Raw genomic sequence first — 144,179 nt, 5'->3', positions numbered from 1 at the left:
GCAACATAAAAAGTACCCGAATAGTGATTTCAGTATTTGAATACTGGCACCTTGAATGACTAATCGAGAGCTTGAAAGTCTGGCCTTGCACAGTATAGCGTAAATGTGTGTCCTAACAGTAGTTAACGAAAACACTGCATTTTCTTTGACCAACTTCTCACTAAACTTCTTTACAAATTGCGCAATGTTTGAATGGAAAACCCACAGCTAACTATAGCTATAATACTATAGCGATAATAGCTATAGTAATAGACATATGTATAGATAAACTTCAGGCTTCAGGATAGTACTATTTTTGTCTATGTGACGTGCATGTTATGTCACATACCATCATTGCTGAATACAAACAACAGCTCTGAGGTTCAGAGTTAAAGAGAATGTGCTGTGCGTTATGTATATGCCCTGAAACCAACTATGTGTTTTAATGTGTGCTCTGCAGTCCCTCCTATCTTGCCCTGTTCTGATGCCTATCTTTGCACCACAGTCATCCAGCATAACCCCTTGAAAGGACTAAAAGGAGAGGCAGACCTGAGTGAGGTATGTACCACAGACCTTAAACAATAGGATTTCTAGTCTTTATGGCTGTGACAACAAAGAGCTTTTACCTGGCCTGCAGAGCTGCTACTGCTGCTGAGTGGAGACAAAGATTCTAGGTGGTTGTTGAGGTTAATCTGGAGTCTGTGCTATATGACTGCACAGACTTCAGCCTGATATATTGTAATTCATGGTCCAGTAAGTTCTTTGGGCATATTGTTTGGTCTTAATGGCTCTTATCTGTTGTCAAACCAAATTGGTGCTTAACATTTTCTACTGTGTAACTTGGTGTGTCACAAAAAGGAATTGCAGGTAGAGGTCATCAATGTGCACTGATCTAGGATCAGCTCACCCTAGCAATGACTTGAAAGATTGAAGGACTAACTCCAAATAGTACACTAATGCCACTGTTCACAGCACATATTTGAAGAAAAAGTCAAATGTACACAACCTTGCCCAAATGTAATCGATCAAACAAAACATTTGGTGTCAAAAGTTTTTAACTGATCAAAAAAAGTCTTTAACTGGTTTTGAAGCTACAAGGCTAATGTAGCTATCGAGTAATGGATGCCTTGTGCAAACTGCATGCCTAAAGGGGGCTCACATTGCATTTTTTAAAACTGGAATATGCAGAACATGATGCACTGTCTTTTGTTTACATTGCGTGTTTTGATGGCAACCTGCTTTTGTAGGGCGACCTGCTTTTGATCTGATTGGTCAGCACAGACTCATGACATCAACTACTTACCCACTTAATTTTTTTTTATCTTGGGGTGCCTGGAGATAAACCACAGCAGTGCACAAAACATGCTCCTCCCACAGAAAACAGTACCTAAAAATTCTCAGTCCTCAAAAAAAATGTACAATGTACAATGTACCCCATCCCACCCCCCCCCCCCCCCCCCCCCCCCCCCCGCCATCCCTGCCCTCAAAGTATCACACACTTGCCAAGTCTGCAACCATAAAATATTTTCTTTCAAGAATTTTTAACTGAATATTTGAATACTCTATAGCTGTCAGGAAAGCTTGAGATATGCATAGTTATTTGAATTGCATTTCTGTTTTCAAATATTTTGATTATTTAATTTGTCAAAGTTTATCAAATTTTATTGCTGTAAATGGTTTTTCAATTACATTCGGGATAAGGGCAATTTTGTTTAACCCAACTGCAGCCTGTTTTATAGGTTCCTCAGTTTTTGTGCTATGCATTTTTTCTTCAAAGATGTTAATGGAATAGCCATCCATCCATCCATCCATCCATCCATCCATCCATCCATCCATCCATCCATTTTCCAAGCCGCTTCTCCCTCAGGGTCGCGGGGTTAATGGAATATACTGTATTTCTATAAAAATGTGTATGATTTATAAAACCAAATGCAAACTGGATTTTCATCTTCATAGGTAAGCAAGCATGCCAACTTTTGTAGAAGTGTTTTTTATGTTTTTTTTATTGTGGCAGAAAATTATTTTATTTGATCATGTTAATTCAAATGGCTGAATGTTAATTCAAATGGCTGAATGGCCGCTAGATTCATTCAAACTCTAGTAAAACTGCTGCCATACACTTCAAACTCCAGTTTATTAACTAGTTCTCTTAATCTACTCCTTCACAGGGACCAGTTCTCATAGACCCTTTTGGATAAACAGCAAATCAATGGTCCTTGGTAGTCTGCCTCAGCCCTGCAATGATGCAAGCTTCCAGGCTCTTCGAGTGCCTAGCATTTCCAGCCACTTTATCTGAGCGATCTCAACAAACGCTCTTCTCACACACCAAAGCGCGCTCCCCCGACACAGTCCGACCCTCACCCCTCAGCTCCTGAACGTGGCGTCAAGTCCATTACACCGGGTGTTAGCTGCTGGCTATAGAGTTGCCTTATCGTTAGCAGTGGCGTTAATGTAATGCTATCCAGGGGCCTGCCTGCCTGGCCTGGGTTTGGGCAGACAGGGAGTCTGACCGAAGCGTGGCATCGATTCTAATGGGCTTTTTAGGCCTGTAATGATGGGAATGTGTTCACGCCTCAGCTGTCATGCCTAATTACGGCCAACAAAACAATGACTCCATTCACACTGGCTCAGGTTACCATTCTCTCTTTCTCTTGCTCTCTTACTTTCACTCACTTTCTCTGTTACCCTTTTCCATTCTTTTCACACACTGAGTGATCCACACAGAGAGGTTTGCTTCTGGAGTCTGATACAGCTGTGCGAAATATGTATCTTGTGTTGGTATTCAAGTATTATAGATCAACTGTTTGCAGCAGTGTATGATTCTCTAACCTTTTAAATGACATACAATACTGGCTAGATTTTTAAACAAGCTAACAAGATCCTACTGGTACCCTAGTCCTGTAATAATTATGGCATAACTGCCTGATCGCAATTAGTTCAGCTAATGACAGAATTATTTTCTGTTTTTTATCTTTCACAATTATCCCCTGTGTGGCAAAAAGTATATAGACACCCCTCCTAATTATTGAGTTCAGGTGTTTCAGTCATACTCACTGCTAATCAGTGTATAAAATCAAGCACATAGCCATGCAATATCCATAAACAAATATGGTCAGTAGAATGGATCATACTGAAGAGCTTAGTGACTTTGAAAGTGCCACTGCCATCTATCCTCTGCCACGTCATTCACTACAGAATTTCAAACTGCCTCTGGAAGCAACATCAGTTTAAGAACTGTGCACTATGAGCTTCATGAAATGGGTTTTAATCACCATGCAGCTGCACACAAGCCTTAGATCACTATGCTCAATGCCACACTATGCATCTGACGGAGTGGGGTAAAGCATGCCGCTGCTCAACTCTGGAGCAGTGGAAATGTGTCCTCTGGAGTGATGAATAACGCTTCACTATCTAGATTTGGTGTATGCCAGGAGAAGGTTAGTTAGTTCCAGTAAATGTTAATGTTAATTCTATAGCCACACTATACAAAAGCATTTTATTTATTTATTATTATTTATATATTTATTATATGCCTCTAACTTGTCTTTAGGGAGCAGTCTGGGAAAGGTCCTTACCTTTTCCAGTCCCTGTGCACAAAATGAGGCCTATGAAGACATGGTTTGACATGTTTGGTGTGGAGGAACTCCAGTGGCTCGCACAGAGCCTTGACCTTAACCATACTTAATGTCTCAGGATGAACTGGAATGTCGATTGTGAACTTGGCCAACATCAGTGCCTGACCTCAAATGTCTTTTGATTAAATGGGTATAGAAATTCCAACAGGAATTTTCCATAAATCTTGTGTAAAGTGTAACTGCAAAGGGATGACAAACTCTATATTAATGTCCATAATTTTGAGATAGGATGTCCAAGGAGCTTATACAGGTGTGACAGTCAGGTGTCCACATACTTTTGGTCATTTAGTGCATGTTAATGTTTAATGTATCAAAACAAACAGAATGTGATACATTTTCCTCAGTGGAGTTAAAGTAAATGAATATAATTAATTGAAAGCAGAAAAGCATTTATTGAAACGTCATGAGTTTCATAAAAACAACAGAGGGTTTAACTGGTATATCATGTTTAGATGAGTAATGTTTGTTTATTAGAGCTTTGTATATTTATCTGGAGCAGGGTCTGTTGTCAGTTGTGAGCTACAAAGTAAAACAAGATAGCTAATCAGCCAATTTGTACAATGACCAACAAAAAAGGACAAATTGGTAATCATATTCATTTATGTGACATTTCAGTGTCAGATAAACTTTCATGATTGTGACTGGCCCACTTGTACCACACCACATGTAGTTTCTGAGTAACAACAACAACAAAAAAGGATTTAAAAAAATGTAACTAATGAGACCCTAATGTCGTAGTCCGGCTAAGAAGCAAGTTTCCACTTTCAAGCATTCTACATTAGACTAAATGTAAGGTTTGCTTAGGTGCTTTCGTGCAAGTAATTCATAAAGCACACTTATGAATTTTACAACTGTTGACTTTTGTCATCGACAGGTCAGGTTTGTGAGCATCTGTGGCGCCTGTCGAAAGTTTGCCAAAGTCTTAAATCTCAGCGAGTGATTCAAGCATCGGCGAGAAGCGTCTCACCCCCTCCCACTCAGAGATGTTTATGTACACAAGCTTTCAGCAAGGCACTTAACTTTAGAGTTCCGATCTATAAAGAGATAATTGCTGGACGAGTGAAGGCAATAGCTCCTGCTTCTGGCTTTGTCAAGCTCTACCTTTTGTCTTTCCCCCCACGAATGAGCAAGTGTGTGTGTGTTGACATTGGTAGTGAGTGCGAGGCCTTTTGAAAATGTGTCTTTGTGAGATGCATTACCTGATGGAAAAGTTGTCTCTGACACAGTGGAGCACCAGTGTTTATTCTTTACTGTTCAAGGTTGTTGTAGTGTGACCTCATGTGCTCTGTGCTCATATGTTCTATGAAGGTTTGAGAGTGCATGTATGATTTTTTATTTTGTCTCATTTGTTCCCAGAAATACCTTTAAAAAGATGTACATATAAATAATACACCTTATTACATAATGCTTCAATTCCCACTAGAACATCATAGCCATTGATGGTAAATAGTGTAAATACTGACACTGTTACTATAAAACATATTGTTGTACATGGTATTTTAGACTTAGGCACCTAAGCGCATTGTTTAAAGCCATTTATCTTTCCAATAACTGTGCTTCTGCAAATATAGTAAAAAGTAACAAGAAATTCACATCTTGAAAAAAACAATTGACATCATGCTTGAAAAAAAGTTTGGTTCTTAATTTCTCCTTAATGCCTCCAGCCATCACATGGATTATTATTTGTATTACTTTTAATGTTAAGGTTTTCTGAAAAACCAAACACTTAGTAAATAAACTAAATAAACACAAGGCTTATGGGCACTCCCAGTGAGCAGTGGTGTGTATCTATTGGTGGACAGAGGAGGGACAAACCACAGCCTCGTGACAGGGTGTTGGGCACTCAAGGCTCATGGATGCACAAGGGCAACAAAGACTATCCTATCTGGTTTGAACAATCAGAAGGTCTACTGTGGCTCAGTAATTTTTAATGATGGCTACAGGAGGAATGTGTCACAACACAACACATCATACCCTGCTATGTATGAGGCTGCAAAGCTGCAGACCATGATAACTCCTGTCCACTGTCAAAAACTCCTTCAATGTGCATGTGAGCCTCAGAACTGGACCTCGGAGTGCTGAAATGAGGTTGCCTGATCAGATCAGTCCAATTATTTTTTTTTTTGCATGTTGAGCAAGTGGTCATAATTAATATTTAGGTCTTTGGTGTATAGCTACAAGATTTTCTGTTAGGTCATAGTGTAACATTGATTCAGTTTGTCACACAAATAGATCAAATCAGCTGTTTATTTTACTTCTATGCTGGTGTGTTTTTGTTGTAACACCGTTTTGACAATCCCCTACTCTTACAAAAACAATGATCAATCTGTTGTTGGTCATTTTAAGTGTCAGTAACACACTTACACACACACACACACACACACACACACACACACACACACACACACACATATCTTCTAAGCCACTTCTTCTGGGTTGCAGCTAGTGCTGGAGACTATCCCAGCTGTCATCGGGTGGAAGGCAGAATACACCCTGGACAGGTCGTGTCAGTAACGACAACTCCATATTTAAGTTACTGTTTGATTACCTAGGCTCAAAGCTAATAGCACAACATATATACAGTAAGTTTATCATCATTGCTATTGTATAGAAAATTGACAACTTATTAACCTGTGATAACTTATTCAAATTTATAATTGCAGAAAATTATGAAAGTGTGCATTGCTCCTGTAAATCTAAACCAGATGAATTAATATGTATGCAGGGTTCACACAAACCTGAACATGGCAGTCATGTGATTGCTAAAGGGTGAACACAGTTTTCAGTTTTCATTGGCAATGTCCAGCGATAGCAACAGCCCATGCAATACAAGCCCTCTCGCTTTCACTCTCATTCATACAACTCACAAATTCTTGTCACAATGACTCTTGGGGAGAACTGTAACTTTCCACCTTGCTGATACTTTTGTTAGTTTGCTGCTTGTTGATTTACCCATAGGTTTCCCATGACCACTGTCAAGGGTAGTCTGCCAAAGTTATTGTTTTAGAAGCCATTAAAAAGCTGTATTGGAACAAGACTGGATTCAGTCATCACAACATAACAGCACGCAGTCAGCTAGGTTTCTGCCTGGAGCAACAGATGGCTAGAGGGGTTAAGCTAGGAAAATGCTTTTGTGGTGTTAATGTAGCTTATTAAAGTGTCTTTAACATTGACAACCCTACTTTTTATGTGTGCTTTGAGCAAATATTTTAGAGACATTGACCCTCATTCATCAAAGTTGCATGAAGAGTGCAGATTTAAATACCTGGAATGACATATGACCTATTTCATGTGCCTTTAGGGGCTTGTATTCCAAAAACTGTTCAACAAGAAAAATCAACATGGTCACGGAAAACTCTTTCCCATGCAAGTGTAGTATCGAAGTGTTCTTGATCTGGTTTAGCAAATTCACATTTACAAATTACACGTTTCCATGATTCAAACTTTTCACAAAACTTGATATGAGGATTATAGTGATTGTGATTACTTTTATCATAGAAATGTATTATTTGTATTGTTATTATTATAAAAGTCAGTGATAATAAGACAAGGTTTTTTTGGGTGCTTACAAAATTACACTCCAACTAGGCTGAGCTATGAGTTTAATTGTACAAACACTGCAAAGATGAATAACTTTGATGAACAAGGGCCATTGCATCCTAAAGAAATTAAATTTGCAGATTTTATCAAGTATTAGCCCAGCTATCCTACTGTCTCTATGCATGTATGCATATGTAGCAAATATTTTCTTTCTCTCAGGGATGGCATTGATCATAGTACGCAATTCCTTGTGAAAGTGATATAATGCCTTTCCTACTCATAATGTACTATATGTAATAATGGCTTTATTGGAGGAGCTCATTCCTAATTGGTCTAGGTCTTTTTGAGTGGCAGCTTAGCACAAGTCGACCGCATCTTCAACCCTTCCTTGCAAGCAGTGATTTGAGCCTCTGCACTGTGTGAAGAATGTCTTCCAGTGACAGATACGAATGTTCCCAGCCCACGGCTATCATTAAACTTTTTGGTCATCAACAAAGTCAGTGCTTAAAATCCCACGACGGAGACATAGATAAATGCTGCTCAGAGAAAGTGGTGAGAATAGCACAAGGGCGGCAGGATGACATGACCGGCAGCGCTAGCGAAACCCAGTGCCTCTGTGAACTCACCATGCTCAGCCTCAAATCGCCTCAGCACAAGAGCTCATCAATTGGGGAACTGTTGTTGGCCCAGGAGCCTGCTGGGGGAGATGTTCTTCAACATGCTATCTGTCTCTCTTGAGTTCAAAATCATTAGCACCATCAATGCAAACTGCAGGCTGAAATCATAACATTTCCACCATCATGCTTTACAGTTGATATGAGGTTTCTCTGTCTTTGGTTTTCATATCTCTATCTTTAACCAGTCTGTCCATAGCAGATTGTTCTTGAAGTCCTGGTGCTTGCCTTGATATTCATTCTCAAACAAAAGTCTCGCACTGGCATTCCTTTTAGACAGCATAGGCCTAGTGCACCATCCATGTAGGTCAAATTTGTGTTTTATTTTTGTAATGGTGGATGCAAGTACTTTAACATGGGATGAATTTGACTATCGTGTTGATGTCCGTACAGCTGGAGGAGGTCATATTGAGCACTTCTAAATGTACATAATAAACTTTATGCTCACTTAACCCATTTACAATTTACTGATTTACTGCACTGTTCTGCTGTTATGTAATTATTTTCAAGTGAAATAAACCATTTTGGAATCATTATATATATATATATATATATATATATATATACGACTGATCTGTTGTTCCTAGTTATTATAATTAGTCATTTTGAGCACACCTTCATTCTCAGCTAAATCCTTCTTTCTTTTGCTATTTATTTTAGAACAGTCTCCTGAAACACTATAACAATACATGATATAGCATAGCTATTAACACCGCAGTGAAATCATTGCATCAATTATTTTTCACATTTGAAAGAATTTTATTTTGGCCAAAAAAACCCATACTTTACTGAACATTATCATAATTGATTGTATTTGATTCTACTTTCTACGTTGATGCAGTTGAATCACCACTTTCAGATCAACACATCACAATGCTCTGATGCATTTTTTCACTCCTAGCAATCATTCAAATACTTTCATGGCATAAAGAGGAATTCCATGTCTGGACATTTTTATTATATTGAGATGTTGTGTCATGCTTGGAAATCACAGAGGATTTCAGAGAAAAAACTGGCTCTATGTCATCATCTATCCAGTTGCTGACCACAAAGAGAGAATGTTCCAAGATTTTAGTTCCAATTTCCTGTCATGCTGGTTCAAGAAGTCCAAAATCCTTTTTTTAAATCTTCAGGTTTTAAGTGTTTTGAATACATGTGAATGTTTTTCAGCCTAAGTAATTGCCCTTGAATTTCAGTGTATTGATATCAGCCAACAACCTTTGTTACATCTCTTACTTCCAGCACAACTTCAACAGCACAGTTGGCATACAGATGAGTAAAGTAAAGTCATTTGTTAATTTACCTCCCTGCTGAAGGAGCAATGCCGTGCAGACATTTCCCCACCCACACTACACCGAAACAGAGCAAAGGGGCCCCTGGGAGATATTAGGAATAAAGCTTTGTAGGTTCTGTAATGTCTCGAGACAGATTAGAGAGTCTCAAGATTTTTGCTTATCTTCTTAATTTCACCTGTATGGGCACTTGCATGCTAAATGGGATGTCAACTGAATGAAGAGTGAAGTGTTTATTGGTCAGTTTCACACACAAATTGATCAATTACACACGGTGAGATGCAGACGCAACTCCTCTTCATAGCCTCATAACTCTGAATGAAAGTCACATTCAATCTCACAATAAGATGGAAAGGACAACTACAGATTCAAGAAATGCTTGAACCATATTATCACACAGACAGAGAAACATAAAAAAAAACTATGAATTTAATGCATGAGTTGTGTGAGTTGGTGGACCCCAGAGAGTCAAAAAATCAGCTTCTCCAAGACAAGACACAACAATTTGCACACTAGCTAGTCAAAAGAAAGGTATGAATTTCAGGCTGATAAGTGATATATGCATCTCACTTGCAGGCATTTGGCTCAGCAGAGAAACTGAAGGGTCCTGATGTCCCATACATTATGAAACTATGAACCTATCTCAGGGAAAAAGAGTTAAAGACAGCAATTTGTTGTCCCGCCATGTCCAATGAAAGACAAAAAGTGATTTGAACCATGACAGAGTTTCAGTAAGCCAGTTCCCTCTGAGTTTCTAAACAAAAGGATTTGAATGCTCTCTTTGAAATGAGAAGACACATAACAAAGGCATCTTGTGCAATTGCCCACTGTCATGAGAACCTCTTATAAGAAACACATTTTTGCAGGGCGAAATGAGCACATCACATACAATTGCTCGCCTGTTCTCTTGGGCCACTGAAACAATCTCTTAATTAATGCGAGTTTACGGTGAACCACCGATCAATCTATCAAGGGTCTTGCAGTACCCCAGGCATGGCCAAGGCCTGTCAGGGAAACAGACAGCAAATATTTCAGGCTAAAGTACTTCAGATAAATAGGTTGGTTTTATTTAGTAGTATCTTACATGTAGTATCATCAGTTTTTACCAACTGGATTAAAAAGATGAATCAAAGAACTGATGAATCAAAGAACTATTTGTTTTATTTTATCAAATGAATCCTTAACCTAAAATATGAAGATTTAGAGCAATGATTGAACAATGATATACAAATGTTTGGCACTCCTGGTCAAATGACATGTTTTGTTGATTTCCTAACTAAATATAAGTACACCATCCTCTATAGAAAACACACTTCTGCATGTCAATGTGTGATTACTGTTTCTTTGCTGTATTGAGCATATATTGATACCAGACAACCAAAATAGTGCTCTTCAATCTGCAGAAAAATGGCATGCTTGCTCCCTGTAGAGGGTACACTAACATATTTTCACTTAGAAAATCAACAAAATGTAATTTGGCAGGGGATGTTACCATTTTTGTGTGTGAATTTGTTTTAATCAACAATGTGCAATATGACAATATTCTGATGCTTATAAGTGACTCACAGAGAAAGCTAACCAGGCAAAAGTGTGGCCTCCACATAGTGGGGTTAGATTTAACATGGAGTTACAAATAGTATTTTATGTAAAAATACTAATCTTGTGAAAAAAAGCAACAGCAAATATTACTTTAATTGCTTTACTACTTAATAGAGGTTATTACATACTAAGGCTACTAATAATAGAGGCCTTTTACATACTAAGGCTTATTAATCAGAAGCTACAAGAAATTTAGTGCAATCTGGTTCAGTTATTTTTAGGTCATGGCCTGTTAAAGGGTTAAGAAATGAAATGTCACTAATACTTAAGATGTGTTTCTCATTCCAATGTGCAGTTTAACCACTGAACTGTTGTATGGGACACATGCCAATATATAAGGAAATCTTTGCAGCAACCAAAATACCTTGAATAGGTTTTGAACCTTGTTTACCCCTTTTTAGCCTCTAATAACCCATGACTGAAACTTCACTTTAGAATATCAAATAAATCTTGGATTAGTGATTTCAAATCAAATAAACTCCAGAAGTTACTTGATACCTATATCTTGATACTTATAGGACTGTAATGCTGTCAATTATACACTAAGACCTTCAAGTAAGATTACAATTTATGCTCAATAATTTGCAAAATCCTAATAGTTTGTCATAAGTACAACTAATCATACAATTATTAGTTATTTTCACACAATACACCTCCAGTTACATACTAATACAGGTCATACTGATCATACATTAATAAACTATTGAAAACTGTTTGATTTTAGCTGAACAAAGACAAAGACTTAAATTAAACACTAATATACACTGCTCAAAAAAATAAAGGGAACACTCAAATAACACATCCTAGATCGGAATGAATGAAATATTCTCATTGAATACTTTGTTTTGTACAAAGTTGAATGTGCTGACAACAAAATCACAGAAAAATCATCAATGGAAATCAAATTTATTAACCAATGGAGGCCTGGATTTGGAGTCACACACAAAATTAAAGTGGAAAATGTTGTAATGTCCTTAAAACAAGTCAAAATGAGGCTCAGTATTGTGTGTGGCCTCCATGTGCCTGTATAACCTCCCTACAATGCCTGGGCATGCTCCTGATGAGGTGGTGGATGGTCTCCTGAGGGATCTCCTCCCAGACCTGGACTAAAGCATCCGCCAACTCCTGGACAGTCTTGTGGGGCAACGTGGTGTTGGTGGATGGGGCGAGACATGATGTCCCAGATGTGTTCAGTCGGATTCAGGTCTGGGGAACAGGCGGGCCAGTCCATAGTTTCAATACCTTCATCTTGCAGGAACTGCTGACACACTCCAGCCACATGAGGTCTAGCATTGTCCTGCATTAGGAGGAACCCAGGGCCAACCACACCAGCATATGGTCTCACAAGGGCTCTAAGGATCTCATCTCAGTACCTAATGGCAGTCAGGCTACCGCTGGTGAGCGCATGGAGGGCTGTGCGGCCCTCCAAAGAAATGCCACCCGACGCCATTACTGACCCACTGCCAAACCGGTCATGCTGAAGGGTGTTGCAGGCAGCAGAACGCTCTCCACGGCGTCTCCAGACTCTGTCACGTCTGTCACATGTGCTCAGTGTGAACCTGCTTTCACCTGTGAAGAGCACAGGGCACCAGTGGCGAATTTGCCAATCCTGGTGTTCTCTGGCAAATGCCAAGCATCCTGCACGGTGTTGGGCTGTGAGCACAACCCCCATCTGTGGACGTCGGGCCCTCATACCATCCTCATGGAGTGGGTTTCTAACTGTTTGTGCAGACACATGCACATTTGTGGCCTGCTGGAGGTCATTTTGCAGAGCTCTGGCAGTGCTCCTCCTGTTCCTCCTTGCACAAAGGCGGAAGTAGCCGTCCTGCTGCTGGGTTGTTGCCCTCCTATGGCCTCCTCCACGTCTCCTGGTGTACTGGCCTGTCTCCTGGTAGTGCCTTCAGCCTCTGGACACTACGCTGACAGACACAGCAAACCTTCTTGCCACAGCTCGCATTGATGTGCCGTCCTGGATGAGCTGCACTACCTGAGCCACTTGTGTGGGTTGTAGAGTCCGTCTCATGCTACCACGAGTGTGAAAGCACCACCAACATTCAAAAGTGACCAAAACATCAGCCAGAAAGCAGAAAGGTACTGAGAAGTGGTCTGTGGTCCCCACCTGCAGAACCACTCCTTTATTGAGTGTGTCTTGCTAATTGCTAATAATTTCCACCTGTTGTCTATTCCATTTGTACAACAGCTGTGAAATTGATTGTCAATCAGTGTTGCTTCCTAAGTGGACAGTTTGATTTCACAGAAGTTTGATTTAGTTGGAGTTATATTGTGCTGTTTAAGTGTTCCCTTAATTTTTTTGAGTAGTGTATGTCACTTAAATTCATGTCACAAAATCCATATATTGTACATATACATTATACATATATTTGCCTAATCAGTCAACATATAAATAAACCTGTTAACTGTTTTATTCTGATGGATTAAGAAAGGTTGGAAAAAAATGGTCATACAAAATGAATCACAACTGTTTTTGGTACAAAAAAAAACACAAACACTTTCTATGATGACCATAGAAGATAAAAAATGTAGGACATGAGCCCTTAAAAAAAAAACTGTTGTTTTTTAGTTAAGTAAAAAAATATCTGCAAAGGTTTTTTTGTTAACATGAAGCAGCAGTTATTAATTATTTTGATATATTGCTACTTAAAATATTTTTTATTGAGAATGGCATTTTGAGTAGTGGTGGCATTCTTTCATGTAAAACATGAATGGGTGTCTTTTATTTTTATTTTTTTCTCTGTGGGCCACTTATGCCTGATTATTTACCTTCATGTTCATGTACCAAACTAGTTATAATTCAACCTCTACCCCTTAGAATTAACTTTTTTTTTGTTTGTTTCTGAAGGTCTAAGATCAATATAATTAAGTGACTTATGCTGTGTTTTGCCTCATTCAAAAAGCAGTATGGACTTATAACTTCAATTTGAATGGGTGGAGCTAAACTGGCATCACAAACATTTCAGAAAAGGAGAAAAACTTGTTTTTTCATGACATGGTTACTTTGAATGCACTCTTGAATAAGAAAATATCATTGTAAAGTTTCGTATTTCAAGACAGGTCCTGGTTCATGTCAACTTTGTGCTGTCTTGTTCGCTGCTGTGACATGTTTGACTCTCTACTTTTCATGTTAGCAAGCATAGCACTGCCTTTTGAGCAACTGCTGTCAGTCCAACAATTAATTTCCATCACTGTCAGGGGCTGCATTCAACCACATACTAACCTGGCACTAAAATTTATGGTTAACAAAGGTGACTTTGACATTCCTGATGCCAGAGGAGCAACTACTATTGCATAATCCCAGTGAGATGAATGATAAGCAGTGACAATGATACCCCAGCTGTAAGATATGGAACACTTGTAATTCTTACAAAATACACAAGTTGTCTGATTAACCATAATCTAGTCAGCAACTAAATATAAGTGTGTTCCTGAAGTTCTCATCTGCACATGTATTATGACTTTAATGGCAGGGGTCTTCTAACCTGTGATCCTTCAGATTTTTCAGGTACTTGAATAGCGAAGACGTGTGTTGAGCTTTAGCAGACTTTAGAGCCTCCAGACATCACGCAGACACCTGGTGACAGGTAAATATGTCCTAGCATTAGCAGGCCAGTAGCTGAAAGATCACATGACAGAGCACCACCCACACAATGTGCTTGGTAAACATGCATTATGGGTTCCGAAGAATGCCAGCAACAAATATTGACCCTGCTAAACAAGAAGAAAAATGATCCTCAACAGTCACTTTCCTGTGGCTTTCTAGCATTTTCTTTTGCTGTGGTTGCGGTCACTGGGTTTTATTTCAGCCAAAAGTTTGTTGAAGTTTTAGCATTTAGCCAGCCACAGGGCTGTTCCCCTTTGACTTAATCCCTCCAGTGAACTGCATGCGTGGTGTGCTTGTTTGAGTTAGCTGTGCTTGTGAAAAGACTGATATATACACAGCACAAGCAGCATGAACACCAGCTAGCACAGTGTTTTCTTAAGTGCAAGGGTTATGAATTTATTTGTTTACACTGAACCCCATCGATTCACATTTCATGTGTCCTCGGGCAGCTTTTTGAGGGCAGTGCAGTTCGGAGCTGGTTGCATCCTTGTTTTCACTTGCAGGACAAGTTGTTCTCACATGACTGGATGGACTGAAAGGCGGTCATTGTTCTGATAGGCAGGGGAAAGAGCTCCCAGCACATATGAGTTTCATGAGAAGTGAGGACATGATATTGGAGTGTTAACATCTCTATTCATTACCCAGCATGCTCATGAAGAGTTCAGGATTTGTCTGACTGATTGCATACTGGCACAATAGATTTTGAACTCAAGGACCGCAACATGTGGTTCGATTTAGGCTCCGATTTTAAGGTGTTACAGGGAAGTCAACTTGTGCAATGAATGCATTATAATGCTATCATGTTCAAGGGGTAATGTGCCTCCTTTTCTTCCAGAGCTGCTGTTTCACTCAGTCTTGGCTCAATCTGTATGGGAGTATTCATCGAGCTAATGTATGAGACACATTCAATCTATATTACTGTGCTCTACTTTCATTCCAAATTGCCATTAAACCGAACAAAAGCGGGCAAATCATGGTTCTCGCTGAATCATATCCTTAAATAATGCATGTATTGAATTTTGAATAGACATATCAGTAAGCGGATACTCTGATTAAGTGCTGTGGCACTGGAAGGGTCTTGGCAAGCTGCAACATACTTTCTTTCATAACCCAGGTGCCAAAGTCTTACTGGAATGCAACCAAACGTGTGTCAGAGATGTGAAAAGATTTTGTATTCCGGAATTTATTATGGCAACAATTCAAATTTCTGCGCAGAATGAAAAGGACACAACATCAACTGAAAACATATCTGTACAATGTGCAGATCAAACAGATGATATGAATCTATCATCACAGACCTGATGCAAAGACAAGTTTCTTTATTTTACCTCTTAAAAGTCAATAGTTACTGCTTACGTTTTATTGTAGTATTCAAATATCAATATGTAGAGGTGTATTTAATTATGTAGTAATGTATGCAATGAGTTACATTCATATTGTGTATTCACAAAATTGTGGTTAAAACATAAAAGAAATCCTTTCTTTCCACAAAACAGGAGTGTATATAGATGTAATGTAATTATGTAGTTACTTATGTTATTACATGGTAATTTGCACAGTGAATTACATCAACATTAATCTTACATTCTATTTAGGTTATAATTGTAACTTTTTCTGTTGTTTTCCTGCATTTCTAAGAGTCTGTAGTTGTGACTGTTTTCCATTTGAAGAAACAACTAAATTGTGTCTTTCAGCAAAGCAAGATTAAATGAAGATGCAATGTAATTATGTACTTACATATGTTATTATGTAGTCACCTAATGATTTGTATCTTTATATGTTTGTCTTGCTGTATTTAATTCAAGTCAATTTCATTCTATTTCTATATACTTCATTCTAAGTTCATGTATTTAACTTTTTCTCTTGTTTCAATGTTAAGACAAAAATGTGGGGAAAACATAAAGGATATTTTTCTTTCTACAAAAGACTGTTAGCAGTAACAGTTCTGTAATTACCTATCCTATTATGTAAAAGTTACATAATGAGTTGCATCTATATCCAGCTTACATCACATTTGGATCTGCAGTTATGACTTTTTCTATTTTTTTCAATGTTAAGACATAAAAAATGTGGGAAAATGAAAAAAAGAATAGGAAATAGATTCAGAATGTAAATTGAATGTGGGGAAACTATAAAAGTTTTTTTCCCCACAAAAAGGACTGTGTGTAGATGTAATACATTCATGTAATTACATAATAATGTATTATTACAGAGTTACACAATGACTTGAATACATCAAATGATAATTCAATTTGCATTTTGTTTGAGTTCATATTTGTGACTTTTTCCAGTGACTTGGTGTTAAGAATGTGGCAGAAATATAAAGCATGCTTTTCCTTGAACAAGTCAAAAGTGAATGAAGGTGTAATCTAATTATGCAATTACATATGTTACTACATAACAAATTACATAATGATTTACATCTTCATTCAGTTTACTTTTTTCAGTTTGTACTTGTGACTTCTGTTTAGTGATAAGCATATGGCGAAAACATGAAGGTTGTTTTTTCACCCTCACAAGACTGTAAGTAGATGTAATGTGTTTATAAAATTTCATATGTGATTACATAGCAAGTTGTAGAATAAATTACATCTACAGTCTACTTCAGTCTGCATGCCCCTTTTTTGTTTGGTGTCACAAAATAACAAAAATGTGGCAGAAATGTAAAGGTTGTTCCTTATTTCTGCAGAAGATGACCAGATAAGTTTTCCTCAAATTCAAATCACAATATTTCATCTTCTACTTTTGAACATAAATGTGGTATTGACTGAAAATCAGACAAAATTTCTCTGCTTGTTTCAGTGAGTTTATTATTGAATTACACCTTGTTGTTGTAATCACTAGCAGTAACTGGAGCTTCTAAGAGTTAATTATGGGTGCAGGGTGTAGTGATGACATACTGTGACAAGAGTAATGAGCATTAAATGTGCTAAATATAGACCTCTGTTTGAGCCAGAGCTGCCACAAAGAGATGAATTATATGTTGGAAGGTCATCTAAAGACCACATGCTTGCACTCAGGTGACAGAGTACATGGAATGTTGTTATGGTTGTTGTCAGCAGTAAAGCTCATAAATGTGAGGAGTATCCATCAATGCTGTGAACATGTGATCTAGGTGTGTAAGTCCAGCAATCTAGAATGCTTATGGTTCCTTCTTCCTAACCAATAACCACTACTGTTTCAAACCAGTTGGCTGAAATACTGCAATGAAAGTGAAAACATAGGGGAATAAAGTGCAGGTCAACTTTTTAGTGCATTTGAGTCCATGACTTTGTCAAAACCTCACTGCTGATGGAAAATAAAGTAAGTCAGTGTGATCTACGTCAATAGTTACTGCTTAACATTTACTATTATATTCAAATGTCATTATGTAGAGGCGTATTCAATTACATAGGAAGTAATGTGTTGTGAGTTACATTTACATTTACATGTTCAAAAAATTATAGCTAAAATGTAAAAGATATTGTTCAAAACAAGACTGTATATGAATGTAGTGTAATTATGTAATTACTTATGTTATTACACAGTAAGTTGCATAGTGAATTACATCTACATTTCCACATCTACATCTACAGTTTCAAGCCAGTTGGCTCAAATACAGTGATAAAAGTGAGGGCATAGGTAAATACAGCGCAGGTCAACTTTTTAGTGCTTTCGAGTACATGGTTTTGTCAATTGCTCACTGTTGATGGAAAAGAAAGCCAATGTGAACTCAACTTCTGATTAGAGTGAGCTGGTATGCCTTCACTTCTCAAAATTACACTTGGACACAATGCACATAATTGATAAACAATATAGTGACTTAGGCGAGCAAAGTAGTTTTCTATTTCATTAGCTTCTTTGTTTGCAATATTAAAATTGGGAAAATAGAAAGCCATAAGGTTAGCCATTCCATTTCATCTCATACAACTGAGTGGTAGAAAATCAATTAAAGAATTTACAGTAGCATGTACCCGTAATACCACATTGGAAACTATTAAGGAAATTTCATTCTTGGCACAGAATGCTGTGGATTGCTTAAGCCTTGCTGCATTTGTATATTTGATGCTCGTCAGAATCTCAAACTGTTTTTGAAATTCATCCCACCCCCCTAAATGTTATCCTTTCCATAGCCCCTCGTCATTAACATGCCATAAAGCCTAGTTTGAGTGCCATCACAGATGACAATGTTTGCCCATCAGCCAGTGTGTTGCGCTCAGTCTCGGCGGCAGATCCAGACCCTTGTCCCTCTCAAGTCATTCTCATTGAACGGGCAGCAGAGATGAACTATGCAACTGTTAAACTGTGTAGCTGTCACAGCAACTTAGCTAGCAGACCAAAGACGAGGCCTGCAGGGAGCTGTCCTTTCTGGGCCAGTGGATCCAAATAAAAGCTGCTGGTGCCGTCTGGGGCCTTCGCTCCAAGCTCCCTGTCACACGGCTTGGTGTTAAAAGAGCTGCAGTGGCATGTCCTTAAACAATTTGCTTTCGGAAGAGTTGTGAAATCCCACTGTTTTGATCCTCATGGCTGAAGGAATGGAGGTGAATGGGATGAAAAAACTTTGCCCTCTGAGATTGTTTTGAGTTTTCTGCGGCTTGCTGACATTGCCCACCTGTAACCTTGCTTTAGCTGTAGAAGGCTATAAGGGACATGGTGTATCTTGGGTTTTGTCCATTTGGGTATTGAAAACCACTATGTGGTGCTGCTCAAATGAAAATGTACGTCTTGATAGTGGAAGCAGCCAAGTTTTCCAAAAACTCAAAACATCTCATTTATGTTTGGTTTTATGTGGTAAATCAGGTTGTAAAGTTTTAAGGTGTTGATTTGGTGAAAATATATGCAATTTATACAATTTTAATTGTAGCTTTGTGTACAAAATTTGCTTCTTTAGCTATGAGGCTAACATAGCTAACAAACAATGGAAGCTTGCACCACACCAACTGGCCGTTTGCAAAAAGTGGAGAAATCCCTGCATCTTTCAGTTATTGTTGTCACATCTGTTAACCTTTCAGTTCAGAGTACCAGGTAACATCTTTAACATTTGTTCTACCAGAGTAACAGGCCAATGTAATGCAAGTAAAAATGGATTCTGGAAACTATGTTTACATTAATTGAACCAAGGAAATTGTTCAGCGATGTTAAAGCAGCAGGTTGTTATGTCTAATGAGGAAGAAAATTAAGCTAATTCTTCAGCTGTGGCAACATAGTGCTAATGCTGAAGCTAGTCAAAGCAGTATTAGATGCTGATACTCATCTTTTACACAAGTTCTTTTTAGCACTCCATTGTCATTTTTTCATTGATAGTCTCACACTGCATTTTTTTAAGTTGCTGCTGGCTCCATGTCTTCCTTTTATATTATGTACTTTGTTAACCTCCAAGAGAATTTTGTCATTTTGCTGCCAGTATGAAAGCAGCAGAGTGTCGCAGAGCAGCACCTGTGGCAGTGTGGATTAGGTGGCTTGCCCAGCGGCATAAGCCAATATACTTAATCAGTTCTGGAACTGGAACTTGCAATGTTCCAGTTGTTGACTCACTACTTCTACCACTAGGCTACCAGCCACCCCAAGCAACAACACCTGTGTGCCAGGAGCTAAGCAACAATAGCATTTTGATTCTCAGTGAGCTGTGCTAGCTTGTTATCACTTTCATATGTAGAGGCAGAAAGCTTAGTTATGCTATTACAAAGTGAGCTTTTGTCAAATAGCAAGTGCAATGCTGCTAGTAAAAACAAACTTAACTACAAGCTTTTATTCATGCTATGTTAATTTTGATCCATAAGTTCATCCTACTACAGTTCAGGGCCCACCTGCCTTTTTATCTGATTGATCAGCTCAGAAAAAAGCAATGCTTGACCACTTCAAGTAAGATTTTATTTCAGTTCAGGGCACCCGGAGGACTCTGCAGGAAGACTCTCAGAAACAGTGCACAAAACACAACTCTCTCATTGAGAACAACAGAAGAAAGTTGCCTCGACTCACAAAAACGACTCCAGTCAGATTTTTCCTCCTTTTCATTGCTTAAGAACTAAAGCATGTAAAAATTTAAGCATGCATTTGGCATGATGCTAATTGGTAGTGAATAAGCTGAGAGACAGACACAGTGGAGAAATTAAACAAAAGGCTGCTTCTTTGCTTCTGCCATTTTACTGTTCTCTAGTGTCCCTGTGCCTGGTAAGTGTCACGCTTCCAGATTCGTCCTCCATTCCCAATGACCCTCGGAACTCCATTTCCCATAATCCCACAGACCTGCATCCCACATCACTTACAGTTTCCAAGAAGTACCTCACTCAAGTTCTAATTTGATTAACCTGTGCTTGTCTGTATTACCTTTTTGCTAAGTAATACCATTTTTTCAGTGTCCATTTTTCCAGTATTTTCCTGTTCCGTCTTTTTTGTGCTTTGATCTATTTTTGTGATTTATCACTGTTTTTCTGTTTTCTGTTTTTTTGACCTTAGCTAGGATTTTGACTTTGATTTTTGCCATCTCCATGTATTGGCTTATTCATCTCATGGTTTTGACTTGGCTTGACTTTGGTTGTTTGATTCGGAACTGTCCTTCAAGTATTAAAGCCCTTTCTATTTTTTTACATTCACAAGCGTCTGGTTTGTCACAGCCACAGTACAACAAGAACAGGTGCTGTGAAAGGAAGATCAGTGTCAAGTAGGGATTAGAAATGTGTTGGAGAGGCTCATAAACAGGTCAGAGAAATCATACAGTATCTTCAGGATTAAACTCAGCATCAAGTGTAGGGGGTAAAGAACCTGCACTCATGCAATTAAACCATGCACGTCATTCAAATATTTGTAGGGAAGAGCAGTAAACAATCAAAGACATTTTGTTTTTGCAAAAAGTCTTTAAACATTTCAAGCAATATAAATATTTTTTACTACAAGCAATCTACTCATCTCTACAGCATACTACAAATGACAACATAAACTTTATGTCAAACACCTGCTGTTTGTGAAGAATTCAGCTGAAAGCACTGAGAGTGTAAATGTTACACAGGTAAGACTGAGGGGACAGTTGTAACATTGGCTAGAGAAGTCTGGTAACACAATATGTAACGCGGAGCGAGGAGGTGGATGCATATGCTGAGATAAGCAACTTTTATTGAGGGCAAATCCAGACAAACAGTCCATGGTCACTGAGTTAACACGGATTGATCGGGGGGCAGACATGATAAACAAACAAGAATCAAACAACCCAAGAATACATACAAGCAACAAACATCAAACAAACATCTAACAAACATCAAACATCAAACAAAGACCAATGAGAAACTCAAAACACAGGGCTTAAATACAAACAGGGATAACGAGGGATAACCGGATGCAGGTGGAAAATAGGTGGGAACAATCAGGGGCGGAGTCACAAAACCAATAATGACACAATAATGTAAACACAGTTAATTCAATGCCAGCCAGTACATTTTAAATGAAATGAGATTGTAGTTTTGTTTTTGACCACAGCAAATAAAGAAATTGAAACGTGGTTCTCCATCACTCCAGAGTTTGCTTTTCCACTGCTCAATAGCCCAATGCTAGGGATGTTTTACCCCTCTATAATATGTTTTTGATGAATCTAAAAAGTTCCAGAAAAAAAAAAGTTTCAATTTTAAATAGATGAATATAAAACAGTGTGACCAGTAGCAACCCTAAGGTTCTGGGTTCAAATCCCAGGAGTGTTGTGCGCTTAGGGCAACACACTTAAACCCCCCACTGCCCCAGGTGGCACTGCTCTGCTAGCGATGCCATGCTGCTCCCAGACTAGGCTTAGTTAGGCAGTAAAGCAATATTTTCCTTGTAGGTTCCATAAAACTATTAAAAATAATAGATTTCTGAGCTGTTTTTTCATTGTTGACTTTGAGTTTGCAAGAAAATCAAAAGGCATTTAACAAAGTTAAAACTAATCATGTGGAGGCTGTACTTTAACCATGCTTTTAACCATGTAAGAGTAAGCTCATATAAGTGTGATCATCAGGAGTCCACATACTTTTGGCCTTCTAGTGTAGCTGAATTCACTAATTAGAAGGGATGTCCATTTACTTTCAGATGTGAAGTGTTGCTGTCAGAGTTCATGAATAACATTGCTATGATAATATCAGTGTGGCCAAAAGCTAATTTTACTTGATTCTGTTTAAGTACATAAAAAGTCTCTTTGTGTATTGTATATTATGCAAAACCTCTGGGTAGCAAAGAAACTATTTATGTCAGCGGCAATTGTGCAAAAGCACATTAAAACACTAGAATAGATACAAATAAACACATACAGTAAAGCATAACAAGAATGTAACGGCCAGATTTTTCTTCAATTCCATCAGTAGCATTTAAAGTACTGATTAGCCGAAGTTGGTATTGGATAGTAACTGTAAATACTGGATGTCCTCAAGAACAGAAATGGTTATGCTAACATACTGACAGAAATGAAGTTACAGTTTATTATTTATATCACATAACAATCATACAAGACTTGGTAGACCACCAAAATTGTCCTCATAAATGGTGCCTAAAGTTTTCATCTTCAAGAGAAAGACGAAAATCAAAGCCTACTTTTGCTATAGATATCAAGAAATCCTCACATATTTCTGTCCATCCTTTCACTACGAGTCTGAAAGGATGTGTAGCTGTCAAGAAGTCCTGCTGAGAAAAGGAAGTAGAGAAGAAGCAAGAAGAACATTTACAAATAGACACAGAAGCTTCTGGTGTTCTCATTTGGGATTATGTGGCTTGTGAGAAGCAGAAAATACAACCAACTATAAAAAATATAGAAAATACAACCAACAAATAAGACTGAACTTTAGGATGTGGAAAAATATTCCTGCAGATTCCTTGAAAGCGAGAAAAAAATCGAAGCTGTGATAATGGCAAAGTGTGGACACACTAAATACTGAACAATATAAATTTAGCTGTTGAATGTTGTGTATAATTTCCTGTTAAATATACAGCTTTCTGACACTAAAAATCAATAATCTAATCACCTTTTTACTGGAAATAAAATGAACGAAGGTCATTGTGAAATGTCTACATAATGTAAAGGGCAACTCGCATAAAGCCAAGTTTATGATATGACAGTAACAAAATGTATCTGAAATAAATCTGCCAGCTGAGACAAGAGCCTTCTCGCCATCATCTGCCATCTCGATGTGCTGCTGTAATCAAAGGGGTCGATATCAACATATTACTGAGCTTTGAGTGACCTGCAGACAGTAGCAATGAGACAGGATCAGCAAGTCAGCAGCACCCCCCACACACACACACACACACACACATACACACACACACAAACAGGCCCCTTGCATAATCTAATCAAGTGCGATGGCTAGCTCGATTAATAAAGCCAGCTATTGACTTCTAATTGGCGCCGCTCGGCTCTGCTAATTTCCTGGGACGAAATTACAATAATGCAGTTGGCTTGATGGAGTACTTATAGGCAGCTCCCAGGAGAGGCAGCTAGATGAGGAGGGGCGAGAAATGAGAAAGAGGGAGAGATAGAATGAGAGAGAAAGAGTGAGAGAGAAAGGAGGATGTTAAACTTCGATAAGGATCTTGGCCCTGTTGTTTAATCACAGCCCATTTTCTAATCAGCTCCCTCTTGGCTCGGAAGAAATGTCATACTGCGGTATTGCTTACAGGCCACGGTCCCAAACATGGCCGAAGGCTGCAGACTTTTCACATCGAAAGCTGTAACACTAGCCACCGGTCTACAGCACTAATGAATTCTCTCCCAACCGTTCACCTCTGTGGCTGGGGTGAACCGCCTCTGCTGCTGCTGCTGCATCTGCTGCTACAGCAGCAGCCTGGATTGATCTCATTAGCTGGAGAAGGTTTCGCATCGACTCACAGACACACAGAGACATGCAGGGACAGCAGCTGTACACCGAGCGAACGTCCAAGTTCATTAGGGCTCCAATCACTGCAGCATGTCTGCGCGCCCGCCACTCTGGCTGCCTGCCGCTTCCGGACACTGGAAATGGGGCTGGCAGCTCGCTATCCGAGACTGACAAGTCCATGACTATTTGATGAAGTGTACATTTAAGCCCCAAAGGTATTAAATAGGCTTGCAGTTTTTCTTTCTTTCTTTATTTGTTAATTTATTTAGATTTTGTTAAAGCAATAGTTTGGTATAAGCAAGCCCAATTTTTAATGTTTTCCAATTTTCAGCCAAGAAATGTTTGTTGCCCAAAGACTGACAACTCATAAAGAGAAGAAATACATGGGCACATATTGTTTTACTTTTAAAATATATTTCAAATACATTATTCCATTCCAAAATGTATTCTAAACAAAGTATATAAAGTATATAAACTATATATATATATATATATATATATATATATATCTTTATATATTTTCAATTCTACTTGATAAATACATTTTATATATATTTCTTTTCCATATGGGACGAACGCCGAAAATTCATCAGTTAGCATTACTCAAACTGTCTTATCATTTCAAGTTTGCCTAAAGTCACATCTAGTATCTAAATAGTCTTGCTTATGTGGTTTCAGAAGCTGCATCTACTGTGTCTCTTTACTTGCTCAGTGTAACATATTGGAAAAAAGAAAAACATAAAACACCACATGTGCCATAACTTTTGCCCAGGCTACATTTAATGTTGTGTTTTATCCATTATGTTATATTCAGCAATAAACAGTAGTTGTGTATTAAAATGTGCAGTAGTGTATTCTGTAGAGGACATGTTAACCAAATTTCACTTAGAAAATCAATAAATCATCATTTGATCAGGGGCATGCAAACTTTTGAATAATCAGACTTTAATCAGACTTCTTTAATGCTCAACGGAATGAGCTCTTCTAACTCCCTGTCAGAGAAATCACATTTTCTTTTTGTTTTAGACACTTATACATGGGATTTGCTTCTATCTGTCTTTCTTTCTTTCTTTCTTTCTCGTACGATGATTACAGCGTGAAGAGTCACGGCACCAAATAAGAGGAGGGATTATCTCACAAATTTAGCATGGTCTGTTTGCATCTTAATCCATAAACATAATCTGGGTGGCATCACGCTGATTCTTGGGCCCATTCACAATCCTTCAGAACACATGTATAATCCGGAGCTGACACTGATCTGTATGGCATCAAACACCTGTTCTTGCTAAAGACAGTGGAGGCCATGTGATGATGCTGATGGCTTATCAGTGCTTTGAAAAGTATGTCAAATTACTGCATACAGCGATGGATGCAAAAGTTTGAATACTCCCAGATTACATGTTTTATTGATTTGAGTGAAAATAAGTTAACGCATCTTATACAGGGAACATATATATATATATATATATATATATATATATATATATATATATGTTTTTTTACAGTGGCAGTAACACACTCTCAGAAAAAAGGTACTAAACTTTCACTAGGGTGGTCCCCTTAATACCTTTAGTAATGGAATGTGTGTCACATTTCTTTGCAAATGTATTTTTAAGTTGTATTGACTGCACACATCCTGTCCTGCCTCTATTTTTTTTATTTTATTTTATTATTTTATTTTAAAACATTAGGTTATGACAAGGAACAGGTGAGCACCTTTCCCCTGGAAATAAATAAGAAATACATTAATATAACAAAATATGCTTGTCTGGTCAAATCTAGGCAATGGAAAGAGCCTAGTAACACACTATTCGCATAAAATGTATGACAGATTTTCTCCACTGCCTTAAATCTCAGATACAGCTGCAGAGCGACCTGGATAATGACAGTAAATTGCATTTATCCTGTGTTAAGAGATCTGATATTAAAAATGGGGATTTTGTGATTTTGATGCAGCAGATTACAAGTCTTGTCTTGGCGGATTAGTAAGGGTGGTAAGAATACAAAAACGCAAGGTACTTATTGTCATTCAAAGAATGAATGTTTACCCCTGGAGGATTGCCAGTTTGTAGCATTAAGAAGGTAAGGTCTGCATCCATTATCTATTGAGTGAGCAAAATGATTAGAGCAGCTTTCAATATGTGGATGATACCGGATTTCATCACTTTACAGTGTCAAAAAGAATTCTGATGCCTCGAAAATGTACTTTGTAGCATACAGCCATTTGCAAAGTCTGAAAATGTACACACACACACATATATATATATATATATATATATATATATATATAGAGAGAGAGAGAGAGAGAGCAGTTTTTTCAATATGTTAACAAAACATTTAACCAGGGGTGCCAAAACATTTGCACAGCACTGTATAAATCAGATATGGCTGTTTCATTTTATTCTTGTTATCAATTTATTTCAGTAAGTCACTGAATTTAAATACAGGTTTGCTAGCTGAGCCATGTCACTCAACACCTTCCACACACTCAGCTGCTCTCTGAGACACCATCCAGGCAAACACAAACGTGGCAGAGTCTGTGTGGAAAGAGCACGATCCCACCCAGTTTAATACCTGGAGGGGGGGGGGGTAAAGCATCACAGGCCGACTCCCTCCATTCAAAGGCAAGCCACGACACACCGAAATCCAGCAATAGAAACTACCGCTGAACGCCGTCCAAAGGCACTCTCTCAATTAGGGCGGACGCCAGAGAAACGTCAGCCCGAGCTGGCAAAACAAAGCATGCTTGCACAGAGTAACTAGGAAGAGGAAATGTGAGCTAATCATGTTATTCTTGCTAGCAGAGCAGTAGTTCAGCCAACACCTGAGTGTGGCTCGACACTGCTTTCACGACTGATGCTAAATAAGGTGAGTAAAAGTACTGCTAATTTGAGCCTGTGCTTATTCCGGATTCTGGCCAGACTAGTCTCCTGAGAGCCTTGCAGCAAGTTGGTAGGTTCTTCTATCATTAACCGGCCATTTTGGAATTTTACTAGTCCTGTGTGCTATGTGGAGTGGATTATGCTATTATGGGACATACACACTATGAAATATATCAATTACTTTATATATACACACATATGTTTCATTTGTTCTGAGGATAGCCTATGACTTTTGCAGATTGTTGTATGTTCACTATTGTTAGATAGAGAAAATAACAGGTCCAGGTTCCAGTGTAATTTTAGGTTTTAAGTCGCACTGTAACCATGTCTTGATTCCAGGGTTTCTATTTTATTTTTTCTCCATGAAACATAAAATTCTAAAAAGGTACATATGCTTCTTTCCCCAAAGATTAAGGTACACAAACCTTAAATGTGTTGCACCTTTTAGGATTAATTTACATTGTTTGTACCTTGGGAGACAAAAATGGACCTACACTGTCTTTTCTGACAGTGTAGGAAAGTATGTACTTTTGCTCATTTAGAAAGAATATCGCTCAGAACAAAAGGTACTAAACTGTCACAGGGGTGGTACCCGCAAGAACATAACTGCACTCTTGTCCATTGTAATTAAATTTTTTGCACTGACTTGGTAGTGGACTCCGCGTTTTAGGTTAAGAAAGGGTATAAATATGTACCTATGTTCCTCTCTGGGAAAAAAGAAACATTTGAAAGGTACATAGTTGGACATGTCCTTTGTTGGTACTGAATAAAAATGTACCTTTACAGTACCCGTATAGTAATATGCCTTGGAATAAACAAGAATATTAAGAAATGAAGTGTTATTAAGTGTTAAAGTGAGATAAAAACCCATTTCAATGTTTGACACTAATAAACAGCATGGACACTTTTCATTTCCCTGGGAAAATAAATAGTATTGTAACCACATAAAGGATAAGAAGTTTTAAACATGAAGATTACATTTGCTTTCTTTGCCCAAAAAATATTGGTTGCATATGAGTTCAGAGACAGAGCTTTTTTCTAATTGTATGTACCTTTCACAGTGCGTTTGCAAATCCAGATTCTCTGGCAGGATTTGTATACACATAAAATGTAAGTACTTATTTGCTAAGTGCTTGCAAGGCTGTTCTGCCATCACTGACAATGATGCTGGAAACATAGCTCATGGAACTGTGTACCAAAACCTCTGATGCATGTGAACCACAATGTAAAAGTATTTAAGTGGAGAGCTGGAAGTGCCTCAGCTTCAGCAGTAGGTGTCGCTCTTCCTTCCCCTCAAGAGGAACACTCTAATCGTCAGCCAGATCGCTGGGCTTCTGTTTTTTTTTCCCCCTAGCTGCTTCAGAAGCGCTTTAACACCGCACATACTGCATCCTTCCCAACTGAGTTTGTCTGTGCAATCAGCATCCTATCAAGTGCTGCGGTAAAGGAACATACACAATGCTCAGTACATCACATCCATCATTTTGAGGAGGGAGTTTGAAAAGCACTACGACTACCGGTATCTCAGTGTACGGGTGTAAAGCAAGAACCAAAAGCACTCTCTCTCTCTCTAACGTGCTTTTACGGTGGCTGTGGCTCATGTCACAGTAGAGTGACAGCTCCCGGAGCAGAGCTGGCGATAGAGCCCCAATGGTGTCGGCTTACTGGGGCCTGAAAGTGAAAGCTTTTCACCTTGAGTGCAGCAGCACTCACCCCCCCAAGGCCTTGCTTTAGCGCGCTGGGCCGCAAAAGCCACAGGCCATGTATCCAGTTCAAAGTCGAACAGCAGAACAACAAGGATCGCCCTCTGCAAAACTGTAAATAACGCCACTCATCAAATATTCATGCCATCAGCTCCCTGTCTTAATATAAGGAGGTGGTCCTAAATATTTGATTAGCGCTTATGTTATCATCCATACAGCACTGCATCACAAAAAAACAAGGAAAAGCCAGAACTTGCATCCGAACTGGGGTACTGACTTAATCTGCCTGTGAAGGTCTAAAGTCGTCCAGGCCATTGAATTGTCCAATAGTACTCGGCGAGTGGTGTATATATATATATATATATATATATATATATATATATATATATATATATATATATATAAAGCTTTTTTGGCACTCATTCTCATCACAATTTTTTCATCTGATAAACCTCCTTAAATGAGTGACGTTCAAGGTCATCCCACAGGTATTGTGGTACCACCTTAATTTTCTACTATTAGACAACACATACCACCCACCTGGTAGATGATATTCAGTGTGGAACATTTCCAACAGCTGCAGATTTTGGCCCTTACACACTCCAAAACTTCCATTTTTGGATGACGAACATCTTGTGAACATTTTGAATTTTGTCACACACACTACTGTGAAAAAGTCAAAGACCACCCTTCAGTAACTTCATTACCAGTCAGAACAACAATAAGAAGCAAGTTATTCCTTTTCCAAGAGATGAGGTTACATGAAGAAGGAAAAAGACAATTGAAAAAAAATAACATTTTCCCAAATTAAATTACAAAGAAAATGTGACTCCTAACAACAATGTAAAACCTGGTAAACCACCAATACTGTTACCATCTGATATGGACATAGGAACAAAACAAGCTTCACTTTTGCTTTAGATCTTAGTCCACAGGTGTTTCTGTCTATCATTCCACTCTGGGAAGACTCACTGCTATGAGTCAATGGACTGGTCACCCTAGACCCCAGACCTCAACATCACTGAAGGTGTTTGGGATTACTTGGTTTGTGAGAAACAGAAAATGTAACCAACTTCTAAGACTGAACTTGTGGAAAAATACAGAATATCTGCTGATTTCCTGGAAAAACAGAAAACACTGCCCTGTGAAGAGTGAACACACTACATACTGAATTATATTTAGTTGTTAATGCATCTGTAATATTAATTGTTAAAAAAAAAAAAAAATATATATATATATATATATATATATATATATATATATATATATATATATATATATATATATATATTTCAAATGCAGAAAAGTGAATAACTAATAACTAATACCTGTTGTTTTTTTTTTTATTTGACTGGAAAGTGAATAATCACATATAATGTTTTCTTAACAATACTGACAGTCTTCTGAAAGTTGGCCAACCTCTTCAGAAGTCACAGCAGTCTGTGCCAATGGAAATACTGGACTGAATAGTGTCTAGTGTTAGGCTACTTTTGGGTAGTTGTTGTATATGAAAGGAATACTTTGTTTGTGATAGCAATAATCTCTATGGATTGCTATTGAGGCACACTACAGTAAGTGTGCAAATTCAAGCACAGCTTAAGTTTCTAAATCTGGGTTGCCATTGGACTTGTTCTTCTTAAGTTTGGTGCTTCTTCTCCTCATGGTGCCACCACTGGATTGAAGCTCTTGTTGCGACATGGTCAGTGCACAAACTGATTTTGTTTATTTTCAGCCTTGTTCTGCTAGCATTTGCACTGCAACACCATGCGAGCAATGGCCCCGCTTTCGGTTTCCAGATCTTTCATCCGCGACAAGCAAACCTGATCCTGCCTGCCCAGAGCCGGAGATCTCTCCACTTCCCGGTGTCCGAGTAATGATTGTTAATGATGTCACCCGATCAGGACGAGAACTGCGCGTGTGGATTTGTGTATGTGTGTGTGTATGTAGGGGGGTTGTGTAGACTATGCAGCTGGAGAACTGCTACGATAATGATGGAGCATAGAGGAGGGTAAGGGAAACAATACGGCCCAGTGTCCGGGAGCCTATCGTGATCTCCTTAGCCGCAAGTTCCCCTTGCCCTCGAGACTCTGGGGCTGCTCCTCAGAGAGCCTATTGTTGCTGCCCCCGTCAAGCAACCATCCCCCCTCAACCCCCTAGCACAACCACTCCAGCACCCTGCCTCCACTGCCTCCCCTCTCATTAGGGCCCCTGGTCCTACTTGTACTCCAGCCCGGGAAGCATTTTGGGGAGTAAGGTTCAGGCAGTAATTACAGCTGGATTCACCTTCCTCCACTCGTAGCCTAATCTGTTCCAGCTTCAAAAGAAACCCAGTATGCCCAGCCAGAACTCCTGACCCAAGACACAGTGAGTTGTTGATGGCTTAACGCAGGCATACCCTCTATGATCCACCATCCACAGACAAAAATTGCAAATTGTGAAAGAACTCTTTGATCATGAGTGGTCCTAGAACTCTTAATGCTTACAGGCAGTTTAGAGCCTTTATGATAAAAAATTGTTCTTTGTGTCAGATAGTATGGACTAAAATCTCTGAATGCGACCACTGCTACAATGCATGCACATCTAAAAAACCTCCAGTTGGAGAACTTGGGGTGATGCCCACAAGCAGAATACAGAATGTCATCATTTTTCTGTACTGTAGGTGTACAAAATCTTGATTGTATAATCTGGTATGTTCATCTGGAATGAACATAAATAATACTGCACAGTTTGCCATGGAATTTGTTCTTGATTTTATTGCCATCGTCTCTGTGTAGTGGTATAAGACCACTGCACAGAGATGATGGCAATAAAATCAAGAAAATCAAGTTTGCAGCTGGCTTTAGACATCTATAACGATGGAAGGATAGAGATGATGACACACAGGAGACAGACATGGAACACAGCCAAAGAGGAATGGCTAAGAATCATGAAAACAAAAGATGGATTCCTTACATCAAAGTCACACCAAGCATAAGTTATAATGACTTCCTTTGCCTCGTAAATTTAGCAGTCTGGATTTGACAGTGCTGCAGTAAGGTTATCCTGCGCCTCTGCATATCAAGTCACTTGTACAAGTGTAAAGGGTTAATGATGCTTTTAACAAACATCCCCTCCTCATATTCATGCTTGCTGATAAAACTAATGTATCATGATTGTTAATGGCCCAGCACTCTGGGTGATAACTGATGCTATCGCACGTCCTCTTTCTCTGGTTTCTCACTCGGAACAGGGCATCGGCCAGATAAACCACCATCTAAATGTTCTTGCTCATGTTTTCCGTGCTTGCTGCTCCTGCTAATGTCTCTTCCTCTGTATGTTGTGTCTGTTGATCCCTCTATTTTCCCAGGGGTCAAGCGACAACAAAGTGAGAGTCTGCCCCCATTACAGCGGAGTCTGGCGAGGGCAGACACTTAAAAGACTGGGGAGCCTTGTTGCACTGCACAGGCCTCATTACATTGTCAGTGGCTCTTAAACACACTACCCTGTCCCTGTCCCTTAATATAAGGACATGACCTGGATGGTTGTGTGTATGTCCACTGTGATGACCTATGCCTAGGCAACAGCTGACGAGCATGAGTTTTTGCCCAGGCAACCATCAGGTCCTGGGCTTGAGTTACAGAAAGTGGTGCTACGGAAAATAGCTCAGCAAATGCCAAATACTGCAGTGGTTACACTTGATGTGTTGACTTCCTTCCTTCCGTGCCCATGCTCTCTATGCTGGAGTGATTTCTTCCATTAGCTTAAATTAAAACTGATGTAAGCATGACAGAACTGAGTGAAATCGATGGCTGTGGTTTCTTCATTTCGAACATAGAGTGGTTGGGCCCTGCCCATTCTCTCCTATGAATATTCTCATTTATGTTTTTTTTTCAATGTTGATTTCTGTCATTCTTTCCCTTCTGACCAAAGCCATGTTTGAAGCTGCAGACCAGTTTGGATTGATTCTTCCTCAGCCTACAAGTGAAAAAAAGTAATAGGCAATCTTTAAAAGGGAGCAACTCTGAAAATAGCTGGGCGCTTCATGTGGTTAAATGGTTCTGATCATTTTCAGTGTAATTCTATTCCTAATGCTTCATAAATCGCATTTTGACTTTGAAAGTCAGATATGTATTCAACTGAAAGGCAATGGGTCAATTTCCTGATAGGCACAATTTGAAAAGTAAAAGCTTTTGAGGTTGAAAATCATACCCAAAGCAACAGGCAGCTCAGTGAAAGATATGTCTGAAATTTGTGGCAAATGAAACGCAGATGTATATGTTTATAGAGATAAATTAGATTGGGGCAAATGCGCATTCAAGCTAGCCATTTGCATCGCTTGTCTCTTTAAAAACCCAGCGGTTTGTTATTTAACTGCCTTCTACAGGTAATGCTATTAAGAAAGGGAACCTTTAGAGGCTGCAGGAAATTAAACACGCATGCTGAGTCAGGAGCGGATTGGACAGCATTTTTTCCCTCTGAAACGCCACTCTATCTCAATGCGCCATCCTCGCTCAGCTGTCTGAGACCGAGACAGGACAAAAAGGCCAGTCATAGTTGGAAATGGAATGCTCTTTGGAATGCTCGATTGCAGTGGCTGGTCTGAGGCAGGCTAAGCAGAAGTGTCCTTTCCAGGCCTGGCACAGGTTGCATGGCATGCCACCTGGAGCAGGTCATGAGGGGCAAGCCGAGCCGTCCAGTTCAAGAGCGAAAGAGAAGGGTGTGCTAGCATATTGAATCATCTCTTCATTGTTGGCAGATAAATTAAGATCCATCTGAGCCAGATGATTTCCACTTCACATTTGATATGCTGATTGTTGATTAGCGTGGGCCAGCGCGTGGCACAGCTGCGGATATTTATAATCATGTTTTCAGCCTCGCTCTCCACTGTAGGAGGTATTCATGAATGCTGGTTCAGGTCCTCTCAATGTGAGCTGCTCTTCTCACTACCTTTCTCCCAGATTCATTTTTGGGTGAATGTCCTCTTACTGCAAAACTCATTACAATGTCTAGATCATAGATTTATTTACAAGTGAAATCTGCATCATCAGTCCCCCTCTGTGTCTCTTTCTTGCACTTGCAGACATATGCACTTGTGCAGGTGCACACGCCCCCATGCACGCACTCATTGAGGGATCACGTATACACAGACACACTTGCACCCTCTTCTACTTGTATGCATACATGCACAGACACATATGCACACTCCTTGCCGCCTGTGTGAAGGAGAGAGTCTCCTCTCTGGCTGCTTCCTGGAATTCTTCCCCTTTTTTGAACAGACATGGCCCACTGTGGCGGGATGTGGACCTTGGGTGACTATAAATAGAGCTGGATCCTTGCTCCATGGTGCTAATTCATTGTTTATCTCAGCCTAGAGCAGCCAGACATGCTGCCGCACCAAGCCTGACCTGCAGCCATGCCGGAACCGCCTGACCCAGAGAACCCAACCAGTGCCACACACGCTCCCACTGCCTGAGGCCTTGTGTGCTTGCTACTGGGAGAGTCCTCACTAGCACCGGATGGGATCACTTAGTTTTCACCTTTTGTCTGATAATACAATAGAAAGGCCCTCAGATAGAGAGCTTGGACAAGAATCGCCGGAACAGACATCTGTGGCTGTACTAAAAATACTTTTCTTTTCACCCAGCGTGTGAAGAAGATAAGGCCCCTCAGCATGTCAAAGTGCTGCTGACTTTCAAGTGCTAAAAAAGTCATTTGGCTTCACAGTAAGTGCTATTGTCAGCGCACACAATAGGCCAAGGTTCCCATTAGAACAACTCATCCACTTTACTGAGAAAATGTCGGTGTTTGCAACTTGATGTGGTGTGGACAAAATGGTACAGATAAAATTTCTGGATTCAGGATGGCTTCTTTTCTTTGTAACACGTTTTTATAGAGAGGAACCCAAAGGTCCTTCTAGGTCTAATGATGTCTTTAGTTCTTTTAGTTAATTTTTATTCAATAGAATCATGTTTGCTTCTAAACTCTGCAAGTATTACATTACTACTTTTATTGTTAAAGTTTGGAAATAAGATGTAAACAAAATGGTTAAATTCTTGAAAAGTCCAGTAGAAAACTGGCCAACCAGGGATTGTTCTTCTCTGTGGTATCTAAGTAAACATAGCTACGCGAGCTTTCCTATTCTTTAGGTCTTCAAGAACTGAAGAGAATCGCTAACACATTAGATTAACCATCAGCATAATTATCAAGCAAAAGTGGATCAACCAAACATGTTTTGATTTCAAATATGCAAGCCCAATATTTTCATATTCGAGTCACTCAAGGCTTTCTGAAAGGCCCTACGTCTCTGACTGTATCTACGAATGACAGCCCAATTATTGAGACATTAGAAATGGAAAATAGTCTAAATCAGGCTTCTCTACTAAAAAGTAACTGAAACTGAAAATTAAACCTACATAATATGTCTGTCACAACGTGCAATGACTTTTAGAAGCTTCAAATATATCTGTTTAATCTATAGCAGCCAATAAATGCTCAACATTTAAATCATGTTACCTTAGCACTAACAAGGTTCTGGAATACTATAGTGACACTAGCAGAAGTGTAGTATTACCTTAGAGGTGGATTCTTTCATCATGTTTTGATCAAGTTTTTACATATATGGCCTGATTTGAAGGTCTAGCTCTAATAGTCATGTTTTGCCACTGTTAATATGTCACACCATTTCATAAATCTACTACACAAGTATATTTTTGAATATTAAACAACTCTATGTGGTTTTGAGACAGGCATGTAATAATTTAGACATGTAATTGGTAGAGTATAAAGTTTAATACTTGTTAGCAACATTAGCCTCATTGATTTCATGTAAAGTAAGAAGCAGACTTCAGATACCAAGCCTGTCTTAAATGATCGGCTACATATTGGGTGTTGTTCGATTTTTTTCCTTTTTGTGGCAATGCTCCGTTACATAAGAGCACAGTTCATAATACCTTGGTCAGGCTATGCTGCTTCATGAGGGCCACATCATTAATGTAACAAACGCCACCCCCCCCCCCCCCCCCCCCCACACACACACACACACACACACACACCACCCCCCACTCTTTGGCTGCTAACTGTTGCACTGCATCATGAGTAAGAGGTGCCGTGCAACAAGAGCCAGTGCCTGTGAGCCCTCACCTCATCGATTCAGACAGGCAGGACTGGAGTTAATTACCCTCAACTCTCTCCCCCAGCAATCACTCACTCTGAGCTGAGCATCTCTCTCTCTCTCTCTCTCTCTCTCTCTCTCTCTCTCTACCCTTTCCTCCACCCCAAGAGGTGTATGCTTTCAAGGCCAGAGCGTTTGTGGTAGCTGTGGCGCAGGGAAAACCAGCACTCCGCCATCGGTAATCTGATTTCAATTGCAGCGTCTTAGAGGTTGAGTCAATTTGATTTTCTCCCCTTGCGCAGAGTGATTAGGTCTCCTGAACTGGTTTGGGGTTTGGTTGTGGGGGTGCAGGTGAAAGACCCCTCAACAGTCCTCCTCTGTACTCCTCCTCTCTGCACACCCCTGATGCAGAAAAGGCACTTGGACGCTGTGGAGAAAAGAGAGAGTGTGATTGTTGGGTTGGATCTATAACTGATGTATTAGATCATCAGGACACTACAGTGTGATAAAATAGTAACAGAAGATAAGAAGGGATGTAGCAGAGTTACTGAATTACAGAGAATTTACACACACACATTTGACATTATTTGAATGTATGTATTGTTCTTTTCATAGTGTGTAAACAACCCAAAAAAAGTGTGGTTCCATTGACATTAAAAGTAATGTAACAAACAATGTATAAAAAAGTATAAAATACTGACCATGCCCCCTTTTGGTTCACACCACACCCACTTTGGCTTCAAACCTGAATGCACCTATGGACACAGATAGTGGTGTTGTTTTACACCCCTAGAAAATAAACATTACAGTCAATACACTGTATTTACAAGCAAAAAGCCCATAAACCAAAGAATACAGAGAATAGGTAAGTGACGCATTTGCGTGTGAAGGCAATATTGTGTGGCCTATATTTCCTTGACCTTTGGCGAGAGGGCCAAATTGCGTAGAATAAACAAATAAGAGGCAATTACTGTAAGTGTTCCACTGAGGTCTTCTCCTGAAGGAAGTAGGAAAATGAATATGAACCCTCTGATGAAACATAAACCACTTCAGTCTTATTATTAAGCACCACACTAAACAGAAACAAACCCCTTGATTGCATTTCTGGGCAGAATAGATGCGGCCCGCCCTTTTCCGTGAATTAACCTAACAATACCAGCATGACGTCACACTGTTATTAGTAATTAGTGTCATCTAATGTGTGGTGTCACCCCTGTAAACATGTACACAGACACCCACACAATGGATAGAGTAGAAAAGAATACATATGAAGTTCAGCATTGTGGGCTGGGACGTGTATTCATTGTGTTGGACTTCAGAGGCTAGCGCCCCCCCTCCTTCCTCTCAGAGGCAGTGGGTTAAAAATAATGTACTGCTCTGCTCTCTGCAGAAGCAGAGAGAAACACAGAGAGAGAGAGAGAGAGAGAGAGAGGCAGACAGCCCGGAGCCAGAGGTCCTCTCATACACACACGCACACAGACAGGCCTCAGGAAGAGCCCAGTGTGCTGATATACACATGCCTCCTCTGCCGCATATGGATTTTTTCTCTTTTATGAACGTCTCCCTGGCCGAGGCCCCTAATATGCCCATAAACGTCCTGTACACAAACAGAAATAGATCGTCATCGGTTTACCCGAGGCCCATCCGCCCTCTCTGAGAGGAAATAAAAACAGATAGAGTGCCCCTGGATTCACTCCGTCTCTTTCCCTTTCTTCTGGTGTGTAACTCAGGAATATACGAGCAGGATCCTGAGATAAGGAGAATTTCCCCATTTTGGCCACTGTAATACAGGCAGTGTGATAAGAAACAAGATAATGCATGTCAATAATTTCTTTAGACACACAGGAGAAAACCAAAAGCTTACTGGTGGTTTTTGTAAATGAAATGGTTATTTGCTTGCATATGTTGACTCCTGGTTCCTATCACCACCACTGTAAGGAAATGTGCGTTGGTAACTTTCTTTAAAATGGAGCATTTCTCATCAAATCACTCTGAATGCCTTATTTATAGTTAATGACTGAACTATTCACACTTTATGAAAAAATAGTGGAATTCCATTTTAATGTCTAAATCATTGCACATTTGCTTTAAATAAAGCTGTTAAATCTCCACATAATTACTTTTTTAAGATGTAAAATAATTTAGAGACATTTGATAAGAAATGCTGTCTTCTAAAGAAACTTACTCAGTCAGAATTGTTCATAGTGGTAGTGATAGGAACCAGACGGCTGTCTCTGAAAGCTACCTTACAGAAAGCTGTTACATGAAATAGTTACAAATGGGCCACCTTATGTTTGACACACAGTTTTGAGATACCTGGCCTGTTTTTTAAAATGTAGTCATGGCAGAGAGGTACATGCAGAATGCTGTAAGGCAAAATAGTTTCTGAGTAGCAGAAAACTGTTAAAATTGGGTATTTGTGCTCAACTGTCAAAGCGCACAATGTGAAAAAAACAGAAAAAAGGTACTTTCAGCTTCCAACTCTGTTGGACTCTTTGACACGCTGGTAGTGTGGGGACATGCTTTGGAGGACAAAAAGAATGAGTCACAGGTGATCAACCTCCACCTCCCTCTCACTTGTACTTAGTCCTCCCTCCCTCCCTTACCAAAGAGAGAGAGTGCTTGCGTGAGGAAGAGTGGGGCGTCTGCTCTTCTCCTCCGGCCAGAGATAAGGCTGTCTCCAGCCGACCACGCACACCTCCTGTCAACTGTCTGCTCCTTATCACACCCCGCCCGAGCAACAACGTGTCGACGAGGTAATTAGCCCCCACGCAGTTCCATATAATGCGCAAACACACACACAAACCACGGTTTGTCTCAGAGGAACACTAATCCAGGAACACCTACTCTTTGTTCTGTCACAGCTTACAATGCTTCACAGGCCAGTTTCAGAATCATTTTGAACAATATGAAAAGAGATTTCCAGTCTCCCTGACTGATGGATATTTATAGCAATAAACTTCATTCTTTACAGCTTTATCAAACATTGTCACTCCCTATACTAGCTGATTTAACATGAAAAGTGACTTTTCTGGACTTTCAGTGCTCCACAGTAATATGATTGATAATGACCATTGATAGGCACCAATTCCTGGGAGGCAAAGAACCGTAAAGCTTTATGGGTGTCATTAAACTTTGCTTTGACTCTGAATATGCCTGTCACTGATTCCAAGACAGCTAGTGACTTATAGTGCCTCCTTGAACATGGTGACACCTATTTGGAACTGTTTTCAACCAAGTTCAACATATCGGGCCATGCTGGTAAGTGACGATGCTGAAGATAAAACAGGGTGGTTCTCCTCTGGCCTACAACCATTCTTTCAGTCTGCTGGACAGACTTCCTTGCAAGCCTCACTTCACAATAGTTGTATGAAAACAGCAGGCCACAATTAAGGAAGCAAGTTGTGATACTTTGAACATTTTTTATTTACATTTACTTCACAACTTTGGCTTATAAAATTTTGAATACCTAGCATTCAAATATAGCTTAAATCTAAATATAAATATAGCATTAAGTATCTCACAGCTGGGCTTATCAAAGCAAAGCATTCAACTTGGTAGTGAACCATGGCTATTACAGCTAGCCTTTCCGTGATCAATTTTAAAGGCTGATGAAAAACTGTCTCTATAGTAAAGTTAATTTCTTCTTCTATTTCTTACCTATAGGATTACAACAGTGTATTAATGCTAAGCTAATGGTGATATGAACATTTCCTGCCATTCTAGATTAAAAACAGACATTTGAAGATCGTAAAAAAAAACATTGTAACTGTTATCATTGTAAAGTAGATTGTAATTGTCAAATTAACATATCATCCATATCAAAAAATTTTATTTTTGTTATTTTTATTTTATCAGTTTTTACACTTCACTTGTGCACAGCAGCTGCCCTTTGCATTGTGTGAAAATTTCATGATAAATGGACCAACATAAACACTCCAAAACTCTTTCTTAACATTAATTTACATGAAAAGTAAAGAACATTTGTAACTCTTTTCCCTCTCCTGTACAGTTACTGATTTAAAGATGCTTTTTTAATGAAAATATATATTTTATTCTGACGGACTGCTCATTGATTGTATACCTCGTATTTGCAGGCTAATATATCTAGGACTTCCAAAAACCCTAGAGTAACATTTTCTTGTTGCAAATGTGGCCCCACCCACTGTAAATCAAAGCATAATTTGTTGATTCTACTGTCAGTTTCTAGTTTAGTTGTTTAGTTGTTAATCTCACACATAAGATCTTCAATTTAATGCCTAATGTCTCAACTAGAGCTCACTTCGGTGCGTCTACCTACATACAACAAGATAAACCTCAATAGATCTTTTCTGTTTGATATTTCAAATTTCAAGTAAGTAGCCATAAGAGCATGCAGAGTGAAATATGAAAAATCGTCATGATTCTACCAAATAAAAACAAGCTATAAGTTACATATGTTGTTTATTGTTATTTCATGGAAGTCATGAAGGCTTAGAAGTCCCTGAGGGTTCCCCATTGAATCAACTATTGGTAAATGGGAGAATCCGACTGAAGCCTTTTTTAAAGAGAACACTGATTTTCAATTGTAAGTTTTTGACCTTGTATTATTAAGATTTATGCTGCTATTTTTTAGCTTTGTTCTGTGTGTCACCTTAACATTGCTCATTACAGCCTTGTCTCCCCTATCTTCCCCCCTTGATGTGAAAAGCAATAAAAAGCTGATCACAAAAAATATAAATTGATCATTTTTACAAAATTGGTTCAAATTTAGAGTTCAAAACACCTTCAAGAAAGCCTTCACAGCCTGCTGTTTTTTGGTAATAGCCTCATACATAGTTTATTTATTACTATAAAATTAAAAGGCATCTTACTGTAACCAATTGCTTTGTAACATTGAGCTCATTATATATTTTGAAGGATACTTTGCCTGCAGAGTGTGACACAACATTTAGATCTGAAGACGTCAGTGAAACATTTCATTCAATGAGATTTCAGAGCACATTGGAGATGATAATGTTTACTTCAGAGTGCAGTAATGTGCCCAAAAATTAACAGGACATGACCCTATGAACCAATGAACATTAAATATACAAGCCCCCAGCAACCTTCTTTACACACAATCGCATCAGTGTCCCTCAGCTTTCCGTGTTCATGTCCAAACTCAGAAAGCATTTTCCTGACACGCGTGACCTCCACCTCTGCAGCGGCCACTTAATCAGCCATTTAACCTATTAGCATTGTGAGCGAGCAGCACTTAAGTCTGTTATCAGTCAAATCTACTTATGCCTCGTCTGCTTACTGCTGGAGCCTTTGTGAATATGCAGAGATGGACAAATAAATCTGTGCTGCCCTTGATGTCTCGTCAGACGTGTCTAAACCTGGACAGACATCTGACAGGTGTCCATTGTACCCCCTGACCCTGGAGGTGAGCAAGGACAACCAACTACTTCCTTTTCTCTCGATTAAGGTCGCAGAATAATGTCGCTGTGGCCTCTCAGGCACCCCAGCTCCAGAGGAAGCAGTCATTTTTCTCCGCCTTTGCTTGGTACATAATTTATTACACCAGAAGGGTCTGGGGCTGTCCCAGCGACACTGACCTCATGACCTCCTTGACCTTATGGGGTTAGTATGACAAAAAGTGGGCTTTCCCTTTTAATTCCAGACTGGGCAGGTTATACAACTGACCCCATGCTCAGGTTAACCTCTAACCCTTTCAGCTTGAGGTCTGTGATTCAATTTTCATTACAGGCTTTCTGCAGATGAACTGGGGATTTTGAGGAAACAGAGGGAAATCAGTACATGAGGGATGCCAAGACACAAGCCTACTTTAATGTCTAGGTGGGTATAAAGGTATCAAAGCCAAAACCTTTATTCATAAATAAAAGCACAGAGAGTATAAGACAATGATACAGTTTAGGAATAGGCACTCATTTGAAATACAATAGTGAGGACACACAAAGGAATCAGTAAACAAGGCATATCCCATTCATGCCCTTTCATTTATTTAATTTCCAACTGTTAAATACACATTATTAATTTATCTTAAACAGTAATGAAGTTTGTTATCTTGAAAATAATAGAAATTCAACCTCCACTCTTTCTTTATATCTGGCAAAATGAAAAACTCGTGTTTCTGTCCTCCTTCCATTGTCAGAAGACATCTTGGAAGGACATGTTACTGTTGAGAAACCATTGCTGAGAAAAGGAAAAAAGATAGGTAGCACCAAAATGTGAGATGTGAAGTAAGAGTCCCTAAATGAATGAATTTGCCATTGTGATTACTTGTACTGAGAGGAGCAAAAAACAAAAAAACACAACCAACTTCCAAGACTGACTTTTGCAGATTTCTTTAAATCCAAGCCTCCTGAAAAAAATAGAGGCTTTACTAAAAGGAAAATGTAGATATACTAAATGCACAATCCTGTGCAGTTGCTTGAAAATCTTTCTTAAATACAGTAATAAAGTTTGTGCACTTCATTATTTTCCTTCCATGGTTTCAAGAAACTTGCAAATAACATGAAAAGTAATTTCTAGTCCTTAGGTGCTTAACAGTTATTTGATTTTTGTGTTAGCCCTGGAGAAATAAAACCAATACATGTCTAATGGATTGTCATATTAACAGGAGTACAAGTTTTATGTCTTAAAACTTTATGGTCATTTTAACATCCTCTATCAATATGGCCTTCTAGGTAGACCAAACAGTATCAAAGTCAGATCTTCATTCAGAAACAAAAGCACAGACAATATAAGACATAAATAGGCAATGGCATAATACACTGCAATGAAGATGCATTGAAAAGAATCAAATAATACAAGTATTTCAAGAGGATCAGCAACCATGTCCTAGTTGTAACTTATGATATTAATGCATACAGGCAATGACATAATATACCACAGTGAAGATTCACGAAATACGCATGATACAAAAAGATCAGTAAAGACGGCATATCATGTTCATGCTTGTCATAAACAGAAACAGAATTGGATAATCTCCTAACCTGCTTTTTTACATCCACGATGCAGTGATCGATATGTCAGCCAACACATTACAACAAATTGAGGCAGCATTTACAGCAGCAAAGAATGGAAAAGCGACAAAACCGCCCATGGTGGAAAAGCTGGAGCATAGAAAGGAAAGAGAAGAAGCATGAGAAGCCATAGCAGCCCTTATCCACTTATTCTCCAAGCCCGTTAGGGTGACATGCTGTCAGACCCCACCTTGCTGGGGCCTGTAGGAAGGCCCAGCCTGGGCCGAGAACACAATGAGCTGAAAGTGAATAGTAGGGCTGGGCGGGCCCACCGGAGCCAGCCCTGGCCAGACAGACAATAGGGGGGCCCTAGGCCTGTGGGAGAAACCTGAAGCCTAGGCTCTGGTATTTTAAGAGGGCCTGAGTAGTTCTGGAGCCAGTTGTCAATCAATAGGCGCACACAATCATGCAAAATGGCTGCCGAAAGGAAAAAAGAAAGGCCGACTCCAAAGAAAAATATTGACAGATTTTTACAGTCTCATGATGGACAGAACTATATGTGCACCTTTGAAGTTGTGGTCCCCTCCCTCTCTGTTCCTCCAAGCCCCATGCTTGAATGTGACATGCTTTCGGGAAAGCACACATTGAGGGGTCATATCTTACATTCCTTCTTGTATTTACATGTTTTACCTTTCCTTGTGTTGCTTTATGTCATTGTTACATGACTACTTTCCATCTTCTATCTCTCTGAATTTAATATGCTGTATGTGTCATTGTCCCTTCAAAGCTTTAGGAAACCTAAATGTGTATTTGTTCTAAGCAGGTTAATCTTGCTCTTATGGGTGCACAATATACAGGTACAAAGTATTTCATGTCTTTCTAGTGAACAGTAAATGACTGATGCATTTTGCCAGAATTCTCCTCTTTTGATGTGAACTGGGCATGTGCATGCATGATCTTTGGCCATGTGTACAAAACTACATAAGAAGGTGTATCCTCACCAATCATGTGATGGATGCAGGCTGTCCCACCCACATCACTTTTAAAAAACTGTGTTCCTATGTAGTCACCTGGTGCAAGAAGAAATGTCCCTAGTGAAATCCAGCAACCAAGCGAAAGCTAATTTAGCAAAAGGCTATCCAGCTAGCTCATTTTCCAGCTCATCTTCCAGTGGTCTGTTTGTTATTTGTTCAGTTAAGTATTCCAACAATCTGTATTTCAACATTGAGCAGCAAAGTGAATAAAAAGCTTACCTTCTTTAAGATGTCACCAAATAAAGCTTTTTTTTAGTGAGCCGTCAACACAGTGAACTAATCTACAACACAAGCTGTGTGTTGTTCTTGTCCAGAAAAACACAAGTATCTCCAATTTTGTACAGTTCTACTTTTTCTATGTAATTTGAATATGATGGCTATCCTTTATATTGTGTAAAATTATCATGATGAATGGACTAATAGAACTCTCTTGGAATCAAATCTCTTTACATTAACTTACATTAAAAGTTAAGAACATGTTTGCCTAACTCAAAACGAAGCTGAGACATACCTTATAACTTGAATGGCTGGCTCATGAATGGGTGGGCCTAACTGCTGTAGGTTTAAAATGATGGTTTTGTGACATCACAAAAACAATGACTTTATTATTTACATAGTTTCTATACATGGTCTGTGTGGAGTGGAAAATGAATTCTAGGCTAGGACTCGTCAGTTTCTCCATGATTTGAGGCCTTTAAAGAAGCTGCACGTTCCTGTGCTTTCATCGGTCACTGGAGATGTTTTGGCTCCCTTCCACGTGTCAATGGCAGTGAAAGACAAGTCAGATGGCTCATTCTTTTCATATTTAGCAAGGCATCGTGTTATTTTGTCAAGAAGGGCACTCATTTCCTCTTGCACTTCGCAGACTTCAGAGGAAAGGGATTGTGATGACGCCTCAGGATGACCCATGCCTGACGGCCCTGAGTGATGCTCTGTATTCTGTCCACCAGCATCTGCCACTTCGTTGGCTCAGGTTCTGCATTATCTAACACACTTTCAGCAATATTTTAAGTCACCTCCAGCATGGTGGTCTGTTTGAGACAGTAGTCATGCCTATTAGATGACAGAGCCCTCATTGTAGGCCTTCATTACTAACTAACTAGCTAAGCAGCAGCAAAAAGATAATTATTCTTAGTCTAACCAACAGTAGAAGCAAAAAAACCCTAAAATAAATAATACAGGAGTGGGTTAAAACTTCTTTGTCGTTGCTGTCATAACATTATAGCCAGTGGTGTGACAAGGATCTTTTCTTTGTAAAAGAAAAAAATAAAATAATTTCACCCCCATACAAACATTTCTTTCAACAAAAACTATCAAATGAAAACTATATAATTTGTATGTCTGACTATTGTTTTATCTTAAATAAGTTGATGCACTTGAGCCATGCCATTCCACTAATGTTACTCTCAACATTTATGTTAGATTACTTATTGAATCACAATAATTACAGTCTGTGAAAAGGGACCCCCAGACAAATGATATGATTTGTTTATGAAAATACACATCCTCTACAGAGAACACATCTCTTCACATTTTAATGCACAATTACTGATAAATAAGAGTACATAAATAATAATTTAATCTGTGCAAAAGTTATGGAACATTTCATAATTTGTTCTTCCTTTGAACTCAACCAATAACATGTTCTCTGTACAGGATGCCTTAATCATTTCGCTTAGAAAGTCAACATAAAATTTCATTTGACCAAGATCTTAAAATTTGTACGCCACTGTATCTGTAATATTGGCCAGTGGTCAAATACGTAGGCTAGATATGATCCCGAGAACCTTTGCTGTGTAACGCAAATAATTTGCTATATTCTTTGAATGGAATCTTTTTACTTTAATTTTTTACAATTTTCTATACAGTTTTGTCATGTGCAGTTCCCCTACTCACTAAATGCTACCAGTGCTGAGAGGGTGATGGCTAGCACCAGCAGTCTGAAGTCTGAAGCCACTGAATTTTTTTAATCTTCCACTAATGGACTGTATTTGCTCAACTGAATGCTAACTGCCAATTATTTTATGTTTACAAGTTGTGAGGGACTCTTTCAAAAATAGGTCCCATAGATTAGTTGCATTGTGAATAAGAGGGAGGTAAATGTCAGGATTGTTTGTAGAGGTATATTGTTAAGAAATTGGAAATGTTTGTGGTAGTACAGTTGTGTCAGTAGTCCAAAAAAGATCTGAGGAGGTCTGGTTACTAGGTTGGACTTTTCTCATGGACCCCAGTACAGTCATCCTCTCAGGGCCCTAGTAATTACATCACTGCTTCTAACTTCATAACAAATGAATCAATAGAAATCTCCTAACATTAATATACATTATATTTAAGAACATATTGTCCTTCTCTGGTAAAGTTGTAATTTTAAAGTTTTACTACAAAAGTGATGATGCATGCATTTGTTGCATGCATGCATTTGTTTGTTGTTAAAAAGGAAAGTAGTATTATTGAGTTAAAAAATATATAAAATATCTTAAAATATAGTGTTCATGCACAGGAGTTTTTTTCAGACCACAAAACATCTCTTTATATAGTAACACACATGTTAAGCACAGGCTCAAAAAGAAGGCCTGGTTTGTTTTTTAGGTCTGAATGGAAAATCAACATTATACTGATGAAGATATGATAATAATAGTAGATAATTCACTTTTCCTTCACATGTTGCTTGTAATTACAATTTCCACCAGAGAGGTCTCCAAATCCCCAAAACGTACATAGTGTAGCTTTAGTTTAAGATGTAAAAAATGTAAATTAAATAAATTTCCTATGACAGATATGGCAGTAAAAAGTCCAAGAAAAAAATCCAATTGCATTGAAAGTAATTCATTAGCTCTTAGCAACACTTTCCTCAGACATCTTCCAGACAGGCCACTTTGTTCTGAAAAGTGCTGCTGAGCGGAGGCGCCTGTCTCCAGAGATGCAGATTGGAAGTGACCACTGGCTTTATCAAAAGCAGCACGTGCCTGCTGTTTGTTAGCCAAAGATTGACCAGGACACATCTGCAAGCAGTTGAACGCGCCTGTGCGGCAGGATACTTGGGAGAGGTCTGAGAGACGGGTGAGGCACTGACCTCCGCTTGAACTATACGTCGCTTAACCTGCACGCTGGACGTGAGATCGCCCGCACCACCTGGGGTCCACTTAAGCAGCAAATCCAATTCCTAACTTGCAGGCACAATTGAGCTATGACCTGCAGCCTGCTTTGTCCTCTGCTCAAAGGAACCCGAATGTTGAAATTGTGAGCATCAAACATATGGAGAGAGAGCATTTAGGCCCAGTCCAACTCCACCCATGTGTTTGAAGCAATTGCCTCAGGGAGCATGCTTGATAAAGAGAAACAAAAATTGATTGCAGAAATAACTCCTTCTTCAAGGGACTGATAAAAACCTAGTTTAGTCATAGTTTAACCATGAGTGCAGTTTGATTGATGATTCAATATGGTTCATCAATGACTCAGTGCTAGAAACAGTGATGCGTTGAATTTACATGATTTAAAAGAATGTACTGTGTAAAACTCTCAGTTGATAAATTTTCATATTTCACAATTTGTATCATACTGTGTTAAATACAGAGATGAGTAGAGTAGCCGGAACCCATACTGCAGTTGAGCGTACAGCATCTATGAGCATTAAAACTAAAGTTGAGTTGCATAGTGATTGAGTCACGACTCGACCTTAAATCCTAAATCCTTGTATTTTTTACAGAGGATGTCCCTTGAATAATGGTACAATGTCCAACAAATTGCCGATGTATTTCCCCAAAATCCTCCTCTTTCAGTGTAGTCTGGTCCAAATCTTGGGTAGCACGTAAGGATTCACCTTACCGAACACAAGACTGATGTAGTTTGTAGCACCCACACAATTTTAGCAAAGATGTCCTCCCCTACAGTCTCACTGTGATTGAGTCAAAGAAAGCAAGCGAAAGCTAACAATAGCTTATAGAAGACATGTGCAGGGTTATAGGTTTGCTATTTTAGAGCAAGTAAAATGGCTATGTTTGCATTATAGACCCCTGGTTCCTATCACCACCACTGTAAAGAAATCTTAGTTGTTTGTTTCACTACAATGAATTATTTCATTTCAAATCACTCTAAACGACTTTGTATGGATGTCACCAAAACAACTATACAAAATAATTTAGAAATAGTGAAATCAGTGGAATTCCATGCATTTTCACACAGCTAATGTGTTACCTAATGAATGTATAACAAAGATTTGTGTCAGAAATATGTTGGTCTAAAAGAAAATGTGCAAATATAGTGCTAATGCAAAAGGTAAGTGCAGTGTGCATTAACACATCATTTTTGAGAATATATGAATTCAAAGGGAAAACAAATCCAGTGGCACATGTCTACAGCCTTTTAGTCAGTCTTTTTGCAAAGATCCGTATGTGAACCTCATAAAAAATGTTTGCATATTAGCTCTCACCAATGCAACATGAGCTGATGTGTTATAAATCTGCCTCAGCTCAGAGCAGAATGTACACACTTATCTGATTTACAGTATCCAGCTGTGAGTCTACAATAACACAATAACACCACTCTACTTTCAAATGCATGAATTTAACAAAAAACAGGGTGACATTGAAGAAAAGTGATTGAAAATTTTTAAAACTGATAAAGGTGACATAGATGTGGAGGTAAAAATATAAAAATATTATAAAAACGATTATAAAAGGAATATAAAGAAATAATAGAAATATCATCAATAAAAAGCTGACACAAGTAAAATGTTTGACAAAAACCATTTACTGGATACACTAGAATGAAGCTGTAAACATCTAGATTTATTATTATTTATTTTATTGCTCTGAGCAAAAAGTGTTCTATATAGTATTTAAAAAAGTTTAAATGACTTGCTACAATGGCTGAATCCTATCCAAGAAACCCTGTTAAAAAGTTATTTAAAAAGCACAAGTTAACCATCATAGAGAAAAGCCAAGACTAAAATCATTTTGCTCTGAATGACACTGTGCCTTAATTATGTTTAATTGATCAACATGAATGATTGAAAATGAAATTTTGTCACTACCAAGACAACCATAACACTACCAAAGCTTATATTTTAGTAGTGACAATTTCAGCTCATTTTTATGCATAACTAAAAAATGGTGCATATGGTGAGCAAACACAGCTTTGAACAGTTATACATACATACAATCCTATTAATTTTCATTAAGTTAAAAAAACGTTTGCTTAATTGCAAAAAATATGTTTCAGTAATAACAATTCTTAAAGTCACACACTGACTTTGGGACACATTTACTTCAAAATAGAGGGATCTAGTCACTCACCATGTAGCCATGAGGGACAGGGATGCATTCTCTCTTCCACCTATAGACTAAAACTATCTTTGGTTTGGTAGTGATTAGAAAATGTGGGACAGCATTTGCACTATTTCTTTATATAAAAATTTAATTATAAATCTAAATGTTTACGCATAAATTAAAAGAATCTTACTTAAAAATTTTTCACCTCTGAAAGCAAATAAACTATAAACAATGGTTTTGTATGTGTTTATCTCATGACTATCTCCGGTAATAGTTTGGGTTTAAATAAATCATTATATAATCCTTGTAAATATCTGATGTCTGAATAATTGACTTTTTTTGTTTTTAAAATTTAAAATTTAAAAATAAATTGTATTTATAAGGTTATTTTTTCACTGTGGGGCCGCAGTTCTGTTAGTAGAATGCTCCATATAGAACCATTGCTTTAACTAAGGAATTTTTAAGCACATAGATTTGCCTTATTATTTAAATGCAATTACTTGATTATCTTATTGCACCTTTACTAACATTAGAACTTAAGTAATTGTGTAGTATTATCAAGAAAAACACAAAAAATACCCTCAACAACTACATAAAACATTGCAAATCACATTTTTTAAGTATCCATAGTGCCTTTAATAAAGTTTGTTTTCAGCAGACTTGCAATCACATTTTCAAACAAATCTGAAGGGATATTTTTCCACACCTCCAACGTCTTAGAAATTGGTTGCAGTTTCTCAAGGTTTTGTTGTCAAAGTAATCCCGAACACATTAAGTGATGATAAGGTCTGAACTGAGCAGTGGTCAGTCCATTGTTCTGAAAGCACCAGCAGATTCTTTGTTTGATGTTTCAAATGTGACTTTTCTTAGTAATGCTTTGTGACAGCTACACATCCTCTCAGAACCATTGTGCTAAGTTTTCACAGTGGCAGGATGGACAAAAACACCTGTAGATTTTTTCAGATCTGAAGTAAGAGTGGAGCTTGATTTTCTCATTTAATAAACGAAGCATGGTCTCTGATTTTGCACAGTATGTGAAATAAACTATGGAAAATGGAAAGAAACTAAAAGTTAAAAAAACTTTACCAAGTTTGCATGATTGGACCTGATTATAATGCACAATCAAGTGAGTAGTGATCTGTAATGCAATAGGTTTTGAAAGAGCTTTCCCTACCATATTTAAAGAGCAATGTGGCTGCATAGGGAGAAGGTCATTTTTAAAATTTGTCATGGGTATACAGTAATATGACAGTATTAGAACATGAGCTCATTTATGCAGGACTTTCTCTCTGGTAAGTGAACCAGCGCTGTGTCCCGTGCAAATAAATGCATGCAGACAGGAGTGGAGGGAATGGGGTAGCTGGTGTAGCCTAAGCCCAGGTGTGTATATGTATCATTTCTGACTGTGGAGCGGCCTGGTCAGCCCTCAGGTGCAGCCTGCGGCTAGTAAACACTGATCCTGTGTCAGTCCCTGAAAATGCTCCCCTGCTGGAAAAGGTCACCCCCCCTCTCTGTCCCACTGCATGGGGTCACCCCCGTGCGGGCAGTAAGTGGTGCAGGCCTGGAGAATATGTTTCCAATAACCCCTAGTCAGGGCATGTTAGCATCTAGCGCTGGTGTGCTTCGCATGGGGTCGCGACTTGCCCTCGTTTCCCCCGTCAGGCGGGTGAGGGACGCAAGGTCGGGGGGACGGGTGGGGACTGGATGGGAGGGAGTATATTGGCCCCCATCACTGAGGTCCCGCCTCAGTCTTTGGAGGGTCGCTGTCAGCCTCTAAAATCACACTGTGGCCTAGGGTTAGGCCTCCGCTATTGAGCGTCAGTGTGCAGAGGATTGTTGCCTCTACACAAAAGCTATTAGACTGTGCCATTTACACACGATCCGCTGTGCTAGCAGTGGCCGCTTGACTCCTCTACGCCGGGGGTTATGTCTGCCATAATCACTGTTTTTAGAGGCCGGGTGTGCTGCAAATACACAAAGACTGCAGGACCTTTCTTCTGTCTTTCCTGCAGGTATATATTTTATTCTACAGTTCATGCCACTGGCTGACAAAGAGGGAAAATATATTAGCATCTGGTAAAAAAAGGAGAAATCAGTAAAAATGTATTCCACATTCTGAAGAAATAATGTTTAATGTATGTTTAACTCAAATACTTTCCTGTTCTTCTTGTACTACAGAGAAATTTCATCTGTGATAATTGATGATATGCCACAAAGGCAATAATGAGTGAAACAACAGAAATGTTGACTAAAGCACTTGCTAAAGCATCTTCCCATTGGCTTCTATTATGACTATGTATTTTGTTAAATACTTTACAACAGAGCCCTGTTGATCACATCCAGGCAGAAATAAAAATAATGCCTGGCCATGATTTAGTAAGGGGTGGGAATGAGATGATGAGTTGTGGCCATGAGTTAGTAAAGCATGGGAGTGAGATCCTAATGCATAGCCATGCCTTAGTAAGTCGTGGCCGCAACTTAATTATCTTGTTCCCACAGCTGTGGCCACACATTAGAATCTCATTCCCACACATTAATATGGTGTGGCCATGCATTATTTTTATTTAGACTGGAAGTCACCAGCAATACCATGTCACCATGTGTACTTTATGCAAAGGGCAATTATTGCCTGTAATAATTGTTCATATACCACAAATGTGATGAATAGTAAAACAACTGAATTGTTGACTTGAGCCACATGGGCAGTCACTGAACCTTCCCCTTGACTTCTACAGGGAGATTCACTTGAAAGAGGCCCTGAACATTCTGTAATAACTTCGTCGTTAGGACGAAGTCTGAATGAAACAATGTTCAATGTGTTCCTCAGTATATGGAGCTTTGAACAAGCCAGGATGCCCCTGTGTTGGAGCAATGGGGTAGACGATGTACAGCCGTCGCAATATTTAACCTTCATTTGCAATTTCCGGGTGCAAGGTTCCCGTATCCCTTCATGTGTCTGGCAGAATACAGATATCACTTGCAGCATTGCATGTAATGCAATCGATTACACATATGTCATCCTACCGGGAGTTAGAACAGAATATTTGGCACCTCTTTCGAGTGAATCTTCCTTTATAATATGTAGAATTTAATTCAAAAACCTTTCCACACTTGTTAAAGTGCAGGAAAATCATTGTCTTTGGTAACTGATATGCCACAAATGTGACAAATAGTGAAACAACAACAACAATAAAAAAAAAACACTGACTTAAGACACTCTTATAATGGAAGCCAACAGGCATTGTTCCATTTGCTTCCTTTATAAGTAGGTTTAAAGTCAAAAACTTTTCTGTTCTTTTTTAAATGCAGAAAAATAATTATTTGTGGTAATTCATTATAAGACACAAATGCAACATATAGAGATTAGGTTGAAAGATACTGGCATGTTCCTGTAAGCAGGCCTTCTCATCAAAATAAAAAACTAGCAAATAAACCAACAAAGATGCTAGTGCTGTCATCCAATGACATCCCAGCCTGTCAACAACAGATGATTAGGAGTGGGGCATGTCTGCTTTAATATGTTTGAAGTAGGAAAACAAGAGAAAGCACACAACTATGTACAGAAAGCTTTAAAAAAAGCAAGATAAGGGCCTAGATGAAACAGTAAAAACAGAGATTGAAGCATGGAATTAGCATGTAACCTGTTTTATCTGCTCATAGTTTTCTTTTCTTTGCTTTATGTAAGCCAAGGCAAACTCACCCATCCTTAAGATAAATAAGATAACAATCTGTGCAAGGGAAAGCACAACAAAAAGGGTTATCATGGGCAGGGGCGCAAGAAGCAGATTTTTCCACTTGACAGAAGATAAATAATTATTCATTTTCAAGGAGTGCCTCATTTAATTAGTTCTGTTTTTAACAGAATAATACAAAAGGACTTCTGAGCAGAACTGAAGCCTATGTGCTTCACTGGCCGGCCAAAAAAAAAGGGAAGGGGCAGTTGCGGAGGGGGCTGGGGGGGTCGGGGTGGGTGGGTGCAGCCTTGGTTAATTTGAATACAATCTTATTAGTTTAATGACCAGAGTCTGTGATCAGTACTCATCAGCATTAATGCCACGGCTGTGTGTTCTGTTGATTGCCCAAGGCCTTAGTTTTTACCCTTAGCCCACATTCAGCATGAGGAAGCAACGCATTTTCCCTCCCGCTACACATGAAGCGTGACACGGGAACACTAATGCATGTGGAATGGGACGAGGAGCAGGGAGGGAGACGGCGCGCTTAATGATATTATGTTTTTTTCCCCCCCGTTTTTCAGGCTGATCAAGCTGGGAGGCGTATTTTTATTATTAAGAGCCCTCTGTAATCTTCTAATAGGTGGCTTAACGATGCACTGTTGTGTCTTCGCCCTTGTCTTCTGCTCCTCACTGATCGTCAACGGATGCTTATGAAAACTGATGAATGCAGCATTAAGTTCTAATGAGTTGGAAGATGGCATAAGGGCCAACAAAAACGTTCCATTCGCCGTGGCATGATTTGCTCGTTTTCTGCTCCATATTGCACAAAAAACGGCCATTATTTTTGCAACGAGTTGTCCTACGATTGTGTAATGACAGTATAATGGGAGGCAAAATGGCCATCTTGCATGGATGCATGTTTGTAAGAGGGTTATGAAATTGAGGGGAATCAATGTTTCAAAAAAAGGGCAAGGGGAACAGAAACAATGGTGATTAATAGGCAACAGAGGAAGGGGAAGCTTAGGAATCTAAAGACATACAATAATAAGCCATATGTGTTGTTCCATTTTCAAAATGGAGTTGACCTTGAGCGGCCTCCTTGCTCATCTTTTCATGCTACTTTGCCTATATTCACCGTTGACTCCTTTGAATGCCTTCTTTTCCTTAAAAAGGCTGAATCATTTGGCCTTTGCTATCATGCAAGGTAAAAATTGCTTTTGATTTTTGCATGTTTTTCATTAGCAGCATGCTTCACTTTGCTGTAAACACCACAAGCCTCTGACTTGCATGGTCAAGGGCAGCTTATCAACATTAATGTCAAGTACATATGAAATGATGGTTTCCGTTGTTTACTATTATACTTGTGCTTAGAGTCAACAGCTTTGCTGTCTATTCTAAGTACACAGAATTATTGTCCATGGTAATCATCCATGTGCTATAAAAGTGGCATACATAATATTCCTTTAACAGTAGATATTTACAAACATGGCTCAGGCATTCTGCGTTCCTTTATGAAGTTATTGGGGGGTGAGGGAGGGTGTTTGGGTTGTCAACTGCAACAAAAATATAACAAGACAAAACAAGCTGCAATTAGGTGAAACAATGAGAGGTTGTGATGTGAGGCGCTTTGCCACTCTGCGTGGACACAGCTGGCAGAGAAAAGAGCAAGAATGGGCAACAGTGTTAAAGCACCCAGGGAAGTGAACAACCTTGCTGACTTGGGAAGGCCAGCACTAATTAAAGCCCTGTATATGGGCTCTAAGGGCATTTTCAGGCCTAGTCCTCAGATGAGCCCTTGAGTGTCTCGCTCACCACACCTCTGGGTGAGTTGCTTTCCACCCCCAAACCCCCCAACACCCCGCCCAAGCTAGAGTGATGCACAATTGTTTTTCCATGAAGCAACTGTAAGTGTGTCACTGACTGACTTGCAACCATCAGCCTGTAGCATTCCAGCCACCTCTCTACATGGAAGAGTGTTTGATGCTGACTGAGGCTTTGCACACTTTCTGCTGTATGTGGCAGTTACACGCTAAAGGTAATTTCCATAATTAATCACAAGGTAAGGAACAGCATTTCCCTTTCCCAGAACAGGTGATGTAGGATAGTCTCCTTTCTTACGCTGTAGGCAATGTACATGAACTGAGTTATGTTAGGTCAGCAATAGGTTGGTTATAACAGCACATTGAACATCAGTGTCATTTACATGGTTTGAAAGTTGTAGTTCAGGTCCCACTTTATCTGAATGGATATTATAGATAATAATAACCCTTATAGATTATCTACAGGTTTTCAAATGATTAACTATTAAATTGTTAACTAAATATCTGGAGAAACTCTAGGACTAGAGTTAGGAAAAACTAAGGTGAATTGAATAGATATTTAGTTGAATATATGTTTGAATGCAAGGTAAGCAACTACAAAGTATCTACAAAGTATCCAAACAGTTGCAGTATCCAAATAAAGATTTACCATAGTTCATATAACCTTCTAATCAATGAGGCCTGGGACAGGCTCCAGCACCCTCCACAACCCTGGATTGGCTTAGATGATGAGTGAGTGACTGACTGAGCATAGTTGATACATCTACAGATTCTACTTTTTGAAAAAAGCACCACAGAAAATGGTGTCAAAATATAAGGATATGCTGCCTTTCTAATCTATGTATCAGTGTACAGATTCTTGTGTACTAATGACAGCTGAGCATCAGTACGCTTCCTGTGGATCCAACTTCTTGATCAAATCATATCACACATCAGCTGCTGCCATCATCCCCGCAGCGCCTGCTGCAGCTAGCAGAGGACATTCGCAGAAAACAAGGCCTGGCTCCTTTCGCTTACTAAACCGCTAAATGCTATTAGCATTCAATGGCTGGCAAATCCAATGCTGTGGTTCTTGCTGGCATTCTTATTTCTTGCTCTTGCATCTGCCTCCGCCCCTGGGGAAGAAGCACAGAGGGCCCAGGCCTGCCACCAGTGCTGGAGTTTTTTTCCCCTTTCACACAGGCCTAGTGTTAACGCCTCGGGTCCGCTTCACAGATTTGAGTGACTGTGGAGTTAATCCCACGCGCCTTGTTTTCAGCACTTGTCCCTCCAGATTTGCCACCCTGGCTGCACAATTTTTCCTCAAATTCTAATTATTCATCAGCTCGTTATGCCCCACACTCCCCCTTCTGCAACTTGCTTTAATTAGAACGGACGCAGGCGTCTATTAGAGGCTGCCCCGGAGTGTGGGGACCAGTCCAGGACCAGCCCACTGTGCTCACGCTGCAACTGGCCCACTGCCAGTTGCAGGAACTGGCAGAGGAGTGAGTTGACAGTGGCGTGCCCACGCAGCCCCACTCTGAGCTGCTTCACCCCCTCAGATATTTGCTTGGGTAAAAGAACTCATGGCTCTCCAGGGCTGTAGCAGGCGTTAGCTTTCACTAGCTGTACTTTATGATCTCCTGGTAACTAGCAGCAGTTCTTGTGACTGGAAGGTGATTTGAGAAATGCTACAAAAGGAAGGGGCAAATATCAAAAAAGATATCAGATTTTGAAATGTTGGAGGGTGGCAAAAGTATAATGTAAGGTAGGTGTATATTATCATTCTGTATGTACATGCGCCCAGGCATTTTGGTGTCATATTTATGCTCAACATGCCCTCAGAATGTAATCAAAATTAAGTAATTTTTAATTATATTTTCAAATCAATCAAAAACTTATTTGCCATAATCTGTTTATCTAAGTGTCTTTGAAAGTCTTGAGGCTAAAGCTGTAGCATTAGCTCAAACACATTTGCTCAGTTATCCTAGTTAATTATAGTAGATTTAACCAATATCTGTTTGCTAGTTCCAGAACATACCTTCAGCATATGGTTGTATGACTGTAGGACAAAAGAGTACTCGGGATACTTGCGCTGATGTTCTGGGAGACTGCTTTAAGCTAGAAGGCTGGTCTCCCTTGATGAAAAAGAGAGCACTGAGAAATAACATAAGGGAGGAGATGGACTGGATGTGGGATGTGAAAACATTTGTCACAGGAAATAAAATGTAAAGATGGAAATTTATAGTGCCAGAGTGAGGGGATCAGTCCAGGATCAGCCTGCTGCAAATGTGGGTGGGTTATGAAAAATACAATCAGTAGAGAAAGTTATCAAACACTGAGGAAGATTTCATCAGATTCTGAAATGTAGAATAGCAAAGACGTAATGTTATGGGTCAGTCTTGAATTGATACTTCTTTTTTCTAAATAAAACCAAATAATTGGACCTAAAATTTTATTGAATTTTTCCTGAGCCCTTTATGTCAGTGTCATCAAAAGCCTAGATGCTAAGGCTTTAGCATGTGCTAAATACTCAGTGCTATGTTTAATGATTGTTACATTAAAAAATGTGAAGTCAGATAAATATTATGGGCCATTAAAAATAATAATAAAAGCCCTTTGTGGTGAGCCCATTGTGCGGACCATCAGTGGGGTTACCACCTGTTCAGTCATTCTGGATTTTAGTAGTTTGTTCTGGGAATCAAGGAATTCCACTTCTGGACACAACGTTTCTTAGAAATCAAACATTTTCACATGATAGTATGATGATATTTGTAGTTATCATGAAAAATTGCATCATATCATACTGCAATGTGTTTTCTAAGCATACTGTGGATGACATTAATACTTAAAGAGCACTCACTATAATTAGTATTGTTGAATTGTATTTAGTGTGGTGCAGTACCTGTAAATGCAGCAAATCAGTATATTCTTAGTTCTTGATAGTTTGTTCAAATGCAGCAATGCTGTTTCATTTTTGTCTGTTGAAATATCTCAAACCTCAGAAAAATAAATAAATATTGTGATATCTATCACATATTGAGGCAATGTCAAGACAAAGTATTATCATATTATATTTTTACCATAACGTTGGCATTTCTTCTGAAGTTTAAACCTTTTTAGCCAATCAAACCACTTGTGTACAAGAAACTTGATTGGTACAGATTACCCTCAAATAGTTTCAGATAGGTGTACAGTTGGTGCCATGTTTTGGCACTCGATAGCAAGTAGCTGAACTGACATCTATTCTCCTTAGATTGCAATATGAGCATAGCTACCCATTCACTGCATTATGTATCAAAAAATGCTGCTGATCAAGTGTGCAGCAATACAAACCAATATAAGCAATTCCTCTGTTTTCTATCTTTTACTCTCTCTTTTCGACAGTATGGTGCTAGGACGTTTTTTGTGCTATGTGTATGCATGATATATGTGTATGTGACATGGTGAGGCCTTTTTCCTAAATAGTGATGAAGCCTTTTCCATGTACATAAATGCTGTGTGTGAGTAAGAAAAGGAGGGGGTGTTTATTACTCAACATTAACATCATAAGGCTGCAATCCTAAGGCACCGGACTCTTGACCTTAAGGCTAGTAGCTCCTTTTAATATTTATGTGCCCTCCTAATCTGTATATTAGTGACTTCACTTTGCCTATGGCAAGAAAGGCTGCAAGACGAAGTTAGAATCTAGCACACCACGGTGTTGTAGGAATGTAGGAATTCATCTTCCTCTAAGCTTACGGTCAGATGTTTTAAGTGCCACTATTTGTGTAGGTGCCTGAGAATATTTCCTTCTCTGGGGAAAAAACTACAGTGGTGTCTTATAACGCTAGGGATTAATTGTTCTATACACTCGGTGATATTCTTTTCACTTTCATTAATTGATCAAATAATAGATTAATAAAGCAAACAATGGCAGTAGCAATTTGACTCTCTTATCCACACAGTTATAGCAACATATAATACAGTACTCATATCCCCTGCTTCCTGTACCATTTGCCACTTAGTAAGTATGTCAGAAAGGAATCTGGTCAGCAGCAGCAGCACTAGCTTGAGTGATTTCAAGTACTGTTGAAACAGCAGGCAGGGCGATGTAATTAATGATGGCATGTGTACGAATTCGCTCCCTCGTGGCCTAAGTGGTTTCAATGTGACCCCGTGGTGAGGCGGTTCGTCAGCTGCTTTGCACATTAGCGGATCTGCTGCCGCCGTTCAGGGGAATTCTCCATCTTTCTCACACCTTTTCCTCTCTCCTCTCTCTCCTTTCTTCACCTCTCTTTCTCTCACTCCATCTGCTGGTGCGGTAGTAGCCTCGAGTGAGGTGTTTTTGGGGGGGGGCATCATGCAAGAGACACACAAACAGGAGTAAACAGGGATGAATCGTTACATTCTCTTCTGTCCCTTTGCTTCGTGTACGCAGGCACACACATACACACTAGTGCTAATTAAAGCCTTCACTGCGAGCAGAGAAATGTGTAATCCTGACATTTAGTCAAGGGAGATTCGGGAGACGAGGAAAAATTGTAGCGCTCGAGCCGAGTCTGGCCTGAGGCGGCCTGGCAGACAAAAGGACAGCAGCGGCAGTGGGTGGAGTTGGCTGGGAAGCCGTGCAAAGGTCATCTCCGTGAAAAGGCTAACGTGTCACCGCTTTTGTTCCTGTCTCTTGGAACATATGTTTGGCCCTCCTCCATCCCTGGCCCCTTATCTGGCTGAAATCTGACCACCCCCCCCCCCCCCCGACCCCAACCGAACAAATACAACTTTTGACAGTGCGAGTGTATTTCTTTTAACAGTTGCACAGGGGGCATTATCTTACCTTCTTGACCGACTAATGAAAATTGAACGACTGGACAAACACCTGTCCCTGGATTTTTAGAAACCCCATCTTGTGGCCAAGAGGTGCCTGAAATCAAAAGGCTCATCGCACAAATGCAGGATCCAGTTCACCATAGCCCTTAGTGATCAGCGACAAGTGCTCCTGGGACAGTGCCACTGGTATTTGCTGTTCTATTCTGTATGTGATATTGAGAGTCCTCAATTAAAACAAATAATGGATCTAAAACAAGGTCAAGAAATAGTCATCAGCAGAGATCACGATTTCTGCAGTTTTAAATTTTTGAGAACAACCTAGGTAAAATTCTCTCAACGTGCTCTCAAGAGCTCTCAACGTACGTAAGCAGCAGACATAGTTACACTATGATCTTAAAAATCAAGATGTCAAAATAGCTTTTGAAGCACTGAACAGTGGTTCTCATACTAGCCCTTAGGGCCCCCAGATGGTATAAATTTTGCTCAACTTTAACTTTCGTTTCATAGGGATAGAGCAAATGTGGATGTCCGGGGGGTTCTGAGGGCCAGTTTGAAAGCCACTGTGAAAGAAGTACCACCTTTGGTTTCTTACTGCCAGTGTTTTTCAACCTGATTTCTATCTGGTACATCTGTAGCATATGGTCATTTACATATTTTCTTGTACTTTCTTATAAAAAAGCAGAACACCAGTTGACTCAAAACATACTTAGAAGCCTGTGGGTGTGTTGTGCTAATGGGGTACTCCTGGAGAGAGCAAAGAAAAGCATCAAAAATATTGCCATTGATATTTGACTGTACAGCTACAGATATGGCAGATAATTCTTAGAATTAAAAATGCTGAAGCTGAAGCATTCTTTTAAAGAACCATGCACTGAAAGTTTTTTTAGTGAACCAAATGTAGATATTCTACATCATCACTTTAAAGAACCTTTCTGAATCCTTCTCATGATTCCAATTCAGCAAATATGTGGATATCTAACTATATCATGTGAGAGGCCACACAATCCAGGGTATTCTAACAGAAATTATATTTCCACATGTTTTAATGCTGCCTTGAAGAAACTTGAGGGATATGGAAGATTAAAGCCAGAATCAGCTTCTAGGACATTCTAGGGGCAAATATCATGCACAGAAACTAACCGAAGAGAGGTGGCATGAAAGTCCTCCTGACAACAAAACTGCAGGCAAGCCAGATTCATGGCAGGCATGTATTAACTTACCTAATATTTTGTAGGTGATACATTCAGAACCTTTGGTGTTGTCCCATTTAACTCAATAAAATCTGCTAAAATTATGAATCCATAAAACTGGAGCTGGAGCTAAACTTTTCGATACAATAGACTTGGACCTTGTACTATTACTGTGTAAAAGAACCACTATGCTGCCTTTGTTGTTGGATGTGGGTTTTTGACCAAATTCTGATGTTGACCAAATTCTGAATCATTGAACTGTAATGTTTAATGATTTGTTATGATAGAAATCGAAATAGAAATATGTCATTTTGGCAGAGTGTGACCAACACTGAACTAATCGAAAGGTTGATTGGTGTGGCCAAGAGTGTTGACATGTGAACCAGCTTCACCATCTTCTGAGTGCTAATGGATTTTACTGGTACATTGCCCACCAGACTTGAGCCTTTGGGTGGCCAGGCCTACGCCCCTTAACAAGCCGTCGATGCATATTTGGGAAAATCTGGACATGACAACAAGCTGAATGGTTGTGAGGCCTGTCTACTCTCTGCTTGCATCTTCTCTAAAAAGAAGGGGGGTGGAGAGGATGTGACAGACGCCCCTCATTAGTGCCGTTCAGGAACTGCCGTGAGTGAAAGATGGAGTCCTGGATGCCAAGCTGCCCCTCAAAGCCCCTCCCCTTTGTTGTCATCCCTGCCCCCTGCATGTTTGCCACACTGATGACCTACATTTGCATATGCCTGTCACTGATACTGCAGACCTAGTGTATTTTGAGATCAAGAATATGAGTACTGAGCAATAATATAAATAAAATATAAATTGCTAATAAATGAAAACTAGATATTAACACTATATTTATATATTATCCCATTGCCACAAGTGTATAAAATCAAGCATCTAGCCATGTGGTTTGCCTTTACAAACACTTGTGAAAGAATGGGTCATTTTAAAAAGCTCACTGAATTAGAGTGTGGCACTGTTTTAGGATGCCACGATTGCAAGAAGTCAGTTAATGAAAGTGCTTCCTTCTTAGATTTTCCACTGCGAGGGACATTATTGGAAAATGGAAGTGTTTAGGAATTACAGCAACTCAATCATTAAGTAGAAGACCATGTGAAGTTAAACGGTGGGGTTACCGAGTACCGAGGCTCGTAGTGCAGAAAAATCGCTAATGCATTGTTGACTTAATAATTGCAGGACACTAAACCTCCTCAGCACAAAACCTGTGCATCAGGAGCTTCATGGCATTGGTTTCCATGGGCAAGCAGCAGCATGCAAGCCTTATATCACCAAGTGCAATGCTAAGCATCAGATAATGTGGTGTTGTAGTGTGTTGAATCATACTTCTCCATCGGGCAATATGATTCATTAGGAGTTTTAATGCAAATGAAATCTTGGTAAATGATCACCTCTGGCTGTCATTCACTGACAGCCATATTTAGGGTGAACTATGCATCAATGTGGATTGTATAGAATGTAGTCTTAATGACAGGACTTTGAACATGGTTTTGATCAACTATACATGCCCCGATTTCCCCCTTTTAATATAGTCTACCTTAGGGCTTAAACTTAAGGATGGATTCTCAAAAACACTGGGTAAATCAGAGTGCAGGAACACTGTAGTGGATAAATAAATGATGGCAAGGGGCTGGGGTGAGAAAGAGAGTGCGAGTCTGGAATGAAGGAGGTACAGAAAAATGATTAGGGGCCATGGCAATAGGGCTCTTTTCTGGGTCTCAGAGGAGCCCATGTATGAGCTGCGTCCCCTCGGCTTACATGGCATCCTCTCAAAGCACATCAGCATGTGACAGCCAAGATGGCCACTCCAGAGCCCATCACCAGCTCCATGAGGAGAGCGCTTTCATGAAAGCTATTAGTGCACAGATGTTGCTTTCCTGCTGTTTTTTTTGCCTCTGTACAGAAAAGAAGATGGCGTTGGTCAGGTTTCATGCACAGATATGTAGAATCTTTAAAAAGCAACACTTGGAACATTGCATTTGAGGACATTTGTTATCTTTCAAAAGTGAGTACACCCCTCACATCTCTGCAAATATTTTATTATATCTTTTCATGGGACAACACTATAGACATGGAACTTGGATATAACTTAAAGTAGTCAGTGTACAGCTTGTATAGCAGTATAAATATACTGTCCAATAAAAATAACTCAGCACACAGCTATTAATGTCTAAATAGCTGGCAACAGTACACCTCACAGTGAACATGTCCAAATTGTGCTCAAAGTGTCAATATTTTGTGTGACCACCATTATTATCTAGGACTGCTTTAACCCTCTTGGCCATGGAATTCACCAGAGCTGCACAGGTTGCTACTGAAATCCTCTTCCGCTCTTCCATGATGACATCACGGAGCTGGTGGATGTTAGACACCTTGCACTTCTCCTTCTTCTGCTTAAGCATGCCCCACAGGTGCTCAGTTGGGTTTAGGACATACTTACCCAACCATCCCCTTTACCTTCAGCAAGACAGTTGTCATCTTGGAGGTGTGTTTGGGGTCGTTATTGTGTTGGAAAACTGCCATGTGGCGTAGTTTCTGAAGGGAGGGGATCATGCTCTGCTTCATTATGTCACATGTCAGAATTCATGTTTTGCTCAATGAACCACAACTCCCCAGTGCCAGTAGCACTCATGCAGCTCTAGACCATGATGCTACCACCACCATGCTTGACTGTAGGCAAGAGACAGTTGTCTTGGTACTCCTCACCAGGGTGCCACCACACATGCTGGACACCATCTGAGCCAAACAAGTTTACCTTGGTCTGATCAGACCACAGGACATGGTTCCAGCAATCTATATTCTTGGACTGCTTGTCTTCAGCAAACTTTTTCTGGGCTTTCTTGTATGTCAGCATCAGAAGAGGCTTCCTTCTGGGATGATGGCCATGCAGATTGAGTTGATGCATTGTGCGGCGTATGGTCTGCGCACTGACAGACTGACCTCCCACTTCTTCAACCTCTGCAGCAATGCAGGCAGGACTCATGCATCTATTTTTTGAATCCAACCTCTGGATATGATGCTGAACACATGGACCTGTCTTGGAAAACCACTGTATGACCTTGGCCTCCATGCAATAGTAGTAGTGCGCATGCGCGAACGTGCATGCTGCCTGTTACAGTAGCTCCCGTTCATGTTCTCTCGTTTTTGATCGTAACTTTTTCTTTACCTTAGTAATAGTTTATTTATTTGACGAGGCAATTTAGGGAAGCTGTGCCCTCTCGAAACATGCGAGTAGAGAGTGTTTTGGTCTGTTTTTTCGCCGTGAAAGCGCTACTTTCACGCACTCCCCGTGTCCGCCGCGGCGATGCAGCATGGCCGCTTTGTTTACACCCGAGATCAGCTGATCGGGCTGCAGCCAGTCGGCATGGCGACCAGGACAAAGAACATCCCCGAAGAGCTTTGGAGACGGATGCACAGGGGTTGCAGAGGGGGAATTAACCAGCGCACGGGGAAAGCGAGGGAGAGACGGCGGAGGCTTATGGAGAAGAAGGGATATAAGCCGCGTCTCCCCTCCGTCATCATGGGCAACGTGAGGTCGCTGGCGAATAAGATGGACGAGCTGACAGCACTAGCCAGGAGTCAGAGGGAGTACCAGGAGTGAAGTTTAATGTGCTTTTCGGAGACATGGCTACACCAGGACATCCTGGATGACCATGTTTCCATCGATGGCTTCCAGACTGTTCGGGCCGACAGGGGCTGCACTGAGAGAGGTAAGCGCAAAGGAGGTGGTGTCGCTGTGCTAGTTAATAACCGCTGGTGTAACCCTGGTCACATTACCATCAAGGAACGTACCTGTTGCCCGGATATTGAGCTGTTGGCTGTCGGACTCAGGCCATATTATTTACCACGCGAGTATTCGCATGCCATCATTGTGACTGTCTACATTCCCCCCCCTGCCAACCCGACGTCGGCAAGTGACGTCATTTATTCAACAACAGCACGTCTCCAGACGCAACACCCGAGTGCCTTCATCGCCATATCAGGTGACTTTAACCATGTCGCTATGGCCAAGGCACTACCACACTTCACGCAGTATGTGGACTGTCCCACCAGAGAGGAAAGAACACTGGACCTGCTGTATGCTAATGTTAAGGACGCATACAGCTGCTCCCCCCTTCCCCCGCTGGGTAGGTCAGACCACAACTTGGTTCACCTCAGCTCCTGTTATGTGCCGCTGGTGAAGAGTCAGCCTGTGACCAAGCGGATAGTGAGTAGATGGTCTGTGGAGACTTACGAGGCACTGCAGGATTGCTTCGAGGCTACTGATTGGTCTGCACTCTGTGAGCCGCACGGAGAGGACATCGACGGGCTCACAGAGTGCATCACGGACTACATTAATTTCTGTGTGGACTCCACTGTCCCAACCAGGACTGTTAAATGTTACCCAAACAACAAGCCGTGGGTAACGAAGGACATTAAGGATCTCCTCAACAGGAAGAAGAGGGCCTTCAGAGCTGGAGATAGGGAGGAGGTGAGAACGATCCAGAGGGAACTGAGGACAGCTATCAAGGAGGCGAAGAACAAGTACAGGAGGAAGCTGGAGTGGAAACTCCAGCAGAACAACATGAGGGAGGTCTGGAATGGGATGAGGACCATCACCAGCTTCAGGTCCAACAACAACAGAGGAGTAGAGGTCAGTGTGGACAGGGCCAATATGCTAAATCTGTTCTTTAACAGATTTGACACGGCAGGCTCTGTCCCCCCCCAGCCTGACTCCTCTGCTGCCAGTCCTCAGCAGACCATACCACTCATCCCCCCTCCCCCCCCCTGATAGCCTGCCCCCCTCGTGTGATAGCCCATCTCACACCTCCATCCCTCCCCCACCCACCTCCTCTACAGTGTGTCTCACTGCTGACCAGGTGAGAAGACAACTGAAGAGACTCCACACAAACAAGGCTGCAGGCCCTGATGGGGTTCCACCCAGGGTGCTTAAAGCCTGTGCAACCCAACTTTGTGGAGTACTTCAACGTGTCTTCAACTTGAGCCTGAGTCTCCAGAGGGTCCCCATGATGTGGAAGACATCTTGCATTGTTCCTGTCCCAAAGACGCCACGACCCAGTGACGCCAAGGACTACAGGCCAGTGGCACTGATGTCTCATGTCATGAAGACCATGGAGAGGCTCGTCTTGGATCAGCTCCGACCCATAGTCCAGCCTTTTCTAGATCCCCTCCAGTTTGCCTATCTGCCCCGCCTGGGAGTTGAAGACGCCATCATCTACCTGCTCAACAGAGTTTATGCTCACCTGGATAAGCCAGCCAGCTCTGTGAGGGTCATGTTTTTTGACTTCTCCAGCGCATTTAACACCGTCTGGCCCGCTCTTCTGGGCGATAAGCTCACAGTGATGCAGGTAGATGCCCCCCTTGTGTCCTGGATTGTTGACTATCTGACCGGCAGACCACAGTATGTACGCCTGCAGCACTGTGTGTCGGACAGAGTGGTCAGCAACACTGGAGTTCCACAAGGTACTGTCCTCTCTCCCTTCCTCTTCACCCTCTACACCACGGACTTCAGCTACTGCACAGAGACTTGCCACCTTCAGAAGTTTTCTGATGACTCTGCAATAGTTGGATGTATCAGCAAGGGAGTGGGGATGAGTACAGGGCAACGGTGAAGGACTTTGTCGCATGGTGCGAGCGGAACCACCTGCAGCTCAATGTGACAAAGACAAAGGAACTGGTGGTGGACCTGAGGAGGGACAAGGCACCGGTGACCCCTGTGTCCATCAGGGGGGTCAGTGTGGACACTGTGGAGGATTACAAATATCTGGGTGTGTATATTGACAATAAACTGGACTGGGCTAAGAACACTGACGCCCTCTACAGGAAGGGCCAACGCCGTCTCTATTTTCTGAGGCGCCTGAGGTCCTTCAACATCTGCCGGACTATGCTCAGGATCTTCTATGAGTCTGTGGTGGCGAGTGCTATCCTCTATGCTGTTGCATGCTGGGGAAGCAGGCTGAGGGTGGCAGATGCCAACAGACTCAACAAATTGATCCGCAAGGCCGGTGATGTTGTGGGTGTGGAGCTGGACTCGCTGACGGCAGTGTCGGAGAGGAGGACGCTGTCTAAGCTGCGGGCCATTATGAACAATGGCTCCCACCCACTCTACGATACGGTGATGAGACACAAGAGCTCATTCAGCTCAAGACTCATTCTACCAAAATGCACCACAGAGCGCCACAGGAAGTCATTCTTACCAGTGGCCATCAAACTCCATAACTCCTCCCTCAGTGTGTGACTCAAAAAACTGTTCATATGTGCAATAACAACAATTGTGTGTGTAGAGTACTTAAATCTGGTGCACATACATACGGTAAATTGTATATATTGTTTTAAATTATACATACTGTAAATTCTATATATTGTTTTAAATTATTAGTAAAGTGTTTATTTTTACATAAATGGCTGCAACTGTAACAACTGCAATTTCCCCCTGGGATCAATAAAGGAATCTGAATCTGAATCTAAATCTGAATAGCTCAGTTTCAGAGTCATAGCAATCTTCTTATAGCCTAGGCCATCTTCGTGAAGAGCAACAATTCTATTTCTCATATCCTCAGAGAGTTCTTTACCATGAGGTGTCATGTTGAATAACCAGTGGCCAGTATGAGTAAATTGTACCCAAAACACCTAATTTAACAGCGCTGCTCTCCATTCACACCTGGAACCTTGTAACTCTAACGAGTCACATGACATGGATGGACATTGACACAATTGGGCACAATTTGGACATGTTTACTATGAGGTGCACTCACTTGTATTGCCAGCTATTTAGACATTCATGGCTGTGTGTTGAGTTATTTTCAGAGGACAGTTAATCTATATTGCTGTACACTGACTATTTTAAGTCCAAGTTTCATTTCTATAGTGTTGTCCCATGAAAAAAAGTCAGAAAGCAGACATGTGAGGTTAAAACCCAAAAGTGAAGCTTTACTTGGGTAAGCAGTAGTACAAAGAGTTGTCAATAAACAGGCATGGGTCAAATCCAGAAATGTCAGCAGCAGGAGAAAGGCAACCATAATTGAGTGCGGTAGAGAGCAAAATCCAAAGAGCAGGCGATATGTCAAAACCATAAAGCTAACAGGCCAGGCAATGGTACACAAAGGGCAAATCCAAAAAGCAGAGTCCAAAGATAACAGATAGGAAGTCAGAAACACGAATCAGAACAATCAAAAAGAAACACTCAGTAAGTTCATGAGTGAAAGCAATATTTCGCACTGAACTAGCCAACAGCCCGGGCTTATATGCTAAACTATACAGGTCATGTGAATAAAAGCACAGCCGAATCACATCAATACTCAGGAGAGCGAGAGCGCTGATAGGCTGGTGACAAAGGATCGGAAGTCATATGACTCCGCTGAGGAGTCTGGGTAATGGAGTACTGTGGAGGATTGTCTGTAGTCATGACAATAAAATATTTGCAGAAAAGTGAGGTGTGTACTCACTTTTGTGAGGTACTGTACATTTTTTTAATGTATTTTTTTATTTCAAAAGAAAAAAGCTTTGTCTTTAAATACAAGCACCAAAATACTTTTACATATACATACATATATATATATATATATATATATATATATATATATATATATATATATATATATATATATATATATATATATATATATATATACCTTTTTTTTTCTTTTCCTGAATTATTTGAGCTCACCAGCTGCCTTTTATATTCTGTGAAAATGTTATGGAAATGGACCAATAGAAATGCTCCAACATTTTCTCCTTCTCCTTTAAGGTTGTTGTTTTGTACAGACCTGTCTTTCTTTGGACAGTGTGGATATCTGTAATTTTGTTAATTATGTATGTGTCATTCATATTTCTTAGTGCAAATCAAAAAGACATTATAGGTGTTAATTTGAAATGGAGACATGTGTTAGAAGTAAACTAAATAACGAAAAACAAAAGAGTCTGAATACTTGTGTTCTCCTATCTGTGGGTGAGGACTGAAAGGTCAGAATCCACACTTTCATCAGAATATCTTTGCTTGTTTCAATGAACTATTAGGGGAAAAATAGCTCACGTTTGTTGATGCTAAGGGTTAAGCCTGTCACTATGTCTTACTACTAACAGCACAGCATTAATGGTTCTATAATATCTTAATGGCCCAGCAAGGTCAAATCAACAACAAGCACATCAAAACTTACTGTTATGGTCAGCACAATAAAAGCATCTTCACTCATCATGCACTGAAGAGCATTTCTTTATAATGGCCCTGTTTCTCTAGTTATGTTTCTATAATGTTGGATGGTAGAAGACTGAGCTGCCACAATCAGGGCGTGAAATGCTGAAAAAGCTTCCAGCCAAGAATCTTTGTGTGTACTGCTCTGTGCTGTTCATTTGACATTTAGTAGGAAAGCATAATTGCATGATGACCTAAAGGAGGTATCCTCTGGCACTCCTAGTTTAGAAGGCCATCTCTAAGATCTGGACTACCTTCATTTTGTGAAGTATGGCATTTCTGTGCTGTGTGCTGTAGGCTACTGAAGGCAACTTAGTGAGCGGTTAAGATTTCTTTGCAAGTTCTCTTGCATTCAAAATAGACATTTTTAACACAGTTCTTTAACATCCCTGGTCATAATCAGCACAGTAGAATGATGTCCATGTACTTGATTATAGTATTTATCTTTTCAGGTACATTTTATTAAGCATTATCCAGGCCTTGTGGTCTCACCACTAACCCCCCAACCCTGGGGACTGCTTTAATATTTTGGGGTTCAATATTTGAGTACACATGTAAATAACTGCATGCAACAACCTACAGGGTACATATAAGTATCAATCTACCAAATTGGTCCAGAGTTCAAAATACATTTTGGGCTAAAATGCTTTTGTTTTGAATGACGTTATACCTTAATTATGCTCATTTCTTAAAACAAGTGATTTGAACATTCCAATGTGTCACTACCAAAACAATACTACTGAAATTTAACCAAATGTGACAATTTTGAGCATAACTCAAAAATCAAATACAATCAAACTATCAAACACAGCTTTTAACACAAATCGTAATATTTTTCAATAGAACATAAAAACATTTTTTCAGTTGCACATCTATGTGTTTCAGTGAGAATTCTTAAGGTTACACACAGAATTTCAGACTTTTATTTTTCCATATTTGACACATTAACTTCAAACCCTTGTAATTTAGGCATTAGGGTTTGGGACAGGCACCTCCCAAAATAAAATGACCTATAAATGAAAATATTGTACATATTTAGCTTTTTATCATGTCTATTGAAAATGTACATTTGGATTTAAAATGAGGCACAGGGATGCAGTCTCTTTTACATAAACTGTTTTTATATATATATGACGGAGAAGCGGCTTAGAAAATGGATGGATGGATGGATGTTTTTATATAATGATGTGAAAGTTTTGAACCAGTAGAATGGTCCATAAATATTTGAGCAATACAATACATGAACTAGCAATTTTTAAAACTTATTTCTAGATATATACCACCCCAAGATATCAATTCAAAAACACCAATTCAAAAACAAATGTAAATAAAAATATTCAACAAACAAATATACAAAGAATATTTTTAAATCAGATACCTATTATGACAAATGTTGGGATAATATGCCACGTTTGGGAGTGAAAATGTAACCTTTTCCTAAACTGAAGACACAATGAGAAGTGATGGATTACATTATATCTCACAATATATTTGTTTTTTAGAACTAAATACATTTAAAAGCAAGTATCTTGTACTTTGACACATCAAAATATAAATGGAACAATTCTACATTTACTTTAGTAATATTTTACCAATGAGATGTCTACTTTCAACAAAGTGCAGGGGGTGTGTCCACCATTTATCATACCACATGACTGAAAAGACAAGATTCTTTTTTCTTTTTGTCTCAGAGACCCTTGTTATGGTCCAGAAGAAAAATGTAGTAACCGATCTGTTTCATTCTGAATTTAGCCCATGCAAGTGTTATTAGTATTGTTACTCGTGTAAGAGTAGTTAATATGGCTGTGCAATTATGTAACTATTTAAATGTAATGATGCATTTGCAAACTCAACTACATACTTATTTACATAATAAACTGTGACTATAAGGCTCTCAGTTTGGGCCACAAATGTAAAAACCTGGTCAAAACATGACTCATTTCTGTCAGTGTCCATATAAGACTCTAGTTGGATATTAGCATGATAAGCTAATGGCAACTCTCATGAACACTTTCTGACAAGGGCACATTTAGATACATTTGGGTGAACATAACTGCTGTAGCAATTAAGGTGCAATAGAAAAGTCTGAAACACAAATATTTGAAGATTAATTATGTTTTACCTGAATCTTGTGACAAACATATTAGTATATTTTTACCTTGCAACACTATAACAGTTACTATTTCAGTAGAGATGCCTGACATTGAGCTAGCCCATTGATTCAGCTGCTGCTCTTATTCAGTCAGTGAATGCAGGTTGGACCAGAAGGTTTGGAGTAACGTTTTTTTTTTTCTCAGTAAGTTGGTCCCACCTATTGGAAATCAAAACATGATTGGTTGATTGCTGTCACTAATTATGCTGATAGTTAATTCCATGTAACAGCCCTTCTTTTGAGCTTTTGAAGTTCTAACAAGATAGTTCACTTAGCTGTATCTACCTAGACACCACAGAGAAAAACAGTTTCAGATTTGCCAATTTTCTGCACAGTCTTTTAAGAATTTATCTTTTTGTTTTTTTGTTGCACTTGAAGAGAAACATTCAACCATAATTCTATTGGGAAAAAAAAAGACAAATTACAGACATGCGCTTTTAGTTCCCAGAAATCATTAGACCTGCTAGTAGGGCCTAGATGTCCCTGAAAATAGAAGGCCAAGAAGGCTTGGATGTTTACAATGTAACATTCTGTATTGACAGTTTCAAGGCTGCATTTCTGATGTTTTTTATAAATCACACAAGGTGAGTTTTCTTTCTGCAAAGCAAGACTGTACATATCATATTAAAATTTTATCAGCTCCAAATCATAATAAAATGCCATCTCCTACAAACATAAATGTGGTATCAATCAGATGAAAGCACATTTAGTAGAACTTAACTGCTTGTTTACATTTTTAATTAAACTAAATATTCTGTAATAAGAGACAATTCAATGCATATATGTTACATGGTGTAGGACGATGCAAAATGAATAAAAACTAGACCTTCATTGAAAATAGCTTATTTATTTTTTTATGCAAAAATTAATTGTTTCAAGGTTATATTCAAAACAGCCCTTGCATCCACCATGTCACCTATAAATTCAGCACTACACACAAGCTGGGGGGCATGTCAACCTGTTAGCAGATATTAAGCTATAGAACATCAGCATGTCAGTCTTTCACACATATTGGCTTGTGTTAAACTTTCTGAACGTGCTTTAATTATGGACGTTGGGAGGGGGAGGTAACAGCATGTCTGGGGCACGAGCAGTAGAGACGATGTGACAGCCACGTGTCTGTCCCTTCTGCTCTTGTCTGGTCCTCACCTCGCTGTAGGATGAGAGACAGGCGTCGGGGGAAGATTGACAGAAGACATGAGTGCTCGCAGTGTGCCATTGACAGGGACCCATCCCAAGCGTTTTAGCACATGGAGCTGCCAGCTGGGCATCCCTCTTAACCTGAGACACAACAGAGACTTGCAGTCACCAGCTAGCATGTATATGCATCTTGGGAAAAGACAGACTGGACAGGCCTTGACATGTCTTCGTCCATCCAGTACACATCACCCATGACAGTTTCAAATTAATCGCTGTGGAATTTATTTTGAAGAACCTAACATGCTAAGAGAGTCCCGCTGCAGCCAGCTGCTGGAGATCTACACTAGGTTTGTAAATATTTCTAGTCTGGAATGAGAGATTGGAACAGGACAGTGGTTCTAAAACCAGTCCTCAGGGACCTTCAGATGGTTCATATATTTATGCCTTTTAATGTCTGGAAATGTCTTATTTTTTATTATCAGATGTAATAGATATCCCACTCTGGCATATTTTAATGGATTATGTACCAACTAAAATGGATCAGATATAGATTCAGTTCTGTTTTTTCCTTTCTTACATTTACATCATTTGGCAGACGCTCTTATCCAGAGCGACTTACAGTTTGATCATTTTACACAGGTAGGCGAAGGTGGTGTTAGGAGTCTTGCCCAAGGACTCTTATTGGTATAGTGTGGGGTGCTGCCCAGGTGGGGATTGAACCCCAGTCTACAGCGTAGAAGGCAGAGGTGTTACCCACTACACTAACTAACTAACTTTCTTTTTTTGCACTCTGTGGTACGTGGAGGTGCCATACATCAATGTCATCCATAATCTGCAGCAGTAAGTAACATTTTCAGAGGATAACAAAGTGATTTGAATGTCCACATTGGTGAACTCTTTTAAAGAGGAAGCTTAAAACATTTAATGTTTAAAGTGTAAAATCTCCAAGCTTGTGTTAGTAGAAATGCTCATGCATTAAAAGAAAGCTGCGGATGCATGTTAGAGGAGTATAACATTAAAACCTATTATTTATTAAACCTATTATGAAATAACTATATAATTACTCATGTAAATGTGTAATTATCTGAATTGTATAGCAGAATGATGACTGGAAGTCTAGACTTTAAAGGATTAAAGACTGGACATAGACATGCAAAAACAAAAACTATTTTGTTTGTGGAAGTGGTATCCTCTTGTTTTATTCAAGGCTTACAAGAAATACCAGTTCATATTTCCGTTGAAAGGTAGTAGCGCATTAAGTCATGCCATAAACACTGGCACCTGACACAAACACTCAAGCCTTTGCCTGCATTGCCAAATAAGACCTGCGAAGTGTCTTTTGGAGTGTATGGATATTTGTGTGTGTGCTCTCTCTGGAGAGCCTAAACCTTGCTTGCAACAGCACTCACTCCAACATCCCACTTTCCTCTCACCAGCCTTACTCCAACGAGTCTGGCCGCGAGAACCCATGTCCTGGAGTCTGCTCAATAATGGATGAGTCCGGGGTAAACAAATAGGGCAGGAGAAATTAAGCAGAGTTAATTATTCAAAGGTACCAGTGCATTTGGATTGAGGATTGGGGCCTGCTTGGAAGAGTGGCGGGCTTTCCATTTAGAAAGCCTGAAGGCACTAACCTTGTTTCCTCAGCACCCTTGCAGCAAACTAATCAAAGTTTCTGATCTCTGTAGATCATTCAGTATAACTGCTGCCATATTGAATGTAAAACACTTAACGAAAACATTTTTCCCGGCAATGTTTTCATAAGAACTGTTTTCATAAAAATCATAGCACAGGGAAAGAATGAAGGTGAAAGATTTCTTGAACTTGGCCAGCTCCACTGACTTTTTCTAATGGAACCTTTCAGTGCCTTTGTTTCCTCTGAAGATGATTAGATGCTAAAGATCTCTTGATGCTTCTCCTGGCAGGGAAGTGCGGCTTCTTAATCCATTACCTCTCACAAGCAACAGAAGGCTTTGCTTCTGAGTTTGCTGCCATTAGCAGCACACCTTCACGCATAAATATTCACACTGCTAACCATCCATGCCAGGATCAAGGGAAGTGCATGGGTGGGCGACTTGAAAGGCTTAGGAGTAAATGGTGGCAGCGACTGATACATGTAAACTGTCCAAAATGCCTTTGAACTTGCTTAGTTTCTGAAGTGGAGAGTTATAGAGGAAGTTGTTCATAATAATACTCTTGTCCTATAACACAAGATATGACTGTGCTACAACCTTCATTGGTGCATTTGTTTTTAAAGTTAATGAACCTCTACATAAAGGTTTAAAAGACTCTTTAAAAATGTTTTTTGGTTTGAAGGTGCAGTTCTAAGAAAAAATCTTCAGCTGCCATTGAACCATCCACTGAAATGTTTGGTAATATTTAAGGGCGATTTGCATACAGCTACATGACACAAACCTTTCATAACAACTGACAATACTATATAACTATAATATTTGTGTCATGGCACTGCTAAACATTCAATAAAAATCCCATGCCAATACTCAGCTACAAAGTTCCCATAATTTGCTATCCTTTCCTAGAAGACGTCATAAAGAAACCTAATATCAGAAAGGAAATGCATATATCACATGGCACAGATGCTAAGCCAAGTTGAAATAAATGTGAAAAAAAAAACATTATCACAACTGATGCTTGTTGGAATATGTCTTTCTAAATGTTTGTTTAGGGTTAAGATATACAGCCATATAAGCAATATTCTTAAGTACAGTGTTATCAGAGCTTCCAAAGAGACCCAAAAGTAGTTCTTATATGCCATTGCTCTTCATTTTTGTGAGAACTTTGTGTGTTAAATGGAATCTTCTGGAGTGCAAATGGGCTGGAATGCACTGGAACCTTGTTAAGACCTAAGTTAAGACGAAACTATATTCCAGCTTACATTTAAAACATTCTAGGAAACAATTTTTATAGTGAACCTGTGTATAGGTGTTTTACTCTATTCTAAGTGTGTACATGAAGTAAAGTGTCTGTAGAATGCACCTCATGGTCAATCTACAGCCTGTTCAACCAGTTGTAAGTCATGGTGCTGCTGCAGGATCTATCCATCCAGTCTCCATAGTAATTACTGTCAATATGCCTTTTGTTAGGAACATGAAGGCCAATAAACTCCACAATTGATAATAAAGGTGATATTTCACTTTCTAATTTACTCCAAACCTCAGTGGCACACTCTAAATGAAGTGCAATTAATATTTCTTTATGATTTGGGTGTTTACCGACAATTTCAAAACTTGGTTTGAAATGTCCATTATAATTTAACATGTTAGTTAATGTAGCTTGAATGTAATGTACTGACTGATAACCTGTTAGTTTGCCTGCTAATGTCAGCCAACCAATGCAAACTTGCAAGGTTTTTAAATGTATATGTCACTGCTGTTGGAAGAAAACGTCATATCTCCAAAAGGGTAACTTTACAGGAGAAAGAAAAAAGCACTTTACTTTTAATGTAAGTCAATGAACTTTTTTCCAAGTAATTTTGGGCCATTTCTTTTAGTTTATTCATCATGGAATTTATACATTATAAAGGGCAACAGACATTTTCAAATTATATCAAAAACATTTTTCAGTGTCTATGATCTTTCATCTTTTAAAATGGAAATAAATGTTGAAGACTTATGATATAAGGCAAAGTTAAGCATCTACAAAATGACAGTGAAGCTCTCAACTCTTCAAGCCTTCAGATCTTAATATCCTAAATACTTGTTTGTCAAGTTGCATGAAAGTAATATATTTTGTTCATGTGGAAATGATGTAAACATTTGAATAAAGGGAATTCAGTGCCTCACCTTTTTCACCGTTCCACCTCAGTCCACCCCCACCAACACCCCCCCCCTCCCATGTGCTAACACCCTCTTCCCATGTCTCAGAGAAACTTGGAACATTCCTGAGACAGGCGGCTCTCTCTGTGCAGCTGGACGTTCATTTGTGCTATTGTTACCCCTCGCCAAACACTTAAAGGTCACACTGGACAAGGACCTCCATATTCCCCTGCCAGAGCGTACATTCAGAGAAGATGAGGAGGCCTGGGGGGTTTAGGCCCCTGCTAAATCTCTGACAGTGTAAATAACCTGAATGAGCCCGACACAGAGGTCTATTAAGTTTATGGCAATCCACAGAGAGAGAGAGAGCATGAGACACAGAGAAAGAGAGAATGCCTGGAGCCTTGGGTCATCTTGAAATGATCCTGATCAGAAAAGATAAGAAGCTCTAGAGAAACATCACACCATGGCTTATCTAAGCAATTAAAGTTTAGAATTTTGATTGTTGTATTGCACAAACACAGATGACATACAAAAATAACAATCTCTTTCCTACATTGCAAATTCCAATGTTAATATTCATCAACTATTGGACTGAGTAACAAAATACTAAAATATATTAAACATTTATACTAAAGCAAACAACTATACAAACTCTGCTCATCTATTTGTTGTGAACCTGGCAACTTTTGATTCAGTAGTGTCCAATAAGAAATGTGACTATTAGAACTAGGCCTTCAATTTGGGCCATAGCAGTCAAAACTCAAAAATCCCAACTCCACCTCTACAACAATGTTAATTTCTGCTTGCATCCATATGGGATTCTAATAGTTTGTTAGCGCTTAAGCTAACCTCAGTTGACATGAACATTTGTGACAGCTCTACAATAAACACAGGCATTTGAAGCTTTTTTATGTAGCCATTTCACAGTGACTCAGTGGTAAGTCCTGGTACAAAGCTGGTTCTGCTATTTTCCATTTCTAACACCCCATTGTTTTGGCTGCCACTTGTAGTCATTGAAACATGATTGGCTGATTGCTCTGTCACTTCATAATGTTTAATCTAATGCACTAGTCCTTCTCTTCAGGTGTCCATGAGAGATTTACTGACACTTGAATGATAGGAGTTGGAACAGTACTATATTTTATTTCATTTTAGTAGGCACAAATCCAGATGGAGGTGGAAATTCCCAGCGTTCTTCATGATTTATTTGTTTCTTCTTCAAACTAAAGGTTTGCTGTAGGTGCATTGTACAGGTATTCATTATTTTCACTATGCTGGTTTTTGTGTTCCAGTTTTGCAGGTCAGCTTGTATTGGTAAGATAAAGGTAAACAATAGTTAGTTACCAGCTTCTGAAAAGTTTCTTATTAGACAGGCACTGATACACAAAACCAATAGAATCCCCTGAAATGAGTCATTTTGAGGAAAACTATTCAGTACTTACTAAAGTAGACCATTAATAATAGTTTTTTTACATCAAGGTTTGTGCAATTCTATCATCTGCTGAGATATTGCTGAGATATTAATTAGTGAAGCTAATTAATTACATTAAGTTGTTTTTAGTTAGTTCTACTCAATTCAGTGAAGGTAATCAATCAATACAACTCTCTTTGTATTTTGTAACATCACATTATGCCATTTAACTACCTTAAATGTGCTTCAGATTTACTTTGTGTAAATGTATAATATTACATTGAGTTTTGTATGAGTTTGTTTGCACTTACCACTATGTTATTCCAAATATTAATGAGGTATTTTACTCCTAAACTTGAACCTGATAGCCATTCCAGTGTTATTTGATCATATTGTTTTGGTACTTATCATAACTTTACCTAAAGTAATTAGACAGCACTTTGGAGGGAAACAAAATGGTTCTTCTAAGGAATAATGCTTATATTTTTTGTTCTAAATGTTTCATCTAAACATATTTCACAGCAGTTTCTTTTAAGTATTCTGCAAAGGCACAACCCCGATCTGTAATCTATACAGTCAATGATCTTTTTCAGAAGAAAGTTCCAGTTCCGTCATGATATTTCTCAAATTAAGCTTCACAAGTCACAGTAGAAGTGGAGGTTTCATAAATCACCACATCTCATTTACCACAAACATTATGTATTTCTAGATTCAAACATGTGTGGCACTGGCAAGAGAGTTTCAACAGTATCACCCCACCCCCCCTCCCAAAATAAAGGAGCACCTGTCTTGCATATAAACAGAACTGTGCTGTGTTACTTTGACTGAATTGTTCCTGCACAACCTAAACAGCATTGACTGGATTTTTGCTTTTCTGATATTTGAAATATGAGCAGTGAAAGCAATGTATTTCCCTCAAAGTACACCCCCTCAAAAAAAAACTAACCATAAATATGACATCTTTATGATTTGATAAATATAGTAAATGAATGCACCAAATATACAACAATGTTTTCTGAGTTAATCAGATTTCTTTTGAGCATTTTATTAAGAAAGATAACAATAATGATTTGGTCCTTGTTGATTCAGTATTAAGTCAGTTTAGAGGTAGATCTAGGATCAGGATGCTGTAAAGAAAATACTGCTTAGGTCCTCTGACCGCTCTGATTCTTTGTGTAAACAGATTAATGTAATGATATTATTCATCAAGCATGCTTCATCAAAATGTTCTGAGATAAATGCTGTGTGTTTTTTTCAGTTTTTACATATTAACAATACCCTTTCATTTATAATTTCTAGTCAAAACAGATATTAAGTACAAGTTATTAATTTTTCAGGAAATGTTTCTGGGGAGATTAATTAATAATCCACTTGCATAAGATAGATAATTCACTTGCATAAGAAAAGGGAAAATTAAAGAAAAAAACTGTTTAAACAACTGGAGTTCAAAAATGATTTGAAGGTTCAGAGAAAATGTGACTCCTAACAGCCATGCAAGGACTGATAGACCACCAAACCTTTCACCGTCAGATAAACATCACTAATAACTTTCATCTTTGAGAGAGAGGAGAAAATCAAGCTCCACTCTTGCTTCAGATCTGAAAAAATTTACAGGTATTTCTGCCCAGTCCTTTACTGTGAGAAGACACCTCAGTGCAATGGGTCTGAAATGATGCAACAAAAAGGAAGAAAAACTGCAAATCAAAAACAAAGCTGCTGGTGTTCTAGGAATAATTGGACTGGCCACTAAGAATGCAAACCTCAACAGAGAAGCATTAAATGCGACCAACTTTCCTGCAGATTTCTTTGAGAAACTCATAGCAATTCTTAATTTTAAATCCTGATGGGTAGGTTGCTATGGACCTACGGTTTTCTTAGAATACTTCGTGAAAAGCCTTTGTGAAAGCTTAGAAGATCAAGGTTTAGATTTGAAGATTGCAAGATCAAACTCACAAACAACAATGAAGACAATATTATTTGCTCATTTTGATCAGGTGCCAACAATTCTGTAGGGTAGTGTATAAATATAAATATAAGTGTAAATATATCTAATGGAAGCTCACATCAAAGTATATATTATAGAAATGCAATGTAACTAATTGCTTAAGTCAAGCAGCAAACTGTCCTGTTTTGATTGGTCACTGGTTACCTGATAGACAGAAAACTACTGTGGAGATATAAATATTATGGTATACAGTACTTTGTGCTGCACTGCTTTATGTACTCTGTAGGCCCACTTTTGGCTGCATTTTTGCTCTATTGCTTTGCCAATAGTGGAGTCAATACTTTCATGAACCTGAGGGAGCAAGGAGCCATAATGCCGCAAACGGTATGAAGGTGGTGCCGCAATGATTCCTAATACAGCCGCCTGGGCTCTGACATCGATTCATCGGGTACTTTGATCTGCACTTCAACTCACAGGAGCTGGAAGATTAGATGATATACGGTTATGCTGTTCTGTGTTTGATTCCAGTAGTGACTCTCAAGGTATCAAGAGCAAGGCACTCACCCATACGCATGCCTTGACACCCAGCCCACACAATGTAAACAGCACAATCCCTGCATGAATTTTTCATAACATCATGCTCAATACCAAACGCAATAAGTGTTTCTGGTAAGATGACTCCCTGGCACTTATAGCACTTGAGAGTGCAATGAGTGTGGAGTTTTCCACGCTCAGGCACAGTGAGGGTCAATAGACTGAACTGTTTGCTCTGTTGGTCGCAGCCTGTGAGGCCGGGGCTGCTTGTGTAAAATATCTTGAGTGAATTTTGGCTTTAGGATTTCACTTAATCATTACTTTACTTTCAGTGAGATGCCTACAAACCACTTCAAGGAAATGAAGTTGCAAATGATCTTTTAGGGTTGGTTTCATGGTTGGGGGCCAGTTCTGAACTTTCTTTATTCAAAATGTTGGTTAGGCCTAGTCCTGGACCACCTTTAGAATTTTAAACCTTAGGTTTAAGTTTGACCTTTAGGTTTCTCTGCTTAAATTCTTGATGGTTACAAAAAAAACACTCAAGTTTAACCCCCATAATTAAGGAAAACAGAAGAATTTTAACACAATGCAATCACTTCAACCTTTCATAGTTATCACTGGAGGCAACTAAAGTATGATGTGATTTTATGTAAATTATTTATACAAAGTTTCTCATAGCTGCTTCAAACAGAATGCTAAAATGAGTAATGTTGCACAGTCATATGCAAAAGTTTTATCTGCCTTGCTTAAATTTGTTTAATGTGAAAATAAAGTGTGTGAGTGACTGTCTGCGTCTGTCTGTCTACCCTGCGATGGACTGGCGACCTGTCCAAGGTGTATCCTGCCTTCAGCCCGATGACCGCTGGGATAGGCTCCAGCAACGCCCCCCTTCGACCCTGAGGAAGAAGCGGCTTAGAAAAGGGATGGATGGATGGATAAAGCAAGACATTTTTAACATTCAACAAACTTAAAAAATGCAATTTTCAGAAAATGCTAGTTCATAATTTCAATTTTTTGTTGAACACATTGGAAAATAACAAAACAAACAAACAAAGAAGTGCCATAACCTTTACACAGGCCAAATTTATTGTGTTTTATTTTTTTCCCAATGTGTTACATACAGAAAGGAAACAGTGATTATACTCTTTGCTGAACTAGTTTTATCCTTTGATCATTTGACTTCAGATAAATATTTAAGATGTTTTACACAAGTGGTCACAGTGCTCCTGGACATTTGCAGGACAGCAGGGCTTGATTTGATGAAGTAGAGAAGGACAAAAGACAGTGTGGCGGAAGGGCTGAGCATGCCAGATCCTTCCTAACCAGATTCATTCCCACTGAAGTAGAACATTCCAAATCCCGTTAGGGCTACATGATACACAAATAAGAGTAATCTGGAAGAACAGCACACAGCGTAATACACACACAGATGCACACACGCACACCTGCACACACACACACACACACACACACACACAGGTTTTTCCCATATGTATTATAAAAACAATGTAAGTGCTTATGTGTAATGATAATGTGTTCTATAGATATTACTCTTATAATTGTTCTATAGATATTAGTGTGCAAAAGTCAGAGACCACCTTTATTTGTTTAATTTCCAGCCAAAATACCTGCTAAATAATTCACTTTGAGAATGAGGGAATTGCTTCCATTGTTTTTGTGAGTGTGAACACATTCAAGTTCAACTAATGTTTTGGATTTGTAAATGTTCTTCTTGTTTGACAGTAACAGCTTCTTGACATCAACACATCCTTTTCAACCCATAATGGTGAATCATCCTCTCACCGTGCCACATTTTCTTTATATCTTTTGATACTTTTTTGAACTCTGGAGAACCCTATTTACACTGTGTGCACAATTATTAGGCAAGTCTTATTTTTGAGGTTTATTTTTATTAATCAGCAACTACAGTGCTCTCGTTTAATCCAAAATGTTAATAAACCTCAAACATGAATGTTTAAGAAAGTAAAAGTGAGGTTTTGGCTTTCTTAGGAGAATATCTATATGTGCACAATTATTGGGCAACTATTATTGTGCAGAATTATTACGCAGCTAAATGAAAAACACACATTTTCCCATCTCATGTTTTTTTTATTTTCATCTGTTCAAGTGAGAATTATAAACAAACAACTCAAAACTTTCCAATGAACATTTGACATATTAAATTTTTTTTTTTTTAAATCGGTGACTAATATAGCCACCCTTCTTTTCAATAACAGTGATAAGCCTTCCATTCATGGAGTCTGTCAGTTTCTTGACCTGTTGACGATCAACTTTTTGTGCAGCAGCAACCACAGCCTCCGAGACACTGTTCAGAGAGGTGTACTGTTTTCCTTCACTGTAAATCTCCCGTTTAAGAATTGCCCACAAGTTCTCAATTGGGTTCAGGTCAGGTGAGGAAGGGGGCCATGTCATAAGTTTTTCATCTTTAATGCCTTTACTGGCGAGCCATGCAGAGGAGTACTTGGATGCATGTGATGGAGCATTGTCCTGCATAAAAATCATTGTCTTTTTGAAAGATGCAGACTTCTTCCTGTACCACTGCTTAAGTTCTGTATGTGTAACTTCTTACATAATTATTATTACATAATACTACTACTACTTATAATAATAATAATAAGCAGAAGAAGAAGAAGAAGAAGAAGAGGAAGAAGAAGAACCATACTAATAATAATACTAGGAATAATAATATACAACCCCAATTCCAATGAAGTTGGGACATTGTGTAAAACATAAATAAAAACAGAATACGATGATTTGCAAATCCTTTTCAACCTATATTCAATTGAATACACTGCAAAGACAAGATATTTAATGTTCAAACGGATAACCTTTATAGTTTTTTGCAAATATTCACTCATTTTGAATTTGATGTCTACAACATGTTCCAAAGAAGTTGGGACAGGGGCAACAAAAGACTGGGAAAGTTGAGGAATGCTTAAAAAACTTGCTTGGAAACAGGTGAGTGTCATGATTGGGTATAAAGGGAGTATCCCTGAAAGGCTTAGTCATTCACAAGCAAGGATGGGGCGAGGTTCACCACTTTGTGAACAACTGCGTGAGCAAATTTTAAGATTTTTGAAGAACAGTTTAAGAACAACGTTTCTCAACATGCAATTGCAAGGAATTCAGGGATTTCATCATCTACAGTCCATAATATCATCAAAAGATTCAGAGAATCTGGAGAAATCTCTGCAAGTAAGCAGCAAGGCAGAAAGCCAACACTGAATGCCCGTGACCTTCGATCCCTCAGGCGGCACTGCATTAAAAACCGACATCATTCTGTAATGGATATTACCACATGGGCTCAGGAACACTTCAGATAACCACTGTCAGTGAACACAGTTCGTCGCTCCATCTACAAGTGCAAGTTAAAACTCTGCCATGCAAAGTGAAAGCCATAAACACCCCGGCTTCTCTGGGCCCGAGCTCATCTGAGATGGACTGACGCAAAGTGGAAAAGTGTCTTGTGGTCTGACGAGTCCACATTTCAAATTGTTTTTGGAAATCATGGACATCGTGTCCTCTGGGCCAAAGAGGAAAAGGACTGTCCGGATTGTTATCAGCGCAGAGTTCAAAAGCCAGCATCTCTGATGGTCTGGGGGTGTGTTAGTGCCCATGGCATGGGTAACTTGCACATCTGTGAAGGCACCATTACTGCTGAAAGGTACATACAGGTTTTGGAGCAACATATGCTGCCATCCAAGCAACGTCTTTTTCAGGGACATCCCTGCTTATTTCAGCAAGACAATGCCAAGCCACATTCTGCACGTGTTACAACAGCGTGGCTTCATAGTAAAAGAGTGCGGGTACTAGACTGGCCTGCCTGTAGTCCAGACCTGTCTCCCATTGAAAATGTGTGGCGCATTATGAAGCACAAAATACGACAACAGAGAACCCGGACTGTTGAGCAACTGAAGTTGTACATCAAGCAAGAATGAGAAAGAATTCCACCTACAGAGCTTCAACAATTAGTGTCCTCAGTTCCCAAACGCTTACTGAGTGTTGTTAAAAGGAAAGGTGATGTAACAGAGTGGTAAACATGCCCCTTTCCTGACTTATTTGGAACATGTTGCAGGCATCAAATTCAAAATCAGTGAATATTTGCAAAAAACAATAAAGTTTATCCATTTGAACATTAAATATCCTGTCCTTGTAGTGTATTCAATTGAATGTAGGTTGGAAAGGATTTGCAAATCATTGTATTCTGTTTTTATTTATGTTTTACACAACGTCCCAACTTCATTGGAATTGGGGAGGTATTCTATATATATTATAAATGTGAAATAAAAACATCTAACTCTGTTGTCTCAAGAGAAAACACTTGGTCATGTTGGTGTATGTTAGACTTTCATTTTCTGGTCTTCCTATAATGTCAGGACATTTTATTCTTTAAATGTATGAAAACAAACACATGCACATGCACACACACACAAATGCCCTGTTTCTCAGTACCATAGGCCAAAGGTTCAGATGGATTTGGCCGTTTAATATCAGAGCACGCCTAAGCCTTTGCTCCCTTGGGTGTCTCTGGAGAGGTCAGGCCTAATATTTGAGAGATTTTAATTTCCCAGGATTTGTACTTTAATCATGAAAATTCTATTTGTTGTTATACTTGTGCCTTTGATGAATGATGAATGATGAGCATTGCTCATAGAAGCACAAGATATATTGACTATGTGGGAATATCTGTCTAAAGCTGGGCCTATTCTACATGATTTATAGCCCAATTTTAGCCTCATTTCAACAATTTTGGCCCATAACACAACTTGAGAATACTAGAGTTCACTCAACTCTTCATTTAGTCAAACTCACATTCTCAATCAGGCAAGCCATGTAGACCGTATGTTCTTTTTAATCAATTCACCAACTAGCTGGGACTTTTTCCACCAGGCATTTTGTCCCATTGGGCTCCCAATTATGGGTAGCTTTGGTTTAACTGGGGTTCAAATTTACAATTTCCTTGTGGGGGTTGAATGCTAAGCCCATTACATCATTCTCAAGCTCCTGCAATTAACCAGATTCCTGTGTCCTCAAATGTTTAATAAACTGTAAAAATATTTGTTATTTTATCTTTGAAAAGTAATGTAGTAACAGGTAAGTTAATGGTCTAAGAATTCACCCCAACATAGATTGTGAATTTGAACCTTAGCAATGCCACAGCTGTCCATATCTGGAAGCCCGGATGAGCTCGGCACAGTGTGCTTGAGGAAATGGCATAAAAACAAATTCTATGTAGTTTATTTTGGTATCTTCAAGTTAAGTTCTTTTACTCAAGGAAAGCAGTGTAATCACTTATGATTTTAACTTGAGCTAACATAATTTTTTTCAGTGTAAAAATCTTTTAATGGATAGTTTGCATATGAGATACCTGAATTTGAACACCCTTTCTAAAACCATATATTGCAAAGGAAAATGTTTTGTAATTTTTTTTTCACTTTTTAATAATTTTTTTAGATATCGCCTATCTGAGCCAAGAACCAATTAGGAACTTTAAGAGCAACAAAACGGTGACGCTGCCACATGACGAATTAACCATTTCATCCAAGTCCTTAGCAGTAATTTCCAAAACAGTGCCATGGCCTCTCCAGGACTAGCTCAGCCTTTAGTAACGGTGAGCATGATAAATGTTGACACTGCAAAATGCATAGGATGTACTGTTGAAGGCATATGCTATTGGATTACAAAAAGACTGGCCTGCCAGTTGTAGTAGTTGCTGATTGGGGGGTTTAATTATTTATTTTTCTTTCATGTATCACTCTAGTTAATGAACACACTGTATCAACAAATTCCTGTAATGGAACACTGAAAGACATCCCACCCAGGCCCGGGAGCTGAACTGCAGCGGTACATAAGTTTTGGAAGACGGTCATTCACACGCAAATCATTGCCATTGAACTCTAATCTATTGAGTGTGCCCATTAAAGTGAATTTGCAGTAGGGAGGGGCTAATGGAAGTGGACTCCTCAGGAGTCAATCAGCCTGATTTAGGAGAGTTCAGCCCATAGATCCGCTGAATGACATTGACAGTTTTAAACAGAGTCTGCACATGAGACACAATCTTGGTGAGAGAGCTTGGTTTGAAAAAAGCCTAAAGTGATATTTGCTCTGACCTAGGACCATCTTACTTCAGTCAAAGGTCTGAGCTTACAAAGGAAAGAGGAACGTTAAAACAAATATGGGAACAAATGATCTGGAACAAAAATGCAATCAAAACTTTATCAACTTGAACAGTTCCATGACATATACTTAGGCCTTCAGTTCAAGTATGTCATGTCAAAACATCTTTGCAATAATGCTAATTTCTTCCTATGCGATTTAAGTAGTATACTAGCACTGAGCTAGGACCATTTCACTGTAACATTCGGCTGAAGTTTAAACATGAACATTTGAAGCTTGCAAAATTTTAAATTTAAAGTTCATAATATCCACATATTTTACCTGGTTGTTCTACAGTTTTTATAGCCTTCCAGTGACTCCTTAAGAGTCCTTGTACAAAGCTGCTATTGTTTTCTATTTCTGATATGTGACTAAAACACATTTGTTTCAGTTGGGGTACCACTCATCCTTACAGTCAAGAATGTATCTAGGACATACAGGAATCCTAGAGTGATGCTTTTTGACACAAAACTTGTCCCATCTTTTGTGAATCAAAACATAATTGATTGAGTCCACTGTCAGTTATTGTAATTATGTTGGGGGTTAATCTGACACCTAGGTTTTCAGTTCAGTGTCTGTAGTCCTAACCAATAGAAGAGCTTACTTGTCTGTGTGATACCACGGGAAATGTAGATACCATGAGAAAAACAAGTCAAATGGACAGTTTTTCACCTTTTTGTTTCCAACCAAAACTTAACAATACAATAAAAAGAATGATAATATTTTCAGGGTTTAAATGCAACAACAAGAAGATGAGCCTCTCTATGCTGTATTTTATTGAATGTTAATTGTTTATTCTTTTGCTTTTTGTGTATAGATTGTCTAAAATCTCACCAGTATATATGTACTCATGTCCTTATCTTAGTATGTATGCACTAGAGAAGAAGCCTGAATGAGTTTTGTCATGCTTTACGTCTATATTTGTATTTGACAGTAAAACGTTCAGGTCAATTAAACTGAATTTCATTTCAGAGAAATCATTAGGCCTGAAGGCCCTAAGATTTCCTCACTGAATATGACAGTAGTACCACCGGTGCCACCCATGTCAAAACGTCCTGGTTTCTCCACTGTACTGAAGACAGTGAGTTTAACAGACCTTTGCTGGTCCTTCACCATGCTAACAGCATGCTTTTCTCACCCTGTGAACTGTAGTGAGAAGTCAAGTATTGTTTTAGAGGGACATAAAAGCCCATCATAAATGCTGCATGCACAAGGCATGTTTCTTCTCATGAAAAATGCAGGCAGAGGGATGCTTGTGCCATACCCTTTGGCTAGACTGGGCCTAACGTGGGCCACAGGGATTTTAAATGTTAGTACGCTGTCATTCTGTAATTACACAATGTTTGTGAGTTATACCATTGCGTGCTTTAAACAGAGATATAGGACAGCAAGCCTCAGTCGCTCTAAGATGACATTACAAGAAAATGAAAAAAAGAAGTTTTATCTGTGAATGGAAGTTAATAGATCAAGATTTTTCCCCAGTAATTTTGGATAATCTCCAATAGTCCATTCATCCTGAAATTTTAAACACACTGAGAAGGGCAGCTGGCATTTTCAAATTCTGTTTAAAAATAAAATATAAATATTGTTCAGACAGTGACGCTATACAATGCATAAACATGCAGGGTAATTCATCTTTGTTTATTCCATTTGTTTGCAAGACAGGTTATATGTAGTTTAAGATGGTTTTGTTGTCCAGAATTTGCTTCTTTGGTTTTGCAGGGACTAGGCTAATCTGAAGAACATTTCAAACACTGAAACTAAGAACTTATTAAGTGTCTCTAATAACTGTGTAGTTACATGTGAACATCATATACAATGAGAATGTAACTAATGAATGAATTAGTCCCTGTTACAGATGGATTACAGAAGTACACCTTATGTAATTACACAAGGGCATCTTAATAGTTGTAACCGTCTATTCTCTCTCATGTAATTACACAAGGGTAATAACACAACTCTAATTACACTTGTAATCAGACTGGAAGCAGTTTTAGAAGTTTTATTTTCTATTAGTAGTAAAAGGAAGTCTGTAATAACTTACATTAAGACATTACTTACATTGTATCTGCCAGCTTTCTTAACATTTAGCCAACATTTATGTTGCTAGTGCTGTGATATTGTAACCAGTTTCAGCTTTAAACCTTTCTGTATGTAGATGTGGCAGAACAGCAGACATCCCGTTATCTTAACATGCAACTTTTATAACATTAATTAAATGTATTGCATTTCCCCCAGAAGCAACGTCTGATAGTAAAATATTACCACTCCATTATTATCCATTATTACGCAGTACCTACATTACAGCTATGCAGGAACTACCCACTTATTTTAAAGTGTAACTTTAACACTGTACTGCAGGAAAGATCCTATGTAGAATATGCACTTGTGAGGCACAAAAAATAAGTTAATAACATATGTAATTACATAGGTAATCAATATGTAGTTACATTGTTGTTGCATATGATATTCATGTGTAATTGCACAGTTATTAGAGACACTATATAAAGTAGGACCTTTTTTTTTATATGTGCCCATTTTGGATTTCATGCAAGCAACACATCTCAAAAGTTTGGGACAGGGGTATGTTTAACACTGTGTTACATACTCATTCTTGTAACAACACTCTGTAAGCATTTGGGAACCAGTTTTGCCTAATGTAAGATTTCAGCTGCTCAACAGTTTGGGGTCTACTTTGTCATATTTTTCGTTTTATAATGTGCCAAATGTTGCTGAGTCAATGCAGTTAGTTCCACTACCTCATTAACTTAAAGACTCTTTTGAACTTTAAGCTGGTAACAGTCTAGATGGTTATTTTCTTCTTTGGCCTGGAGAACAGGAATTCAGTTGTGGTTTTCAGCCTTGTCCTTTATGCCTTTATGGAGAGAGATGTCTCTAGATTCTCTGAATCTCTGTTATCCTTAAAAATGGAAACACTTCTAGGTGGCTGCTTCTATTGTTTTAGCTTTCAAGTTTGTCCATTTTAAAGACAACAGTATGTCATACAGTGTTGAAAAGCCACATATGTGAGTCTATTTGAGATTAATCAACAAATTCTTGTTGATTTTGGTATATGTGTGATGATTTAGGAATGAGTAATGATTATTATTAGCACATGAGCTACATTAGCATTGTAGTTCCACTGTAAAACTTAAAGTTTTGTGAAATTAATTTTTCTCTCAACTGTTATTTAAAATGTACAGTAGACGCTACAGCTTCATGTCATTCCAGAGCAAGTATTTGTGTACAGCAAGCACTCCGGACCCTACGGGAGAACGACATGAGCTGCCCTCTGCTCGCTCTGCGCCAGCATGGGAGTGTGTGGAGAAAAGTAAAGTGTCAGGCCTTAATCAGGTTAGCCGGGGCTGTGATGGATTAAGCTCCAGTCGGGGAGACGCTTCCCCAACATTAGGGTGTCTGAGATGTCAGCTGGAGAGCGCTCGCATTAATAGCTCTCCCTCAGATTACTGCATTAAGTTTATTAGCAGCTCCAACTCTGCAAGCACTTTGGTTCAGGACGATTTAGAGTGGGGTGTAAGGAGTGGGCCACGCCAGGCTGCGGTGTACAATATCTATCCAGCTATGTCTCTCTCAATCTCTCGTCAGTAATTCAGGAGAAACTACACACTGGCAGAGACAAAAAGAAGACAAGGAGCAGTGCTGAGAAATGATTTTAAACAAACAGCTTGGGAAAATAAGCTCAAATGTATACAATGTTCCCCTTACCCTAAATGTAATTGATTAGCCAAGACTCGCATAAGACTACCAATTAGCATCATACAATCTGCAGCATCATTTTAAAAGAGTTCTACATAGCACCAAAAACCAATACAACAATAAAACAATAAAACCCTTTTTGGTGCTATATAGAACCCTTTTCAAAAGGTCCTATATAGAACCATATATAACTCATTCTCCATCAATGTGAAGAATCTCTTTACCATGCAAAGAACCCTTTATTCATGCTAAGGGTGCTTTGAATGTTTGTGGTTCTATATAGAACCATTTTCTTCACTAAAGAACTCTTGAAGAACTATATTTTTAGTGTGTATAGCACTGGCTTATAGCTATGACACATTTTTCATAGTATTTGTTTCACAAAGTTGTGACACAACTGTTTTGACTGAGTTTTAAAATAAGTTGTAGGATGCTTAAAGCAATTGTGCAATTAAGTTTCATGTAGGTTTCAATTAATTAAAGTTGCATGAAGGTTTCACTGCGTAAAGCCAGCTGAACATTGTAACACTGTGTTCAAATACCACGGACAAGACCGTACCATCCAGGATCCAGCCACAGTAATTACAAGTAATTACTTTTTGTGAAAAGGTTAATGCTAACTGCTATGCCATTTGCCTTGTAGCTTCATTGCAAAACTAAAGAAGCAATTGTGGGCACCATAAAGTCTCATTTGATCTACTACATTTCAGTTATGGGGAAAATTTTGTAATTAATTGAACTTTGTTGTCTACTTAAAGTCTATTACCTCACCTCTAAATAACAAGGGATAAGCTTGACCCAGACTTGCTAGAGTGGAAAGAGATTATGTGTGGAGGCAAAGAGATTATATTTGACCCAACTTCATTGTGTTGCAATGGCTTAATAATTAAGCATAGAAATATTTAGATTCTTAATATTCTTTATTTTCCAAAAAGCATTTGTATTTAGCAGCACGGTAGGGTAAGTAGGGTAAAAGGAGAAACTACAATACAAACACTGTGAATTTCTTACCACTCCACAGTTACTTTGAATCATTCATGTCTCAAAAAATGTAGAAGCCCTAATGTGTGCAAACTGATTTTAACCTTGTGAACCTTGACCGGCCTTTTTAATCGTGTTCATGTTGTATGCATGTCTTTGGGACGCCCTTACTTTGATTTACACCTTATTAATAAGCAATTGATTTTGTGCATAATAAACCATGGCACATGTGAACACTTATGTACAGGGGGAGGGTCAGGCAGAACTGTGCATTTGATTATAGCTGTCATGGTCCTGACGTGGGCTGGAGGGCCAATGTGGAGTGGAAATGAAGATGTACAGCCTGTTAAGAAGAGCGATCTGTGCAGCCCTTCTCGACGTCCTCATCACTCTTCTCTCCAAAGAGAAGGAAAGTGAGCGACTTAATCGCTGCTTTAGCCGCTCGTGATTAGCTTAAGTGTCCCTTTCTGGGAATAGCTGAGCAGTGGCAGCAGTGGCTCAGTCTATACTCTCAAAAAGAAAGGTGTAAAAAAAAACTTTCTTTTTTTTCCCTAATAAAACTTTCAATGGAGGGAAATCGCCAATGTTTTCCAACGTAATCTCAATGTGCCACATCTGTAGACTGTTTCAACTGTATTTTATGAAAGAGTGACTTTTGTAAAATACAGTAGCCAACACATGATAAACTTATTTTAGAAGTATGCAATGGATTTGGAGTGACACATTTGGTTGAATAATTATGGTATTCTTATAACTCTTGTGGAAAGTGGTTTTTGCAATTTAATTATTATATGTAAAGAATATTGTTTAAGACAAAAATGCACAGATTTTTTATTTTGTTTGTGTTACAACCTACCCTTCAAAGCAAGAAAACACATGAATAGGAATATACTTCACATATACTTGTCCATGTGTGTGACTGCATGTCTAGAAAATGTCCAACAATGGCTGCAATACTGTGGTGGTACCACGCAGAAAACGTTCATATGTTGATACATTTTACTGCTCAATTCGGACACGTTCCAAGTACTCTAGTTGCAGATTCCAACGACAAATTGGAGAAAGGCAATGTCTTTCATCAATGATATTGTTAAAAAACCATCCATTGAAAGGTTTAGTAATTATTTTGACAGCCCTCTGTAGATGCTTTGTAGATGCTCTGTTTCTTTTTAGCTAACATTCAACTAAAAGATCCTATTCTATTAGATCTGATCCTAATCCTAAACCTAATGTTTACCATTATGGTGCTGATAATCAACTAAACCAACCAAAAATTTGTTGATAGAAGAATCCATAGATCATCTATTGGGGACCATCAAACTAAAGTGTGACCACTCTTTGGTGTCTTTGGGGAATCAAATGTGGTTCTTCTATGGCATCTGTCCAAAGAGCCCTTTTGGCACCTTTATTTTTAAGGCCTGGCTGCAACCTGATAACAGGTCAGCTGCGTTGTTATGATCCTAGCTGTGAAGTGCTGCCGAGCCTACAATCAGCCATAGAGGGCCCCCGAAACTCAAGCCTCGTCTTTATGCTGATGACTGCAATTAGCTTCTACATGGGCATCTGTCTGTTCTCATAAACCACATTGGATGGCCTCGCCTTCCTTCCTTTCCTCATTTCGGAAGTGTGGGGCCCATCAACTGCTTGGGGGGGATCGCTTTCCCAAGGCACTGTGGGAAGGCATCTTGTTTTCTTCGGTCTGTCATAACCCTCGGAGAGCACCGTTCTGAATTATTTCCCATGAGCGACCAGCACCTGATCCAGGCGGCTGACACCGCATCCTGCTGCAACTTCTGACACAGGCAGCCGTTTTGTGTGGAGGCCACTCGTTCACATGGAGGAGAGCCCAGCAAGCGCTTCTATGAGCGAGTATTAGCTTTCCCCTGAGGGAGAGTTCTAATTAAGTAATTGACTGATGCACAAAGCAGGTGCATGTATCTATTACAGCGGGTCCCGACCTGTTCATTATTAAACAGTGACCCTCTTTGGTGCCTGTGCCAAAGCCAGAGAAAGTCCTCTGAAGGTGCTCTCACAAAGCGCTTAAGCCAGGATCATAATTACACTCTCTGCTGTTCGCCTCTGCTGGCCGTCTCTGAAAACCCGCTCCGTGTTTGTCTCATAATCCAGAAGATAAAATCTCAACAGACAGAAACCAAGACTGAGGAAAACTAAGACAGTAAGATACTTGACTTTGGCAGGTCACAAGTTCAGATGCATAAAAATGTGATAGATCTGGAGAAAGTTCACATGATGAAGATAATGATTAAAAAAATATGAAGCCTTGTTTAAATTTTACAAGAGAATACATTATGAGTCTCAGTAGACTTATTATTTCATTGAAAACAATTTCCAGTTCTGCTGAAATACTGTAAGTAACCATAGGGAAACACAATCAAACATACATACAACAGTGTGCTCAGCGAAAGGGACAGAGGGAGCTCACTTTCTGTTCAGCTTGTACAGAGATTATTTACTGAAGTAAGCAAGCGGCCAAGATATGGATTGATAGCTGAGAAGCAAATTGATTCAGAGGCCTGCAAGCGCAAGCGCCACGGAAACGGGAGACGACTCTGCCATTTTAATTCACCAGCCCACACATTTCATTTCATAGAGCCGGGCAGAGTTACAAGAGCTGATAGCTGAGACGTCAATGTCCTGCCTTTTACATTATGAACTGAGGCGCGGCAGCACAAAAGCAGTAAGGTTGCATGAAACCGCACTGAATGTACTATGGATCTTGAGTTTTTATTTAATCCTTAAAAGGCCTTTTTTTCTACCTTGAAAACTTGACTGAACTAAATGCTCTCTGGGTCTGATAATAAGGAATGGACAGGTGGTGACCCTGGTGTGATATTCTTTCCGTGAGGAAGGAAGTCCAACAGCCGCTGGGACCAATCCCACGCATTCAAGCTGACCACAGTGGCATCCTGGATCGGAGGGATTAAAAAGAATCAGTGTCCAAAGCCTTCCTGATGGATTACAGCAAGGAGTCTTGATGAGAGATAAGAAAGAGATTGATACTGAGCACTTCTAGAGAAATAATCCCAGAGGCAGTGTTAGGGGGGATATCTTTGGGATCATCTTTAAGATGGGGTTAATTCTGTTGTGTTAAAGATGTGGGATTAGAGGTGTCTCAAGTTGTTTTAATACATTGTTGATTTTGTAGAACAATGTAGAACATTTTGCTTTTTGAAATTAACATAGTAAAGTGAGCTTATATTTAGGACTGCACTTCACACTAATTGCACTTCACATTAATTACTAAATTACTTTTTAATAACACGGTGTAATAAAATCTGAATGCTGTTGCTGCATTTATTTTGATATAAAAAAAAAAAAGCCAGCAATTCATAGACGTTTATTCTGCTTGTGTCACAAGCTACCTTTACCAAACAAAGAGGAATATAGTTTTATAATTATTATCTAACTATTATCCAACTACTGCATCCAACAATAGAGGCAGCATTATGCTTCTTTAGGTAGTGATAGGAAATATAATAGCACAGAGAAAGCTCTAATTCCACATGCTTATACATTTTACTCTGGCCAGTGTAGACATATGGACATCTCAGTGAGGGGGGCCAAAATTTAAAAAGTTAAAGGGCACAAAGCCAAAGCCTTGAATGAAGAATGACAGCAAACAACAAATTGAATATACTAACTAGAATTACATATATCTAGTGGATTGGAGAATTTCACAGTGGTTTATGTTTGGAAGCTAGAATGAAATGTAAAAATAAACATCCCCCATTGCCATGTTAGATGGCAAACAGTGCAGCTACCATTAGCTCTAACAGTAGCTTGGAGTCAGTTATCATCAACTTGTACAGGATGTACCAAGATGAACAAGCCTCTCTGAAATGATACAGGAACAGATGAACAGCTTCCGCACCTGAGAGATTAACATCATGCAAGTGGATTGATGAGAAAGTGTCCCCACACTCCCTCTACAATCTCATCACTTCAGATGAGCAGACAGGAGAATATTACTCAGCCAGATGTGGGCCATCTAATGGCGTTGCTTTCCAGAAGCTTAAATAATCATAGCCGACCTCTGAAAACCAATAAACAGAGAGATGGCTTTCAGCCTTGATTGGATTTATCTGAGCGCTGATGGACTTACATTAAACAGACCCCTTTGTTTGTACAGTGTGTTAAGAGGCTTTGTGTATCCAGCCAGGCATCAGTATAATCCATTCAAACATGTACACTGTGGGAGTTGTTCCTTTGTAATTGATTTGGCCTTCTCTGGCTTTTAGGTTGGGAGGCTGTAATACTCTGCCATTGTTACCTTGTCTTCAAAATTTCAGGACATTTCATACAGGTCTACTGGGACAGCATGGCTGCATATTATGGCCAATAATCTCTTTAAAATTTGTCATATGACTGCAATAATCAATTTATCATGCTTTGGTAATCTCTTTGTCTTTACAAATGATTTGATGTGCTCATCTTTTCTTTCAATGTATCGTCTGCTGTTATAATTTCATATCTATCTGTTGTTATTTACAGGACATCTCATTTTCCTTCTCTGATATTCTCTATAAGTCCACATGTCCATCACTCATGACATTTATATGTTTTTTGTTTATAAAAACACTTTTACATGAGCGTATCTCCTGGAATTAATAGTTACTGTGCCTTTAAGACTGATAAATGTAAATGACCTCTGTTCTGATTGGCTGCATTAAACTGTTGCTGGCTGAATATGCGGATACAGTCATGCAAAAGAGGTTGAAGGCTGACCCCCAGTAAAATTATGATTTGTTGTTTTTCTATGTGAAAACGCATTAACATTTATCATCTAGATACAAACATGTCCCCACATTATATTTATTTGCTGAGTTTACCATATTGGGAAAAGAAAACATCCATCCATCCATCAATTTTCCAAGCCGCTTCTCCGTCAGGGTCGCGGGGGGATGCTGGAGCCTATCCCAGCAGTCTTCGGGTGGAAGGCAGGATACACCCTGGACAGGTCGCCAGTCCATCGCAGGAAAAGAAAACATAAAATATAAAATATAACCTCTTTTTTCCAAAAAGGTTAAATTGAGCAAGTAAATTGCAATCATGTGTTAAAATGTGTAGAAAAAACAGGTAATTTGAGTGACAATAAATGTAAATATGTTGTAATATTACAAAAACAACGAATTCGAAATGAGCTGTTTCCATATATGGACTGAAAGGACTAGAATGACACATTTAGAAATTTTGTTACTTTAACAATATTTATGTACACTGACTAGCCAAACCATTAAGTGCATCTCCTTGTATCCACACTATGTATCAATTCTATCAACTCCATTTATTATATAAAAGCTGATTTATAGTGCCACAATTACAGAATGTTGTCAATTTGTTTCTCTGCATGCTTTGTTAACCCAATTTTGTCTGTTGTATCAATGGTCAGGATCCCCATAGGACCACCACAAAGGAGATATTATTTGGGGAGTAGATCATTCTCAGCACTGCAGTGACATTGTTGTGGTGGCATGTTAGTATGTGTTGCACTGGACTGAGAATAATCCACTAACCAAAATATCCAGCCAACAGTGTCCTGTGAACAGCGTCCTGTGATGACTGATGAAGGACTAGAGGATGGCCAACACAAACTGTGTAGCAACAGGAGAGCTACTGCCTCTGACTTTACATCTACAAGTTGGACCAACAAGGTAATAGAGCGGACAATAAGTGGACACAGTGTTTAAAAAGTCCTGCTGTGCCTGATGCTCTCATACCAGCACAGAACACACCTACTTATCACCCTAAATAATACCTGCTCTGTGGTGGTTCTGTGGGGGAATTCTGAGGGGACTAACAAAGTACACAAAGAAACAGATGGACTACAGTTTGTATTTGTAGGTATACAATGTGCACATATATAGTAAGTGGAGCTGATAAAATGGACAAAGAGTGTAGATACTTAATAAAGTGGCCTGTTGGTGTATTTCATGCCATGTACAAGTCTTTTATTTAACAAAAAGTGACAGAACTTTGTCCATGATGTGGACCTCATAGAGAGCTGCATCAACGTCTACTTTTCTGGGAAGGCTTTACACTAGTTATTGGAACATTGTGGTGCGGTGTGCTGGCAGCCACAAGAGCATTAGTACGGTCACATACTGATGTTGGATGGTTAATTCTGGACTACAAATACCACTCGAGCTCATCCTAAATGTATTAGATGGAGCTCCATCACTCTATAGAATGCAATTGCACTGCTTTACAGCCCAATGCTGGAGGGCTTTCTACCCCTCTTGTCACTGCTTGGCATTGGGCACAGTGACATTAGGTTCATGTGCTGATGCTGCAGAGCATACCATTCTATTAAGCATTCCATTCTATAAGCATTCTTTTTTAATGCTTTTCAATGGAGATTATACAAGTAAGTATGTATGTGCTCAACTGAATACCTGTGTTAGCCTTGTGTGTACCTAGCTGATTTGACTAATTAGAAGGGATGCTGAGATACTTTTGGAAACACACTCAAATGCATTTACAATCTCAAACTGCTACTGTTCACATGGAGGAAGGTCTCCCTTACGGATTGAGGCAAAGGTAGGTTTGTTTCCATTTTAAAAGCCTGTTGTGTCCTGCTTAACTAATTACTTTGATCCAAAGAGTATATAAATAGAGCTTTTAAAAATATAACCAACTAACCTCTTCCATCTCATCCTGACCTCTGTACCTCATCAAACGCCTGCCCCTCAGGGTTTGTAGCATCTCCACTGCTGTGTCGAGAGAAGACATTTTTTTCCAGACTAGTCTCTGATCCTTCACACACAAGCAGAGCTGTAAAAGGCGAAAAGTGCAAATAAAAATCATTTTTACGAGATGTAAGAGAGAGGCAAGGGGCTCCTCCTTTGGAGTCTAGTCACGTTCAGGATGACCTCAGTGTCCTCACCTCCTCCTGTGCAAAGTCCAACCATACGATAACACTGAGTTTGCCAAAACTCTCAGAGTATGTCCAGCAAGACATACTGCTTTGTGACAACACCTGTTGTAAAAAGCGCTATATAAAAAAATTTTGCTTGCTTGCTTGCTTGCAAGACATGGAGGACATAAACAATGCTGGCTATGTTTTACATTTGTTTGTGTAAATAAATCTTAATTACTGTATTTATTAATTAACAATCTATTAGCAATAAAGAAAGATAAGTAATGTTAACAATGTAATCAACACTTGTTTTCAGTAATGTTTGCTTAAATCTTAGCTATATCATTAGCATCACCATCATCATTGCTATCATCATCATTGTTATCATCATCATCATCATCATGACTTATGAGATGGAAAATGGAATTTTCTATTCTGGATTAGTTGTTTTTGAGATGTTTTTTTTTTCAATTATCTTTTCAGTCTACGGCAGTTTAGCTCTGCCCACTCATGCTGAAGCTATAAAGAATGTTTTAACATGGAATGCTTTTTCAATGAGGCACAATATAGGACAGCCAATCAGAGAAACTTTTAAAAGGTCTTCCACGCTCACAAATCTCTTTTTTGAACATGATTTTTAGGGCAGTGGTTCTCAACCTGGACCTCAGAGACCCCCTAAAAGGGCCATATTTGCTCTATTGCTGTTGTGAATTAGTTTGTAGCCATAGTTAGACAGCACAAGTTTCCCTTGTCGAATCAATAAAGTACATAACATCATTACTTTGTTAACATTATTAATGGCTTATTGATGCTGAAGTTCATGGTCTGATGATGTTAATTAATGCAGTAAGTAACATTAATTAACTCCTTAAAATTCCAGACTTATTACATTCTAAGGTTTATTGTTGAAAGACTTAAGTGCAAACTGGCTGAACTACTCTTAGGTTATAGAAGTGTGTGATAAAACCTTGGGCTCACCAGTGGGCCCTGGCCATTTAAGAGGTTCAAGGGACCTTAATGTAAAATTTTATGCTCAGGATGTTCCCTGACTTGTAAAGTAAAAACTAAACCTGCTTTACGTTCTTTTAGCATATCAAAAACACAGACAATGACTCAATGATAATTTTGAATTATTAGAACATAAAAAGATAATTTTAATATTTTTTTTATTTTTCATAGTTCAGCTGAAGACATACACTGCAAGGCTCAAGGCCTGAATAAGCTAAGATGATAATTGTGAAAGACTTAATATTATTCAACTTTATTTCTTAAATCTGTTTTTTACAAGCATTTTGAGATTAAAAGCTTATTATAAACATTCCCAAAGTGAATCTATATCCTTATATATACATTATATTTTACAGTATCATCAATTATCAATTATATCACCAAATGCTGTAACCAAATGTATCCAGCAACAAATAACTGTAAAGAGATAGATGGTTTATCAAATAAAATAAATAGAAAAAAGAGTAAATTGTCTGCTCAGGTTAGCTGAGTTCTACTTCATCATCAAAATCGTTATTGTGGAACGTTTTTCACCATCAAATCAAGAGCGTTATTGTTGATCTTTTAAAGGTTATGACATGAAGATAAGACTATTAGACTGACCTATCTTCTCTTCAGGTCAGGCAGTGGATTGCTCAGGAGTGTCCAGGGGTCAAACAGACACCTTGTGTCATAATGAAACTAATAAATCTGATTAGTTTCCCTTCTCCATTTTTACAAGGTGAGTGTGGTGTGTGGGAGCCTTCTCAAGCTTTACATTCCTCTCCCCAGGTGCACTTATGCTGCATGTGAAACCTGATCACAGTTAAAAGTGCCAACCCCCAAGAGCAAAAATGCTTTTAGGAACTTTTAAAATGGTGTTTAACAGCATCTTTTTAGTGCATACTAAAAGCTCGGCTTCACTGCATGGAGCGCAGGCCAAGGGAGACAGTGCAGTCTGTGCCAGGGAAGAGCAGGCCTTTGACATTCCACTCAGACGGCTCCAGTAGAGATTCAAAGGATTCTTTTTTTTCCTCTAGCTACTACGACAATCAACTAAGTCAGTCCTGGTGAGTATACACCATAAAACGAGTTTGTTGTGTCTTGCTGACTTCTTGGTTGATCAAATTTTCAAGTACACTTTCTTTTGTGAGTCCACCTTAGATTATCTACAGAAGCTTTAGTTGTTAACAAGCTATCTGTTTGAGCTCAGTTAATTATTAATTAGTTTAGTTTCATGTTAAAGATTAAGTTGAGGTTCTGCAGTTTGGTTTTATTAGTCAATTTTATTAGGCTAGTTTTATTAGAATCTATCATGTTTGGTTTAAAGTTCAGAGATAGCTGAATGCCAGTGAGAATCAACAAAGCACATACTCAAATGAAAGTGTTATTGTAACTCTGTACCATGCCAACTTAAAAAATATTTTTTCACTCTTTCACCTCATTCACATTCTTTGGGGAACAAAAAAGGAAGTCTCTGTGTTGGTTGTAGGCAAATGTGTGATGATTTAAGCATATTTGCATTATGCCAAATGACCCTCTCTGCACTTCCAGTGTAATGAAAATAGTCGATGCTGTCAATTGAGTTTCCATGCATGTGGTGTGAAATGCTATGACCAATATGTAGAAACCTAGTTCCAAAAAAGTTGGGATGATATGTGAAATGTAAATACAAATAGAAAGCAGTGATCAGTATATTTAGTTTGACTTGTATAAAATATTTGATGTTTTACCTAATGAACACCTGTATAGTACAGGTATAAACATGCATTCCATGCCAGATTTTTTATTTTGAACTTTATACTGTTAACAGTCTGTATGGTCCTTTTCTACTTTGGCCACCTTAGGGTTTGAAGTTGAATTTGAATTAAAAGGGCTGTATTGAAAAATCTTAACTAATCTGTGGCCCAGCTGTGTTTCTATTTTACTTTTACTTTACATTTTGCCATGATCCCAACTGGCCATTGTTTATTCAAAATATGCCAAAACTACAGCAACCAAAATATCCACTAAATACTTGAAAAATTAAAAAATCATTTTAAATAAAAGCAATTTATTTCATATAAAACAATAGGCCTATTTTTGTTAATACCTTGGCTGCAGATAACTGTTCAACCTCTTAATATGTCCCCAATGTACAGTAGGTTTTTTTAAAACTGTTAAAACAGTCCTTTCACTTGAACCTGGCATCTTTTTTGTGGTGCTTTTCTATAGATTGTTGTTGGAGAGGGGTGGGAGCACACATTATACTGCAGTGCATGCTGGGAACTACAGTGCAGCTCCTGGTGAGACTAATACTAATAGAAAATTAAAACAATCTAGTGGGCCAAACAGGATTGTGTCACAGGTGGTGCAGTGGGTTGCCTCACAGCAAGAAGGGCCTGGGTTTGATTCTCCAGCTGGGTGACCAGGTCCTGTCTGTGTGGAGTTTGCTCCAACAGTACAAAGACATGCAGTCAGGCTGACTAGAGTGTGTGTGAATGTGTCTGTCTGTCTGCCACGTGATGGACTGGCAACCTGTCCAGGATGTAACCTGCTTTCTGTCCAATGGCCACTGGGATAGGCTCAAGTACCCCCCACGACTCAGAATGATAAGCGATTTAGAAAAGGCGTATGTGTGTTCTTAAATGGTTGGGTTATTCACTGATTAATTTGGTGGCAGTGTGGTGAGCCTCGACCTCTCATTGTTTTGTAAAGAATTAGACCTTTCCAGAATGCTTATTTTGTACCTACACATAGCTGGATGACCTGTTTAGCAGGCATCAGTTTCAGAATGAGTGTGTATTTATAAAAAAACAGTGATGTTAATAAAGTAAAACATAACAATATTTTGTGGATGGACAGATGATAGCTTTCACATATTGTCTCAAATTTTTGGAATTGTAGAGAGGGATCCCCCACTGCTATTTTGCATTTTGTATTCTGAAGCATAGTATTTTTCTATTACTAGTAATCATTTTGAAATAGAGCTATACTGGTTGAGTAAAGATGAAGTAAAACATTCCCAGAACAAAATCTTATTACCTTCAATGAAACAGGCTAAGTATTTATTTCTGTACTTTCTTTTTCCAAAGTGAAGATTAACACAGCAGTGTCTGTGGAAGGTGAAAAAGCTTGTCCACCCCACCTCATGTGGAGGCCAGGGTTGAACAGCAGATCCCCTGACCCTTTCACTCCTCTGCTTGTAAAAACAGCTACAGGGGGCACCAACAAGTGAAGAAATGGAAGCCATGTGACACAAGACAGCACCTATAAATATGTGCAAGATCACAGGGGTACTTAATGCAAGGGAGGGCAGACTTCTCTTTTACCATCGCGACTACAACGTCTTAAAAAGTGCCTGTCGTGTCATATGAAACCAATAAAACACAAACACTTCCTCACTTTGAAAAAAAAAGCCTCCCTCCCTAAACTTGTACATTTCTGCTGCATGCTATTGTGTCCTTAGTCTTGGTTGTTGAATCTCTTAGGATGAGATCTCAGCAGACCAAATATGCAGACTGGGCGTATCAAGTGAGACTCCTGATTGGCTTGTGAAGATCAAGGGGAAAGGCTGCTAGGTGAGAGACTTAGGGAACATCATGGTTTATGGGGACAGTAAAGAATCCATTAGAAGCTCAAGGAACTGTGGACTATCTAGATCAAATCTAGACTCAGATTATGAAAGAAGACATATATTATACCAATGAACAATCGAAATAAAATGAGATGTGGAACAAACAGCTCATAGCAAAGATTTCCTCTTAGGAGTTTAGAGGGTCACTCTAGCCCTGCAACAATATACAATATGTCAACATACTTTAACTTAACTCATCTACAGTATTGTAAAAAAAAATCAGATACCACTTTTCATTTACTTAACTTTCAGTCAAAACACTCATTAAATTATTCATTTTCCCCAGATATTTCTGAGGAGAATACTGAGAAAATAAAATCTGAAGTTACCTGTATTCTCAGATCAACAAACTGGCCAGACCTCAATATGAGAAGCAGAAAATGCAACCAACTTCTAAGACTAAACTTTGGACGTGTGGGAAAAACTCTTTTTATGACAAACTGAAAAAAAAATCGTGTGAAAGGAATAGAAGTTATAAAGACAAAGGACGACAACATTAAATGCCGAACATGTAGAGTATATATTTAGTCTGTGTATCTAACAATCTCAATATATCTGTAGTGTAGAGGTTTTTCAGACAGTGTCTCTAAAGCGGTCAATGTAGTTTAACATGTATCCATATACAGTTGACCTCTTGAGGGATTTTTGTAATTAAAAGTGAATATTTACAGTATGACAACTTAGATCTCTGCTTATTAGTCAAATTATATTTATTAGTTCTAGTTAAGTGCTTCTACATATAAGTACAGTTAATTTCTCTAAAATCATCATTGAGTAATGTCTTCCTTTTAAAGGCTTTTCTATGCATTTTATGTTACATGAGACAAAACAGCAGCATGAAACAGGAGAGATGACATCAAGTCCACTGCCAGAGCCTCATTACCTCATAGGAAGGAAACAGAGGATGTGCGTGACGAGCTCTATGAGGAGGCCTGGCTCTCTGGTTTTCTGTCACTGAACAGCAACACCAGGATTTCACAATCAACTTCCCAATCACTTTTTCCTCCTGTCAGGCCTAGAAGCAAAAATGAATCATACTGATGAGCTGGATTGTTCTTTCATGAGGACATTAAACAGTACAAATGGATGCTGAAATTGGGTGAGGGAGATTTGTAATTAATTCTGTTGGACTTTTTCTGACCATGTGACAAAACAAGGACCCCAAAACATCCCTAACATTTGGTGGTTTCACACAATGTGGTGGTAAACAGCCAAACCCTAAATTCTATTTTTAAAAAATAAAGATTCTGAAAGGATTTGGTTCCCTATGAGAATATTCAAAGCATGGATTTTTAAATAACAATTTTAGCAAGAGATGTGCAAGTGTAAAGAACATTTTCAAAGTTTAAACGATCTCCATATAATGTCAAAGTTCTGTACCAATCAAAGAGTTTTTCATAGAACTGCACTCCCAAGTTAACAGCCTTTATTTTTGCAAGTATCTTTTGCAAGTTCTCTAAGTTTTACAAGTTTTGCAACCATTTTTAATTTAATCCATCATCAAAAGCAGATCGCCAGCTGAGGGACACAATGATCATATGGAGAGATGATGAACCTCTACAACCTGCTAATTCTCAATAAATGTACTGTTCTTTACTAATGAATGTTGATGTACACAAAACAAAAACCAACAAAAAAATCACTTTCCATTCTGTTGTCCAAGCAACCAAATTGCCAATGTAAAAGGTTCTAGCACGAATGATAGCCTCATTGAGCTCTTCACATTTGCTACTTAACTGTTCTCCACTCTTGACGCCCAGTGCCCTCCTGTCTCTTGTCCCTGCAAAGGAGTTAGGGCCAGTCCAGAGCCTGCCTGTGATGCCGAAATGCTTTAATCAGGCCAGAATCCCTAATGAATGGAGGCTGAGAGTCTGCTGAAGAGAGGAGGAAGAAGGAAGGCAATTTCTGGAAATGATTACTGACTCATTTCCTTGTTTATCCTGCCTTTGAAAGAGAGAGACCCCCACGCCTCCCGCCCCACCGGCCCTTCACTCCACACCACCGCCCCATGAGCTCCTCCAAGCCCTCTCTTCGCCCGCCACTCTATTCTGTATCATTGTGGCCCCACTTCTGAACATTTGCCACACTAGATCAAGCCTGCCCCTGCTTCTTTTCATGTCTGGGGCCTAGCCTCCTCTGGCTCTTGTTCTCCTCAAGTGGGGGAGCTGGCTTAGTCTGAAGTTAATGGCTGGAAATCTCCAACTAACCTCCCCAACAGCTGTCTCTTCAGCCTCTTTCTGTACCTCTCCTTTCTTAACATTTCCTCCTTGTTGTTTTGTTTTCCTGTTCTCTCCTCCTTCTTGGACCAATCAAAAAGAGGATGAAGGCAATGGCCCCGCTTGTTGATAAAACAACCACTCCAGCAAATTTTTCAAAAATTGGCTTTTTCCACAGACAAGTGGCTGGAGGCCGGAAAAGAGGGAGGGCACAGTGTGTAGAGCTCTTTTTTCCACCCAAGTCTTGTTGAAAAGAAGAATAGGGGAAGCCTGGCCGTTGGACTTGTCTTTCATTTGAGGTCCATGCTCAAAAGGCATTGGGAGTTTTCAGTCCCCTTGGAGCATGCATTAATGACGTAAGAGGTGGGCCCGTTGAATTTTACCTCCACGCGGCCTCATTTAGGGCACATATTACTGATGGTTTGCATGAACCAGTTGGAGCTTATGAAGACAGACTTAGTGTAGTGTGAAAGAGAAATGGCTATATGATTGCTACATTGCTAATTGCTCATTGCTGGAGGAGTACTTTAAATGTTTGATGAAGAGTGTTCATTAAGAAAATGTCCAAATTAGATGGACATAATTAGGCAATTAATTAGCATCCCAAAATCTTTAAACTGTGTTTGGTTTTAGACTGCAGCAACGGTCAATGATGCCCAGTTCCTTTTCTACCGGTCACATTAGCATAAACAAATGAACTGGACTGGCAAAAGACTTAACCTCAGTGGGTTTATTTAAGACACACATACTGATGGTCTTATAGAACCTCAAAGGTTGTGGAGAAGCATTTACTGTGGTGTAGAAGAAAAATGGCTGGATGATTGCTATATTGCTAGCCTCTCATTACTGGATGTCTAATTTGCTGTGATGAACAGCGTTCATTAGGAAAATGTGCCTATCTTAGATATATGTAACTGAGTAATTCATTAGCATCCTAAGATCTTCATATTTTGTTTGGTTGTACATTGGCTGCAACAACCATTCATTAAGCCCAAGTTTAACGGTTGCTTTTCTACTGGTCACATTAGCATGTGTTTGTGCATTAGCATGAATAAATAAACTGGACTGGCAAAACTCTCCCTCCTGACACATACTTCCCCAAGAGAGACAGGTGATGACCTCCAATCACAGTGCATGTGACCGCATGCATGTCCCCAGCAATGTAATGTGGACTGGCAAGTAAACATTTAACCTAGCTGTGCGATAAGCAGACAGTGCTGGAATCAGGCCACCCCTCCCCTCATCCATCCATGAAGTTGCCCTGGCTATGGTCAGTGGCAGTGAGTGAAGATGAGAGCGACAGCAGCTGACATGCCCTGGAAGGATAGATTTGTTTTCACTGAACACTGGACATTGCACCTCTACCTGCTCACATCAAGCTCCACATCCTGTCCTTGCTTTTTTTCCCTTTTTTTGTTTTTGTTGTGATGAGGTGCACAAACCTTGGTGCTTCTAGAAACATTGGGCCTATAACATTCTGACAAAGTGTCGAAACTGGACCTTCTGATGCCACCCACTTGCTCCCAAGCCTTCAATGGTCCTCTCAGTCACTCTACAGTGCAGAGACAAAGGGGCTTTTTTGCCGTGTCAGACATGTCAGCTTTTCACTTGCAATTAATATCTGCCTGCCCCGAGCTCATCAGCTGTCACGAGTTTAGCACCCAGCCATGAGAGCAGGACAAATCAGGCTAAGGCAGACTGACACCACTGGTGTGAAAGAAGATTCTAATTCTGGATAATTAGCTGACGAGAGCATGCAAGAGGAACAAGGGAGGCGAGGAAGGAGGGAGAAGAAATGGAAAGAAGTGGCACTGCGTCGTAAGCATTTTTGTCAACCACTGGTCTCATCCATGGCACAAGTCGCTTTAGTCCTCTGCTTCTCTGACCTCGTTTGGGTGCTATTTGTTTTAACTCTTTTTTATATTACTCTTATTAGTCAGGTTCCTATGCTATTTTAACACAATTATGTAATAACATAAGTAATTACATAAATACTTGTTCATTTCTCACGTTTACATTTAATTTGACATTTATGACAAAAATGTGTCATTTGTTTCTGGAAAACAAGACAGTGCAAACAACAATCATTTTTCATGAAATTCTAATTGTAATAAATTAACTTCTTTTAAAATCAGTTGAACATTCAGAATCTGCACTTTCAAAATAATTACTTTCTTTGTTTCAATATCGTATAAATGAGAAAAAACAATCAAACAGCAACAACATTTCTCGTCAGCAAGGATAACTGGGACTTCTACGCCAAATGACTTGGAATAAGATTTAGATCGTTTAGAAATAGTTGTTAATAAATTAAAAGAAAATGAAAACAACCCAAAGCACTAATCATGTGGTACATCTGCACTGGACCTACACTTGAATACTATGGGCAGTATTCAAATGTACCATTGAAATGCTCAAATGTCCACGAATATGAGAGAACAATACATGCCTATATAAATATGTTTGCATTGACAATATAGGAGGAGAAAAGAGCATTCTGCCTGCCCAGTCCATGAGTGAATAGATTTCTCATTCACTGTGAAACGAAATTTCTTTTTGAATGCCATTGTTAAAGATGCCAGTGGCATTTTGCTCACAGTAACAAGATCCAAATCCCTCCCGATAGATGCATAAATTAGTTCATTAGCTAATTAGCTTGGGTTTGTCTAGTCTATACATGCAAAGCTTGGTCTAAAATGACACTGACTAAAGTTTGTTATACATTTTGTAACAAAAAAAAGAAAAATTGTATAGAATAGTACAGAAAATAGAATAGAATAAAATCTAAAGATAATCTGTAGTATGAAATCAAGTGAATTACTCAATTACTTCATTTCAAATCCATTTTTTAGAATGTATTTAATGTATGCATGGATTTCACAACTCAACATTATAAACATCATGCAATAATCATTAATGATGTATGTTTATTTGTCTCAAAAAGTTCATGTTACATGCAGTGACACTGTTGTAGCACATTGAATTAGGTCCAGGCAGTAGGATGTGATGAGAACAGAGTGTGACCTGTGCGAAGACCAGCTCACACGTGTGTATCTGTGTGTCTGCATGTTCCTGCAGGCTTTTGGCAAATAACGTGACGGATGTAAATCAAAGAGCTCGGGCATGTAGCAGGTCATTATCACCATGTGGTGGTGTCTGCTTCATCACCAGCAGATTAGACGACATTCTCTGCAGCGAGGGATGCTTTCAAAAGTACAGCAATTATGTGTTCACCTTGACTGTATTTAACAATGACCAAGGCTAATGAAATACCTAAAATAGCTGCAGAAGTAAACAGCTAATGATATGATACTTTGTGAAACATCATAGCCTCTTCAACTCTGTGACCTTTCACAGCAAGTCAGGTCAGCGGTTGATGTGGATGTGCAAATTAGCAACATTTTAATGACTTCTGTAGACAACACATATACAAAATCAAGTGATGTCCCAAAACACCAGTGAAGGTCACACCAGAGTCAAACACACCACTCTTTAATCTATACAAACTCCAGACAAAACATATCATAGGGGTTTCTGTATTTGGAAGAACATATTTGTTTAATCCCCTGAACTAACAAACAAGAAAAACATAATACCTAAGTACCAACTAAAATTTATCTGGACTAACAAGCTTTGATTTTGTTCAAAACTCCACTTGGAATACCCACAGGGCATGGAGAAACACAAGCCTTATTTAAACCACAGTGACATGCAAACACTCTTGAAGCAGCGGGTAAAATGGACTGCAGCTAATCTGAAGTGACATTTTGGATGTCAGAATTCTCGCACCACCCGCTGGATTTTTAATGGCTATTACAGATCTGAGCCTGGGATGGACTGTCAAAGGGGGACAAATATCAGTCAGGGCAAAGCAGTAGATTTTGACCACTTATGATGAACAGACTAAAAAGGATCATTTTACAGGGCTTTACGAAGAAACCGGCTTTGGTCTTAATAATCACCATGACTACTGACCACTCAGCATAGTGCTTCAATTTGTCAACGTACTTATTTAATATATGAAACCTCTGAGGAACCCCACTGTGTGCACACCATGAAACCCCTACATGACAATTAGACATATTGTAATTGTTGAAACATTGAAAAATTAAAGGTGTAAATATATAATTTACGCACGTAAGAAGAACAGGGTGAAATTTTAATCTGATGAAAATGGCTTGCTTTGCAGCACAAAACATCACCCTATATTTTTGCCACATTTTCCATTGATTGACATCAAAAAGTGGAAGTTAAAATCAACATAATTAAATGCATTACATACAAAATAGACAAAGCCTTATTATTCAGTAACTGCAGGAACTTCAATGCAAACTGGCTGAGCTATTCCTAGGCTATAGAAGTGTGTAATAAAGCTTTGGCCCTGGCCATTTAAGGCTTTAAATATAATATTTTGCAGGGTCTAGTGTGTCCATCCATTTCCTTCATTTCTGCTGGGGTACTTTTCTACACCTCCAAAGTTCAGTCAAGTTAAATTTAGTTAAATGTTTTCCCTCTCATGATCCTAATAATCCCAAACACATTCAGTGATGTGAAGGTCTATGTTCTGTGTCAGTCAGTGTTTTATTCTAAAAAAATCAGCAGTTTTCCTAGTTTAATAAGTACATCTTGATCTTCTTATTAGTGTGCTTGGGCTCATTATCTTGCTGTAAAATTGATACCCAATCAAACGTTTTCCATGCAGAATTGGAATGGATACATTCAAATCTATGTATATATTGACTTTCATAATACCATCAAATTACCAACCGCGGGTTGTTATACATTCCCAATCTGGCATGGATGGATATAGACATGGTTCAGAGAGTGTTTCATTGCTTTGGTGTCATAATATTCAACTGCTTTCTGTTACTTCCAAAGATCTTAGATTGGACTTATCATTCTATAAAATGTTTCAGGCTTCTAATGCAAATTTTCTTCTGTTTTGTCTATTTCTTTTTCTCACTAACAGCTTTGTGACAGCTACACACCTCTCAGGCCCATAGTGCTGAATTGTCTTCTCATAGTGAAAGGATGGACAGAAACACCTGTGGACTGCAGACAAGATGACAGTGGAGCATATTTAAAAGATGAAAGCTTTAAGTACTGTTTATCTGATGCTGACAGTTTTGTGGTCTATCAGAGCTTGCACAGTTGTTTTAGACGTACGTGAGAAAGAGCTTTTATATGCACATAAGACATAAGGTGTGTTTGGATAATTGTTTGTTTAAATGTTAGAATGGAACACAACAGAAGACTAAAGTGGCAGTAGACTATGCAAAAGTAAAAGAGTGGAGAAATGAATTCCTGATAGATTTGATTAGACTCAATGTTGGAGGCTTTTGTATATTTTATGCCAAATATTTTCTGCTTGTATTCTCACAATGAAAAATGAATGCACTGTATGATGTTGTATAATAATAATTATATAAAAGATGCAAGTGTAATTCATAAAAAAGAAAGAAACTTTAGATTTCTGAAGGTAAAGACATTGCATTCTGGTCATCTTTTCAATGTATGTAATGTAAGCTTAAAAGCTTGCAAAAGCCTAGCAGAAGTTCCTGGTTTGGTTTAATGTTACTATTGGAATTTTCAGTGGCAGAAGGCAAATTTTATTCATCAGTGCATCCTATTTCCAATAGATTGCCCACATGCATCAAGGAGGTCACTTCAAAACTGAATTGTAGAGGTTAACCCTGCAAGTTGAGCCCATTACACCTATCTGAGTTCGGTCGCAGGGTTTGGCATGCGTCGCCCAGGTGGGCATTAAAACAATGGAGACCCCCACATTTTTGAAATGATATCCATTACTGTTTGTGACAGGCCTCCTCGACCGCACACTTTGATGCTCTCACAGACTGACAAGTTGAGCCAAGTGACACTAATGGCTTTGGGCACAAATCAGAGTCGGTTTACTGCATCCCGGTGGCCAAGGCCGCTCTCGCTGCTGTAGCACTCCCTCTATTCAGTCAGGATGAGGCGTGAAGGGGAGGCGGCCCACTGAAAGCAAGCATTAGGGCCCCAACTTCTCAGTACACTCTCTCCTCTCCCTGTTCTGCACTTGACACTTCCCTCATATCACTCCACTTCTCTCCACAGAAGCAGTAGGGCAAAAATGGGAAGACAGTGATAGTGAGAGATGGATAGGCAAAAAGAAAGCGAGCAAGATAGAGAGAGGCTGCACTTCCTGAACAAAAGAAGGCCCTTAAGCATTCTAATGTGGTGTCTTTTTCTGACGCCTGTCTTACTAGGAGCTCGGCTGTCACAGCTGCCTGTCCTGGGACCGCCTAATGTGTATTACTCTTTAAGTATTTAAGGTGTATTTTCTGAATTTTAGCTTGCTGGAAGTCATACGAAAGGCTTAATATCCAACTCAAAGATGACAGTCAGTACTTTAAAATGAAAAGTGATATAGATGGTTCATGCCAAAAGTTCATCTATAGGTCATGTGATCATGTCAGGGCATCACCTCTGTGGACAAAAATTGCATAATAAAAGACCAATAAGATATATGGAAGAAGAATATCTATCTATCTATCTATCTATCTATCTATCTATCTATCTATCTATCTATCTATCTATCTATCTATCTATCTATCTATCTATCTATCTATCTATCTATCTATCTATCAAAATGAGAGGTTAATCCCTTAAACTTCCAGGCTTATTACATACTACAGTTTGTTATTCAGTAACTACAAGGACTTCAATGTAAACAGGTTGAGTTACTCTTTGGATATATAGGTGTTTAATAAAACTTTGGGCAAAGTCCATCAATGTAACATCTGTGTGAAATTATGCTGAGGTTTAGTAATGCTTCTCAGTATGTTTTTCAGTTGTGATTTGTTATTGTTTGATGACACCAACTTCCCATCACAGTGTGTGAACTTGACAAATTGATCAATGCAAAATGGTTCAAATCTTGTAACACCGACTTGCTGCCTCCTTTCATATATTGTGGCTAAAAAGATAGATGTGATCAGTTGCATGACTTTATTCTGTGTGTATTTACTTTATTTATTCCACTGTAAAAAAAAAGGGAGTTTGTCAATTCAACCTTACAATTATTTTAATTAATTATGCGGTAACAAGAAATTCAACTCAAGTAAATACTTTGAATAGAACAATCCAAAGCAAATGTTTAGTTTAGATTAACATAAGCAATATTTCACATCAATTCAACTTTTAAAATGGCATGTCCCACTTTTTGAAGTGTAGACAAATGCATTGTTATTTGTCACATTTCTTTTTTACCAGCAAGAAATGTATCCAAGTGAAGCAATGAAATGTTTGTGCAAAGTTTGGTGATTATACTCAACAATTAACTTTCCCAACAAGCCATTTTTAATCTGATAAATTCACATAGAAAATGCAGCCAATTGCTGAAACAGAATCATGATATGAAATTTTTATATCATCCCATCTGTATGTATAAGGCAATAATGCTGATACTAAGTTGAGTGGTCTGTCAGACACTCCATACACTACTAGTGCTGCCTCTGTTTTCCTCTCATGTCTTGATAGATGGCACTGCCTACACAATGCTGTACTCCCTTCTCCAACTGACTGCTGCACTCCGTACAAGCTAAACTGTTGTGGCAAGCAGGCGCGCACAGGCCCATGCATCACTTCTCCACGTGTCACACACACTCTGCAGCAGCACCAGTGTGCATGGAGGTAGGGGAGCTCAACCCGAAAGGCCTCTGGCCACCATGCCAGCGCGATCACTTCAGCTGAACCGGGCGTGCGGCCCCGCCGCTTCCTCTCAGACCTATTTGCGCTGTTATTTCCCCAAGCCCACGTTTATTTCTGTCAGCTTCCATATTCTTGTACTCAAAGCTTGTTTGGGCCTCCGTGCAAGACATCTCCAGCGTAGATGCAGTTTGCAGACACGGAGTGAGCTGCCGAGTGAGGAGAGCAGGCACCAGTTTTTTCAGGCTAACCGGTGGGCCTGCTCCAGGACATGTCAGCTAACAACCTGCCCCCCGCCGCAGTACTCACATCACCATCCTCAGGCCTGAGAGGAGACTGAGGATACAGATACACAGCCAGCAAGCCTTTTCTGTTTAGAGTCACTTTTAAAAATAAAAGTGCTATAGAAAAAACCTTTTCAGTTTTCTAAAGAACCATGTCTTATAAGTTTGAATGGTTTTTTGGAGCTTTTACATCAAGAACTACTTTTAGCTCCTTAAAGAACTATATTTGAAAAAGATTTATGAATGTGAAGAACATTTGAAGGGACCTTAACACATAACTGCACTTTCCTAATTTTAAGGATTCTTCTAAATGCCTTTACATAATGCTGAGGTTCTTTATATTTTTAAAAGGTTCTTCATACTCACTAAGTTCTCTAAAGAACATTTATTGAAAGGTTTATAGGCCGTTAAAAATTGTTCTTCTATGGCATGGTGCAAAAAACCCTTTGTAGCACTCTTAAAAATAGAGATTCCTTTGTAGGTTTAAAGATCTTCCACATATCCAGTGGTTCTAAGAACTCTCAAGTTGTTATAGAACCTTGACCATATATTATAAATTCATTTTTTAAAATATTGTTCTTTAAGGAACTGAAAGTAGTTCTTTGCTCAAAGAAAATGACGTCTTTTGTAAGAGTGCAGGACAAAAACAGAGACAGGAGTCATTTGGAGAATATTGACATCTGCTTATAAATGCTCAAGTATTACTTTTACATGTTTGATCCATATGCTTATGCATGTATCATGCAGTCCCTAGGTAGGTGGCCGTCAATTAAAGTGTTAACTAAAATGCCATGCAGGATTTTTTCAGCAACTGTATTTTTTCTCTTAAATCCATGAGACAAATTTGCCGCCAAGAAATCCGACAACAGTTGCCACCACCATACTAACATTCTGTTTTTTTCCTGTACTCTCATCAAAATGCTATGAAAACACCCAGGTCACTTCAGGCCATAGAATCTGCTTCCAAAGTGTCATTAATGCTTAACAAGTGAGAGTATAGAAAAAAAGAATATTAGTATGGTGGTGGCAAATTGTGTGAGACTTCATGCATGTATATCTATATATACATACTTATATGCATGTATAACATCGTTATCGATAGCTCAGAAATGAGCACAAAAAGCATTGAAGTATGAGATGACAATGATTGTTGTATACAGTACTACGATTCTGTAATGTTTTAAACTGTAATTGCCACAATGTTTTTACATTTTCTTTGAGAAGTCTTGCCATTCTGCTTTCTTAGTGATTCCAAGGCTTTCGCTTTCTTCAGTGTGGCTAACATAAAACTGAAGCTATAAATAAGGCTCCATCTATGGACTAAAACAATTTGTGTTTCAGTAGTGACATGAAAACTTCTGCTTCTGCGAAAGCATTTTTTTTTTAAGTTTTTTTTTTTAGTAACACTTTCTATGAATGTCATGTTTGTAAGCATGCATAAACACATTTATAACATGTTATAATGCATTCATAGGGCATTATAAACATGGTTTTAAATGTTTATAAACGTGAAATACACTGCATTACACTTTATAGCCATGTTTATCATACATATGAATTGTTAATATAATGCATTATAAGTAGTGTTAATAACATGTTATACTGTCAGTGCCAGTTCCAGCTTGGAGAGTGTGAAGACAAATACAAAGTTTATTTTTGCACTGGGATTTCCAATATTATATATCTTGCCGTTTTTGCTGTTAGGGCTTTTCGGGGCTTCAGTCCTGAATATTCAGATTCTCCAAACAGGCTGTCCAGCCTATAATCATTGCTACAATGTGTTTTTCTTAACCAGCACTCTCACTTTAAATGTTACATTACGTCACAGCCAACCAAGTACAAAAACACTATGGATGGCATCACTAGTTTCAAACAGGACATTTCAAGCCTGTAAGATGTTTTATTGTGTATGTTTTAGTGTTTCAGTAAATTCTTCAGTAAATACTTCAATTTGAAGCCTTACTCTTAACACTGGAGGAGGCTTTAGTACAGTACGCTTCACTTTGCTTAGAGTGGACAATTACAACTTATGAGTTCTTATAATTTGTTTTGAACAATATTATAATGCATTATGTTAATAATACATAAGCATGGCTATAATGTGTAATGCATTTTACAGATATTTATATCCATGGTTATAATTCCTTATGAATGCATTATAACATGTTATGAATGTGTTTTTAGATGCTTACAAACATGACAAGTGTTACTGTTTTTTTTTACTACTGATAAATCTAAAGGTTTCAGATATGATATCATAATATGAACATATGGATATTATTTTAGCATATAATTTAAAATTAAACCGATTGAGGATGGCAATAATTTCAGTAGGAAAAGCATTTATAATCAGAGGTCATATACACTTTTTACTATTTGTGAATAAAAAAAATGTGAAAAGGAATGTGCTAGCACTTAATCCCAGACATGCAGAGTTACTTAGCAATTTCACCACAACGTGAAGACATATTGGTACATATATTTTATAGACAACTGTGGTGGCTGACAACTTAGTTACTTAGTTGATACCTACAGCCAGAGTCTGTCAAAATAGCGCATTTATCTGCAAGTTCCGTTTGCTGACAGCTTAATGGAAGAATTAATAACATTTACAGTTGAAATACTCTCTCGCAAGACTAATGCCCCTTTGACCACTCTTTCAGTTTAATTCCTAAATAGAGTGTGATTACTTCCTCTCACTCACTTGCAAAACTGTTCTAAACTGTGGAGCCAGCAGGTCTAGTACATCTACCCTAATGAGATGAGCCGACCAGGTCCTCCTGAAGCATTGATCTTCACATTTTCACTGGGTCCCTCCTGTTCCTGCCCCAACATAACAGCTAAGTGAGGTATTGCCAATACATATTGACTTGTGTTACTTGAGCCATTGTGGATTTACTGTTAAAGCAGCGAATGTCCCACCAAAAAGGTCTAAACAAGAGACCTCCCACTAGCAATGAAAATGAAGCAACAACTCTTTCTCAAGCGATTTGCCTGTCACATCCCTCAAGTGCTTTATGTAGTATCCAATGCCAGGCAAATGGAAAGAGTGGAATAGAGTGCCACAGTAAAAGGCTGAAAGCTGCAGTTTTCCAAAGGCTGGCCATTTATGGAAGGCCTGTGGACTGAGGGGGCTCTCAGTGGCCCCGTCTACCACAAGCCATTCTCCAGCCGCCCACAGTCATGTACCCTGGCAGATCATAAAAGATAATTGCACAGCCTGGGCTTTTTAAGACTTTCAGAATGAGTGCTGTGGGGTGGTCAGGGAGCTAATGTGACTGTGTGTGTTTACCAAGGTCCAGGCAAAGGCACAGGCAAGGCAAAACCACAGAGGACGATGGGAGATATCTGCTTGCCCAGTTAACTAAAGGTTTGAAACAAGCCCAAATTGACTCAGAATTCATCAGAAAGTGTAATGCGGCATTGCAGGTTTAGGAACGACAAACCTGCTTCAAGAAGCGTTGAAGCCTATGTGGTGTCGACCAGATCCAGTCCTAGGGACTTGACGAGGTGTTGGTGCAGGTAACAGCATTCATCTCGTAACAGCATGCCACAGTCACAACACACACCTCAGGGCCACACAAGCACAAGAAAGGACGCCGACTTACTTATCACACTAGTTATCACACCAGGGGGCCCCAACTCTGCTGTGAACATGAGCATGCAAGCCTATCTAAACAAATATGTTGCACTCAAAATGAGTGTTACGGAGAACTTTTGAACCTCCTGAAAAAATAATATTCAAAATAATAAACATTGCAGGCAATTACACGAAAGCCTTCAACATAAATATAATATCAAATGTATCTATATTTAATTTGACCACTGTTTTATGGACATTCTTTTTACTTTTGTGCACACTACTACCACTTCAACTCTTCCACCCTTCCAGTCTTACACCTTATGCAATCACTTCAATTGATAATTATAAGGTATAGAGGATACAGGACTCCTAACAAATGTATAAGACCTGGCAGACCACCCAAACCCTCTCTAACAGATAAACAGTACTTAAAGCTTTAAAGCACTTTAAAGATTAAACATTTCTGTCCATCTCTCCACTGTGAGAAGACAACTCAACAATATGGGCCTGAAAGAATGTGTAGCTGTCAAGAAGCTTTTATTTAACAAAGGCCTAAAAAGAAATGTGCATCAAAACACAGAAACTGGACATCTGAAATGTAGACTAAAGTTTAACCTCTTAAACGGCCCGGGCTTTTCTATATTTATGTTATTAAAATAAATAATTCTACTTTCCAGGCCCAAAGTTTTATTACATATTTCTATAACCTATAGCTCAGCCAGTTTGCACTGCAGTAGTTACTGAATATAAGCCTTAGTATGTAATAACACTGGGATTTTAAGGGGTGAATACAAGTTACACAAGTTACATACAATTGTTATACAAGTCTACGTTGCAGTCAACTTCTAAGACTGAAATGTGTAAATGTGGAAAAATATCCCTGGCGATTTCTTTGGAGAAACTGAAAGGAAGAAGAAGAATAAAAGTAAAGGTGGACACACTGAATACTGGAGAAAATTGATAATATTTTAGTTATTAAGAGCTTCTGTAATTTTCTGTTACTTGACACTGAAAAACAAATAACTTGCACTTAATTAAATTAATTCACATAAATAAAAGGGTGGTTGCACAGTACTGAATTATCAAACATGTTTGATCAAGTTGGGTCTAGATCCACATTTATGTTGCATTTCTGACCTCTATTCTATTTGTTCCATTATTTTAAAAAAGTGGAAAAAACAAGACTGTAGATTTAAAAGTGCATTTTCTTTATTTATTCTCTGCTTTTACTTGCCAGTACAAACCTAGTATGATTTGCATGTTTAGATCTTACACTTTCACCAGAATCCCTCCATTTTGATAGGTGAGAAATAATTCACAGCCAAAATAATTGTGACTGTCACAGTTCAAAATTTATAGAAGACACTGCAAATGGATCATTCTACACAATTTGCTCAAAAAACTTATAACTGACTTGACTTGAACTTTAGACTAAAGTCCTTCTGCATTAAGTGAGAAAATACTGTTACTATATTTATGTTATTAAAATAAATAATTGAACATTCTACTTTCTCGCTAACAAAACAATCATAACACTACCATAACTTTACCAAATATTTTGGTAGTGACTGTTTCAGGAGTGACAATTTTAGATAATTTTGAGCATAATGCAAAAATGCAAGCTAGTACATGACTAGCAAACACAGCTTTGAAAAGCTGTACACATATAAAATCATTATATATGTCACTCAAACACAAAAAGGTTTACTTAATTTCAGAAAATACATGTTTCGGTTTTGACTGCTCTTAATGTTCCACACTGATTTCCTGATTTTGGGACACATTTATTTCCAAACAGTGGGATCTAACAGTTCACCATGTGGCATATGAGGGACAGAGATGCAGTCTCACTGCTCTATAATGCAGGAGTGTGGCTAAAATAAAACTCCACCTATAGATTAAAACTCTGTATTATCAGTAGTGACATGAAAATGTGGAACAGCATTTTTTTTATTTCAATTGAACTCATGATAAACCTAATCTGATAAAACTTTCCTTAACTTTACTTAACTTCACTTCATTTTTCTAATACAAAAAAATATATATATTTCTTTTCACAAGTTGAAATAACTAAGGTATGAACATTAAATTGTATTTTTTAGCTCTTTTTTATTGCCAATTCTGGAGAATGGTGCATGTACTTCAAATGAAACAAACTTGCCTAATTAATAGCAGACAGGTATAGAATTTAACAAGTCCTAGCTCTGCCTCTCTCCCATATTCAAGGTCCCATATTTGTTCTTCTAACAGAAGCACCCGGGGAGTCGAATTCATTTGCTGAAGCTTTATTAAATCAATGCTCTTTCTCTTGGAGTGAGACTATCCAACAGATCCATGGTAATGCAGAGCCTGGGGGCAGAGGACAATTTCATTACAGCAGTAGATCTGATGCTTCCACAGATAGGCTTCTCGTTCTGCCCCTTGGCCTGAGGTCTGGACATGCAACGGTAATCATCTCTGCATGCTCACTGCACCTGAAACTTATTCAACCACACCTGCATGACTCTGGCTTAGTGTGGAAGAGCTAGAGGGCTAAAGGCCCAGCAAGAAGCTGTTGTGCCATGATTCAGTATGAAATGTGGTGGGGCTGCTCATAATTTGCTTCATCTGAGTAACCTAATAATTTAAACAGGACTTTACTGTTCTGTGCTGCCTCTGTGCTTAAGTGGAAAAAGGGCATAAATTGCACTGTTTTGTAGGCTTGTGTGGGGAGTGATGAAGTGGTACAGCGCTGGGTTTGGTCTAGTTTGTGTCTTTAATTTAGTGTCAGAGAGATGTCCCTACTTGTGACGACATATTAAAACAAGGCATGCCCTCTGCAATTCAGTATAGGCTTAAAAATAAAGGGTTCTTTCTAGAGGAGAGCAACTTTTGGTTCCCTGAAGTACCAACTCTGTAAATGAGATATGTGAGTGTGAAGGATCTTTTTAAATTTAAATGAGTAGTTCTGCAAACCATTCAATTGATACAGTGTTCTGACTCAGCCCAGAGTCAATAAAATACAATAAATACAATAAACTAAATAGACATTAGACACAGTAAACAGACAGGACTATGCAGCACTGACACAGCACACATTTCTGGACATTTCCATGGTCACCCAAATTTTTTTAAAAATACTTGCTCAAAACCTCTCTCAACCCATTCAAACTGCAACCAGCTATACATTATGATTGTTCAGACATACAGTATAAAGCCAAATCCTGAACCCACTTTGCATGCACACACCTCATGCAGACGTATGGCAGCACAGATACCATTCACAATAACTGTTGTTAATTTTTAAAAGTAACTGTTAATCTTGATTTAACAGAAACAACAAGAATCACAAATGTAATCTAGAGTCCATGTACTTGTGTGACATGCATGTAAAGGGTGCGACTATTACTGTGAGTGTCTTGGCTGATTGACTCTTAAGGATTAGAGATTATCTCCAGCACACATACACACACACACACACACACACACACATACATTTTCTAAGCCGCTTCTCCCTCAGGGTCACAGGGGGTGCTGTAGCCTATCCCAGCGATCACCGGGCGGAAGGCAGGATACACCCTGGACAGGTCACCAGTCCATCACAGGGCTTATCTCCAGCATATATTTTTAATATAAAATCATTCTCTGAAGAATATATTTCTGATAACAAGGACCATGTATTTCATTTTTTGGTTTTATGACCAAGTCTACAGCAATGCTGGAGTGGGTAAAAGGGTAAACTTAGGAGAATTCCTAATGGCTGGCAGCATTTGGGCTGGTTGCTCAAAAATACTCAGATCGACTATGAATGTTACATCTAAGAGTGTATCTGCAGTAATTTAGGGGTTAAACCAGAGGCCCACACCTCAAGTAGCCCTGGTTTGCTGACTATAACCACCTCTTATACAGTGGATGAAGATTTGATGAAGATGATGTTATCCTCGTTTCCCGTTCCACCTTAAAACCTTAAAATCCCTTAAAATTTTTACATACTAAGGCTTATTGTCAACTACAGTAACTACAGGGACTTCAGTGCAAACTGGCTGAGCTATTCTTAGGTTATAGAAGTGTGTAATAACACTTTGGGCCTGCCAGTATGCCCTGGCCATTTGAAAGTTTAAATGATGTTGCAGTTAATGATGTTGCAGTACAGATCAAATTCAAAGCGATGGTATGAATCTGGTACTGGCTGATGCAACATGCAGTGTTTTATGGAGTTCATGATTTTTTTAAAAACATTACTAATATAGCATTTTCCATAAACAAAAACTACAATCAAGGCATCCAGAATGGAACAAACTACTCAAAAACTATGAGGAAATATCTGAGCAGGTGGTCAGTGAGAAATGCTAAGACTTAACTTACTTATAACATTAATTTGCAGCATATTGAGTGTCATAATTATATTACATTTAACTCCTTAACATACCTTTGGCCCTCCAGCAGCAGGCCCAACATTTTATTATACGCTTCTACAACCTAAGAATAGCTCAACCAGTAGGCATTAAAGTTACTGTAATTACTGAATAATAAGTCTTTGTATGGATTAAGCCTGAGATTTTAAGGGGTAATAGATAAAAACTTTCACCAGCTTTCATCTTATTACTAGCTGGCCTCTTTGATTATATCCAATAACTACTTTGTCTAGTTGTGTTTTAGGTGGAAAGAGAAGACTTAACCGGGCTCTCACCCCATCTCACTCACTTCTCTTTTTCCTGTCTCTTTCTCTCTTTGGTGTTTCTATAATACTGAAAAGCATTTCTGATTAAATTTTAGTCTTTCTGCTTGAATTTTAAATCATGGTCATCTTTGTTAACTTTTGGGGGTCTACCACATTACATTAATGATAAACTATTAAAGTATTTCATATATTTCAATGTATCACTTTTTAATAATGGTTTTAAAAATTTGTTTCTTACTGATTATGACCTGTTTTTTGGTAAATACAGAACTCAAATTCATCAACACTGTTAGACCTATGATCTTGCTGGTTTCTGATCGTACTTCATCAGGCAGCATTACACCAGTCAGCTGCATCAGATATTCTGTCTAAATGTATAAACCCTTTATTAGAATAGTATTATTGTAAAGTTGTGCCAAATTTGATATTTTGACAAATATTCCTTTAAGGAACCGCCACATAACGTAAAGGCTCTTGTTTCCTGAAATCATACATTCATGCCAAAAACTTTGTTTTCAAGAGGTTATGAATGTGTTATTTGTTTATATACACCAGAAAAATGTTAGTAGAGTAAAAGCTATGAAAAAATAAGGTTGTAACTTGGATTGTCAAAAGGACTCAAAGAGGCGGATTCCCTCTGGAGGCACAGCTCAAACAAAAAATGCTGCAGACGCGTTTTATTGTGTGATCTACAGCCTGGTGCTACACAAAGGTCTAGGGGTTAGGTTTTATTCTCCTTGCCTGCCACTGACGTTTGATCTGGGAGTGGAGGCCTGACCTGTCACTGTGGGATGGTGAGTGGTGACACAGCCCACACACAGTGTGTTCATAATTACAGCTCGCTCTGCAAGGTCCCCAGAGAGCCAGTATACACCTAACACAGACCAGCCAGCCTTCAGAAGGTGTATAAATTGCACTGCATTTTGACTGCACTCTTAAAAATAAAGGTGCCAAAAGGATTCTTTGGTTCTGTAAAGAAATTTTCAACTGATGATTCTTTAGAGAATTGAGATGTTGAAGAAGAAAATGCCCATTATATGGATCTATGCCAATTAATAGAATATGGTTTTTCATAACAGCCAAAACCAATTTAGGCACCTTTATTTTTAAAACTGTACACACAGTTGAACAGTTGAATTCCATGAAAATACATCCAGCTTTTACTTCAGAATGATGTTGTTGTGATAGATATATTTTGTGCTCTGTTTGAGGCTTTCCTACCCTCTTAGGTCTCCCATGGTGTCCATGTCTTAGTTTGTCACTCCTTACTTTTTGTTTAATCATTTCTCACTCATAGAAGATCTGTCCTAAGTGCAGGCTTTCAAACTTTCAATCAATATTGCATTTTTGTTTGTAAACAGAAAAGACTTGATTTTATGATTTGAATTTGATGAAAACCTGTTGTTATAAATATAGCTTTGCTTACATTTGTGCCATGTTTTAGAATTTTCTAACATGGAAACAAAAAGAAAGAAATTGAACATGAATGTAAGAAGATGTCAATACAGAGTGTAAATTGTGTAAAGAGTGTTAAAGTGTAATTTATAACATTGTGTAATTACTGTGTGATCAATCATATACTATTTTGTAAATGTAAATTAAACATACAACAACATGACAATAATAGCTCTAGACTCCAAAAGGGTTGACTAAAATCTGTGTTTAGAAACATGAAACTATGCATAAATAACATTGCTTAAGAAATTGATTTAATAAATGTGGTATACATTTAATAGTCTATTTAGAAGAATCTAGCCTGATTTATTACTAGTATCTGCTGGCCCAGAAAAAAGGTCTCATCTCCAAGGTCAAAGCACTGGAGAGCAGTGTACTCATTTCAGAAAGTCTAAAGAGTTTTCTATGGATCCGGACAATTTATAACAAAAGTTGAGTAACAAGAGATGATGGAATGGAGAAGAAGGCTGGTTCTTGAAACACAACATAAGTCTCTACATTCTTATACAATATATAAGTATAAAAGTGCCAAAAAGGTTCTTTGCAGTAATGCCATAGAAGAACTGAAAGATGTAAGAATCCTTTAATGGATGATCCTTTACAGATTAAAAGTGTAAAAGATCTACTATTCTACTATAGGTTTTTCCTTGAAACATACATCCAAATTGCAAACCACACTGTTAGAAGTAAAGGTACTATGCAGGTACATGATTCATTCATCAAGGTAAAAACAATGTAAGTGTACCCTCAAAGGTACAACCGTGTTTGTAAGATCCAATGGTGTAACTTTTCCTAGTGGAAATGTAGATATTTGTAGCTTTTCATAAGCAAATGTTTTAAGAGAACAACAAAATAAACAAGAACAACAAAATAAAAAGTCTGGAGATGAGATGGGGTGTGTGGAGTCAGTACAGTTTAGAAAATATAAGTTCAATGGTTTCTGGTACAGTTATGTGCCCTGACTAAACGTACAGGTACCCCTGAGGGTACCACCACAGTGACAAGAGGGGTACTGCCCCAGTGATAGTGTCATACCTTTCTTTCTGAGAGTGCATTTTGAAACCTTTTTTTTTGGTTTTTACCCAATTTTCCACCCAATTTTGTCATGGTCAACTTTACACACTAGCTAGGTCTCCCCCATCACATTATGTTTCATATGTAAATTTGCTGATTACTGAGTTGCACCACTTTTACAATTGCTATGTAAAAATACAGGAGATTACTATATTTAAATAAGTTTTCTCCTGTAAGTTGCATGTTTCACATGCTTTGTTGTCTGCATCAGGTGAGGAGAGTGATCTGTTTGCCTAAAAAAGAATGATTACTCTCCTTGTTTGTGGAATGCATGCAAACTACTAGAAACACACACAAACTGACACAAAACAAACACACATTGATTATTTTTTTCCCCATCTCACCAACAGAGACCAGAGGGACGCTGACATGACCCATATAATTGGCCCAAAGTCTTGCTTTCCACAATTTGATCAATTCACCACAGCTGCACAGTGCTGGCCATGCTGTCCCCCACAGCAATACACTGGCCTGCTCCCCCCTCACCTCCCCATCCTCCACCCTAGCCATGCCAAGACATGCAGACACACGAGCCACAACCACCCCGATGCTCTCCCCAATCAGCGCTAAGTCAGTGCGATGCCAGCTGCAGAGAAGCGAAACGCGCCTCTCTCTTTGTTGCCCCCACAGCACCGAGGCATCTACAAAGTCCAGGGCTGACAGTTTGTCTCGGACCATATGCCACGTGGCAATAAGGCCAGACTGATTCGCTGAGAGTTGGGGCAGTGGCCAGAGGCTCTGCATGCGGATTCCTTCTCTCTCTCCTTCTTTGTCTCCTCCAATTTTCTACAAATATATGAGGCAGTCCGGGTCCAATCTCAGTCACCAGGCCGGCCGCACAGTGCACGCCTGCAGTGCTGCCATGACTCCACTGATCTTTATTTGCCCGATATTTCAGACAGTGCTCATAATAGTCCTGAAGTTTGGGAATGGCCATACCATGCTACAATGAAAATTTTGCCCTTTCGAGTGGATGCTCAGGAGAGGACATACTATTGCTCTTTCTGGGTCTTTTTTTTGTTTTGTTTTTAGTTTTTAGTCATTATGAGAAGTGTGTGATCTTATTTCTTTTATCTGCATTTATGCTGGTTGAGAACACTATAAAATAGATATCTTGGCAAGTGAAAACATTTTGATGGAGACGATATTTTCAATAACTACCATTTTGATATAGTTGTAACCATATTATAAAGTTATTCAACTTATTTCTAGAAATCTGTATTTCTTTTAAAGGATCACATCAAGTGAAATTATCTTGTTAAATTAGTATATCATTTTACTTCCTTAAAGTACTATGCAGATAAATGCAGATGCAGATAAATCTCATAATAAGACATATTAGGTACATTGACCCTTTTTGGGGTTTTTTTTGTTTGTTTTTTTTGTTTGTTTGTTTGCAGTAAAGACAAGTCTCTACATTTTAGGAACTTCTATGTAGTATATGCTCTATGTGTCTTATGGATAAGAATAGATGTTGGAACATTGCTGTGACTGCATTCACCCACAAGAGCATTAGTAAGGTCAGGTACTGACATTAGACGATTAGGTTTGATTCACTAACACCACCCAAACTTACCTCAAAGTTCTAGGATTGCACTGAAGAGCTTTATATCTCCTCTAGATGGTGCTTGCAATTGGGCATGGTGACCTAAGGTTGATGTGCGGCTGCTCCAGATCATTCCATTGTGTAGGCAATGCTTTTCTAAGAAGTTTACACAAGCTATGTGTCAGCAGTGGACACATATTAAAGTACATAGGTTCACTAATTTGTAGGGCTGTCAAGATACTTTTGGATTTACACTGATGACACAATACATTATGAACTCCTGCCTAATGTGCAGTTGGTCCGCCCTGTGCCACAAAAACAGCTCTAAGTTGTAGATGCATGGACTCTACAAAATGTCTGAAGGTGTCCTGTGGTATCTGGCACCAAGATGTTAGCAACAGATCCTTTAAGTCCTGTGAGTTGCAACCTGGAACTGTCACAGATTGTTTTAGCTCATCCTACAAGTGCTTGACTGGATTGAGATCTAGGAAATTTGGAGGTCAGGGCAACACCTTGAATTCATGTTCTTCAAACCATTCCTGAACAGCATGTGCAGTGTGGCAGTGTGCATTGTCCTGCTGAAAGATGCCTCTGCTATCAGGTAATCCCATTTCCATGAAGGTGTATACCTAGTGCACAACAATGTTTAGGCAGGTGGCATGTATCAAATTCATGTCAACATTAATGCCCAGACCCAGGGTTTCCCACCCAAGCATTGCCTCCACCAGTTTGTCTTCTTCCCACAATGCATTCTGGTGACATCACTTCCCCAGGTCAATGGCACACATTTACCCAACAGTCCAGGGAATCTTCTTCTTGGACTTCTTCCATTGCTCCAAGATCCCGTTCCAATGCTTGTGTGGCCATTGTAGGTACCAACTACAATATAGACTCCACTTTGAAGCTTCAGAGTTCAGAGAAGCTTCAGAGAGAACTTTTAAATGGCAATTTGCATTACTTGCTACCTTGATAAAACCAAAGCTATGTGGAATCCATGAACAGCACCTGCCTTGTGTCTACCATCTAGGCAGATGGTGGTGGAGTAATAGTTTTGGGAAAGTTTTCTTGGCACACTCTGAGTCTATTAATACCAATCAATTTCACTTGAATGCCATGTGCATCTTTTCATGGCCACAATATATTCGTCTTCTAATGGCTACTTCCAGCTTTATAATACACCCTGTCACAAAGCATGATAGTGAACTTAAAACATTTTCAAAAGTTGCGTGATGCAATCATGTCAGCACAAACCAGAATCTCAAAGAAGAAAATATAAAGTTACATTTTTTTTACATTCATTAGTCGGACCCTGACGGAGAAGCGGCTTAGAAAATGGATGGATGGATGGATAGTCGGAACATGTGGCCACTCTTGCTGTCAGTGGGCACAGGTGATGAAAATAAGAAGCTTGTTTTCATGTTTACTCAATTTCACTCAGATCAATTTGTTTTGTTCACCCTGTGTTCTCAAGATTTAAATATTTAGTTCATTTAAACCCTATAAAGTATGCAAATATGACTAATCACAATTAGCTACATAGGAGAATGTGATTAATCACAATTAATTATGAACTGTTACTGAAAGTACCCTGGTATATAGAGAAAACCTATTTTTATAATATTCACATATTGCAATGTGAATAAAAACATGATTTTGTGGACAAAAGTATACTCACCTTATTGGACAAGGTTGTGAGCACATTATGCTAAACCATGCTAGACGCGCCTTTAGGATATCTGTGTGCACTCTCTCTACCTGTGCCACTTCACCTCTTTGTCAGTCAACACCTACGAATGTGTCACACACACATACACACTCACATGCACCCAGAAAATGAGGGCAGCATGGCGCCTCTCGCTCTGATGGTCTAGAGCTTCTTTGGGGGCACAGGCTGTGGCCCATCAGAGCTTGATGAAGGAGAAGACAGGTGAGTGACAGATGTCCTGGGGAATGGAGGAATGAGGGTGGGCTTCATTGCCACAAGGGGGGGAAATGCCAGGCCAGGGTAAGGCTGGTGTTTGAGGACACTTAAAGGCACATGTGACACAGGTGAAGGCAAAGATGAGTGGGCCTTTCAGGCTGTTCAAACCCACCGAGGTAGCGTTAGAGGACATAGAAGGTGCACATGCATGAATATGTGCAGTCCCACACTCACATTCAACACATACACAGATAAATGGGCATAGACTTACTTGCTCCCATTCACTACACAATGCTATTCAGATGTTTGTATGTGTATGTACATTATATTTACAGAATTTTGCAGACATTCTTATCCATGTCTAAGTACTCTTTCACGTAAAGGTTCCTTGAACCTTGAATTGGAATAGAACCTTGCTCTTTATGATGGTTCTTTATAGAGTCACCCATTGAAAGGTAAGTGGTTCTTCTGTAGCAAGTAGTACTTCAAAGGCATCTTTAAGACTGTACATGGACAGTGTTCATATTCGTAAATAGAATATCAATGCTGAAGACATGATCTTTGATTGATATTTTAAAAATATTAGGCATGTTTATATGAGTATATTTATATAATATTATAGTAGCCATTTTTTTAATTAGAAATTATGAAAGACTGTGAAAAAGTCTGAGACCTCCCTTCATTTATTTTATTTCCAGTCAAAACAGGAAAGTACACATTAAGTACAAGTACAGTAAGTATAATTTTAAATACATTTTTAGTATGAGGGAAGTAAGCAGAAAACATACATTAAACAGAAAATGAAACAGAATTCCATTCTTTTTTGGGAGATTTTGTATTCAGTTATTCAAAGAAATCTGCAGGAATATCTTTCCACACCTTCAAAGTTCAGTTTTGGAAGTTGGTTACATTTTCTGTTTCTAATGATCCAAGATATCCCAAACACATTCAGTGATGTTGAGTTCTGTTCCCTGTGGTAGCCGATCCATTGTTCTTAAAACACCAGCAAATTCTTTGTTTGATTTGCAAATGTCTTTGTATCTCTCTATTTCCTTTTCTCAGTAATGGATTTTGACTCATCCTGTCAGACTCATAATGCTTGTTGTCTTCTCACATTGGAAGGATTTTCAGATCTGAAGCAAGAACAAAGCTTTATTTTCTCTTGTCTCTTAAAGATGAAGGTTTCAGGCTTTGTTTATCTGATGATGGCAGTTTTGTAGGTCTACCAGGACATTTTTTGGAAAACTTTCTTTAGAAAGTATCCAATGGCTTTTTTGACTAGAAATTAAATACAAAAAACTGGTGAGGGGGTGGAGGGGTGTAGAAATTGCAAGACTGCATATGTATAGCATGACGGTGTAGAGACATGGGTTCCCCTCGAAAAGATCAGGCTGAGCTCTAAAGTTCGACTTGCACAAACATGACATTTTATTTTGCACATAAACATGTGAAAAGTGAAAGAAAATACTGAATAAAAACATCAAATAAATGAGTTGCAATGCATGTTTACTATGTCTAGGACATAGCAGACAGGACAAGAACAAGGTAACTATTTCTTCTGTGCACATTTTGAAATCACATAAGATTTAATCCAACAGTCATTGTCCCCTTTTTATGTCCCAATGTCCTGGTGATGGAGGGGTGACCCCATGACAGGTGGTTTCTTACTAGTATTATACATACTCATTTGCTTAATCTTCTTCCAAAAAAGTCTTTTTTCTAACTGATAAAATTTCAAACAGACCAGATAGGATTTAAAATACACCCTCTTCATGTTACTAAGTGCTGGCAGCCAGTGCTTTAAAAATGAATCTGTGCACCATAAAATGTCCCTTTACTTCAGCTGAATAACAAATCAAGAAGTGGCTTCAGCACAGTACAAACTAACTCAGTCTCTAATAAACGTGAGTATGCTTTCTTGTATCTAACCTGCTTTCCATCACTCAGCATTGCTTGTCTCATCCACCACCACACTTGCCTTTGATCCCTGAGCTATCTCATTTTTCTGTGGCCTTTTAGCACATATTAGATCCATAACCGCCAAGAGAAAATGATTAACTACTTCATTGACTATCCATCTGACTGCCCCTTTTCTGATGCAACACGCATTTCACCCTCCTCCCAAGCCATCACTTTCTATCTTGATTGAACCTGTCTCTATTTAACCCCAGCTGTGCCGCTGCATCTCCGGTTTCGACAGCATTCATCAACATTTTTGGTCATTATCTGTCTCCTCTCTCTCGCTCTCTCACTCTCTCTCTCTCTCTCTCTCTCTCTCTCTCTCTTTCTTTGCCTCTCTCTCTCTCTTTCAGCTCCCAATGCAGTCATCAGTTATGGGGACTAATAGGGACAGCGTCATGATGCAGCTGCTGCTCTTTCAGCCTCCTTCGTATGTCTCTGACTCATTTGCCTTGAATTAAATAGCGTAAAACAAGAGACACTGTACAAGAAATTTTGTGGCCTTTGCACTTTGCGATGTTCTGCGTCCAGCCTTATTAATAAAAAAGTTTCATCATGGGAGTGTGCATACAGCAAAGAAGGTCAATCAATGGCTTATGGAGTTGGCCAAGTAACTCCAAACTATCCTACAAACAAATATCACAGAACAAAAAAGTGATACACACAAAAAAACAATGTAATCATCATTTTGGTACCAACAACGCAGCTATTTCCATTCATTTTAAAGTGATCTTATCATACATTGTTTAATATTGAGGAAAAGGTTCATAAATAGATTTTACCCTCCCAAAAACATGATATTTGGAGAAATGCACTTGTCCATTCACTTCATGCATGGTTCTTTAAAGAACTGTTGGTGTAAACAAGTTTTGTTAGTTTTGTCTATTCGTAGAACCATGTATGTCCAAGCCATGAACTATTTAGGAGTCTTTATTTTAAAGACTTCATAGTACCATTACAGTATTACATTGTGGTTCTTCTATGGCATTGCTCCAACAGCCTTTATGGCACCCTCAGGTTTTGACAGTTTATCACAAAATGTATATAACATGTTTCAGCTGTACTCTCTTAGCAACATAGAATATTCATAGAAGAACTACTTTAGTTTGCTAAAGAGCCATGATTTGTAAGTGGAAAGAACACATAATGTAAAGGTTATTTACCAAGTTCTTCACACTCATACAACACATTTACACAAATGATTCTCTAAAAAAATCTACTTAAAGATTCTTCTTTAGGACAGAATTGGTTCTTCTACAGCATTGTACAAAGAACCCTTTTGGCACTTTTATTTTTAGACTGTAGCAACAAAACACAAGAGTGGAATAATTTTGTTGCTATATAAAACCATTTTTTAAAATATACATACACAACAGATGCTCAATCATAGTGACAAAAACATTTTACCGGGCAAGGAACCATATAAGCATTCAATATTCCTTTGAGGCCTAATACTGGAAACCAAGGGTACTTTCTCCACAAACTTTTAAAGAACATTTGGGTAAATTACTCAAATTAAGTTTGTACATTTTGATGTCAGTGTTCTTTATACATATATATATATAAAACTCATTCTCAAATCTTAACCCTGTCCAGTCAAAGCAGTGTCCTTGCTTTCTGAAATTGGGAAAATATGCCTTGGAAATCTGGTTCTAACCATGCATAAGATTAAAAATGAACAAATGCTGCTGCTTGAAGATCACTTATCATATCCGAATACAAGATTCATTGATGCGGAACACTGAGAGACAATTAATTGATCAGAACAATTTTTTGATTTAGTATGACCAGAGAGGTAACAGAAGACCCTGTTCTGTCTGACATTTGCACACTGTGTCATGTTGCATCAGTCAGTGGGGTGAGCAAGAGTTACAGCTACTAAAGTCTGCTGCTTGTCACTGTCACTCAGTAGCTTCTGTGACGTGTTAGCCTGCTCCCTCTTCCTGTCGTCCAGCTTTAACATGGTTGCAAATGGAAACCTTTCATGTAACGCACAAAGCAAGCAATGAGAAACAATCATTTCATTCCCTTTGCATGTTAGGAGAAAATCAAAAATGTGCCCTGAAAATATGCTTTTGCTCAGCCAAGCAAAAAGCTAGTATTTCACTGCAAATTACAGTGCCAATGCAGCCACTGAAAAGTCCAGGCTATCAGAGAAACCAAACAAAAAGTATCCACAGCAGAACTGAGAAAGGGTGTGGTATCACAGGAGATTATATATCGATCAAGGAGTGTTGGCCCTGACTGGTAACCCCTGCTTCAGTCTGAAATGCTGCCCCTTCACATGTTTTGGGCAACACCCTCAAAGCCACGAGCACAAGTACAGTGATTGATTGGTAAATGACACCCAAAATAAATTGCCCTGCTCAGAGAAAGTCCATGGTTTAAGCCGCAGGGTCCTTGCAAGAGCCACGAGCTATGGATGGGAGTAATTTGTCAGACCACTCCCATCTGTTTGGGCCTCTCTGTCGCTATCTGGCCCATGTCGCCAGTCTCAACCATTCCAGACATGGTAGCTAGTGGTGGCCCCCAGCCTTGAAGCAAGGAATGCCATTCATCAGGCTGGGGCATAGCTTTGTTGTGTGTCCCTTATGAACGTCCATGAATCTGAGACTAGTTTTGCGCTCAATTCACTATCATGCATGCCTTCCATTGCCTCCAGAAGAAGGCGGAATGCTGCTCTAGAGGTATGCACCCAAGCAATAGGTGACCAAGATAGCAAATTCCAATTTGCCAAGACAACAAGCAGCCAAAAGTCAAGGAACCAGCCTTCAGAAGTGAGAGCTGAGGGTTGGGGAAGGGGGAAAGAACCACTGGCTTTGATTTCCTCTCAGCAGGCCAGGCTTTGTTTGCTAAGCCCTGGGCAGGAGGTCTTGTGGGGGAGAGATGGAGCAGCAGATTGAGCGATCAGTCCCACAGGGTCCCACTTGTGCTGCATGTCGTCAGCTCAGTGGGTCAGGCATAACTCCTGGCAGGGGCTTTATTACCTCATTCATCTATGTTGATCCGCAGCTTGCCAGCAGACATGGGCACCACTCTGAGGGGAGCAAGGGCTTGGATATCCATCAACGCTTCTACTAAAAGCCCCAGCAAGCACTCTTTATGCTTACCATTCTCTTCTAGAAGCACTTTTGGTCACTGTATTGTTTAGAGATGTTCTTTAGTTTAGTCACAAACAACCAGGAAATCCTTGGATGATGTTACACTGGGATTCTTGGGATTAATTCTGGCTGTTTTTTTCGGTTCTTTATCCATTTCAACAAAAATACATGTTCAGCTTGCAGCTCTACAGCAGCAGCTTGATGTACCATGGAGCGTGCCATTGAGATGAACAAATTAATGAGGCTTAAATCCACAAATGTTATCGTGTTTCCTCTTCCCAGCAAAGAACAAAGTTGTGACCATTTGCATCTGTTTCACTGTGAGTGCATGTCTTTCATTAGGAGGTTATTGTCAGTATGCAATATATCTGGGCACTGGCAGAGTGGCACCAACGGAGCAAAAGCATGCAAAGTTTTTGCCACAGCAGCTCATAAATGCACTGTGCCAAATTACTACTCACATTATGTGCACCCATGTAACCACAGTGTTGAATGTGACCGCAGACAATATTACGGTAATAAAAGCAAATGTAAATAATAGCACACACTTTAAATGAGCAAGGGGACCATTACGCTGTCCTCTTTGGTGATAAGAGGACACCTTATCCTCTTGTTCTTGCTTTGCAGTGTAATCATTTTTTTATCTAGTTTTTTTGTTTTTTCTTTTTTTACGCAGACCCTCTGGTTAATTGCAGTGTGCAGACGTCGCCAGAGGCAATATCATAGTCTGTCCCTGTCTGATGTGCCTGTCATCCATGTGTTATCATATATATTGTATTTCCACTGATCCCATGACAGATTTATTGTCTGCGTCCATGAAGTTGTTTCTGAATGCATAAGGACAAGGCACTGATCACTAAATCAACTGAAATGTCAAGAGATGCAGAGTTAACTCATGCATGGCTAACTTTCCATGCAGGGAACAGAGCATACGTAGTCCTACCGTCTCCTCTGTGTGCAGAAAATCCTGAGAAAAAATGCAGAGAATTTCTTATGCATCTGTGTTAGCTTGCCATCTCATCTCACCCTGCATTTGAACACAGAGAGAATGGAAATGTCACTTGCTATAGATCACAAACATGGTAGATATACAGGCACTGAAACTCAGTATGGGCCATTAGCCAGCTGAGAGGGAATGCAGGAAATAGCAGACAGAAAACAGTAAACAGAGATGTTGGCTGGGGTGGGGGGTGGTTGGATGAGAGTGAGAATAGAAAAGAGAGAGAGAGAGAGAGAGAGAGAGAGAGAGAGAGAGAGAGAGAGTTTACAGTTGTAATCAGCACTGAGCAGGGGGCTTATTGATGCAAAACCTACATAAGAGGAAGGAAGTGGAGAAGTCAAGCCAGAAGAGCTGTCAAGTACTTCCTAGTCATTGAAGGGTGTGAAGTGTGCCCCTGTGTGCCACCCCACAGCTTCCTTGCTTTCAAATGAGTCATGGCAAGTCAAGGCAATGACATCTTGCTATTCCTGCTGCTCTGCAACACTTCCTGGTTCTGGCTTCTCACATGCGGTGAGGTCACCTAAACAATGGTAAGAAAGCATAGGCCAGTACTTCTATTCTCATTTAAAGCACAAGCATTGGACACAAAGACACCACAAGGCCTCTTGAGCTATGGTGACTCTGACAGCATTTTGTGTGACAGTCCACCATAGAGCCAACTTGTAAGGCTTACAGCTCCTGACATGTGTCTGAGTCATCGATGCCTCATGTAGCTGTCCCTCCATAATGACAGCGTTCCCTAGGTGCCATGCACTGTCCTGATGGCAAGTGTTCATCCACATTAGTGTTCCAGCATTAGTTCCAGCAGCCTAACTGCAAGGCTCTAGCTTTGTCCTCTGAAGTGGAGAACCACTGGTCAGCTGCATCATTAGCGGATGGAGAACACTTCTCCTGACATGTCTGAATATACTTTCCCTCCACTACTAAGAGTGCCAATGTGCGAGAGAGAGCACTAAGAGACACAGACAAGAAAATAGAAGCATCCCTATCACGCTGGACAGCAGCGGGTAGCGATTTTGTCCGGAATGAATGGACGCCTCTGTGCTCGCTTAATGCACTTCTGTACTTTAAGTGGCCGAGAGGCAGTTTGACGGAAGACCTGGGTTCAGAGTGCTCAGGCAGGATTGAGTTAATGCCCTCCCCGCCCCCTCCTTCTTATCCACCCCAGTTCACAGTGACTTGTTGGTGATTTATCTGATGGAAGGAATTCTGTGAAGGGCTGGGATCCCTACTGTAACCTTTTACCCCCACCAGATGTTCACTCTGAAAACACGCTAATGTTCATCCCTAAATCCCCATGCAAACATATCAAGTGGCTGCTATGTGTTTGTAGCAAGGCCGAGAGAAATGACAGAAACGGCGATGGGAATGGATTTTAAACAGAGCTGGAGTGGGGTAATCAGTTGCCCCATATGGTCTCAAAAGGGTTGGAACAGTGGCTGGTTTTACCTAAGATGCATCAGACTCTGAGAGGCCTCTGGGCAATGTTAAAAGAACAATATTATACTATATGTGCATATATATATATATATATATATATATATATATATATATATATATATATATATATATATAAAATTGTGTGCATGTACAGTGCTGCAGTACTCTGATGGCAAAAGTCAGACAGCCCACTTCATTTATTAAACTTTGATTCAAAATGGGTATGAAATTCAAGATATTTATTTCTCAGGAGATACTTGATAGGAGAAAAATCAAAGTAAATAACTGCAAGACCTGGTATACCACCAAAACAAAAATGACTGCTGGTGTTCTCAAAAAACAAAAAAAAGAACCCCAGAGCTCAAACCTCATTACCACATCAATTAATTTGTTCTGGATTGCTTGGATCAAAGGAAGCACAAAATGCAACTGACCTTTGGAGGTATAACTTTATATCTTTAAAAAGTATCTTTATAAGTTTTTTTTGATGACTTTTTTAAAGAGAATGATGACACAACAACATTAATCTCCTGTCCTATCCTGGCACACATTACAGTACAAGTTGTTAAGACCTCTGACTGTTAAGCTGTTACTAATCAAATCAAATCAAATTTATTTGTATAGCGCTTTTTACAACGGATGTCACAAAGCAGCTTTACAGAATTTCGGAAAAGACAAAGTTTTAACAGGAGTGTAAGAATGTACAAAAACTCCCCCGGTGGGCAAGCCAGGGGCAACAGTGGCAAGGAAAAACTCCCTCAGAACTGAGGAAGAAACCAGGAGGTTGGGAGGAACCAGGCTCACCAGGGGGGACCCATCCTCCTCTGGTCAAACTACCTACAAGTGATTATACTACTAATATTAATAGCAGTAATATTGGTATTAGGAATAGCTAGGAGTCCATGAGAATATCAGTGTAGGGTGGGCAGCTAGTCTAAGGCAGGTGGTGGCAGCTGGGGCCTGGGCAGCTGGTCTGAAGTGGGTAGCAAGAGGGCTCGGCAGTCGGACGTCCTTCAATGTCCGGCCGGACATATGGGTGATTGTATACTCGGAAAGAAAGCAGGGAGAGGGAATTAGTTTTATTCTATCCATTTGTACATAAACAGGGAATGTAAACATTTACAGAGTGTGGCTAATGACTCCAGCAGATCTGACTATGACAGCTTAGCTAAAAGGAGAGAACCAGAAGGACACACAGACACAGCAGCACTCTGAAACAGTTTGGCATCCCTCCGCTCCACTGTCCACAGACTTGAGTGACCGTGTGCGAGCAGCGGGACGACAGCACCAGTGTCTCAGTTTACTATACTTCCCTGTGTCCATGGACCCCTGGATCTGCTGCCTTTATCTAGGGGGGAACATTACCTACCAAAAGCTTAACAGAACAAGTGAGTTTTCAGCCTAGTCTTAAAGGTTGAGACTGTGTCTGAGTCCTGAACAGTTTCTGGAAGATCATTCCAGAGTTTGGGGGCTTTATAAGAAAAAGCTCTTCCCCCAGCTGAAACCTTCTGAATTCTGGGGACTATTAATAAGCCAGCACTCTGTAATCTGAGTGGTCGTGATGGCTCATAATGAGAAACAAGGTCTTGTAAGTACTCGGGAGCAAGACCATGTAGGGCTTTATAAGTCAATAAAAGGATTTTATAATCAATACGGAATTTAATAGGTAGCCAATGAAGTGATGATAGCACTGGACTAATATGATCAAATTTTCTAGTTTTAGTGAGGACCCTGGCTGCGGCCCTTTAAATTCCTGCTCGTGCATATATATATATATATATATATATATATATATATATATATATATATATACTCAAAAAAGGGAATGTATGGCAGAAGGTGCCTTTTAATTAACAGTATACAAGTTCACCAGTTTTTTTTCTAAAATACAGTGTGTTAGCATGTAAAAGCAATAGTCATTAGAATAAACACAAATGTCTGTGAAATAAAAGTTATACTTTGTTTTTGTTCATTTACATGCTATGGCATTGTGGAAATTATGTTACATGTATCATTTATTAACATGCATTTAATCTGTGTTAAAAAATGGGGTATTGACCAATATTACAGTATTTTGACAGTGATTTTTTTTTCAAATCAACTAGATAAAAAACCTGCCAAGACACCATTTTTTTACAGTGAAATACTCTTTGATTCAATAATAAGTCACTGTGAATATGATGCAAATGTAAAAGTAAATGAAAATGTTAATTGAATCATTACTAATATGTAGCCAATTTAAGGCCTTGCCGCAAAAAATGACAATAGAGCAAAAAATGTCATTAGTAAAGTTATCATTAAAACAAGCTGATACTCTTCCAAAATCCACATTTAGTTGCAATCAGCATTGCTGAGGCATTACACAAGCCAGTAACATCAAATGAACCCATCAGACATGTCACATTAGAGAGGCAAAAATGGGGCACCAAAAATTTTTAATGCCCAGGCATTCATGAGATGACAAACAGCTTGGCCTCGTCCTGACACCATTACCCAGAGTTCCAGTTCGCTGGCTAATGTCTGGGAGGCTCAGAGCTCACCAGGGAGAGAGGGAGGGAAGGAGAGCACAGGGCTGACAGCTTTGACAGTCCCAGCCAATATTTGTCACTTTCGGAGTGCATGAATTCTTGATTTGATGTGCCTTAATTGATTCAACTCTGCTCAGCTCTTGCCATCAGTCAGCCAGGGTCTTCCCCTGTCTCAGTACACCAGAGAGCCACCACTGAAATCGCTGCTGAAAACAGGATGGGCACAGAAGGGTGTTGGGCGGGTGGCGCCCTCTTCCTGACCTCTACTATGACACCATGGTCTTGCCACAGCAGATGCTTTAAAGGATTTTGTACTTCAAGATGTGGCAGGCTGAGAAGGAAAACAGAAGCTGAAGGTGGGCCACTGTGGGCTTTTCCTGGATCATCTCACCATAGGATACTTGCTGGCATGCATGCCATGTGAGCATGCTTTCAAATTTACAGCAAAGACTGTGAAAACTAAACTGACCTCTGTTTCATGCATATTTGAAACTATTTTAAACTAGATTTTGCACAATATCTGTATAATTGAATCGTTAACATTTAAACAAAATTCCTTCAGAATGGCCTGATGTGAAATGTGTCATTATAGAGAAATGTAGACAGTTATAGGAAACACACATTAGTTGTGTTGAATACATCTACAAGCTCCTTCAAAGAAAGAGAGGTAGGAAATTGGTACGAATAAGTTAATGTCTGAGACATTGTTTTGTGTTGTGAGACAAGGTTTTGGCTCAAAACTTTTTTTTAATCATTTATGATGAGGTGGTAAAGGCAAGATACAGTAAGGCTAAGAAATTCATTCTTTTACATATTAAAACATATGTAGATTCTTGGATTCCTGGATTGTTTGGGTTAGCACAAAAATGGCTATCATAATCTCCAATTCTAAGTTTTGCTGCAATACATAAATTCATATGAACACTGCATGAAAAAACTGAACTGTGCAGTATTTTGACAAAAAAATAAATAAATAATAGGTGGAATTTCCCTTTAATTAAGCCATATCATTCAGAGTCCTCTTCTTTCTGTGGGTTTATCTACCAAAAATATTTCTGCATGTTAAGAAGTCTCCTAAAATCTGAAAGTCAATGTGTAACCTTATTAAACTTCTTGAGTTTTAATGAAAAATATTATGAAATTATGTATATACAACTGGTCAAAGCTGTGTTAGCTAGTAAAGTACTTACTAATGTTGAGTTCTGCTCAAAATTAGCTAAAATTATCACTACCGAAAGAGTCACCACTGAAATTTTTGGTATAGTTTTGTTACTGTTATAATTGTACTGTGATAAAGTGTGTTAGTAACATCACAAACCAACAAATTCAATAAGGGCTGTTTTTGCTCAGTTTCCATATATAGACCATATAGAACAATTGATGTGTTATGAGACCTGTTAACATACCATATTAAACTTTCTTTCTTTTACTAAATCAACTCATCAACTATATTTTCACAGAGCACAGAAATTTGGTCTTTAAAAAAGTTCTTAAGAAAAACTCATGTCAGATTCGTGACGTGTTCTTGAACAGCAAATTTGTTTTTTGCGATTTTATGTTCTTGGGTATGCTTAAATTATGTTATTACCAAAGAACAAATTTCAAATAACAGAACATTATCAATTTCTTTTTTAGAATGGTTGGTGGATGAGTTGGATGGTATGAGCCCTTTAATAACACTTTATGTCAGGTAGATGATGAAACCATGTAATATTGGAATAATTCTTTTTTAACTTCTATTAATTCTGATATCTGTTATGCTTAACTACCACAGATTTAATGGCTTTTGTCAAAAGATGAAACAGTAAATGACATGAGGCTGTGTGACCTAAGTAAAGCTTTCCACACATTATTTAGGTCTAGCCTGTATTTCTGAACTCAATGAAGATGACAAAGAACCTAAACAGGAATATGAAGGTTAGGGCCACATAACTTAGTGTTATCTGAATGTTATCATTGCAGAGGTGGAGCGAATAGACTTCTTAATATTGATCTGAAGATTTGAGAAAAAAAGGTTTCAGAAAAAAAATTACCATTTTACATGATTGATGGGCTTTTCTTTTTTGTATGTATTTCACCTTGGTTTTAATAATATAACAGAAATAATATGCAATAACACTTACTTCTCGAGCTGCTTTTCAAGAGCTTATAAGGCTCAGTCCATTCGTAGTCTTACTGGGCACACTCTTATTCCTCTCTGTTACTATGGTTTTTCAACCAAGGTTGGCAAGCGTATTTTGTTCAGCATGCACTATTCCTTTGTGATTGCCATTGCACATCCTCTTTGTTGGACAGAATGGGGTAAAATTTGTCATTTACCTTGGGGTGTTCTCAACAGCCTGAGACCCCTCCAGAAAATTGATTTAGCGTGAATTAGACCTTCAAATTACAATGTTGTGGAATAAATAAACAATTTCACAGAGTGAATCCAGTGCCGACCCAAGCTAACTCATTACAGCCTTGAGGTCAGAACTGCAAATAATAAGGAAAGCTGTGCTATTTACCTGTTTTCTCCCTGAGGTCTCTGCACATTTTGTGAAAAACACTTGTTGAAAACATGAATTGGGTTAGGTTTATGAAACAAAATTGTAATTCACAACACTAAAGACTAAATATTTTGTATAGCATTATCAGGGGCGGAAATGGGCCAGAATGCCTTCCAGCAGTAAAAATCAAGACAGAACAACATGCTCAGATCTCGAAAACTGCATATTGCTGTTTTACTCTGTTGTAAAGTGTGGACCTGAAGCAAAATGTCTGTTGAACACACATCAAGTTCAATCTATTGCTTGTTCAGCCAATGGAAAGTAATGGTGCTGCTCCATGATGATGACTGTCTCTATGTTTGGAATGTGAGGGCTAAGAAGCTCAGTAATAAACATAAACACTTTGTCATTTTCACCTATTTTGGTGCCATTCATTTGGATATTTACAGATTTAATGCTCAATGTAATTAATATTAGCTGATGTGTTTCTTGCTGAAAATCTCAATCAGCAGGCTCAGATTAAAATGTCCACTATAATTTGACATGTCAGTTAATACAACATGAATGTAGGCCATCGTAATGACTGATACCCAGCTAGCTAGCCTGCTAATGTCACCCAATCATGGCAAGCTAATTATGTAAACAAATCTAATGTTAAACTAGCCGGAATGCTTTTGACAGTCTAGATTACATAATGAAAGAGGAAGTTTAGTATTTTTGATTGAGTAGTGGTTGTTTTGATTAGTGTTTGAGATTACAGAAAAGCTAACTTACTATCAGACTAATACTATACTAATAAAAGACAGACTTCAACCTCAAGCCTTTAAATAAAGCATTAGTCCTAGTTAAAAACCAAGATATACGAAGTAAAGAACGTCACTTACATGTCTACTATGAGTTAAAAATATCCATAATCTGACATAAAAATCCCATATAGTGCCAAGCTAACCCTGCTGCTTGATACTAGCATAGCTAGTATCTGCTTGCTACCGTAGCAAAAATACAAACACTATCAGAGTGCTGATTTAGAGACAGATTTCCATATTAGGTGTTGCTATGTAATAGCATTGCTTTATGGTGTTCTACCTGAGCCTGACTCTCATTGTAAACACAATGAAAAGTTTTAATTAAATGACCTGGTGTAGGCTATATATCAGATGCTCTGACCAAACTCAGAGTTTAAGGCTTCTGTTCACAGATCGATTAAGTTACAAACATCAGCACACAAGTATTCAATCTTCACAACAATAAAGATTTATTCCAACTTTTCCATCAAGTAAAGATGTTATAAGCATTCAACATAATATCTCAAAGCATCATAGGGTGCAAGAATAAGGTAGATAAAAGTGGTTTTGGAGATCTGAACCAGAATGCTATTTCACCTCGACTTTTACTCCTGGAGCAAGGTTCTGGCCCACATCCAGACCTGCTAAGGCTAGATAAAATTGGTCTTCGGTGTTGTGAATTAAAACTTCATTTCAGAAATTTGTCCCAGTTAATATTTTCAGAAAACATACAAATCGTCTAGGGTTCCTCCAGTAAAACATCCACCTCTGAGCATAAGCGAGAGAAAACATAAGAGTTATCCTACTGAGGCAGTAATTCTGAACTACTATAAATGCAGCGAGGCCTACAGGAAACTGCACATTCCTATACATCAAGTTGGCAGAACACACAAGTGGCAGTGTCTTGTGCAAACCAACAGACTATCACTCTCTTCTTCATGACTAAGCTATTGGTTTGTAGATCATGACAAAACTTAAAAAGACTTTGAAAAAAGCATAAAGTCCTTCTCTGTTATTTAAAGTACACTTTATTACCACTCTCTGCTTTTCAAGTTCGTCTCACTGGAGGCGCGTGATAGCTTTAATCTTGGCTAGAGGTTTACTGTGTTATGATTAACATGCAAAGGGAGGAAGGCCGCCTTCTTAACGTAGCATTGAGTGGATGAGCAGGAGGGTGTCAGCTGAGAATTTAGATGCATGCTTGATTGCTTTTAAAGTGGGTGCTAGGGAGATCTTGTGATTGTGTTAAGTCCTTCTTGAAGGGAAAAAAAGAAAGAGGCAAAAAAAAAAAAAAAGCCCTCTAAAGGGTCCGGAAATGGTAATCAGCTAGAAACAAGTTGCCAGTTGGAATTTTATTAAGTGCATGCTCCAGCGCCTGCCCTTACCGCCCCCTCCTTCTCATCGTCCATTATGCGTGTGCTAATGTCACATTGATTATGCTGATCGTAAACTGCCTTTGTTTAGGCTTTGCTGTCCTGTCCGTCAAAGTGTCTGCTGGGACGCCCGCGTCCACACTAAAAGCTGCCTTTTTCGTGTTTGGGGCGTTTTTAAGCAGCTCTGAGAATAACACATTTCCCCTCAGAGAGACCACTTTCCTCCACAGCTTCATGTATTAATTGCTTTTTACTGTTTTTCCATCCCTTTCTGTGCAATGTGATTGCATGCAAACAAATCAACGAGAATAGCAGCTGAAGTATTTTCCTGTTTAGATCGAGACCGGGACTGAAAAAGGTTGCCCTGAATAAACCATAACCATACTTTCAAATAAGGAAGTGTGGTGACACTGCTCTCAGGAGTCGCAATTTGGCTTGCCAAAAGCCCCTCATGGACTATTCCCAGTTGTGGAGCTGCCACAAAGTGGGAATAAAATACTGCAAAAATAAATGGCTGTTGATCCTTCTGGAACATTCTCAACGTATCTGTCAAGTGACGCAGATCTTTTTACTTATCCATCTGGTCCAACTTTGGGTGAAATGAGAATTTTATGGGGTTGCAATGAATTTTTCATCCTGTGGGGCTTTTATCTGATGACCCATCTCATTGTGTTACTTTCAAACAACTCCAAAAATGCAAATTAATGAAATACAATTGTGAGAGAACTGGGGAGATGAGAGAAAACATGACATGATAGGTCTAACAAGAACACAAAATTATATTTATTGCATACCCACAAGGGTGCATGCTGTGTGCTTTTCATAAGTTTGAGATGAACTTAAGGGAATATTGTAGCTATTCAGACTCAAAAGCATCCTAAAAGCTACAGTTAAAATCTACTATGCACATGTGAACACAACTACACTAACTAAAGCCTTGTGAAGTGTTCTAATTCATAATGAAAGTAATGACAACATTGCTTCACTCACTACTCAAAAAGCAAAGTTGATTCTAAAGCTTGGTGTGGTAGCAGCATCTGTACAGACTTTATAGTGTGCAAAGATTTACATTATGTTATAGCCTGGATGATAAGCTAGTGGTGTGCTATTCACAGATGGGTCATTTCTTTGGACAAAACAAAGGTTGAACTTGAGTTTATAGCCAATGTCGTGACATGCAGTAATGTGCAAAAGTCACAGACCATCCTTTATTTATTATTAAGGCTATTAACTTTCAAGTTAGTCATGGGAGACTTACTATCAGTTTTTTTTCTCAGAAGTCTGTATAGAAATTCTAGAAATACCTCCAAAGTTCAGTCTTAGAAGTTAGTTGTATTTTCTGCTTCTCATGATAGAAGCAATTCCAAAGATATTCAATGATTTAATATCTCTCAAAGGCAAAACCTTTAAGTATTGTTTATCTGATTGTGACCATTTTTGGTAGTCTGCTAGGTCTTAGGTGTACCATTTTCTCTGTATATTTTAATGTTTTGTTTATTGATTTGTTTGTTCGATGGTTTTCATTTGTTTTCCTTTAGTCTCCTCTTTCTTATGCAGAAATTCTTTTTTTGTTTAATTTCTTCAAAAAAATATCTCCTGAAAAATGCTTAACTTGTATTTAATAGCAGTTGTGGCTGGAAATTGAGGGTGGTTTCTACCTTTTGCATAGTAATGTACATTAACAACTTATTTTAAGTTGGTCAAAACAGTTTGAAAACTGATTTATAAAACACTAATGTGAACCTAGAAGGAGTCAGTCTATCATAGCCTACAAAAGTAATCCCATAAACAATTTTGGTTAACACTTCATTGTATGGTACTGTTCATAAGGCTACATGACACCTACATAAGCTTGTCATGACAACTGACATAATCCTACCTAAATGTTTATAGATGTTTATTCCAATAGGCATCATTTGCTATAAAGGTTACATTTGCCAATTTTGAACAAAGTTAGCTAAAGAGGGTGACCCACAATTATCTGAAGGCTTCAAAAAGATTGCTATAAAGTGAATAAGCGTTTAGTTCTTGGTAACACTTAGCTATTTTGAAACATTTTATATTTGTCTATGATAAGGGGAGATTATAAGTAATGGCTTTACAAACACATAATTACATTTACATTAGTGGCATTTGGCTGATGCTCTTATCCAGAGCGACTTACAATTTGATCATTTTTCACTGGCAGGCCAAGGCGGTGTTAGGAGTCTTGCCCAAGGACTCTTATTGGTATAGTGTAGGGTGTTTGCCCAGGTGGGGATTGAACCCCAGTCTACAGTGTAGAAGGCAGAGGTGTTAACCACTACACTATCCCAATTCAGATTCAGTTTCAGATTCCTTTATTGATCCCAGGGGGAAATTGCAGTGAACTGAATCATATGATTATAATTTTTGAAAACTACAGTACTACATACCAGTTTTAAAATGTAAGTTCAGGATGTGTTTTGCTTCAACCAACAAACTGATTTCAGCTCAGACTTCTGGCCATGACTGAATCAGCCTAAGTGGAGGGGCACAGAATTTGGGCTTGTGTTACAGGTCCAGCATCTGCCGTCCGGCCATCAGGCAGCCGTATTCATCATACAACAACTTGGAGTCCAACGTTTGTAAAAACACCCAAAGGAAATGGAGTCTCTTGGCCAGACAAGAATAAAATTAACTTGATGACTAAGTTCCTCCTCGAGCTCTGTCGGGAATGAAACCCTCCATTTGTTTTAATTACTTTCTTTTGCTATGGACAAGCACAGTGTCACCCAATTCATTTTGCTGCCTGCAAAGGCAGCTAATGCTCGTTGTAAAAGGGAGATGAAGCGGAGATGCTTTTTAGCTTTTACCTCCTCAGGACCAAGATCCAAGTTAGTGCATCGTCAAATCAGTGTGCCTATAAAAGTGCAACAAAAACGATTGTGTTCAACAATTTGGATTATAAAAGACTTTTTTCTAATAAGGAAATTAACCTTATTAATAAAATTAATCTAAAAAAATTAAAGGTGAGTTTTAATAACT

This window comes from Pygocentrus nattereri, chromosome 23 (genome assembly GCF_015220715.1).
Source record: "Pygocentrus nattereri isolate fPygNat1 chromosome 23, fPygNat1.pri, whole genome shotgun sequence".
Lineage (NCBI taxonomy): Eukaryota > Metazoa > Chordata > Actinopteri > Characiformes > Serrasalmidae > Pygocentrus > Pygocentrus nattereri.
Note: the sequence above shows the minus strand (reverse complement) of the source record.